A 144,179-nucleotide genomic window follows, 5' to 3' on the forward strand; every position below is an offset into this window, starting at 1 on the left:
TCCCAGACAGTCTGAGCAAAATTCTTGCTTAAGAAAAAATGTTTTGCTAACAAGTTATTTTTTCCCATTTTAAAGGAAATCTATTACGGCATTATTGTTACACAGAAACTATTTTATAGTAATATGAAAACGGTTGCATTGGGACTTTAAGCCTAGTCCAGGACTTGAAAGTGCTTTCAATTTTGATTCTCTTTCAGAAAGGCTCTTATAGGGAGCCACGGCCTGTGAATTATAAACAAATCTTTGACACTCTACAATAGCACGTTTGTGTTGCATTTTTGTCCTCTATGCATTTATAATTGCTCCTATAAGCAGCCATTGGCTGTTGAATCCTTTAAAGTTGTCATATACATAAACCATTTCCACATGCAGTTACAGAAGGTACCAAAACCAACAATGCATTTCTAAGGAATTTAACCACACCATAAACCTTGACACAGGAATCCAGGGATCCGACTCCGAGGCGCAGCCGAGCACCCGAATTGAAGTAGAACTCCAATTGAATATCCATCTTGCACCTTTTCATGAAAAATACACATTTTCCAAAACCTTCTGTGGTGCCATTAACTATGAGGTTCACATGAACTATGTGATTCACAGTAACTATGCTGTTTACGTTAAATATGCGGTTCACATGAACTATGCGGTTCACATTAGGCCTGGACGGATTGATGGGGTAGCTGTTAGCTAGCTCAGTGGGGTTGCTTTTGGAAATCCTGCAGGACAGTGTGAACTTCACGGCATAGGCTTTATATTAACTCCAAATGGGTGTTCTATGTGTACTTTTTGATGAGACCCCGTTATTGTGGAAGCCCTGCAAAGCTAAGCAATTCCCAACCCGGTGTGAATTCCATCCGGATCTCCATAGAAAGCTGTTATGTTCCCCAGTTTCTGTGTTGATGTGGGTTTGTATGTGTGTATTTCAGGAAATGGCTTCCTGGATTCTAAGCTGATTGGTCAGCCCCATAGCAGATTGGAGCTCTGACCCCTCTCTCTCGTCTGGGGATACAGCTGTCTCTGCAATTACCAACTCCTTCTCCAGCTTGATAAAATCCAGTGTTCCTGCCCCAGGGAAGAGAGCTTCTTTTTATGTCCTGTGTTGGTTGTTGGTCAGTGAAAGTTTTGTTGACGTTATTTTGTAGCCACTCCTTCAGAGGTATGTGTATGCCAATAGGACTTAGTGTTTTTGGTTATTCAAATTGTTCACTTAAAGTCTTAGTAATTATTCTGTTTCATTTGTTCCCAGGGGGGGAAGGGGAACGCACCCTGGGAGTGTTTAGGCAAGAGGCCTGCGGGCATACATAACCCGTAGTAGTTAATCTGTCTATGCACACTAGGTAAGACCTGGGCGGACCACCCCCTGTATTTTGGTTAGTGCGCCAAGTGGTGCTAAAGGTTAGGTAAGTACTGGGAAGACAGGTAAGGTAGGAGAGGGGACTCTTTAATTTTTACTTTCTTTGCTTTGGTTCCGTCCAGCCCCTTTTCCACACTTTACCGTGTTAAGGAATACATAAATTCCCTTTAAACTGTATTTTTCTCTGTCGTCCTTCCCCGCACCTACGATCACATACCTTTTCACTCCACGGGGAGTTGAGATGCAGTTGGGTGTTGCGTTCCCTCCTCCAAGAGGCGTATGTAACAAAAGCATTTCAGAATGCTTTGAGTGTTGAGCAGTGTTCATTTTCTATGTGTGACTAGCCTACTGAATTGAAATAAGTTTAGTAACCTTAATCCAGACACCAAATTTGAGGGCACACAACAGTAAGGTTTGTTCAATTGCATGATGGCAACATTATACAAGCACAATCGCACTATTGTTTAGGAGTAGACAAGTCTGTGTGTCTTCAAGGCAATGAATGAGAGGTATACAGTTTGTCTGCATGTTCCGTTGTCATTGGTTTGTTCCAGTAGAGTGCCGTCTGCTGGTGATATATTAGCAGTGAACTTCAAGGAGCAGAACAGAACTATTCACTCACCTCGACAATCAGGATTCATGACATGGCCTCCCCTTCTATACTCTATATACAATCAACTCTGTACCTCACAAAAACTCTACTCCAAGTTACATTTTAGAAATAAGAGGGGCATTTTCAATAAGAATGAGAATGGGTGATATGTGTGATTGAACAAGGTAAACAACCGTGATCATTTCGAGCGGGAGCGCTTCAACCAAAATATATCAGTTGCTGTCACAGGGTTGTGCTGTGGGAAAGTGGCAATACAATCGGTTTAGTGAGGATAAAATACATTTTGCCTGACCTTTGTGCTTCAGTAACCTGAAGGATACCAGATAAATTGCCAAAATGCAGGTCCAACCAAGTGAGGCAACCTTTTCTGTGACCATAGGCAGCACACTATTGTGACTAATTGTAGATAAAATAGTTTTAACATGAACACATAGTTGTCATGTTACAATGTTTACAGAGTGTATATAATGCAAATTATTGACGATGATAATAGTGGTTTAATTCATTTCAAGCACAGTTAACTAAAACGTTTTCCAATGACCCAAACACCAAAGCTCATTGAACTTGTCATGACCATACGAACTTCTCAAATGATGACGCTTTTCACCATTTAAATTGGTTTGACTAAATTTGCTGCCCTCTTCTGGCTAGATGTGTGCATCAACACACTGCATGCCACCTTCTTTTTTTTTAAGCATACAGTCCTATTAAGAATGAACATATTTGTCCCAAAATGTATTCACAGGTCCAGAAAAAGGAAGGTTGGTGAAGTCGGAAGAGATGAAGGCAGGAGAAAACCACCCAGACCAGAGTTAGCTGAAGATGCGACCGCTGAGGCCTTTTGCTCCACCATAGGAGCTGAAAGGAAGAAATCAAGTAAGTCAAGTCCAGCAAAAGTTCAACAACACACTTGATTCAGGAAGAAACATGTTTATGTTAAAGGACATAGTAGACCTCAGTGGCAGCCTGCCTACACGTCAAGCGAAAGAGAAAACATATTTGTTAGGCCGTTTCAGAGGCGCCACGTCATATTCTCCCGCAGACCAACGCATTTGATCTGTGGTTATGTGTTGGGAGTCACATCCATCTTCCATCCATCCAATCCCTAGTGTGTCTTGCTTTACCGTTCAGTCCATTCCATTAATGATCGTGGCGCCTTCCAGCCGGGATTACCGCGTCGCACACAGTGGATTTCCCACCGCGCCCGGTAATGAGCAGCAATGTTGGAATGGGACTCCCATTATGGGAACTTGCAGCAGATTGCTTTTCACCAGAGTGTATTAGAGTGAGAGCGGGTTCGGACGTGCCTTCCTTATTAAATATTATAATTGGCAAAGGGAGGGAGGTTGGAGGTGGCCAGGTAACTGCTAATGGTTGTTTGGTTGTATGGACATAAAAAGTAATGCAATGTACATTTATACGCTTGTTATCGCAACCTGCCCGTCACATATACCCGTGCGTGGCCCTTTCACCGGTGTGCAATTTCACAGCAAACAATTGAAGGGAGTCATGTCAAACTGACCAGTTTAGGAGAGACTGCTATTCATGGTTTAGTATTGCTGAGTGAGAAACTATAGGGTGTCAATTCAATATACCTTGTTGCACCACAAAAATGACCTTTCAGCCGCCTCAAACCAATGCACATGCTCTAACCTGGCCTATGTGATAATGTTAAGAAGGTTGAACTGTGTTTTGTTTGTGAGAAGATTAACTATCCCTTTAATGTTTGTGAGAAGATCAACTATCCCTTTAATGTTTGTGAGAAGATCAACTATCCCTTTAATGTGTGTCAGAAGTTGAACTCTTTTTAATGCTCATCAAATGAGGCATGTCTTGTCTTGTCTTCCTGCGGTTGTTAAAGCTCTGTAATAAAGTAAGGTAACTTGAGACATGGGTTGGTTGTCACAGACAGTGCTCCAGACCTGAGTCAAGTCATACATCAAATACTTGAGATGCACTTGATTATGTTTACAATGGAACTAATGGAATATATAGTCCTAAAAGTGCAATCTCCAAGCTAAATTAAGCATATTTTAAATACTTTAAAGTATTTTAAAGTCGCTTCAATATTTACTTTATCTGAACAGTTATTTGGTAGTGTTGGATATAATCTGAATTACAGAGTGGTGAAAAGCAATATAAACACCCTGTCACTTATGGGAACAGTTTAAACCTTTTTAATCACAACATGTTTTATGGACATCTTTATTTATTGAGACAATAATCATCTTTGTGAATAACAATGTAATAATCATTGCTTGCATCTTGTCAAGACAAACCATATACGTTTTAGCAACTGCATATAATGAACACTTGTACAGTAGAATGAAACTTGAACTGAAACAAACAATTTTCAATATGATTAGAATAGTCATGCAGTATTACTGGGCATCATGTTCCACTGCAGTATGAGCATGAACCACACTGTAGTGTAAAATCTAGATGAATAGAGGTAGTGCCGAGGACCGTGGTGCCATGGTTCTCCCTTGTACTGTAGCAGGTGTCTGTCAGAAGACCGTAGGTCCTATAGGAGATCCCAGTAGCTTTGTCTCACTGCAGCCCCCAGTGGAAGTGGACATCCTGTGGAGATCAGACATAGATAATGTTACCACAGATCAATATTCCTCAGTGTATTTCCTAGATCAACTTCCTGAGATTCTACCATCTGTGACATATAGCTTGAGCCAATAAGTCGCTTCTGGGTTCCAATACTATCCATTGGTCTCTACCCTCTCTCCTTGTTGATTACCCATGTTCTACTGATCGTAAAGATCTGGGAAGGTCTTTTCGTTGACACGGTCTAGTTTCTGATAATGACAATGATTTAGTTATTTGCAGATCTGCAAGGGAACACGTTTTTGGTTTGGAATTGGGCCATATAGACACGCAATACCTGCCAACCTCAAGACTGCAAACAATGTCAGTCTTACCTACATATCGCGTACCATTTGAATGCACTGATTTGATGTCTTACCCAAATAAATTATCTTACTGCACTGGCAGACAATTTACCTTATTTTAACCTAAAAAAGCCTTGATACAAATCAGAATATCTTGATACAAGACTAAATATAATGATGCATTTTATGGGCAAGCGAGATCAAAATACGTAATTTTACCTTCATTATTTCAATACTAGACTATCAATCTAGGTAAGATTGCAATTTTTTTGAAAGCAGTACTTAGGTTGGCTTCTGGGGGCCTCAAGACAGTGAAGGGATTCTGTCTGAGTGTCTCAGCTGAAATGAGGGCTGTATTTGGGTTGTCTTGTCATTTCTCTCACCATTTAATTGTTGGCATTCTTTGGCATTCTAGTTGTGAATTTGTTGAGGTAATCTGAAGAGATTTTACCCCATGCTTCCTGAAGCACCACCCACAAGTTGGATTGGCTTGATGGGCACTTCTTACGTACCATACGGTCAAGCTGCTCCCACTACAGCTCAATAGGGTTGAGATCCGGTGACTGTGCTGGCCACTCCATTATAGACATAATTCCAGTTGACTGCTTCTTCCCTAAATAGTTCTTGCATAGTTTGGAGCTGTGCTTTGGGTTATTGTCCTGTTGTTGGAGGAAATTGGCTCCAATTATGCGCCGTTCACATGGTATGGCATGGCGTTGCGAAATGGAGTGTCCCTTCTTCAAGATCCCTTTTACCCTGTAAAAATATCCCACTTTACCACCACCAAAGCACCCCCAGACCATCACATTGCCTCCACCATGCTTGACAGATGGCGTCAAGCACTCCTCCAGCATCTTTTCCTTTTTTCTGCATCTCACAAATGTTCTTTGGGATCCGAACACCTCAAACTTAGATTCGTCTGTCCATAACACTTTTTTCCAATCTTCCTCTGTTCAGTGTCTGTCTTCTTTTGCCCATCTTAATCTTTTCTTTTTATTGGCCAGTCTGAGATATGGCTTTTTCTTTGCAAGTCTGCCTATAAGGCCAGCATCCCGGAGTCGCCTCTTTACTATTGACGTTGAGACTGGTGTTTTGCGGGTACTATTTAATGAAGCTGCCAGTTGAGGACTTGTTAGGCGTCTGTTTCTCAAACTACACACTCTAATGTACTTGTCCTCTTGCTCAGTTGTGTACGGGGAACTCCCACTCCTTTTTCTATTCTGGTTAGAGCCAGTTTGTGCTGTTCTGTTAAGGGAGTAGTACACAGCGTTGTACAAGATCTTAACCCTTGTATGAGATCTTAACCCTTAAGATGTCAACTGCTAATTTTCAGATTTACACCACATAAACACAGCCATTTTCACTGGACTATCTGTTGCTGCCAAGTCATGATTTCCCTGGGGGTTAGCCTTGCAATAACCAAGTGGTGAGACACATAGCCCTCTATATTTAAATGTTTCAGGTACACCCCGATAGGTGTCTGCGTCACATACAGTATCTTCTATTGACATCATCTTCTATTGTTTGTCCTCATGTGTCTGTTTTTCAGCATAAAGTACTCCGTAGCCACTTAGTGTGGACACCAGGTGTCTATTGCACACACACACAATAACAGTCTCTCTCCTTCACTTCATCCCTCTCCCCCTTCTCCCTAAATCCTCAAGGTTATATCAGCTGTTTTGGTAAACCCCTCCCGCATCTGAACTGGCTGACACAGAGGGCACAGCATGATCATAGGTGAGAGGTTACTTGGTCGGGTCAAAAGGAAGTATTATTAAAGAGATGCTTTACATTGAAATACAGATAGAGATTTAGTAGTCCCAGAGTTAATGATCCAAGGTCAGTTTTGCATTTCACCTCCTGATGATTATGATGACTGACCGTGTTAGAGTAAAAAAACAAGGCTTAATCATGCTCTCTCCCTATCCATCTGTCTCTTGTCTGCTGGTATGTTTGATGTGAGAGAGGAAGCCAGTCCCATCATCGCCACCTCACCCACTCTTAAGATAACCTTCGGGCCAACTGGGGGCCCAAGGCTGGTTAGGAGACACCCTAGAGACACTGTAATTGTGATGAACTGAGAGAATATTAGCGTAGCACTGTAATTCATTAATCATATGCTGTCTGCCTCACTTCTTACCTCTTGCCCTTTCTGTCTTCTACACCTCTCTCCCCACCTCGTCTTTCTCCCTCGTTTTACAATGCACAACATATGTGCAGTGAAGTACAGATTGAACTTGTATTTATAATATAATATTACAATTATCAGAATTATAATGCATGTATTATGTATTTATAACACCTGAGTAATGAACTTCTTTAAATAAAGCATTTCACATTCTCCACTGGACGAAATTGAGTATCTCATTGAAATACTATCCTGTGTCCTCAGATTAATGTAGATGAAGGGAGTTAGATATGCATAGGTTTCTTTTCTGTATATATGAATTACAAATCAGCCTTTACTTAAATCATGTTTATAGTCTATTGCATAGATACAGTGTGTTATCATTGATGTCCCAGGAGCAAGAGTGGTAAACACTGTTGAAGTGTATAATTGTCATACATACATTCAGACACAGCATCATTCAAAGAATGGAGTTTGATATGACTGAAAAAGAATGTCTCAGAGATTCATACCTGAACCGCACATTTATTTGCCAAGGAAGAGTACATGATCAGTGAATATATCAATGTACAGGCTACAATGTGGGGATCTCATGCATGGTAATAAATACAGTACATGTATATAGGACTTGCATCCTTGGCACAATAAAGTTATTATATTCTACTCTATCCTTAGGCTCCATTAATGCCATTCAGACTTGAAGTTGATACAACAACTATGATAGCTGAGGTTCATAGATTGGTATGAATATTAGTTCAGAACCTAACAAATGTGGCTCGCGTCAAATTCGTCGTTGGAACCACTCTAAATGATTGGTCATATTAAAAACCTTGGGACCCAAATGCATAATGAGTGCTCTTCCTCCCCCTTGTGGTGGTCTGGAGTAATGAAGCCTTGACGCTGGGTACCTCGAAGTCCTGCGGTATAAACTCACAACTTTTATAGGAGGAACCACTATACACAGCATTGTATGAGATTTTCAGTTTCTTTGGCAATTCCTCGCATGGAATAGCCTTCATTTCTCAGAACAAGAATAGACTCTCGAGTTTCAGAAGAAAGTTCTTTGTTTCTGGCCATTTTGAGCCTGTAATCAAACCCACAAATGCTGATGCTCCAGATACTCAACTAGTCTAAAGAAGGCCAGTTTTATTGCTTCGTTAATCAGAACAACAGTTTTCAGCTGTGCTAACATAATTGCAAAAGGGTTTTCTAATGATCAATTAGCCTTTTAAAATTATAAACTTGGATTAGCTAACACAATGTGCCATTGGAACACAGGAGTGATGGTTGCTGATAATGGGCCACTGTACGCCTATGTACATATTCCATTAAAAATCAGCCGTTTCCAGCTACAATAGTCATTTACAACATTAACAATGTTTAAACTGTATTTCTGATCAATTTGATGTTATTTTAATGGACAAAAAATGTGCTTTTCTTTCAAAAACAAGGACATTTCTAAGTGACCCCAAACTTTTGAACGGTAGTGTATACACAGTGGCAAGAAAAAGTAAGTGACCCCTTTGGAATTACCTGAATTTCTGCATAAATTGGTCATCAAATTTGATCTAATCTTCATCTGTCACAACAATAGACAAACATAGTGTGATTAAACTTATAACACACAAATTATTGTATTTTTCTTGTCTATATTGAATATATCATTTAAACATTCCCAGTGTAGGTTGGGAAACCCCTAGGCTAATGACTTCTCCAAAAGCTAATTGGAGTCAGGAGTCGGCTAACCTGGAGTCCAATCAATGAGACAAGATTGGAGATGTTGGTTAGAGCTGCCCTGCCCTATAAAAAACACTCACAAAATTTGAGTTTGCTATTCACAAGAAGCATTGCCTGATGTGAACCATGTCTCAAACAAAAGAGATCTCAGAAGGCCTAAGTTTAAGAATTGTTGACTTGCATAAAGCTGGAAAGGGTTACAAAAGTATCTCTAAAAGCCTTGATGTTCATCAGTCCACGGTAAAACTAATTGTCTATAAATGGAGAAAGTTCAGCACTGTTGCTACTCTCCCTAGGAGTGGCTGTCCTGCAAAGACGACTGCAAGAGCAGTATGCTCAATGAGGTTAAGAACAATCCTAGCGTGTAAGCTAAAGACTTACAGAAATCTCTGGAACATGCTAACATCTCTGTTGACAAGTCTATGATACGTAAAACACTAAACAAGAATGGTGTTCATGGGAGGACACCACGGAGGAATCCACTGCTGTCCAAAAAAAAATTGCCGCACATCTAAAGTTTGCAAAAGTGCACCTGGATGTTCCACAGCGCTACTGGCAAAATATTCTGTGGACAGATGAAACTACAGTTGAGTTGTTTGGAAGGAACACACAACACTATGCGTGGAGAAAAAAAGGCACATCATGCCAACATCAAAACCTCATCCCAACTATAAAGTATGGTGGAGGGAGCATCATGGTTTGGGGCTGCTTTGCTGCTTCAGGGCCTGGACAGCTTTCTATCGTCGACGGAAAAATTAATTCACAAGTTTATCATGACATTTTGTAGGAGAATCTTAGGCTATCTGTCTGCCAATTGAAGCTCAACAGAAGTTGGGTGATGCAACAGGACAACGACCCAAAACACAGAAGTAAACCAACAACAGAATGGCTTCAACAGAAGAAAATATGCCTTCTGGAGTGGCCCTGACCTCAGAGTCCTGACCTCAACCCGATTGAGATGCTGTGGCATGACCTCAAGAGAGCAGTTCACACCAGACATCCCAAGAATATTGCTGAACTTAAACAGTTTTGTAAAGAGGAATGGTCAAAAATTCCTCCTGACCATTGTACAGGTCTGATCTGCAACTACAGAAAACATTTGGTTGAGGTTATTGCTGCCAAAGGAGGGTCAACCAGTTATTAAATCCAAGGGTTCACATACTTTTTCCATCCTGCACTGTGAATGTTTACACGGTGTGTTCAATAAAGACATGAAAACGTATAATTGTTTGAGTGTTATTAGTTTAAGCAGACTGTGTTTGTCTATTGTTGTGACCTAGATGAAGATCAGATCAAATTTGATGCAGAAATCCAGGTATTTCCAAGGGGTTCACATACTTTTTCTTGCCATTGTATATATTTATTTTATATATTTTTTGCTATAAAAAGTGCCTTTTAGGAAATGTATCCTTCTACATAAGGTAAAATTTGAACCAGCATGAAAGTATGTTCTGTATCAGAATAGTTGTCAGAGGTGGCTGACAGTAGGAGGTAGAGGTAATAGCCATTTAGAATGTTATAGGAGGTGACGGCAGAAAGGAAAACATTGAGAAGCGATTGACGCCGTTTGGCCAGACGGCAGACTTACAGTGTAAACTAAAGGTGTTTGAACATGATGACTCACATGAGGGGGAGACTCAGGTTAACATGAAGGGACATGAAGAGGAAGATATTGGTAGTTGCAGTGGGTGGGGTGATTAGTGGATAATATGGCTCTGTGTTTGAGATTGTTTTTTTTTTAGGCATACCTCAAAAGGCACTATGAATGTGCTTATAATGTGTCTATATAGGGCAGCCAACAGAGACACAACAGACGTATTGCATATTCAATAAATGATAATGAATTTGTGTATTTTGGGTTTAAAAAACCCTCACACTGTGAAGCACAGAAGGCTGCTTAGGGAAGGACGGCTCATAATAATGGCCGAAACGGAGCAAATGGAATGGCAGTTAATATCACGAGCCCGTCCCATCCACCACCAATAAACAAATGTTATCCTTTTTCCGCTCATCTGAGTTGCTTACATATGGCATGATTCCTATTTGTTTGGTCTTACCATGTACAGCAGATGTTAAAACATTCCTATGACATGTTAAATAAGGCTTTCTGACTCTGTTTTCCCCCCAGTGAAATGGATCACAGGTCGAACGGCAACTACAGAACATCACACTGACAGAAGAAAAACACAAAGTTAGGGTAAAGTTCAGGCTTTAACTCCAAATGTATAAGGTTAGGCATTCACTGAGAATGGTTAAGGTAGGGGATAGGCTTCATCTGCCCATCCGCCATTCCCGCCCATTCACGCCTACAACACACTCGCAAAACCGAAACCTACTTGAAAGTAACAGCGCTCACTGTTACCCCTAGTGGCCGGTTTCCACGTCATCTCCCGGCATCCTCAGACATGGATGGACATCAAATACTGACTTGTATCACGGGTGACCTGGCTGGTCTCAAGTATGAGAGCTGATCTAGGATCAGTTCCCCCCTGTCCATGTAATTGTATTCATTGTGGTCATAAGGCACTCCTGCTCTGAGACGCTTGATACATGGTCCCATGTCACCCAAAAGACACATAGTGCACATTCCTAATAGGCTATTACCTCCCATTCCAATACATTTCTAGAAGACTACTAGAAAACTGAATAGTCAATTTAACACCACATGGTTGAAGGCAAAACTGTTAGAAAACACAAGACTGTTTATTTATCTACTGAATCCATCCTCGGATCATATTATTTTTCTGTTCAAGGCACATTAGGGCCATGGTACCGATCCTTTGAACACACTCAAGGGTGAAGCCAACATGCTCAATGTGTAGCAATCGATTTGGAGACAAAACATCAGATAGTTTTTTCTGCATCCTTTAATATAACTTCACAGAGCAGGAAGTGTGTGAGTCATGAAATTTGCCCTGGTTATCTGCTTTCACACGCTCCAGCCGGCCGGCCAGCCAGCGGCCCATGGAAACGGGACGAGAGGAGCTAGAGCTGTCCGAGTCACACACACTTGCATGCTCCCAGGCTTCACAGCACAAGCAGAAGCATATACACACACAGGCATACACAGGTGCACACACACACACGTAGGTGTGCACCCATGCAAACATACACACACACACAACAAGTGACTTTAGAACCCCTTTATTGTAAGGTTCTTACTTGTGTAATGTACAATTATTTACCACAAACAGGTATAACAGATGTTTTATGCATAAATGTGTTCCCACACTGTAATTACACTGTCTATGCAACTACCATGTAACATGAATAGGTATTTTTTTAAAATGTTTTCTTTATTCATACAAACAAAGACCAGGTGATGTATACACTTAGCTATGGAAGACACCTTTGTCTGAGAGGGAATAATTGTATTTCATCTTGTTATGGAGGGCCTCCGTGTGTGTGTGTGTGTGTGTGTGTGTGTGTGTGTGTGTGTGTGTGTGTGTGTGTGTGTGTGTGTGTGTGTGTGGTGTGTGTGTGTGTGTGTCTGTCTGTCTGTCTGTCTGTCTGTCTGTCTGTCTGTGTGTGTGTGGGTGAGAATATGTGAGGTCAGCTCATCTGACCTCTAGCAGCGACCCCTATGCTATGATTGGTCAGAAGCCCCCCACTGACCCAGAGTGGTATGGCCAATGTGTATGTGTGTGGATTCTTGTGCTTGTGTGTGAGAGGCGAATAATTGGGATTGATAAGCATGAACGAGTTTGTCTGAGATTATTCAGTGTGTATTCCTACTATCCAGCCAATTCAAGAGGGCTTGCCATTCTCTTTGATATTTCACTGATTATGACAATACCAATTTGCCTTGTACAGCATAATGCAATCAAAACATCAAAAGGAAGAGGTGTACATTTCCATGGATGAATGGGATTTGCGTTTAGGCAACACCTCTAATGTAGGCCTGCTCAATAGTTATTTGTTTATTGCTAGCCAATTTAACGCATGAGAATGTTGAATCTGACAAAAAAGTAGGCATTTTCTTCTCAAATAATGTCGTCAATTCCGCCATTGACAAGCTAGCCTACAATGCAACAGTGTTGAAAGTGTTAATAAATTGTTAGCTTTTGAAATACTATAATTCATCTTGACACATAGGTAAAAACAAAGGATGGATATATAAATAGTTGTTTCGATAGTTAAGACCAAATTCACCCCGTTCCCAGTTCACGAGAAGAAACTCCATGATTCTATTGAATAATCGGCCGCCGTAACCGCTTAGTGCCAACATGAAAAAATGCATTTCTATTTTCAAAACATTAATTTTCTATTTGCTTAAGATTGTTCATGTATTATATATAATAACCCACTAAGATGACCAAACCTATGCCTAACTTGGTTGATATTTGAATACAAAATTATTTGAATAGGAAATTGCTCATGCATTTTTTTCAAGTTGTGCACCCGTGTATCTGAAATGAAAAATTGCAAGGGCATGTCGAGCACATTTTGCACAGAACAGAAAGACCTAAACAAGTTGACGTGCATAACAAAGTCGTTGGAAAATAGCTTTCAGAAGATCGGAATTGCATGTAATTGATGTGTGTAATTGGACAACAAATAGACACCATATTGGCAAAATGTCTCACATGTTTGGCACACCATGACATGAATATTGAGAGCCTGTTAATTATTTAGATTAGAAGTAACGAGTCATGCACGGATGTGTGCTCTCACTTGCTTAATTTGAATTCCCAGGGGTGGGATAGAGGTGATAGGGTCTCTGCGTTTTCTGTAACTTTTCCTTATCATAAGAACCCCAACATGAGGTGACTAAATTAGACAACGAATTGAATCAGCATTCACATTATGTTTCGTAATATTTCTATTTCTGTAAAGAGTAAGCTACAATCACAATGGAAATAAAACAAACAAGCGAAAAAAACCTGCAAAAGGGTAACACATCTTCAAAAAGGTAACAAAACGTTGCTTATTCTCTAAAGTCGAAGTAGTTATTAATCTTATTGGTGCTGTGTGTGGTAGCCTAATAAACCGTGAGGTTTGACTGTACGCTTGTTTATTCCATGTGTAACTCTGTGTTGTTGTTTGTGTCGCACTGCTTTGCTTTATCTTGGCCAGGTCGTAGTTGTAAATGAGAACTTGTTCTCAACTAGCCTACCTGGTTCAATAAAGGTGAAATAAATACAATATTAGGCTGTTAGCGAAGAAGGCCCAGCATAGTGGAGGATAAGCTCTTGAAATAACATTGGCGACATGAAACAAGGAGTTGAGTTTACTTTTGAATGGTTGTTTACATCGCTTTAAAATGAATCTCAATAATAACAGCTATCAAACCGAAGCGTTTTTAATATTATTAAGGACGTTCGTTTTGCAGGAGGTAAAATTGAGCTGCAACAAAATAAATCTGGTCAAATTGATTTCCTTCCTAAATTTTTAAAAGCTAAAAGCATTTTGCGTCATTTTAAATTAAAAAACGTGAAATAATTTGGTCACGAATAAAAATGTTTGAGCAAACCACTTGTGGTCAATTACCAAAATATAAACCTGTCAACCCTGTTATATTTTTGTAATTTATTGAAAACATTGAAATATATTTCTTACCGGGTAGTCCATGCTTTACAGAAGGAGAGGTCTGGAGTCTTGGGCGGTTTCTGGGCGAGTGAGATGTCTCCCTGAAGACTTGTCTCTTCAGGCCCTCTGTGCCCACATGTTGATTGGGATGTGTATTGAGACGCAGACTGCATATTCGCCAGGCTGCAAGACTTATCCTTGTCAGCCTATTATTGCTTCATGTTACCGACTCCATCAAACTCGAGCGGATCTGAAATTGAAAATGTACTGCCTCCAGGTCTTTAGGAAACATTTTTAGGGGGGCTCTTTTTATGGAAAAGGTTTGTTTGGTGTAACCTAGGTGCTCCAGCTGGTGGATGCTGCTATAAGGGCAAAAATTATTCTGACCAGTATTTCTTTCATGTTATGTTATATTTAATGAGCCTCAACGCGCATTAATATGGACTAATAAAATAGTGATTGACTTTCGCTACAGCACAACTAAATTAGGTAAATTATTGTTTCAAACATTGTATGAGCATAATGAATAACACATTATTATTATGAACAAGGGCTCACCTCAAATAATCCCCCTGCACAGTGCATTTGATTTCGAATGGAAGGCTATTTCCCTCGACATCTGCTGAAGGTTGGATTTTTCTTGTTAGCCAATGTGGCCAACAGTGGTAACTCTTCCATTTTTCATCAGCGCTCTACAATGATCTCGAGCTCTGCGCTGACATCAGATCACAAGTCCCAGCCTCCTCCGTCCCCGAGCTACATACCTCTCTTTGTTTGTTCAAACTTGTGAATTATATTTTCTCGGTGCCTTGTAGTTGTTTTGATTTTCTATAAACGCGCTGGTGCATTTGATAACGGACCACAGCACATTGTAAACAGGATTGTCTAGACAAAACTACAATGCCGGATCGAACATGTCAACACAATGCGTAAAAGAAGGTGCATGGGCTCTCTGGAAAAAATAGTAGGCCACATTTAAAAATGTTTAATGTACTATTCAGCCAAGTATAACATTGTTATTATCGTAGTCATAGTTAGCCAATTGTTATTGATATTATGATTGGTGTTGTTATCTTATTGAAAAGGCATGTTGTTGTAGATCTGCAAAACAAATATAGCAAAGTGAAAATACTTACAATATGAACACCTACGCCCAGAACACGACGCCATAGGCATGTCATATAGCCAATCTCTCAATAGGCTAGAGAATCGTTTTGCAATAGTTAATCGTTGTGTTTATGAGAGATTCGTAGAACATTGCACAAGTCAAAATAAAAACAAGACGCTAACATTGTATTGGTATTATTGATTATGGTAATGTTTTGCGATATAGAATGTTATGTAAGTCTATGATCACTTTCCACTGCATCAAGAGGCGCATCTTAAACGTCCAGTGCTGCTCATTGTTTGGCTATATATAGCACTCGTGATTATTATGTGTCAGAAGGTAATGAGCTCGGGCCTTTGTTGTGTGGTCCAATTCCAGTTTGTTGATTCCAGTGTTATTTCAAGCACCAGTGATCACTCCGGGGCCTTGGCTAAAAAGCAGACATGTATTCAGCAGTTAATCTGGCGGGGCATCTCGCCCTCTCCACCCGTGCATCTCCCTGCGTCTCGATTCATATGTGTATTGGAGAGGGCCATTGTTTTCGCTTTAGATTAGTAGGCCTAGTAGCTAGCATAATCGAACCCCGATAGACACACTGTCATTCCCTGCACTATAGACTCGACAAAACTCACACTAACACCTGGATCAGCACAAAAATCCTCAACAAAACGTTTTGAACAATATATTTACTTCCATTAAATAAAACACAATAGTTTATTTATTTTTTTGTTGAAAAAAACGAAACAAAATTCCGTACTAAATAGTATACACAGAGCAAAACCAATTTAATTTCGCAGGAACATTTGATGCGTCTTTTTATACGCAAGATTGCTACTCTAAATCGATATTCACACAGACATTTAATAATAAATTTATAATATGTTAGAAACACACAACTGGTGCGTTTAGTATGTACATTCCCTTGTTTGCAAGCAAAACATTATTCCTTTAGGGTTTTCACATGCTTTGTTAAATTGAACCTTGAGAAAACTGGAGAGCAACAGCATTCGCCTCAATAAACTGGAGATGATATTTCGATATATATACAACCTTTCAGTCAATTAACGTCCAAAATTAGAAACCTCAAAATAAACAAGCGTGGAAAGTAAAGTATCATACATTCTCCACTCGCCGGTGTAGAACAAAATACTAATTAGGATTTAAAAAAAAAAGCCTAATCACTTCCGTTTAAGTTTGAAACTCCATCGCGGGTTTCGGTGATTTAGTATTCTAGTGCCCTTCTGAAAAAAAAGAAGTAGTCTCTCGTTCCTCTGACTGGGGCTCGTGGATTCTCAGGTATTACACTGGTCTATCCACGGCGTACTGGCACGCGCTCAGATTTGAGCCTGGATTCTGAACACTGGTGTATCCAAAACTCGAGTGCTGCTTGGCTTTCAGTCTCAGGCTTGCCAGACTGGAGTTACAAGTGTCCCTGTACACATAAGGAGGGGTCGGCGGGGCGTACGGGCAGGTTGGCGTGGGAACTCCCGAATTCAGAGAGGGGTTGCTAAGGTTGTTTAAATTATTGAGGCTGTTGAGGCTCGAACCGGGCACGCCAGTAACCGAGGACGGCACCATACTGGAGGTCATGCTCATTGAAGAGATGGAGTTGGGCGGGGAGAACATCGTCTGCGATGACAAAGGGTTGACGTTCATGGAATTGAAAAAAGGGAAGCTTTTGGTGGACAAGGAGGCCGAAGTTAGCCCTTTGGCGGCCCAGTTGTTGTATGTGTAGCTGGGGTACATGTCTTCATAGGGCTGCATAAGTCCATTGAACTGAGGACCGAAGCCGTTCTTGCATAGCTCGGCTTGCTGGTTTCTTTCCCTTTTCCTCCATTTTGCTCGCCGGTTCTTGAACCACACCTATGACAAAGACAAATATGAGTTCAGAATTTAATAATAGGCTATTAATGCAATATGTAGGCGGCCCCATGTGCATTATTTTATAGCCAACAGGCCAACATAAGAATATTAGGACTTGTTGGCTATCCTGTGCAATTCACAAAAATGTAATTGATGGGTAGCCTAATTGGTCTGCAAGGAACCAGATGTGGTATTCATGTGTGGCCTTCAGGTGTGTCTTAGGTCAAAATCGGACATACAACTGTAAATCAATTAAATAAATTTCTCACAAATGACAATCTCGACCTTACCAATTTGCAAAATAATATAAATATACAACTCAATTATTATTGTTGTTAACACAGGCTTTGCAAAATAATATAAATATACAACTAAATTATTATTATTGTTAACACAGGCTATGCCAAAAATCTAGAACGAGTTATTCTCAAACGTTTAATTAATTTACATAACAAAACAAAAAAACGATTGTAAAAGTATTGCTTGAAAAGCGCAACGCTATTTGTGATAACAATAGTATGTTGGATTGCAACTCTACCAGGCCTAATTGAGTCACTTTCTCTCATGCAGAGCAATCTGGGTTGATTCCAATAGAATCCCAATACACATCCATCGTTCCTAACTCTCGTTGGACCATCTTAATGTGGTGTCTGAGGATGTGTATTCCTCCATAGGCGGAGACAAACACGTTAGTGGATTTAGTTATACAACACGAGAATGACAAACGCAAAATACAAGCTTTGCACCTCATTCACACGAACATAGTAACACGATTGGTGTCTGTCAGCCATTAATGTCAATAGTCCTAACAGCTAACAAGTTAATTAGCCTGTAATTATGCTTTGTTTGTTTAAAACAACTAATAACAACCTAATTATCTAGTTATCGGCAATGTCAGATATCTAACAAAACTGTGATATTATAGCCTAAATATAGTAAATGTGTGAAATGCTATATTTCATCCATTTCCATTGTATCCACTGCAGAGATATTGACAGTAAAATCGTACTGTTGTACAGGGGAAAATATATGAGTAAAGTAGGTGGATGGCCTATCATTATAGATTTTCTAAATAACAATGCATTATATGCGTACTATTTTGTGACATTATTACTGAGTCATATCATTGCAAAGAATAACCAGTCTGAGTATTTGTTTTCAGGCAGCCTATTATTTACCAAGGATATTGTGAATGCAACTTTATTTCCCTAAAACAACATGTTCTGGAGGTGAGTAATTATGCGTGCCTAAATTCCCTGCGTAATAATTGACATCCTTGCCTCGACTCCATATATGAGTGGCACAAATAACCCGAAATTATACACACGAATGGTGTTCGTTTTTTCTCAAGTGCCTTACCCTGACGCGGGCCTCTGTGAGGTTGGTCCACACGGCTATCTCCTCTCTTGTAGACATGTCCGGATAGCGATTTCTCTGGAACGTGGCCTCCAGTTCCTGTAGCTGCTGGCTTGTGAAGTGAGTCCTCTGTCGCCGCTGTCGCTTCTTTTTAGAAGGATCATCTGAAGAGTCGTCAGTTTTGCTCTGGCCCTTTGAGTCTTTCTCTGTTGAAACAGTAAACAAAATACTACATGAGTCATCGTCGGGTCGGTCCCAGGCGTGAAGTAGCCAATCCTGGATGGTATTATAAGAGGTATCCTCGTAAAATTGGAACCCATTTTAAAACCTTTGGATACAAATGTTACTCTCATGGTTAAACTACTTATAATGAAACGATTCCTTATTTGAAACACGTAGGCTACATGAAAATTAGTTAAAAAGCCTACAACGTGACTCCCAAACAATGTCAGTATGCACAACAGTAATACAATACAAATGGTATTTAAAAACGTTTATAGATTTTGTAATTAATCGAATATAGGTTTACATTTAAAAAATGTAAATGTTTTATTACAATTATTACACTTACAAAAATATGCGTGAAGACATGAAACATTATGAGAAAAATATAACTTCACCGGAGTCAAAGGTGGTTATGAAAGTAACGACAGCGTCACGTTCCCTGACACTTATGGACACAAATTAATCAATTACTGGCGCAATCACAATATCTGCATAGTCAAAAAGAGAGTGATCCTCTGTCTGATATTTCCAATACCCAAACTATTTGCATACATAAACTAATAACGTCCTCGGTCTCAAACTGCTTTTGTTGAGAGAGGCTGTAGGGAGACGTCTTATGTTTCCTATCATCAGAAAAACGGCCATCCATCCTCAAAAAGCCATGTGCTGACAGTAGTCTGCATCACGGGATGATTCTTACCTACGGACTCCGGACTGGAGGTGTCTGATACTGTGTGCACCTCTAACCGGTGTTTGGAGTCCACAGACCGCTGCAGCGGCTGCAGACTAGAGGCCATTGCTAGTGCCGTGTGGTGCGTGGAGGAGAGTTTAGTCCCGGTTAGGTGGTGGTGGTGATGATGGTCCAAATTCAATGGATCCTTCATAGAGTTCATATGAATAGGATAGCGCGCAAAACTCGCTGTCGGAGGCGGAGTAAGTTCCCTCAGTGCAAGCAAAAAAAAGAGAGACGTCCGACGGATAGAGAAAAGGGGGAATCAGTTGTGTTAAGATTCACAGTAACACTCCTCTGGCAAATTAATGTTTTTAAAAAAGTTGTTTAAACGGCTTAAAATGTCTTTAGAAGAAACCCAGCATTATTCGCGTTGGATGAAAATGCAACGGCGTTTTGATTGAAGGAAGAGCAAATATGTATCTCGGGCTGATACTGCTAGCTGTGCGGAGTACCAGAGTGACAAGGGCAGGTAGGTGATATTAGATCCAGAGGCTAGGCACACTACGCCGCTCACTCTTCATTTCAGCTGTTCGCTGCGCTCTGGCTGTCCAACTGTGACTCTCTCCTACACCTTTGACGTCACCGAGAGCCCACCCATTTTTTTGACAGGCCGTCAACGTGGACATGACGGTTTGCCCAGCCAACCGGTGCGCAGAGAAATAAGGGATGTCTACCAATGTGTTTAAGCGGGGTACAGTACGGTGCTTATTTTTCTTTTTAAAAAAGCATGTAAAGAGAGACGGGATGCACCGTGTAGTGTAGCCTACCCAAGACGAACCGAATGCCCGTTTTTCAGAATTGAACACTAACCCAACTAAGGCAATCATATCTAAAAATCAGGTCAAACAAACAGCATGATGCATTTATTTGGTAAAAAAATGGCCTATTCATTGCGTTCTTGCTAATCTTCTCTTCTTCCCATTGAAGAAACGAAGCAATAAAGATGACCTGATGAAGTGACCTTTCCATTAACAGTCATCTATCTCTAAGCAAGGCGCACAAGTGCAACGCCACAGTATGTCTATGATGGGGATATGGTGATGCGCTGACCCCATGCAGGGCCCAGTTCACAGAACTGATGTTGTCACTTTCAAGTTGTTGCCCATTTCGGGCCTACCAGATAAATGATGACCAGCAAAATCAACCACATCAGAAGTAAAGTGGCACAATCTAGTCACACATTTATCCTAATTTGTCACCAATTGGGTAAAAGTGAAATGGCCTTGGTTTAGGCAATAAGTAACCATTTCATTCTATCTCGTCAAAATGACGCAGTTTATCTCGGTCCTTAGCCGATATCCTGTACGTTTGGACCTCTCAGCGGTTCTCAGGGAGTCGACTTGTAGTGGTTTTTAATCTGATAAGACTCTCATTTGCCTAAGAATTTGGTATAAGGACTTTTAATGACTTAGAGCTGATTTCCCATTGCATTTTCGCTAATTCCCTGAAGATCATGACGCGTAAAAGTAGAGTAAACATATGTCCAGTATCCTAGCAGATAAATGGCCTATGCTTGGAGGATATTCTCTAAGAAGGCTTTTGACAGTAGTTACATGTGACCACTATACTTCCCCTTAGGTCTTTGTGTTAACATTGTAAATGCAAACAGCATTAAAATCTTAATTCATGCAACACTATACACAATAGTTTGGAAGAAAACGTTGTCAGTCCCCACACGTCAGATAATATATGAATTGATAATATATTAATTGATCATATATTATTATTTATGAATGCATTGCTTTTATTATTAATAATAATACAAATAATAATAATAATAGCACACAAATTCTCCATAACTTGAGTGGATAAAAAAAATAAAAAATTGTTGCATGCATTCTTGATAAGGCAATAGGCCGGCATGTAAACTGCTGAATATTTAGCCATCACGCGTCTTTCCACCCCATTCTCGTAGATATCAGGATATGGGCTACTAATACGTTATTGAGCTAATCCCGTGAAAGCCCTTGATATACACCTTATTTGCACTCTTGTGGGAGAGCCGCCCGTGGACCATGGAGGAAGGTAGCGAGAGCTGTCGAATCCAAGGGTATGATTATTCCTCCATCCTCCTTCCTTATAAAAAATCATTTCGTGCTGTGTGTTTAGCCACCCCACTGTAGGTACATATGTAGCTGGCCGATAATATATGCAATCCTTGACTGAAGATGTGAATTTAGCCTGCATGTCTTCCGTTCATCATTTATTCCTTCAGTTTATTTGAGGATTCTCGGGAATGCCTATCCGTGCGCCCCTGTCAGGCATATCAGGTGGATTTGATTTGTTTAAATCTCCCTGCGTTCGGTTCATTTGGGGTCTAATGCTTCATGATCGAAGTGGTGACCCATTTCATTTGAATATGACATAGGCCTAAAGCATTCACCTGCATTCTGCATGTTGGCGAGGTTTCTGAGAATTGATTTATGTTGACTGATTTGTGTCTTTTAATAGGCAAAAAAATATATATAATCATTTCAAAAGAAAAACATGTAAATGGCAGAACAGTCCAAAGGTTTTGTGTAGGCTATGCAAGCAAGTGTTTGCTCAATTATTTTCTGAAAGTAATACTAGACTTGCAGTGGATTATCGGTTTCCTCTTCTGTTTTACCTTCAGAATGCTTTATCTCTCTTCCGCGGATTAGCGCGCGCGATACGCCATAGAGGGCCATTAATTAGTAATTCAGTCAATATAAGGGAGACGACAAGGCTTTTTACATAAGATTAAGGGGACATCAGATTCCCCCATTAGTATATTCCTCCTCACGAATAAGCTTTCATTATACATTTAGTTTTCCCTGGAGTCAATCTATCAAGACCTGCATATATTAAGGCCGGTGTAAAACAGTTGAAAGGGGATCGCCAATAATCAGGTCGCTCGAGTGTCTCTTCACTCCGGTGCCTACATTTGCAAGCCTCGTTGGCTCATCATTGCATTACCTCAAATAATTATGTTTTCTATTTATCTTATTATTGTTAATCAATGAGTGATCACAACGCCGTCCTTGCTCAAGTTGCTGCTATGGAGCAAAGTAGGCTCACGGGATGATGCGTGCTTTGTCACTTGATTAGATCCAATATAGCACGAACGAAAATAAAATGAGCTAAATTAAGAGTTGACAAACTGGTAATTCGTTTAACACTTAAACAATATTCCTTTTATGTCATTCCCTGAAAACACAATCAATTAAATCCACTCCAACATTATTGACATGGCCCAGACGAAATAAACGGTATTTTTCGTTAATGCAGCTTATACTCATACGGACAATAGCAGTTTTTGTTTATGTGCATATTTCTGTGTATGCATTTAAAATGCGTCGTCATATTTTGGCATAGGCTAACTGATATGGGCCACAACTTGGTGTAAGAGACATTAATACAGCATGGGTATCCACACGAGTGCAATATCAATTACAGCTACTGTAAGTTTCAATGGGAGTCTCATAAAAATAAGAGTTCCTTATAGGCTAATTTAATACATAAAATGAAGTAGCCTGTCATTCATAGGCCAAGGGTCGGCTATTAGACTACCTAATACGTCAAATGAAGAAAACAGACAACATGACAACAAAGAAAAGTAGTCCATATATAGTGTTGCGTGTAATTTGTAACCTCTGGCACGTTTAACAAAAGCTGGGTGTATGAAGATAGAATTTCTGCTTAGGCCTTTCCCAGTCTACTGCACATCCATAACCAGCCAGCAGGTGTCACTCTAAGACAGTATAAGACCACTTTTTCCATATTAACTGGACTAAAGCGCCTTTAGCCCTAGACTGGTCTCTGATATTTTGGGAACGAAGAAGTAGACCTATGTGACTAAAATAGACAATTAAAGAAGAGAAATGCATCGTATTTCCTGCTATGCAACGGAAACAAAACGCGAAATTATGCTGCTATAATCTCTGCATCTGTTTTCTGCAGTGGGCGAAAAGAATGTCACGTTGAAGTGTGGTGATGGTGCGCCAAGTTACACATAGATACTCACCTATTTGTGCACAAGTTGATGCAAGTTTGCGGCAGTGGGAGTCCATTGTCGCAATTAGAGGAACGGCTTCTGGAAAAGAGAGGGACTGTATTTATTATGAGAATGCTGAAAATGTTGCATCGATTTCACACTACCTTGTGTGCTCCAAAAAAATCACACAATTATTATTCATTTACAGTCAATAAATTGTAGTACAGGACCAAACACAATTTTCACCTACATGTTTTCATAATTGTTAATATATGACACTATACACAATTTTCCTCAAGTTTCCTCAAATATCCAACATTTGAATAGGCCCCATTACATAAACTGCTCTTCAAATGTGAGGCCCATGCAGTCCCACAGAAAAGCAGTGCAACGTTGCTCTGTGACGGGGTTGGTGTAAATTGTGCCAGGCAGCATGCAGCAGTTTGGGGCGCTGGAAGTTGAGTGAATCCGCAGTAAAATCACGGGATTAATGGCTGATTGAGATGTCTGTCGGTGGGATATTACAAAATTCATTATCGCAGCTCTATACTAACTCGATATGAAGTAACACAGATGGGATTTTATTAGACCAGACTTCCGACTGTTTGCTTATGATAATTTAAGATGGGAAATTTGCATGCAATCATGCTGTTAACCGTTTTTCCCCTTCATTATTTTTCTCTCTGGACCCGCCTGCGCGGAACGGTTCTGCTACTCGCCTCACCTGCTTTATAGCATACATCTGTGATTTTATTCAAAAGGGTGAGAAATTTGCGGTTAGTTTTCCCATGGCGTGTACCTGCTAACCCTTGTTTGAGTGGAGCAGGTTCTCGTGTATTCCGCCGTAAAATGAAAGATGGGGTGTCAGGTTGAAAGGTGTAAGGTTATTGCAAATCCCTCGTGTTATCTAATCAGCGACAGTAATACGGTTTCATTCATATTTCAGCAGGCTCCCTTTAGGCCCTTCTCGTTACAACTGGGTTGGAAATGACATTGACGGGCAATAGCCGTATCAAATAAGTCACATAGAAATATCGAAAATATTCACTTGAATTTGAAAGTTCCTGTTTAAGTTTTGGCCGAATAAAATGACATGGCCATAAAAAGGAGCAGTAGCCTTGTATGCACATAGGCCTGTGTGAGAAATGTTAGAAGTTTAATTGATCATATTAATTAGATTCATGTTACTTAAAAAAGAAGTAATAATTACATTAATATTACACGATTAGGAGGTAAATGTACCTGTTTGTAGAAGTTAATTTTAACTCCAATTTAACTTGCAAGCATAGTTAATACATAATATACATTACTTTGCAAGTCTTTCATTATGATAACCATTGTACTACTACTAGGCCTACTACTACTACTACTAGGCCTACTACTACTACTAGGCCTACTACTACTACTACTAGGCCTACTACTACTACTACAACTACTACTAGGCCTACTACTACTACTACTACTACTAAGTCTACTACTACTACTAGGCCTACTACTACTACTACTAGGCCTAGTACTACTACTAGGCCCACTACAACAACTACTACTACTACTATTACTACTGCTACTTCTACAACTACTGTTGCTGCAACTACTACTACGATTACTACTGCTACTACTACTACTGCTGCTGCTACTATTACCACTGATCCTACTATTACTACTACTACTCCTACTACTGCTACTACTGCTGCTGCTGCTGCTACTACTACTACTATTACTACTACTACTACTACTACCACTACTACTACTACTACTATTACTACTACTGCTATTGCTACTACTACTACTTCTACAACAACAACAACTACTACTACTACTACTAGGCCTACTACTACTGCTGCATCTACTACTACTAGTTCTACTACTACTACTACTACTACTACTACTACTACTACTACTACTACTACTACTACTGCTGCTGCTGCTACTACTACTAGTTCTACTACTAGTTCTACTACTACTACTACTACTAGGCCTACTACTACTACTATTACTGCTACTACTACTACTACCGGTACTACTACTACTGCTACTGGTACTACTACTACTTCTACTGCTACTGCTACTGCTACTACTACTACTACTACTAGGCCTACTGTATTATTACCACGTATAAAAATATTGATAATAATAATAATAATAATAATTAGGTCAATTTAAATGTGTGTATTGTGACACCATGAATGTCTAATTATTTTAGTCCTAAATCATAACATTCGGTCTATATTCGTTGTTAGCCTAGTCATACGCCTAAATGGTCTATATCATCATTAATGTGCCTTTTACTGGTGTCAAATATTTTGATGGTGTTACTATAATCGACATATAATATAAATAGCCTATATTATATTTATTTCAATCGAAGACATGGCCAGTTTGAGATTAAGAATCCAATCACAGCAATATACGCAACGCATCTGATGTGCAATCAGTCCATTAGCCCGCAACCAATTGTTGAATCAGAAGCGATATTTGAAGGTTCGATGTATGCTTCTTTATTTCTTTAGTTTGCACAATTCCCTTCAAAACCACGAACAATCCCAGTCCAGCCTGTCTGCATTAGGAAAAGAAACAAATAAATAAACAAAAACATGTGTTTTTGCATTAGGCTAATTAGAGGCGCAAGACCATGAAGTCCAGTCCATTCCATGTTCAATTCAGTGCTAACGATACATTATTATCATCTGGCGGACTCGTAAGGTGAAACCTGCCACGAACTCACTTATCATGTCCCTTCATGTTACTGCGGTGCTGATGAAATTCACATCAGACATTCCCAGATTACGCCGAAAAGGCTAACCCGAGGTGGAACGAATTATTTCACTTGCATTAACTCACATCTCCGCAAAGTGTAGCCTCAGCACTTACCAGTGGTCGAAGACGCCAGCGCTTTTCGTCCTTTCCGGTTTTATTCTTGTCAGGTTAAGAGGTAAATTCCACACCGATGGTTCCGCTTATCACCTTTCAGATAAGAACCGGAGACAGCGAAGTTCCAGGTCCAAAATATAAAAGTTGCTGTCTGCCTCCCGAAGGAAAAAGTCTCAGAGCTACTTAGATTTATTTTCTTTCCCGCTTATTGGATAAAAACTGATGCCACATACGATTTTATAACCATCTAGCTAACAGTGCGATTAAAAATGGTGAAGCAGGCGCTGTCACTTCAGCAGATAATTCTCTTCTTGGATCGTCCTCAGCCTTAACAACTTTTTTTCCCAGACAGACACTCCAAGAGTGGCGCATTTTTCTCTCTCTCTTGAGTTTTGAGACAGAGCGCGTGGGTGTGTGTGAGTGTGTGTTCCTCAGTGGGTGTCTTTATCTGCGCCGACGTGCAATGTGTAGTTAAAGACAGTATAAACTTAGAAACGCTCAATTCACAACCACAATGAATAATAAAACAAAATAAACGAAATGTAACAGCATTGCATAAAACCTCATTAAAACAAATAGGTTACCCTTTGTATTTTCTTGTTTTTAGGCCTTCATTAATTAAGATAATATATAAAATATGGAATTAATTCACAGTCTATGTTTACATAAGCAAATTGGCAATGACTACATATTTTTAACTCTATAATTCCCGTATAAAATAGCCTATACTATTTATATCTCTCAGTAAGATTAGGGCATTTGAAGCCTATGTTCATTTATATCACTGTTATTTCAAAGTCAATCATTTCTTTTTAGCCCACATAGGCTACAAGACATTTGCTGGAAGAGAGTCTTATACATGTTGAAATTGACCAGAAACCAGTCGCTAAAGCTATATATTCATGAATTGATTACATTTACTAACCAGCATCACAACAATAAATCATAAAAGTAGACTAGAATTTAGTTGGCAGGTGCAAATATGAGAATTGTGAAGGTTCATATCATGATAAAACAAATATCTGCCATTTGATACAGATTTACAGTTTCAGTGTAAATTACCATGTCTTAAATGTTAATTGAAAACATTTACGTAAAGTTTTTGGCAGTTTAAAGTGAAACATTTTTCGTGTGAGATTTTTGGTGTAACAGAGATAAACATTTATATAAATCTAGTTAGTAGGCCTACATTTTAATTGACACGTTTTGGGTTAGACTTATCGAATATTTTCTGCAGCAGCGAACAGCTGGCTGGGATGCAAATGCACTTTATAGATCCTTAAAATACAGACTGATATTCCTTTCACATCTTAAATGAGCCAAGCAGACCGGATGTACATTTCACGTGCCTAATCCTTCTTTCACATTTTTAGTCATACTCTCATTAAACAAGGAATTAATGCACACAACCACATGGGAATTTCGCGGCAAAGGGGCACTGAAGCAAAACATACACACGACAAAGGCCTTGTATATCTTATGTTTTTAACCACATTGCCCCTTTCATTTAATGATGCGCGCAGAATACCATTACTCATACTATTTGAAACACCTTCCTAACGTGTAGGCCTTATAGCCTTGTGGGTAAATTATGCATTCGACGTGCATGTCTAATGAACTATTGTAAAGATATGATTATACTGGTGCTATCATTTGCGTGTAAGGCAATCGGATTAGATCTATGGACACAGGAAATCAATTACCCTTATTTATGAGAGTTGCATCCCTGATTTTCTCCGCTTCCGGTCATAGGCATAACACATGTCTATAGCCTAGTTAAATAACAAGCACATTCGTAGACTATTATGAATTAAGACACGCGCAAGGTAACCTGTAATGCAGATATAGGACTATATTTTCTGTTCTGCGACGCCTTATTTTAATATTAGGTCACAAAATGTTCTGAAGATGACCTATATACACCAATTATATTTTATCTCCGTGTGGGCCGCAGGATTCCTAAATCCCCCAACTCTGTTATCAAATATATCAACCTGGCATGCATCCCTTTGGTACATCACGCCCAACCCCGCCTGTCATATCAGAAGGGGGGGAAGGCTGCGTCTTGAGAGTCACGTTGTTCTATAACCGCGCTTACCTTCATCTGGAGAATAAAAACGAGAGCCTGCCTTCTCTTTTTCACGAAGAAAGGTGCAAAAGAATGCATGAAGTTCAGTAAAGACTGCTTGCTGCTGGTGCTATGAAATCTTTTGCCTCGGGGGCAAACCGACGGCTTCTTTTCATTTCAAGCACTTATCGATTCGCTGTTGTCATCTTTGGCGACGCAGAAGGACACTTGAAAGAATTCTGATGGGGCTGTGATGTGAGAAAGGAGGTGACCTGACCAAGTGCGCTCTCCTGATTCTTAACGAGCACATCATCTACTTGGCACAGATTCAGCTTTCGACAGCAGTACAGTTAGACTTTTCAACTTTTTACTTGTGCATACTCTAAACTTTTAGACATGACCCTCTCCCTTTCATGTTTATGGATGTATTTCTTATTCCACTATATGAATGTGTAGCCTAATGCAGCCACCATATAACCAAAGAGAGGGCAAATAATATGGGATTGACTATAGGTTGCTGAACTAATCAATCAACTCCATAGTCTATTAATTGTGAATATGGTATAATAAACATTGCATTGCAAATGGAATTTGTAAAAACCTGTGTCACATGCATGTGAGTGTTTTCTTGGTTGGATTTAGATATAGCCTATATCTACCTTTTTCTTCCTAAATTGTTTATGATTTGATATATGTTACATTAGCAAATGCTTCATTGACTGTGTTGTGCCAGAACAGGACAGTCCTCTCTCTCTCTAGGCCTTGTTGCTGTGAGCCCAATACCTACATTTTTACATTTACATTTTAGTCATTTAGCAGACGCTCTTATCCAGAGCGACTTACAGTAGTGAATGCATACATTTCATAGTTTTATTTTTCTTCCTGTACTGGCCCCCCGTGGGAATCGAACTCACAACCCTGGCGTTGCACACACCATGCGTTGCAAACACCATGCTCTACCAACTGAGCTACAGGGATGGCCAGGTTGTTATGTGGGGTGGGGGGTATAGGGGGTGAGTGATCACAGTGTATAGCACACATTTGTAAGAGATCATTTATCACTGATTCAATTATCACTCACCTGTACTACATCAGTGGAGGCTGCTGAGGTCACCACGACTCATAATAATGTCTGTAATGGAGTCAATGGAGTGGTATCAACCCCATCAAAGGCATGGTTTCCATGTGGTTGATACCACTCCATTGACTCCATTCCAGCCATTGTTATGATCCGTCCTCCCCTCAGCAGCCTCCACTGATACTCATGCACCAAAATCAGAAGAGTTGAGATGTTGAACTATTTGGCATTGTATCACACATCTCCCTTTATTCAGCTCCATAGTGTCATTAATATTAAGCCCCTGACACAGTGTGTTATAAGTCTATTTCGAGAACACTTTATTTCTTCTGACATGTAGGATAAATAGTTTGGCATATCCAATTATTTTTCGTATCCCAGTTTCTAGTCATTAAAGTCGAATCCAGCGTAGACCATGAGGAATCAATTCAAGTATAGTTCAATTGGACTAAAAATACCCCAAAGCAGAACGTTGTGCCAATCAAACCAATCAAATCTCTACATCACTACGGTCAATACATTCCATTCCAGGTTGACATGAACTTGTACATTTCTCATACCATCTCCCACCCCAAAACACTGCACTATGCATGATGACACCATATGGTCCACTACCAATCTGTCTTTCAGCATAAAATCTCTCTTCAGTGGCAGGCTTTGGTAATGTGGACGTGAAGTCGATTTCTCAGGAGTGTACGTCTGCCTGAGAAACTGGTCTGCCTCGTTTTCTGCGTCAGCCCTCAAACCCACATGTGATTGTCGCCTAACGTAATGTCTGGCCAGCACTCCGTGGCCATGTAATAAAATTAGGAGTCAAATGGTGTTTCCAAGGCCACAAATCCTGAAACAAATCAGTTTATGTACTGCTAATATGTTAGAAAGTAATGGCTTGGAAATCAGCTTAATTTACCATCGCTACATTTGAGCAAGGAGGAAAGGGAGAAGAGAGAGAGAGAGAAATAGAAAGAGAGAGTAAGAGAGAGAAAGAGATAGAGGTAGGGAGAGAAACAGGGAGAGAGAAAGATTAGAAACTCACTACTACAAACTTCTTCAATTGAAAAAACATGTATTTCAACTGGCCCAGCATTATTCTAAGTCAAATTAATAATAAAAAGCTGCCTGTAAATTAACCAAATGAAAAGGATGACTCCTGGATAGCTCTTGAGCTTGTTGAATGGCTTTCCGCCTGATCCTTATTATATCCAAGCTGTGTCTCAACACCCAAAGGGAAAAGATGCAGCATGACAGTAGGCTAGGCTACTAGTACAATCCAGCTAAATATGAGTCTGTGGTTTGAATTTAATAGAGCTGGCACATATAATGACTTACATGGTTGCTTGCACTCCCCCTTGCCTACCAACTAATGCAGTGTATATTTAAAAAGTACTCAGATGTTTGCCTATACTATCTTCTTTGTAATTATCCTAGCCTTGAGTTCCCAAAGAAAATGCACCGCTGATGTCATGGTGGTTTTGGCCTTTGACTGCTCTAATATGAATCTCATACATTACAACGGCTTCCAATGAGAAAGGATTAGTTTGAATTAAACTTGGGCCCACGTTGACATGTGAACAAATATTCTGTTGTCATTTCTGGTCAGATTTAACAGGCATGTCTGTATTCTTATTGACTTAAGACATGACATTGCCATGGTCAGACGTGATTTAAAATGTTCCAGAGAACAACAAAGAATCCCCCAGGGAAGTCAATCCACGCTCATATAGAACACAATGCAACCTTTTTTAATACGAGTGCCAAGATCCCACAATCAGTCTTGCAAAATATTGACGGACACATAGATAAGGGCACGTAGCATGCGGATCTTAATCACAGATGCAAGGGGACCAATAAATTGCTCAAGCAGTTCGCTGATCAATTCCACAAAAACAAATCTATTGCGAACTGCCACTAACCTGCCGAAGGGGAAATTGGCCAAGAATGAAATTGGTGTAATAAAAAGACCATGATACTTCCATCTTGTCAATAACATGTAAAACAGATCGGCTACACGCTAACTCCCCTGACCACGCACCTCAGGTGTATCGCAGGTCGCAATCGGAATCAGCTTAGCCGTAATTGGTCTACTGAGGCAGAGAGAGAGTATGACTGTAAGGGAAAGAGTGAGAGAGATAGAGATAGATGTTGATAGTAGAAGGGGAGAAGAGATGGAGAGATAGATGTTGATAGTAGAAGGGGAGAAGAGATGGAGAGATAGATGTTGATAGTAGAAGGGGAGAAGAGATGGAGAGATAGATGTTGACAGTAGAAGGGGAGAAGAGATGGAGAGATAGATGTTGATAGTAGAAGGGGAGAAGAGATGGAGAGATAGATGTTGATAGTAGAAGAGGAGAAGAGCTGGAGAGATAAAGGTGGTAGATAAAGATAGAAATAAATAAAGAATGAGCGATAAAGAGCAAGAGGAAGAGGGAGAGCGATTGTGGTAAGGACCTGGGCCCGTTTGCATAAAACATCTTAAGTGTTTCCTTTAAAGATTTCCCTGAAGAAATAATTTCCCCTTACCTAAGAAAATTTAAGTGTGTTGCATAGAGCCCCTCAAACATTTTCTTTAGGTAAGGGCATAAATTAAGGGGTTTTAGGGTAGTTTGAATGCATACTGTAGATGCGGTAAAGAGGTCAATTGATCTCAACCAAAACAATGGGGTTTCCATGGAAACACGTGGAGGAAAGGGCCATGGGGGGACAGATCCCGAGTCTTGTCATTGCCCCCCAGCAAAATTAGCCTACATGTAGGCTATTGTTTATGCGTATTTCACACTATGTTTAGGTACACATCTGAGTATAATGCTTATATGGATGTCAACCCCAACACATGTTCATGTCATCCTTACCAATCAACTGCATTACAGTTAAACACGAATTTGATTTCCACCACAGATTTCTGTATGCTAGCTATGCTAACCAGTTTATACGAACGGGAGTAGGCATTTAGCAGTAACTTCTTCTAAACCGGAAAACTGACAACTTCTTCATGTCTGCATTCCATTGACTCCTTCACCACATCTATGTATGGCAGAAAGAGTCTCTGGTTACCATGGAGATTACCTGATTTACTGACTGAACATCTTGTCATACAGATGGCATTTTGGGGGATCGAAAAATATAACTTCTGCATTCAAGACAGTAGAAACAAATAAATTCAGAAAATAATAAAACGCACTTTGTTTAGTGACTTCTTCTCAACTTGTTTCTATTATTTTCTAGCAAGTCAAGATATCTTAAAGCGCAAGCTAAGGTTAGCTGTGTAGCCATGGATTGTGCACCTTCCATTGTTTAGCAAAGTAGCTAGCTATCTATACACCTAGCTAGCTGATTGATGTTTTACGATAAAGGCCTGATTGATGGAGTGCTGCAGAGACAGTTGTCCTTCTGGAAGTTTCTCCACAGAGGAAACCTGGAGCCCTGTCAGAGTGACCATCAGGTTCTTGGTCACCACCCTGACCAAGGCCCTTCTCTCCCGATTGCTCAGTTTGGCCCGGCTGCCAGCTCTAGGAAGAGTCTTGGTGGTTCCAAACTTCTTCCATTTAAGAATGATAGAGGCGACTGTGTTTTTGGGGGCCTTCAATGCTGCAGACATTTTTTGGTACCCTTCCCCAGATCTGTGCCTCGACACAATCCTGTCACGTAGCTCTACGGACAATTCCTTCAACCTCAGACTTTTTAAACATTTATTTAACCTTTATTTAACTAGGCAAGTCAGTTAAGATTCTTATTTACAATGATGGACTACACCGGCCAAACCCAGACGACCCTGGGCCAATTGTGCACCTATGGGACTCCTGGATTCAAACCAGGGTGTCTGTAGTGACACCTCAAGCATTGAGATGCAATGCCTTAGACCGCTGTGCCACTCGGGAGCCCAGCTCATGGCTTCGTTTTTGCTATGACATGCACTGTCAAATGTAGGACCTTATATAAATAGGTGTGTGTCTTTCCAAATCATGTCCAATCAATTGAATTTACCACAGGTGGACTCCAATAAAGTTGTAGAAACATCTTAAAGATGATCAATGTAAACAGGATGCATCTGAGCTCAATTTCGAGTCTTATAACAAAGGGTCTGAATACTTATGTAAATAAGGTATTTCTGATTTTTCTTTTTAATACATTTGCATACCTTTCAAAAAATCTGTTGTCACTTTGTCATTATGGGGTATTGTGTGTAGATTGATGAGCAAAAACTTTAATTTAATCAATTTTAGAATAAGTCTAACGTAACAAAATGTGGAAAAAGGGAAGTGGTCTGAATACTTTCTGAATGCACTGTAGCGAGGTATCTTTGGTCATGTGAAAGTGGCTCACTTTTTAGCCAGCTACATTTCTATGTCAACGAATCCTTCAGAACTAACCTACTCAGGGGCTAGGCTAACTCCACTAACCCTGAATGAAATGACTGAGCCACGAGTTGAGGACAAATTAAATCAGTTACCTGCTTCTTGCAAAGATTGCATCATCCCCTTTATTTGAGGAAGACGACTGACTAAATATTTTATTAATCAAATGTTTTTTTGTGTTAAAAAACAATGATGTTAAAATATATCAAGGACCTCAGCCACCTGAGCCACGGCTTGTTCAACCCGCTACCATCTAGAAGGCGGAGACAGTACAGGTAAATCAAAGCTGGGACAGAGAGACTGACAGCTTCTATCTCCAGGCAGTGTTGTAGTACTCTAGACCGGTCACGGACCCCATGTTGAGTGTCTTGGTCTTGTCTCCGTGTCAGATACATTTTCTTCCCGAGACCAGCCAAGACCAGCGGAGTAAAAAACTCGAATTAGCTTCCATTCAGTCAGCGCATAAAACCCCTTCGCCAGGCCAAATATTTATTGAAACCTTAATACAGTATCTTAACAGCCTTTATATCTACTATAGACATGTTTGCACAGTGGTGAATCTATAGGCCTTCAGTGTGTGACAGGTTCATGATTCTGAAAGGACAGCAACCGTAATACCACTGTGTAGGAGAGAGCACTTTATGTAAAACAAAAATGGCCAGTGGTGTAGTGGAGGCTATATTCAGGTATAAACCGTCTACACACTTATTTTTCAGTGGGCATTGCGTATACTCACTTCCTAATCCCTATTGATGCGTATCAAAGCGGTGTAGTGGAGGTATACGACTTATTCATTATGTAGTACAATAGAGATATCATGCACAAAGTATCCTACACAATTGCAAAGCATGTGAAATATATTCACATGCACGTCGCACACATAGCCTAGTTTCAGCGGAATATCATCTGCAGGCGGCAAGAGTGAGCAGCTCTCGACTGGTTTTGGCATGGAGCAGCTCACAGAAGAATGACATCGGTAGCCGGTAGGGTAGGAAAGACATTTCGACTTATGATATCTACCAGTAAATGCTAACTAAGGCAACAATGGGTATGCAAACCAGGTATTGAAAAAGTTTAGTCCAAAGTGTTGGTTAGTAAGCTATTTCTGATCCGCAATTGTCATCATGCACTGTTTGCATCAGGGGTGTAGACATGGATGGGCCTGGGTGGACTGAGGCACACCCACTGGGGAGCCATGCCCTGACAGGCACACCCAATCAGATTGATGTTCTATATAAAAAAATGTAATTTTGAGAGTGAAAATCACATTTGGCAGTGATTACAGCTGTGAGTCTTTTGGGTAACTCTCTAAGAGCTTTGCACCCCTAGATTTGACAGTATTTCCACATTAAAACATTCTTCAAGCTTTGTCAAATTGGATGTTGATAATTGCTAGATAGACATTTTGAAGTCTTGCCATAGATATTCAAGCAGATTTAACTGTAACTAGGCCACTCAGGAATATTCAATGTCATCTTGGTAAGCAACTCCAGTGTATATTTGGCCTTGTGTTTTAGGTTATTGTCCTGTTAAAAGATGAATTTGTCTCCCAGTGTCTGTTGGAAATCAGACTGAACCAGGTTGTCCTCCAGGATTTAGCTTGTGCTTAGCTCTATTACGTTTCTTTTTATCCTAAAACACTCCCTAGTCCTTGCCGATGACAAGCATCCCCATAACATGATGCGTCCACCACCATGCTTGAAAATATGAAGAGTGGTTCTCAGTGATTCCAAACATAAAGCTATGTATTCAAGACATAAAGTGCATTTCTTTGCTGCATTTTTGTTGTTTTACTTAAGTGCCTTATTGCAAACAGGATTCAAGTTTTGGAATATTTCTTATTCTGTACAGGCTTCCTTCTTTTCACTCTGTCAATTAGGTTAGTATTGTGGAGTAATTACAAGGTTGTTGACCAACCCTCAGTTTTCTCCCATCACAGCCATTAAACTCTGTAACTGCTTCAAAGTCACCATTGGCCTCATTGTGAAATCCCTGAGTTCTACCTCTCCGGCAACTAAGTTAGGAAGGACACCAGTATCGTTGTAGTGACTGGGCATATTGATACACCCTCTAAAGTGTAATTAATAACTACACCATGCTCAAAGGGATATTCAATGTCTGTATTTTTTATTTTACCCATCTACCAATAGGTGTCGAGGGACCTTACATATAATTGTATGTGTGGGGTACAGAGATGAGGTAGTCAAAAATCATGTTAAATACTATTATTGCACACAGAGTGAGTCCTTACAACTTACTATGTGACTTGTTCTGCAAATATTTACTTTAACTTATTTAGGCTTGCCATAACAAAGGGATAGAATACTTATTGACTCAGCTTTTCATTTATGAATTTGTAAAAAAAATATCAAATTTGACATTATGGGATATTGTGTGAAGGCCATTGATAACAAATCTCAATTGAATCCATTTTAAATGCATGCTTTAACAGAACAAAATGTGGAAAAAGTCAAGGGGTGTGAGTACTTTCTGAAGGCACTGTAGTCATTGAAAACAGGACAATTTAATAATGTTTACATCATGTTTTACTCACTTCATATGTATTCTAGTTAAGGCTCATCCTATATAACTTCTACACCTTTTCTATTCATACACTGTCCATAATGTCTATATACACCATCATCTACAGTACATACAGTATACACTGAGTGTACAAAACATTAGGAACACCTTCTTAATATTGAGTTGCACCCCCTTTTGCCCTCAGAACATCCTCAATTCGTTGGGGTACGGACTCTACAAGGTGTCGAACGCATTCCACAGGGATGCTGGCCCATGTTGACTTCAATGCTTCCCTCAGTTGTGTCAAGTTGGTTGGATGTCCTTTGGGTAGTGGACCATTCTTGATACACACGGGAAACTGTTGAGCGTGAAAACCCCAGCAACGTTGCAGTTCTTGACACACTCAAACTGGTGCGCCTGGCACCTACTACCATACCCTGTTCAAAGGCACTTAATATTTTGTCTTGCCCATTTACCCTCTGAATGGTATACATACACAATCCATGTCTCAATTGTCTCAAAGCTTGAAGATCCTTCTTTAAACCTTATCCTCCCCTTCATCTACACTGATTTAAGTAAATTTAACAGGTTACATCAATAAGGGATCATAGCTTTCACCTGGATTCACCTGGTCAGTCCATGTCATGGAAAGAGCAGGTGATCCTAGTGTTTTGTTCACTCAGTGTATATTTATATTCCAAATCAAATCAAATCAAGCCTTATTTATACAGCACACGACAGACATGAAATGCAACACAATGTGCTTCACAGGAAAAACCGAATAAAAAAACTATGAAAATTAAAGCTGAAGTATTTACTACACAAACATAAGATAATAAACAAAAAATGACTAAAATGTAATGACTAAAAAGCATCCGAAGGAGAAGCAAAGCTAAAACGATGTGTGCTAAGATCTTTTTTAGGTATGTCCACAGTTTCGTCCACCCCACAGTTTCGTCCACTCCAGCCTCTGGCAGGCTATTCCAGAGGCTGGAGGCATAATAACTAAAGGCTGCGCCCATGCCACTTGGCCCTAGGCTTTGGGATAGTTAAAATTCCAGTGCCAGAGGACCTGTATGTTTTGCAGTTGACCAATGGCTTTCTTGGGTAGACCAGACAGGAGAGCATTACAGTAGTCAAGCCTGCTTGTAATAAAAGCATGCATGAGTCTCTCTGTATCAGTCTGAGAGAGAAACGGATGTACCTTGGCAATGTTCCTCAGGTGGTAAAAAGCTATTTTGGTCACATGATTAGAAATTTAGTTCAGAATCTAAAATAACACCTAGGTTTTTTTTACCTGCTGTTTTATTTTTTATTGTCTGTGAATTAAAATGTGCGGCCAGATTCTCTCTCTCTGTGCTTTGGCTCAAACAATACGTTTTAATAAGTTTTAATAATGTCTGTGCTTTGGCTCAAACAATAAGTTTTAATAATACGTTTTAATAATGTCTTGATTTAGCTGGAGGAAGTTATGAGCCATACAAGTATTTAAATCACTAATACAGTCCTATAATTTATCCGTGGAGCTAAAATCCTCTGGTGAAACAGAAATGTAAAGTTGTGTATCATCTGTGTAGCGGTGAAAATCAATGTGGTTCTTTCTGAAAACGTTGACAAAGGGTAACATATATAAACTGTACGGGATCCAAAACCAAACCTTGTGGAACGCCACATGTGATATGTATTTTTTCTGAGTGATGTTTCTCCATGGTTGACAAATAACTCTTGACCGGTTAAATAGGTCCTAAACCAATTTAGAACTGGACCGGAGAGGCCAACCCACCTCTCCAGTTTGCCCAGAAGGGCATAATGGTCAAAAGTGTTGAATGCAGCACTTAAATCCAAGAGTACAAGGACAGAGAGCTGTTTGGCATCTATGTTGGCTCTAAGATAATTGACCACTTTAACTAAGGCTGTGCTGTGGTGGGCACGGAAACCAGATTGGAATTTGAAAAAAATACAGTTGCCACTTAAAAAATAATTTAGCTATTTGAAAAACTATTTCTCAAGAATTTTGCTTAAGAATGGAAGGTTGGAGATTGGCTGAACATTTGCTAAGAGCTGAAGAATCTAGCTTACCTTTCTTCAGAAGGGGTTTCACCATTGCAGTTTTTAATGAAGTGTGGAAAGTGCCTGTGGACAGGGCATGATTAACAATTGCTTGCGCTTCTTTAGATATGCACTTAAAAACTGTTTTGAAGAAGGTGGCACAAATCATCAAACTTCTCATTAAGTCTTGCTTGACTGATACCCAGCCTAATGTTGGTTATCTTATCTCTGAAATATGCAACAAACTCATCACATTTATATGTCGAGGAAAGTTCACATACAGTTGAAGTCGGAGGTTTACATACACTTAGGTTGGAGACATTAAAACTCGTTTTTCAACCACTCCAAGAATTTCCAATTAACAAACTATAGTTTTGGTAAGTCGGTTAGGACATCTACTTTGTGCATGACACAAGTACCTTTTCCAACAATTGTTTACAGACAGATTGTTTCACTTATAATTCACTGTATCACAATTCCAGTGGGTCAGGAGTTTACATAGACTAAGTTGACTGTGCCTTGAAACAGCTTGGAAAATTCCAGAAAATTATGTCATGGCTTTCGAAGCTTCTGATAGGCTAATTGACATCATTTGAGTCAATTGGTTGTGTACCTGTGGATGTATTTCAAGGCCTACCTTCAAACTCAGTGCCTCTTTGCTTGACATCATGGGAAAATCAAAAGAAATCAGCCAAAACCTCAGAAAAAAATTGTAGACCTCCACAAGTATGGTTCATCCTTGGGAGCAATTTCCAAATGCCCGAAGGAACCACGTTCATCTGTACAAACAATAGTACGCAAGTATAAACACAATGGGACCATGCAGCCGTCATACCGCTCAGGAAGGAGATGCATTCTGTCTCCTAGAGATCAACGTACTTTGGTGCGAAAAGTGCAAATCAATCCCAGAACAACAGCAAAGGACCTTGTGAAGATGCTGGAGGAAACAGGTACAAAAGTATCTATATCCATAGTAAAATGAGTTCTATATCGACATAACCTGAAAGCCCGCTCAGCAAGGAAGAAGCCACTGCTCCAAAACCGCCATAAAAAAGCCAGACTACGGTTTGCAACTGCACATGGGGATAAATATTGTACTTTTTGGAGAAATGTCCTCTGGTCTGATGAAACAACAATAGAACCGTTTGGCCATAATGACCATCGTTATGTTTGGAGGAAAAAGGGGGAGGCTTGCAAGCCGAAGAACACCATCCCAACCGGGAAGCACAGGGGGGGGGGGGGGGGCAGCATCATGTTGTGGGGGTGCTTTGCTGCACGAGGGACTGGTGCACTTCACAAAATAGATGGCATCATGAGGTAAGAAAATGATGTGGATATATTGAAGCAACATCTCAAGACATCAGTCAGGAAGTTAAAGCTTGGTCGCAAATGGGTCTTCCAAATGGACAATGACCCCAAGCATGCTACATTCTGTTTATTTTTTGTTTATTTGTCGGCCCCAGCCGCGAACTCAGGCTCTATATGTAGTTCACCGACCCTCTCTGCCCAGTCATCGCCATTTAACCTGTTGTTGCTGTTTTAGCTGATCAGCTGTTGCTGTTGCTGTCTCACCCATTGTTGTCTAGCTAGCTCTCCCAATCAACACCTGTGATTACTTTATGCCTCGCTGTATGTCTCTCTCAAATGTCAATATGCCTTGTATACGGTTGTTTAGGTTAGTTATCATTGTTTTAGTTTACAATGGAGCCCCTAGTTCCACTCATCATACCTCTGATGCCTCCTTTGTCCCATCTCCCACACATGCGGTGACCTCCCCCATTATTACCAGCATGTCCAGACATAAAACCTCTCTTATCATCACTCAGTGCCTGGGCTTACCTCCACTGTACCCGCACCCCACCATACCCCTGTCTGCACATGATGCCCTGAATCTATTCTACCATGCCCAGAAATCTGCTCCTTTTATTCTTTGTCCCCAACGCACTAGGCGACAAGTTTTGATAGCCTTTAGCCGTACCCTCATCCTACTCCTCCTCTGTTCCTCGGGTTATGTGGAGGTAAACCCAGGCCCTGCGTGTCCCCAGGCACCCTCATTTGTTGACTTCTGTGATCGAAAAAGCCTTGGTTTCATGCATGTCAGCATCAGAAGCCTCCTCCCTAAGTTTGTTTTACTCACTGCTTTAGCACACTCCGCCAACCCTGATGTCCTTGCCGTGTCTGAATCCTGGCTTAGGAAGGCCACCAATAATTCGGAGATTTCCATACCCAACTACAACTTTTTCCATCAAGATAGAACTGCCAAAGGGGGAGGAGTTGCAATCTACTGCAGAGATAGTCTGCAAAGTTCTGTCATACTGTCCAGGTCTATACCCAAACAGTTCGAACTTCTGCGGCTACGGAACCCTGACCTGTTCACCGGACGTGCTTGTTGCACCCTCGACAACTACAATGATTATTGTTATTTGACCATGCTGGTCATTTATGAACATTTTAACATCTTGACCATGTTCTGTTATAATATCCACCCGGCACAGCCAGAAGAGGACTGGCCACCCCTCATAGCCTGGTTCCTCTCTAGGTTTCTTCCTAGGTTTTTGGCCTTTCTAGGGAGTTTTTCCTAGGGAGTTTTTCCTAGCCACCGTGCCTCTTTCACATGCATTGCTTGCTGTTTGGGGTTTTAGGCTGGGTTTCTGTACAGCACTTTGAGATTTCAGCTGATATACGAAGGGCTATATAAATAAATTTGATTTGATTTGATTCTAATTTTAAAAATTAATCTCTCCAGAAATAAGTCTCTCACTGTTGCCGCCTGCTATTGACCCCCCTCCGCTCCCAGCTGTGCCCTGGGCACCATTTGTGAATTGATCGCCCCCCCCATCTAGCCTCAGAGTTCGTTCTGTTAGGTGACCTAAACTGGGATATGCTTAACACCCCGGCAGTCCTACAATCTAAGCTAGATGCCCTCAATCTCACACAAATCATCAAGGAACCCACCAGGTACAACCCTAAATCCGTAAACATGGGCACCCTCATAGACATTATCCTGATCAACTTGCCCTCCAAATACACCTCCGCTGTTTTCAATCAGGATCTCAGCGATCACTGCCTCATTGCCTGTACCCGTTATGGGTCTGCGGTCAAACAACCACCCCTCATCACTGTCAAACGCTCCCTAAAACACTTCTGCGAGCAGGTCTTTCTAATCGACCTGGCCCGGGTATCCTGGAAGGATATTGACCTCATCCCGTCAGTCGAGGATGCCTGGTCATTCTTTAAAAGTAATTTCCTCACCATCTTAGATAAGCATGCCCCGTTCAAAAAATGCAGAACTAAGAACTGATATAGCCCTTGGTTCACTCCAGACCTGACTGCCCTTGACCAGCACAAAAACATCCTGTGGCGGACTGAAAAAGCATAGAAAAGTTCCCGCGATATGCAACTGTTCAGGGAAGTCAGGAACCAATACGCGCAGTCAGTCAGAAAAGCAAAGGCTAGCTTTATCAAGCAGAAATTTGCATCCTGTAGCTCTAACTCCAAAAAGTTTTGGGACACTGTAAAGTCCATGGAGAACAAGAGCACCTCCTCCCAGCTGCCCACTGCACTGAGGCTAGGTAACACGGTCAACACCGATAAATCCATGATAATCAAAAATTTCAATAAGCATTTCTCAACGGCTGGCCATGCCTTCCTCCTGGCTACTCCAACCCCGGCCAACAGCCCCCCCCCCCCCCCCCCGCAGCTACTCGCCCAAGCCTCCCCAGCTTCTCCTTCACCCAAATCCAGATAGCAGATGTTCTGAAAGAGCTGCAAAACCTGGACCCGTACAAATCAGCTGGGCTAGACAATCTGGACACTCTCTTTCTAAAACTATCCGCCGCCATTGTTGCAACCCCTATTACCAGCCTGTTGAACCTCTCTTTCGTATCGTCCGAGATCCCTAAAGATTGGAAAGCTGCCGCGGTCATCCCCCTCTTCAAAGAGGGTGACACCCTAGACCCAAACTGTTACAGACCTATTTCCATCCTGCCCTGCCTATCTAAAGTCTTTGAAAGCCAAGTTAATAAACAGATCACTGACCATTTCGAATCCCACCCTACCTTCTCTGCTGTGCAATCCGGTTTCCGAGCCAGTCATGGGTGCACCTCAGCCACGCTCAAGGTACTAAACGATATCATAACCGCCATCAATAAAAGACAGTACTGTGCAGCCGTCTTCATCGACCTGGCCAAGGCTTTCGACTCTGTCAATCACCGTATTCTTATCGGCAGACTCAATAGCCTTGGTTTTTCTAATGACTGCCTCACCTGGTTCACCAACTACTTTGCAGACAGACTTCAATGTGTCAAATCGGAGGGCATGTTGTCCGGACCTCTGGCAGTCTCTATGGGGGTACCACAGGGTTCAAATCTCGGGCCGACTCTTTTCTCTGTATATATCAATGATGTCGCTCTTGCTGTGGGCGATTCCTTGATCCACCTCTACGCAGACGACACCATTCTGTATACTTCTGGCCCTTCCCTGGACACTGTGCTAACAAACCTCCAAACGAGCTTCAATGCCATACAACACTCCTTCCGTGGCCTCCAACTGCTCTTAAACACTAGTAAAACCAAATGCATGCTTTTCAACCGTTCCCTGCCCGCACCTGCCCGCCCGGCTAGCATCACCACCCTGGACGGTTCCGACCTAGAATATGTGGACAACTATAAATACCTAGGTGTCTGGTTAGACTGTAAACTCTCCTTCCAGACTCATTTTAAACATCTCCAATCCAAAATCAAATCTAGAACCAGATTTCTATTTCACAACAAAGCCTCCTTCACACAAGCCGCCAAACTTACCCTAGTAAAACTGAGTATCCCACCGATCCTCGACTTCGGCGATGTCATCTACAAAATAGCTTCCATTACTCTACTCAGCAAACTGGATGCAGTCTATCACAGTGCCATCCGTTTTGTTACCAAATCACCTTATACCACCCACCACTGCGACCTGTATGCTCTAGTTGGCTGGCCCTCGCTACATATTCGTCGCCAGACACACTGGCTCCAGGTCATCTATAAGTCTATGCTAGGTAAAGCTCCGCCTTATCTCAGTTCACTGGTCACGATAACAACACCCACCCGTAGCACACGTTCCAGCAGGTATATCTCACTGATCATCCCCAAAGCCAACACCTCATTTGGCCGCCTTTCCTTCCAGTTCTCTGCTGCCAGTGACTGGAACGAATTGCAAAAATCGCTGAAGTTGGAGACTTTTATTTCCCTCACCAACTTTAAACATCAGCTACCTGAGCTGCTAACCAATCGCTGCAGCTGTACATAGTCCATCTGTAAATTGCCCACCCATTCTACCTACCTCATTCCCATACTGTTTTTATTTTATTTACTTTTCTGCTCTTTTGCACATCAGTATTTCTACTTGCACATCATCATATGCTCATTTATCACTCCAGTGTTAATCTGCTAAATTGTAATTATTCGCTCCTATGGCCTATTTATTGCCTACCTCCTCATGCCTTTTGCACACACTGTATATAGACTTTCTTTTTTTTCTACTGTGCCATTGACTTGTTTATTGTGTTATTGGCTTGTTTATTGTTTACTCCATGTGTAACTTTGTGTTGTTGTCTGTGTCACACTGCTTTGCTTTATCTTGGCCAGGTTGCAGTTGTAAATGAGAACTTGTTCTCAACTAGCCTACCTGGTTAAATAAAGGTGAAATAAAATAAATAAAATAAAACTTCCAAAGTTGTGTCAAAATGGCTTAAGGACAAGAAAGTCAAGGTATTGGAGTGGCCATCACAAAGCCCTGGCCTCAAACCTATAGAAAATGTGTGGGCAGAACTGAAAAAGCGTGTGCGAGGGAGGCCTACAAACCTGACTCAGTTACACCAGCTCTGTCAGGAGGAATGGGCCAAAATTCACCCAACTTATTGTGGGAAGCTTGAGGAAGGCTACCTGAAACGTTTGACCCAAGTTAAACAATTTAAAGGCAATGCTACCAAATACTAATTGAGTGTATGTAATCTTCTGACCCACTGGGAATGTGATGAAATAAATAAAAGCTATTATTCTGACATTTCACATTCTTAAAATAAAGTCGTCATCCTAACTGACCTAAGATAGGGGATTTTTACTAGGATTAAATGTCAGGAATTGTGAGAAATTCCTGATATTTAATGAGAAACTGTGAGAATCTTGTGAGTTTAAATGTATTTGGCAAGGTGTATGTAAACTTCCGACTTCAACTGTAGGTTTGAGGGGGGTAGGATTTATCAGGCAATCATTGGTCGAGAAGAGCAGTCTTGAATTATTCTGATTAATAGCAATCAAGTCAGAAAAATTTGCCTGTCTGTCATTTCTAATTGCCTTGCCAAAATTTCAAAAAAGGCAATGGGTCTGAATACTTTCCGAATGCACTGTATATGCCATTTAGCAGACACTTTTATCCAAAGCAACTTACAGTCATGCATGCATACATTTTACATATGGCCCAGGGCCTGGTTGCGGAACACCCTATAAGTTAATATTCCCCTTATCTTTTCCCTTGAAGTTTCCTGAATTTCCCCCTTAAATTAAGTGAAAAAGTTAAGGTTTGACCATGATGGTTTGACCATCCCTTAAGTGCTTCATTTAGTATAGATATCATTGTAAACAGCATTTGTGGATGTGAATGTTGCTTTCCTCTGCCCTGGTTTCAAAAGGAAAACATCCACCAGCTAGCTAGCTAAACAATGGAAGGTGCACAATCCATGGCTACAGAGCTAGCTGGCTAGTTCGCTAGCTATTCTGTAAGATAGTTTGACATGCTGAAAGCACTAGAAACAAGTTGAGAAAAGGGAACCTGAAGAAACTTCAGGTTCAATTTGTTTCTCCTGTCTTGATTGTAAAAGTTATATTTTGGGATCTCACAAAATAAATGTGATCTCTTTGTTTAGTCAATGAATCAGGCCGTCTCCATGGTAATGAGATACTGTTTCTTCCATACATGCTTTCAAATTCCCTTAGGTAAGGGAAAATTATTCCTTAAGGTAAACCCTTAAGAGAAAAACTTAAGATGTTTTATACAACCGGGCCCTGAAATCAGACTGTGTAGTACTGTATCATAAACATGAAGCTGTTGTCACTTTTGGCGATTGAACGCTGGTCTTGCTATCTAGACCTGAAACACATCTTATTTATCATTGTCAGTTTGTTCCAGTTGAGGCCAAATTGGTCTCTGCTTCATGGTACTACTTCCCTGAATTGCTTTGTACACAGACTACTACAGTAGAACCACCAACCCTGCAATTACCAGACCCCCCATTGCCTCACACTGAAACATGCTATCCCTTGTGTTGACCAAGCATCTTCTTGCTGATGGTCTTCACTCTTACTCTCAGTGTTTATTTAAGCTATAAGGCCCGAGGAGGTGTGGTATATGGCCAATATACCACGGCTAAGGACTGTTCAGTTTATAATTAAGCAACAAAGCCTAAGAAGGTGTAGTATATGGCCAATATACCACGGCTAAGGGCTGTTCTTATGTACAACGCAACGCGGAGTGCCTGGATACAGCCCTTAGCCATGGTATATTGGCGATATACCCTAAACCCCTGAGGTGCCTTATTGCTATTATAAACTGGTTACCAACATAATTAGAGCAGTAAAAATAAATATTTTGTCATACCTGTGGTATACGGTCTGATATCCCACGGCTGTCAGCCAATCAGCATTCAGGGCTCGAACCACCCAGTTTATAAATGTAGATAAAGTATGTCCTCCCATTTTCCTCAGTATTGTATTCCAACGACAGTCAATGCGATATAAATACAATGGTAAACCAGTTAATATTAACATGGGATGAACAACACATATCTACAGTATGTAGCCATGTCGCCCTTTCCTCAAGCCATTTAAAGAAACACTAATCCATGGGTGAGGAACTGTTGGGGAAAGGTGTGTGTGTGTGTGTTTGTGTTAGCTAGCAAGGAGGCGCCTAATCCAGTCCCTGTGTGAAACTGTTGACATTTGTGCTTTTTTCCCCTTCATTATGTGACTGAGGCTGTTTTGCGTTGGATTAGCTACAAATCTCCCATGCAGCACATTCAGCATGTCACTGGTAGTTTAACTTCATTAATAATGGATGAAGAGGTTGTAATCCTCAAGCAAGGGAGCAGGAGTGGCAAGACACTAGGAGAGGAGAGAGCCGAAGAGGGAGTCACATTTTTTTATCCCGAACACTTTCCTGAATTGTTGATTCACTGATAACATTCCCAATCATCGTTGTCCACTTGTAATATCCAATCTCCGATCAATAACATTGTTTGGGATTTAATTTGCCGGGAACTCACAAAGGTTGGGGCGTTTAAGCCAATGTCGGGAGGTGGAAAGGGGGAAATAAAGAGCGAGAGACTTCGGAAGTCTCGGCGGTGCATATCCTGGTGTCTTCCATTGATTGTGTTTACTCAAGCTTCTCATTGCTGACTATTACAGAGGACTGAGGCACACCCTGCCCTAACAGCAGGATAAGGGGGATTAGCATTCAACGTGTTCACAATCTCTCCACCGCCGGCATTGCTTTATATCAACATAATGGGATATACATGTGCCGTATAGCTGCCTATTGCCCCTAGGATGAGTATGATGAGTATGTAATGGGGAATCACCTCAGACTTCAGGATCTGCAATCACTTCATATGGTTTATTGAGACATGTTGTCATAGCTGGGTTGTTTGGATGCAGTTGGTTTGAGGTAAAATCATTTGTTCTCCAACTATAGCCTTGTGGTGCTGGTGAACTGGCTGGCTAGTGGTCCATCTGCACTGGTTGCTTATTGAGGGCTTTGCTTTGTGTTGCGGCTGCTGTCTCATTTGGACGACCGTGGGCATCAAAGGGGAGAGGTCGGTAATCCTGAGGAGACTCTCCACAACCACCATCTTTAGTAATTATGTCACATTCTGCCCTAATGGAATAATTCTAGTCAAAGAGAGGAGAAAAAGAGAGAAAAAGAAGAACAGAGGCTTTGATGTTTTCCTAAACCTTTTCCCGGAGGAATGGCCATCTGAAGAGTTAGAGACACTGCTGTTATAGTATCTGATGTGCTTCTTCTTCACTCCAGTCTTCTTCTTCTCTGTCTTCTTTCTTTCTTTCAAGATTGCTCTTCTTTTGGTTCAAGATTCAATCCCTTGAATGTGATTGGATTTGTATCATAATATTGTTCAAATATTATATCACATAATTGATTGTTCAAATATTGTATCACATTATTGATTGTATATTAACTAATTAATTACTGTCTATTGATGTCTATTCCATACCTATATTTGATTTATTTCTTTCTTTCATTCTTACTTTTTTCTTTTTCTATCTTTCTCTTAGTAACTAAGATGAACTGTATGACATTATACCATGGGAATCCCACACAGTATCCATTAGACACCTCAGATTCCTGTCATATATAGAGTGGAATGAGGAGTAGATTAACGTTCTTTCCCTCTATCAAATAGGTATGGACTACTTTTTAAAAGGGACAAGGGTTAAGCACCCAATGGCATAAATCTGACAGGGCAAGCTTTAACAAAGTGAATACTGTACGCTTGACAGGGGCTCCAGCACGCCTTTGATGTTTATAAACAGCTTGAGGATTGTCAATGTCTACAATTACAAGAGCAGCAAAGTATTACCGTAGCGGATTTGGAGGGTAAACCAGCGGAATTCAAAAGTGTCAAATGTAAAATGTCACTATACATGTATGAACTATTATTGTTTATAATTTCCATGCAAATGTTTTTCATTGAAACATTACCTTTAAATATAACTTGCCCAGGAGGTCTTGCTAATTGGCTGTGGAGAACACGTTGAGAAAGGAAAGGTAGGTTGGGCCTAGTGTGGCAGCTTTCAAAGCTTCTAGAAATGCCAGAGAGAGTTCAGTTTTCCTTGGCACATCAACAGACTTCTCACAAAAGACACAAACTTGCCACTGGAATGCTTCTCGTTTTGAACATGTTCCTGTCTAACCACATATCAGTAATCCTGTTTGCTCATGTCATTCTAAATGGAGCTTGATTACACAGCAAGGCAACTTGCCCCTCACTGATGACTCGCAATAAAAATAACACCACCTCGCCTTTCAAAACAAGCCAGCTGATCCACTGTTTGCTCATGTTCAAAGATGAAAATGACAGAAGATATGGAGGTTTGGCTTTGAATGAATTCCTATGCTGAGATAAATCAAATCTATATTTAACAAAGAATATTGAAATTGTGACCTTGCAACAATGCTCCTATTAGGAAACAGCTCATAAGCTTCCAATATATTTTAAGTGGTATCTAACAACGATCCATTACAATTTACCATCTACTGTCCTTAATATCATTTTTGTATCAGTGAAAATTAAACACAGTGAGTACCAACTTGGTTATACAAAACGTCACACTAGACATTCCTGCAAACAGTCCTTCTCCAAGTTATCAAACCAGATCAGGGAGTGGAAACAACCCATTGCCCATTGCTGTGCTGTGCCATGGGTTAACATCCAATGTTATGCACACCCATTGCTGTGCCTTGGGTTAACATCCAATGTTATGCACACCCATTGCTGTGCCTTGGGTTAACATCCAATGTTATGCACACCCATTGCTGTGCCTTGCATGTATTTGCATTCAATGTCGTGCAACGCATTGTTACAGTTTGGATGTGTTATTACATTTAGCCATGGGACTATGAAATGGCATAGTAAATACCAACTGGACAGCTTTGATATGTGAGGTGCCACATTGTGACAAATAAATGTGTAATAGGCTAAGCTTAGGCGTTATCGTCATTTACTTTAATGGCAGATGTCTATCTCGTAAATACTGCTTAAAATAAAGTATTTCAGAGGACACCTTTAGACTGACACCTCGGTTTGCCGCAGGGTTGGTGAACCCGGCATGCCCTGGATGCTACGGGACAACACTAGAGTTTCATTGTAAACCCCCCCACTAGCTTGTTCCAGCCTTGGTGTCTCTGTGAACACCATTTTGTCTTCCTGTTAGAACTGTAAAGCCTGAAGGAGATTGTGGTGTCTGTAAAGATGGCCACCATAGATGTTGTCCTGTCTATATACTTGCTATTGAAATACCAATGGGGTTAACACAGCTAGAACATTGGTCACTTGATTCTTCGCTACCCTTGATGACTGTCACCTTCATCTTCTCCATTCAAGGTCAGTTACGTACGCAAAAACACACCGGCAAGTTATGCTACTGGATTCCCACAACAAACACCAATACAACTTTGTATAGACTAATTATTAGAAGATAGATTGTGTCACTAGTAGATTATTACATTACACAGTGACAAGGTCTAGTGTCATGTGGAGGGGACTGCATTTTGTCAGAGCTATATCGGCACATCGTCTCGTCTGTTTCTCACGCCTGGCTTCCTTCCTGGTGATGCTTCAACAAGTCAATAAATCATGAAATGGTGTCCCACAGTTACCTCGAAAATAAGCCACACCAAAGCAATAACTTTGTCACGAATGGGGACATTTCTGTGGCCATGGTCTCTATATGATGCGACTGCTAATACAGAGAAGGCTGAGTACTAAGTTACATCTGGCCCCCCTGGTTGGAGTGAAAGCCAGCCCATTGACTTGAGCTAAGCTGCCGCTTGATGTCTTGCTGCTTTCCGTGTCTACGAGTCTATATATCCTATTCGATGGCGATGTGTCAGCCAAGGCCATTTGAACTCTGCGCACATTCCACCCATCTAGCGTTACAATTAATTGCAGGGCTGTCACAAATGATGTTTAGCTGACAGGAAAGACATTGGGCCTTGACGCAAAGTCCCAGATTGTTGATAGATGTCATTAGAAGTGTTAAATGTTGTTCCAGGTTGTTTCACTCCCCCGCCACAATGTACTGTACAGAATGTTTCATAAGGGACACAACAACAGAGTCATGTCTGAAGACATCGGGGTTGTGTGATTCCACAGGACACTCTGAAGTTCCTTCATCCTTCAGATGGGTACACATACAGTTGCCAAATGACTCATCAATAGAAATATAATGATAATTGTTGTCATTTGTAATATCAAATCTTATACCTTGGAATCAGACACCTAGGAGGGAGAGAGAGAGGGAAGGAAGGAAGGCTTGGAGGGAGGGGTTGAGGGAGGGAAGGAAGGAAGGAAAGATGGTAGGGAGGGAGGGAGGGAGGTTGTTAATAACTGAAGAGGTGTTTACTGAGTTGAGAAAAAAGTCGTAGTGCAGAAAGTGGTGGCTGAAGCATTTTTTCTATAATTGATAATAGCTACTTTGATAGATTATTTAAATGAGATCATCTCTTCTCCCTATGCATATTACTTTTTTATTTTATTTTGCATGTCTTAGAGGGCAGACATTTTTGGCTTGACAAATTTTGGCCCGTTGAGTAACTCCTTTAGGCATTCTCACCCGTGTGCAATTAAGTGCAATTAATAGGAAACATGACACAAAATACATTTGATTATCGTAATTACCATTCCTCTTTCACCCCAGCTGCCAAACTTACTCGGATTCAGATGACCATCCTACCCATGCTAGATTACGGAGACGTAATTTATAGATCGGCGGGTACGGGTGCTCTCGAGCTCATTGATGTTCTTTACCATTCGGCCAACAGATTTGCCACCAATGCTCCTTATAGGACACATCACTGCACTCTATACTCCTCTGTAAACTGGTAATCTCTGTACACCCGTCGCAAGACCCAATGGTTGATGCTTATTTATAAAACCCTCTTAGGCCTCACTCCCCCCTATCTGATATATCTACTGCAGCCCTCATCATCCACATACAACACCCGTTCTGCCAGTCACATTCTGTTAAAGGTCCCCAAAGCACACACATCCCTGGGTCGCTCGTCTTTTCAGTTCACTGCAGCTAACGATTGGAACAAGCTGCAACAAACACTCAAACTGGACAGTTTTATCTCAATCTCTTCATTCAATGACTCAATCATGGACACTCTTACTGACAGTTGTGGCTGCTTTGCGTGATGTATTGTTGTCTCTACCTTTTTGCCCTTTGTGCTGTTGTCTGTGCCCAATAATGTTTGTACCATGTTTTGTGCTGCTACCATGTTGTGCTGCTGCACTTTTGTGTTGCTACCATGTTGTTGTCATGTTGTGTTGCTACCATGTTGTTGTCATGTTGTGTTGCTACCATACTGTGTTGTTATGTGTTGCTGCCTTGCTATGTTGTTGTCTTATGTGTCTCTTTATGTAGTGTTGTGTTGTCTCTCTTGTCGTGATGTGTGTATTGTCCTATATATACATATATATATATATATTATCCCAGCCCCCGTCTCCGCAGGAGGCCATTTGCCTTTTGGTAGGCCATCATTGTAAATAAGAATGTGTTCTTAATAATTGACTTGCCTAGTTAAATAAAGGTTAAATAAAATACAAAATATTATTGCGCCACATTGCCATTTTGACAAGTCTCAACTGCAGACAAACCTTTTGAAAGCACCTTGTATTTTGACAGAGTTATCTGAAGTTCACGGTGAGGAATATATGAAAGTCTCTACCCTGATGTTGTGGGCCAGAATGCGGAAAGGTTATACTTCTGATAAATAGGGCTCAAGCGGTCTATCTATCTGAAAGCCAGACAATGCATAGACAAACTGACTCAAGGGACTGCCTTAAATGAACCTAAAGTATACATGAATCATGACTAATGAAGGACTTGAAATTACCTGGTGATGCTCACTATCCTCTTCTACCATCAATAGTGAGGTGCTTTTTTCATCCATGTAAGGATGGAGTTACATGGAGAAGGCTTTTATTGAAGTATAGGTAATAGTTTACAGTAAAGTACCTTTCATAAGGGGTTTATACATGTTTTGTAAGTAGCTCATATTAGGTTCATTATTAATCCTGTAGTTATGTTTATGAGTTATAACTGTTTATAAACTAATCATTAATAGCCTATAACCCCTTTTGAACCTTGGGTACCTTAATATAAAGTGTTACCATGTTGGGCTATACAACAATGCAATGCACATACATGTGGTTGTTCCTTACCAAAGGTGCACTTTGCAGCACCTTCACATTGCTGCACAAGATTAGTGTTATGGGAACATGAGGGATGTTGGATGCTAATATATGCACAGTGTAGATGCAACTGCCATTTGTTGATAATGTGTCAGGTTGACTTTTTCTGATAGATACGCCAGCTGAAAAGTCAAAATTGGCAATATCGTAAAAATGTATGAAAACAAAAACATTATTTTTGGTCGAAATTTAAGGTTAGGGTTAGGCATTAGGGTTAACAATGTGGTTACAGATAAGGTTAAGGTTAGGGTTAGGTTTAAAATCAGATTTTATGACTTTGTGGCTGTGGCCAGTATGGGTGAGCCACTCTGCAGAGCTGCCTCCAGTGCAAGATTAATGACAATAAATGGTAATCTACGATAATGTGCCCCTGGAATCACTTGCATTAGTCCACGCAGTGGTGTGACTGTTGAATAAAGGGGGCTATGTGATGCTTGACTGTGATGAATTTCAATGCTGAATTTCAATGACGTTAGGCTTAGCACCTGAGCAAGGTATAAGCTAGGGGTTAATTTGACGACGCTACTAATAAAGTTGACTGAATCTAACAAAAGTCTGCATGATGTCCAAGCGTGATTATTAAGCTTGCAGGTGTGCATTTCGGTGGCCGCTTCCAAATACCTGTACTTGCGTTCTAAATAGGCATTTGGGTATGTATAAAGTTTATAGTATTAGATTAGATTTGATTGTCCTCCCAGGAGGAAATTCATTTCCACATGCTCGTACATAACATTTAGTCATAATAGTCATAACATTATAAATATAGTCATATAGTCATATAGTCATAACATTTACGATACCAAACCAAACTCCTGACAGCAAAGGCACCGGTACCTGTGGCCAGAGGGGAGTCTTTCAAGACAGTGGTGGAGTGGGTGGTCCAGGTCAGAGGCAGTGGTGGAAAAAGTACTCAATTGTCATACTTGAGTAAAAGTAAAGATACCTTAATAGAAAATGACTCAAGTAAAAGTGAAAGTCACCCAGTAAAATACTACTTGAGTAAAAGTATAAAAGTAAATGGAATTGCTAAAATATACTTAAGTATCAAAAGTAAAAGCTAAAGTATGAACCATTTAAAATTACTTATATTAAGTAATCCAGATGGCACAATTGTCTTTTTTAAATTTTTGTTGACGAATAGCCAGGGGCACAGTCCAACACTCCAATTTACAAATGAAGCATTTGTGTTTAGTGAATCTGCCAGATCAGAGGCAGGGGATGCCAGTGATGTTCTCTTGATAAGTGTATGAATTGGACCATTTTCCTGTCAAAATGTAACGAGTACTTTTGGGTGACAGGGAAAATGTATGGAGTAAAAAATTACATAATTTTCTTTAGGAATGTAGTGATGTAAAAGTAAAAGTTGGAAAAAATATTATTAGTAAAGTAAAGTACAGATACTCCAAAAAACAACTTAAGTAGTACTTTAAAGTATTTTTACTTATGTACTTTACACCACTAGTCAGAGGTCCTGTGAAATTTAGAAAATTGTGTATGCTTTAAATGCCAGGATGTTATACTAGTTTCGGTTTGTATAATCTAGTAGAATTCACTGCATGCCATGGAGAACGAGAATTGTCCTTTCAGACCCACGTGTGTTTGACAACAACTGGTATTCACGGCAATGGTCCATCAGATGACTCCTTCTCAGTATGGAGGAGCCAAGTATGTTGATATTTGTTCCTTACTGCAGACATTTTTACTAAACAGTACGTTCTAAATAGTACAATTAGTAAACAGTATTTTGTTTTAGTAAGTAGTAGGCAAGATAGATTTAGGACACGACCAATGTGTGCCCAAGATACATTATGACAGCTTTGGGGGGAAAAGGGGGGGGGGACCATTGTTACAGATGACCCTAATACAGTAGAACATTAGTACTGGTCATGGAATAGAGTGAATCATCTCTATTAACAGTTACTGTGGCACCATAAATGACCTGCTCTGTATCCATTCAAACTCCATGTGTGAGGTGGGTTCCATAGTGTGCTTACAGAAGGGTGCTATAGGGGCAGGACCATGATCCTAGCAGAAAGAAGTGACTATCCTCCAGTGAGTTCAAGGCCCTGCAGAGCACCCCAGTCTTAACCTCCATTATGGTGCTCATGGGTACAACACCGGGCCTCAAGTTCAAATACCGCCAGTTCACTCAACTTCAAGAGTCTTCAGGGGAAGGAAATCCACCAACTTCTATATGACTCCATGACAGTACCGTGACAATCGAGAGCTTACTAAATTTAAACAAAACCAACAACAAGGAGGACTATTTCTAACATTAAAGACAAAGGGAGGAACAAGCTAGATTAAGATGCTCTCTGAACAATTTCCCAGGAAATCAAATAGAAAATGGCAGCCGTATCTCCTGACACCCAATTAAGTTTTCATCCAATTACAGTAGCACACACACACACACACACACACACACACACACACACACAGATCCCCCAAGTTTTTCAACCCAAGGATCTAACGAAAATTTCATCTTGAAATCTGAGCAGGCACATCGTTCAACAAGACAAACTGAATGGGGGTCATAAGTACAGTTCCCCCTGTGTTGATGTGGGGGAATGTAGAAACCTTGCAGGAACACTGCAGTGCAGCAGCAAGCAGGCAGGAGTTGGCACCGAAGGTGGAACCCGCTGCACAACACTTCAGAAGGTCACAATTGGGCCTTTTTTCCCCCTCGACTCTCGACATGGTGTGAATGGAGTGGAGCACTCTGGGTCGCCTGTCAGCTCTGCAGCCCAGGGCCAACAGCTTCCTGCTGACCCACTCCGTCACGGCTACAGAGCTCCAGAGGCTGCAGCCATGCAACTCACAGTGGGGCAGAACAGTGGACAGAAGTGGAGATGGATGAGGCTTGCACCTGTTCACCTCAGCCAAACATCAACCCTTTCACTGTCCTCCCTCCCATTGTCCCTTCCTCCTTTGCTCACGCCCAAGTTTCCTCAAAGTGTTCTACAAATCAGTGTTATGAAACACCATTCAAATAGATCAGGGGTAGGCAACCCTGTTCCTGGAGTGCCACAGGTACTGCAGGATTTTATTCCAACGAGGCGCAACACCTGACCAAATGAGCTAATTGATCAGGGATTGCCTACATTCAATACAGCTGGTCTTCTAGGTTGTTTAAATCAAAAATATGAAGCTGCCTACCCCTGAAATAGATGGTGACAGACTGGGAGGTACCTGTTTTGATTTGTGATTGGAGTAACGGAAGCATATCCCTGAATCATAAGGCTCCCTACTATGAATGATGTATTCCAATGCCATTGGAATCCTCACATAGTTACATGACAGCGTGATAGCATCACTTAATAAGTGAAGTGTTATCTTCCTGCTTGGTTTGGATAAACAATCTCGCCCAAGTAGGGACATGATGGAGGGGAGACACGTCTTCCGTATTGGTTAGCACAAGGCACAATTAGGATGTGCTTTGCAAAATCACCTTATTAAGTTCCCCCATTTTTGTGTATTTGGATGTTTCAAGGATTACCAGGTCGTATTCTAAGGAGTGTCGCTCTAATTCTAGTTGAGCCTACGAGAGCTAAATCTGAATGTGCACTTGGGATGAATATGCATCCTGTAAAGTACATGCAGCACATATCATCGCATGCCATATAACCATGGAGACCCCACCGTTAATCTGAGCAACAAACAGCGACTGTTGAAAGGGGGCACGGTTTGGAATTAACGGTTAAGCCTCTTTCCTGACAATTGCACGACGCACAAATGGAAATGCCATCAGAAAATCCAAACCAATTTATTATTTATTGTGTCCGTATGCAGATGCCTCGCTACCAGGTGATGAAAGCCGACGGAGATGGAGGAGATGTGAGTATATCACCTGGGACTTTGATATATCACTATCGAGACCAGTGAACTGGAAAAGACAGGATTTAATATGGTATCTGCTCCTACTAAGTCCCTACTAATTCAATAACATTATGCTTATGATTTATTAGGCATCATCCGATTTAGCATAAACACATTTGCATGGTAAATTTCCAAGCTGTGGCACATGTACTCCTAGGTGAATAAAGTTCCAGAGTTTCAAAATGGTTTGCTTGTGCTAGGAATGTGTGGACCAGACCTGGGGTCAAATGACATTTTCAATCTTTTTAATACGAAGCTGGGCTTGATTGGGCTTGCCTGGCACAGTGGAACCAATGGAATAGCCCGGAAAGTCAACGCCCACTGTCCTGGCACTCCAGGAAGGCTCAAGCAAATGCTGAAAGTATATGAAAGATTTATCTGTAACATGCATGAACATAAACAATGAAACAGCCTATTATACGCCCACATATTAATTGAATGACTGAACCAACTTTTCAGTGCCTTTGTTATGGCCTGTGTAGTCTCTAAGATTGCAGTAGTCTCTCTACATGAGTAGCTCCAATGTTGAGTTTATTTGAGTGTCATCCGTACCCTTCTAGTTCGGGGGATGATGATGTCTGTTGGATGAGTGCTGGGGTCTGCCGTTGTACCACTCCCACTCGCCCCCTGTACCATTACTAACCTCATTATCAAGGAATGTGTTTAAGTTCCTACCCATTTCCTTTAGTTCTCCCACTCTGCTATCACTTGCTGGCAGGGCACGGAGCGCTAGCTATCTCTTTATGAAGTGTTCAGGGGGAAATTAATAAACGAATCAAATGGAAATGGATTCCTCTAATCTGTTTTAATGTGTACTCTTGTCCCTCCTCTTATAGTTGTCAAGTTGTAAAAGGTACACGGAAGGAGTTTCAGAGAGGCACATTTGATGGCCAGACCATCTTCTCTGCTGGAATCCATTAAGAAGTATATTATAAGGCTTCCTAGCAATTTGATTTGTGGTTTGAGTGTTAACCCCCCGAATGTTGGTCTGAGATCCTTGTGAATTTGAAACCCCAGAAGTGAGTGATTGTTTCATTGTAAATGGGGCATGAAAGTTCTTCTTTAACTTTAGTTTTTGGTCTTGTCATGCTTGATTACGATTCTCCAGAGACGCTTTTCCTTCGTTGTAGGTTGCTCCTTGTGATTTGCAGCACCCTATATACTATTAAGGCAGTCAAACAAAACATACACTACATGACCAAAAGTATGTGGACACCTGCTTGTCGAACATCTCATTCCAAAATCATGGGCATTCAATGGAGTTGGTCCCCCCTTTGCTGCTAGAACAGCCTCCACTCATATGGAAAAGGCTTTCCGCTAGGAACATTGCTGAGGGAACTTGTTTCCATTCAGCCACAAGAGCATTAGGAAGGTCGGGCACTGATGTTGGGCGATAAGGCCTGGCTCGCAGTCGGTGTTCCAATTCATCCCAAAGGTGTTTGATGGTGTTGAGGTCAGGGCTCTGTGCAAGCCAGTCAAGTTCTTCCACACCGATCTCAACAAACCATTTCTGTATGGACCTCGCTTTGTGCACAGGGGCATTGTCATGCTGAAGCAGGAAAGGACCTTCCCCAAAGTTGGACACCACAGAATTGTCTAGAATGTCATTGTATGCTGTAGTGTTAAGATTTCCCTTCACTGGATTTCCCTTCACAATAACAGCACTTACAGTTGACCGGGCCGCTCTAGCAGGGCAGAAATTTGACAAAATGACTTGTTGGAAAGGTGGCATCCTATGACATTGCCACTTTGAAAGTCACTGAACTCTTCAGTACGGGCCAATCTACTGGCAATGTTTGTCTATGGCGATTGCATGGCTGTGTGCTCAATTTAATACACCTGTCAGTAACGGGTGTGGCTGAAATAGGGGAATCCACTCATTTGAAGGGGTGTCCACATACATTTGGCCATGTAGTGTATCACAATCACCAGGAAAAATATAATCTGATCACTTCCAACTCTATCCTGGTTGATGTGTCAATTTCTATTTGTTGCTAGTCACGAAAAAAGAGGTCTAGTCTTTCCTTGTACAGTCACAGGAGGCTCCGTGTCAACATGGGATGTGTGTTGTGACAGGGGGATGGCTGTGTGCACAAACACAGGGCTAGTTTTTGTGGGGAGGTAACTAAAGCTGGCGTGGTGTTGACACCTCCAGCTGTCTCCAGGGTGGAATAAAGATCTGACACCAGCAACAGTATAGACCTACAGACACCAGCTGGGCCTGGAGCCAGAGGAACAAGGAACTGTCTGTCTACTCTCCCGTTATTCTCTCCTCCCTCCCTTCCTCCCTCCTTCCTCCCTCCTCTCCTTTCTTTCTCTGTGGTTCTTGTTCTCGCTTATCCCTTGCTCCTCTCTCACCTCCCATATCCCCTGCTCCGGTCTTACCTCATGTATCCCCTGCTCCTGTCTCAACTCCCTTATCCCCTGCTCCTGTCTCACCTCCCGTATCCCCTGCTTCCATCTCCCCTCCTGTATCCCCTGCTCCTGTCCTACCTCCCGTATCCCCTGCTTCCATCTCCCCTCCTGTATCCCCTGCTCCTGTCTCACCTCCCGTATCCCCTGCTTCTGTCTCCCCTCCCGTGTCCTTGCTCCTGTCTCACCTTCCTTATCCCCTGCTCCTGTCTCACCTCCTGTATCCCCTGCTCCTGTCGTACCTCCTCCAAACTGTCTCTCTACTCTCCTCTGCTATTTTGTCTCCTCCCTCCCTCCGTGTTTTTCTTCAGCCTCTGCTTTCCAGTCCCCCTTCTTCTCCTCTACTCCTCCAATTCTCCAGTTCTCAAGAGACACTCACAGACTCTGCCAACTTTACTTCCCTCCTCTAACATTGCTATCAGTGACACGGTAGCTTTTAACTCCAGTGATGACTTCATTCCACTACTCCCTTGGCCAATGTGACAGACTGAGAACTTAACCAGGGAATGAGGAATAGTAATACTATCTTAATAATGCTACTGGCAGGCCTCTTCCAGTAGTGTTATGGAAGCGTGATATATTGCTGATAAGACATTTAAGTCTTACAAAATGGCAACCATGGGAGATATACCTACTGCACCCTCAGAACAAATGTTTCCAAGCTATGATCATTTTGGTTTGTTTATCAGCAGTAATTGTTCCTTGGTAGTAGTGACAAAATGCATCATGCCACTAGGACTGCAATCGTATGCACAGCATACTGTTGCAGAAAATTACAGCATCACTCATACTGTTTATATTTTATGATTTAGACAAATTTGCCATTACAACCTCTTCAGAAATGACTATTCTTTCAGCCTAAACCCATTTTGATATTGAAGAGTAGAACATTCATATTTAAATTAATATAATAAAAAAACTTATCTTAGTTACTTTGGTCCTTTTAACTCATAAACTCAGCCAAAAAAGAAACGTCCTCTCACTGTCAACTGTGTTAATTTTCAGCAAACTTAACATGTGTAAATATTTGTATGAACATAACAAGATTCAACAACTGAGACATAAACTGAACAAGTTCCATGGACATGTAACTAACAGAAATTGAATATGTGTCCCTAAACAAAGGGGGGGTCAAAATCAAAGGTAACAGTCAGTATCTGGTGTGGCCACCAGCTGCATTAAGTACTGCAGTGCATCTCCTCCTCATGGACTAAACCAGATTTGCCAGTTCTTGCTGTGAGATATTACCCCACTCTTCCACCAAGGTACCTGCAACATCCCGGACATTTCTGGGGGGAATGGCCCTAGCCCTCACCTTCTGATCCAACAGGTCTCAGACGTGCTCCATGGGATTGAGATCCGGGCTCTTCACTGGCCATGGCAGAACACTGACATTCCTGTCTTGCAGGAAATCATGCACAGAATGAGCAGTATGGCTGGTGGCATTGTCATGCTGGAGGGACATGTCAGGATGAGCCTGCAGGAAGGGTACCACATGAGGGAGAAGCATGTCTTCCCTGTAATGTACAGCATTGAGATTGCCTGCAATGACAACAAGCTCAGTCCAGTGATGGTGTGACACACCGCCCCAGACCATGACGGACCCTCCACCTCCAAACGCGAATCCGACCATCACCCCTGGTGAGACAAAACCGCGACTCGTCAGTGAAGAGCACTTTTTGCCAGTCCTGTCTGGTCCAGCGATGGTGGGTTTGTTCCCATAGGCGACGTTGTTGCCAGTGGTGTCATTGCCTTACAACAGGCCTATAAACCCTCAGTCCAGCCTCTCTCAGCCTATTGCGGACAGTCTGAGCACTGATGGAGGGATTGTGCGTTCCTGGTGTAACTCGGGCAGTTTTTGTTGCCATTCTGTACCTGTCCCGCAGGTGTGATGTTTGGATGTACCGATCTTGTGTAGGTCTTGTTACACGTGGTCTGCCACTGAGAGGATGATCAGCTGTCCGTCCTGTCTCCCTGTAGCGCTGTCTTAGGCGTCTCACAGTACGGACATTGCAATTTATTGCACTGGCCACATCTGCAGTCCTCATGCCTCCTTGCAGCATGCCTAAGGCACGTTCACGCAGATGAGCAGGGACCCTGGGCATCTTTCTTTTGGTGTTTTTCAGAGTCAGTAGAAAGGCCTCCTAAGTTTTCATAACTGTGACCTTAATTGCCTACCCTCTATAAGCTGTTAGTGTCTTAACGACTGTTCCACAGGTGCATGTTCATTAATTGTTTATGGTTCATTGAACAAGCATGGGAAACAGTGTTTAAACCCTTTACAATGAAGATCTGTGAAGTTATTTGGATTTTTACGAATTATCTTTGAAAGACATGGTCCTGAAAAAGGAACGTTTCTTTTTTTGCTGAGTTTATATACAACTATATTTCTAAGTTACATTTCATGCTTTTGTAAGAAAAAAAGGTTTGATGTATAATCCTTCAATGCAGATTCAATGCAGACGTGAAATTGCGGAGGGCTTTGTGCATTCTTTTCCCGCAGCCGAAAGCTGCCAAAGTAAACTGGTAGAACACTGACATGTAACATATCAGACAGAACAAAAATGATCCTGTAACTTTTGCAGCCTGCAAGATAGTGGCTAACAACAAAAAGAGCAACCATTTGACACTGAAGAAAAAACTGTCAGCAAGAGCTCAATCAGTAACATTAATTTACAATTGGGCAGCGGTCTTAGGCACTGCATCTCAGTGCAAGAGGCGACACTACAATCCCTGGTTTGAATCCAGGCTAAATCACATCCGGCCGTGATTGGGAGTCCCATAGGGCGGCGCACAATTGGCCCAGCGTCGTCTGGGTTTGGTCGGAGTAAGCTGTCATTGTAAATAAGAATTTGTTCTTAACTGACTTAAATAAAATAAAAAGCTATACTGCATGATTATAGCCAAGAAACAGAAAGAAGGAAAATACACATGCGCAGCCACACAGGTACAAAAGACAATAACAGCATGTTTGTTTCTAATTGATGCCTCTCTTTAGTCAATGAGATGTAATTCATTAATGTGTACTTCAAGCATCACTGTCCCAGCAAATACATTGTCAACCATATAGTTCATGGCCCTAGTTCGTTCAACCAAAATCACAAAAAGATAAAGATGAGGATTAAACAGAAACACATTACTAGTGCGGAAAATGTACACATTTGCCATACTTGAGTAAAAGTAAAGATACCTTAATAGAAATGACTCAAGTAAAAGTGAAAGTCACCCAGTAAAATACTACTTGAGTAAAAGTCTAAAAGTATTTGGTTTTAAATATACTCAAGTATGAAAAGTAAAAGTAAACGTACAAACCATTTCAAATTTGTTATATTAAGCAAACCAGACGGTGCCATTTTCTTGTTAAGAAATAATTTACAAACGAAGCATTTGTGTTTAGTGAGTCTGTCAGATCAGAGGCTGTAGGGATGACCAGGGATGTTCTCTTGATAAGTGTGTGAATGTCAAAATGTAACGAGTACTTTTGGGTGTCAGGGAAAATGTATGGAGTAAAAAGTACATTCTTTTCTATAGGAATGTAGTGAAGTAAAATTAAAAGTTTGCCAAAAATATAAATAGTAATGTACAGATACCCCAAAAAACTACTTAAGTAGTACTTTAAAGTATTTTTACTTAAGTACTTTACACCACTGCACATTACACAGGTAGAAGGGTGTCATAAGTACTGCATCACATGACATCACATGAGCAGAAATCTACGCAGAGACTTTCACAGTGATGTGGCCCATGGGACCCAGTCAGTTTGCTGCAGTAGCAAGACCCGAAACTATAAAAGATCATTGTTATTTTAAGAAGTTTCATTGAGAAAGTCACCAACCCAGTTTTGCTGGAATACAAATCAACCCAGAAAAGTCTAGACATGCAAGGAAAAGGGCAACATTTGCATTTTCTCTCAACTGCAGCACAGAATAGTCCAATTCATTAGCTGTCTTTTGTGGTCACAGAAACCACATATAAGAAACATCCGATCTACGAACAGAGCTTTCCACTCCATGAATTTATCCCTCAGCTCTCTCGCTCTCTTACTTTACTCTCTGAAAGGTTTCATTATACATATAAAGGCTGAATAACTGTAATGATAAAAGTCAACAAACTTCAATTGAGGGGGTACTTTTACATTCCTTCTGCAGTAAAAGAGAAGGGCATGGCTTTGGTGAAGGCTCCAGTGATTCTGTAAGGGTGCAGAAGGGGAAGGGATTGCCTTCAGATGTAATTTGGAAGGAAAAGGCTGATGCTGTGGTAAACGAATGCAGACGGAAATAACTAGTAACAGAGAGAAAAAAGGAAAAGAATGATAATAGACTGACGTGTTTCACAATAAAATGTTGTGGTCACACAGAAGCAAGAAATGTCCAATTTTTCCCAAAATGTTTTCCTTTCCCTGGTCTTACACACTTTTTATGGGCCCCATATCCTGCTCTATCACTGGTTGAGAACTCTGTGTTATGGTATGTATGGGGACTGACATCGGTGGAATTCCTTGCTTCTCTGATAAATGCGAGTTGGATCCGTGTAGCTGGATCGCATCGTAACCTCGCCAATATCCCAGCATGCTGTTGGGCTTTCTAGGAACAAAGGTTCTGTGAAAGCCCCTGCGGCAGTGCTGCCAGACACCACCCCCTACGACGCCCTCTAGCCGTAAAGTCACTACCTTGTTGACAGTGGACGGAAGATTGTGTAAAATAATTTCAGAACCTTTTGACCTGCTTGGATTTTATAAGAATTAGGGAGAAGATTATTTTCATTTAAACCTGTTGGTGACAAGAAAGATGGGCCGTGGGCCAACGTTGGTGACTGATGGAGTGGGCTGTCTCTTCAGCTACCTCCTAGCCCAGTGAGAGAGCGGCTCAGAGAGGTAGAAATGAAATATAGAAGACTAATTTTCACCAGGGGTGGTTGGATTACTATCAAGTGAAACAATGTACAATGTCCAGTGGGGTAACACTACAGCAACAACACTTTATGACATATGCATTCATTCAGCATTTATTGTCTTGTAAGGAAACTGCATTTGAAAGTACCATGATTTAGCATGTTACAAAAGACTTACCTGTTTTTGTTGTTGTTGTGACAATTCATTTTTTTGTTGATTTACTACAGGACGTCACAAACTAGACAAAACAAAACCAAAATGCTCACTATAAAAAATATTCTGCCTCACAACCACAGGCAACTTGTATGGCGTTGTGGGCGAGCGGTTTGCTGATGTCAACGTTGTGAATAGTGTCCCGTGGTGTCGGTGGGGTTATGGTACTGGCACACAAACTACGGACAACAAACACAATTGCATTGTGTCGATGGCAATTTCAATGCACAGAGATACCGTGGTGAGATCCTGAGGCCGATTGTCATGCTATTCATCCACCGCCATCACCTCATGTTTCAGTATGATAATGCTCTGCCCCATGTCGCAAAGATCTGTACACAATTCCTGAAAGCTGAAAATGTCCCAGTTCTTCCATGGTCTCCATACTCACCAGACATGTCACCCATTGAGCATTTTTGGGATGCTCTGGATTGATGTGTACAACAGCGTGTTCCAGTTCCCGCCAATGTCCAGCAACTTTTCACAGCCATTGAAGAAGAGTGGAACAACGTTCCACAGGCCACAATAAACAGCCTGATCAAGGTGACGTGTCGCGCTTTATGAGGAAAATGGTGGTCACACCAGATACTGACTCGTTTTCTGATCCATGCAACTACCTTTTTTTAAAAAAGATATCTGTTACCAACAGATGCATTTCTGTTTTCCCAGTCATGTGAAATCCATAGATTAGGGCCTAATAAATGTATTTCAATTGACGGATTTCCTTATATGAACTGTCACTCAGTAAAATCTTTGAAATGGTGCGTGTTGCATTTAGAATTTGACTCAGTAATAGTAAAGATTTGACAAAATGGACTTCAGACACAACAAAGTCTACAGTTCACTGGACCTAAGTTTGAAAAACTTGGAGAAATACTCCAGCATAACCCAACCAACGCATCCACAAAGTAAAACTCAAAACATATGGGTGATGCACTTCCTGAAATTCCGTATGTAGATTACTATTTCATTATTCATTAACCGCACCATCTGTGGCGGAACACAACTAAGTAGAAAAATAAAAACAAAGTGCATATTGAGTCTAAACTGGAAGCTACTGCAACAAAGAGTGTGGCATGCTGTTTTGAAAGGAGGTCTGCACTCCTTCTGGAGTATTTTGTTGTCAGCTGGGTTTGTGTTCTTTGGAGTGCGGCCCAACAACCAGATGTTCCTCTTTGAGCAACTGAAACTGATATCTCATAAAGCAGGGCAATTTTTCAAACCCACTCCGACTGCGCCACTCAACACCCACATAGTGTTTCATTTATATAAGTGGAATGAATATGGACTTTGAGGTAATATTCTCCAGCAAAATTTTGTGGGTGCTAGAGTGGCATCTTTAAACTTGCTAAAAATTATCTTTCAAAGGCAACGCTCTGTGTGGGAGCATTTGGTTTCCGAGAGAGAAAAATACGAAAAACAATCAATATGATTTTAAATCGAGCAACATGTCATTAATTCCTGTGCTTTGTTTGGTGAGCAAACACGAAAACACATTGCTCATCTGGGGGAGGATTTCCCCCTTTCCTTTCTCATATTGCCTTGGTGTTTTCCTCCTCTGCAATAGTAAATTAGCACCGGGGCTAGAGGAGGTTTGCTCATGGACAGTTGAGTAAGTTCCACCGTGATGCGCAGAGATAACAAAGATCAATACCCAATGAAAAAGAGGTGAAATTAAAAGACAACAAGAATAATGTATTGCTGGATGAGTTTGGATCGTTAAGCTTTTGGAACTTCTCACTTACGCCATTCAATGCCCTCATGGTATGTTTGCATCCTTTCAACACTGGATGAATTTATGGATGCTATTGCGTAGACAATCTCACTGAAATAAAGCGTGCCCAGGTTCTATAAATATTGTCACAGCCAAAAATACCCCTGCCCTTCCAGGAAGTCTTTTCACTTGTTAAATCACCAAGCGCATCAGACCAAATTATCAGGACAGAGGGGAATACTATAAGGTATAATAGAGCTTCTCTCTCTTTACACCAGATCATATAACACATCATAATACAGCATTGTTGAATACTAATTTCTGATTGGCTAGAAGGGTATTTTAGGGTGGACATTACATTCATATATACGGGACAGTTGGAAACAATACAGGACACCTCTGAAGTAGTTTTTACCATTTTAAATCACTGCACCATGCAGACTGTACTTGCAACAAAGTTTCAGAAAGATAAACCAACAATGACACAAACCGAAATTGGATACATTGTAAATGCAGGTCCAACAATGAAAAACTTAGCTAGCTAGCATTAATTAGTTTTAGCAGAGACATAGTTTTTGCAGCACTTGATGACGTAACGTGATGAGTGATGAACATGGATTTCTCTGGTCCATCGATGTTTCAGTCATGACCAAAGTTGCCCTATATTGTCAAAAACTCCCATGTTTCTGGTTTGACCAGCTGTTCACAGCCACTGCTATAGATGAACTTGGTTGTCATACTGGCAGATTTGCTAGCAACAGACTATTTAGCTAGCTTCTAGCCTAGTGTTTGATGTGCAATGCGATTTCCTCTACTGTAATGAACAGTTACCTGAAGAGACACAAACTTTTCTATTCCAGGCAAAATCGTGCATCGTCAGATCATTGTCATGGATGTACTGAACTAAATGTCACAAAAAATTGCTTAAGCAAATGCAAATGCAGCTACTTTGTTGTTTTTCTGGCTGCACTGTTTGACGTGACTCTGTTAGTTGTAGTTGGCTAGCTAGCAAGCAAGGGACAGGAACGTTGCCTGCCAGCGTAGCAATCGAGAATGTAAAGATTGAACGGCTGGTTTGGTGGGGGGTTAAAAAACAATGAATTAATTTATGAAAATGAAAATATCAATGAAAACATGTTTTCTTTAGCAACTGTGGTATAAGCGGGATAAACGGCTTTGCTCTGTACATTATCTTGGAACTATTGAACCCTGCGGACCAGCCATGTTGTCCATTATTTAAAAGATAATATACAGAGTGTCTGTGTTTATCCCTTACACATCCCAATGAGTCAAAGGTCACAACAGATGCCAGCCCCCCTCTTGAGACACAAGGAAAAAACTAAAATGCCAATAGTGACCATTTGCTTCATGGGGACCTATTGAATTGTCCGTATACCTCACAAAAAAATGTGTGCCACTGATATCCCTGAAGCAATGTTGCACAAGTGGCTCTTATTTGCTTGTTGATCGGGCAAGGTTTCATTTCTCCATCAATACTTGTCATGGCACTCGGACAGAGACGTTCCCAGGGCCATTAAAACATGCCAGAGCTCTGACAGAACTAACTTATAGCTTTTCTAATGGGTCAATCCATATGTGCGTCACAATAAATAAAGGAGGCCTTCATTTGAATATGTGCCAGAGTTATTTTTGCTGCAAATGTATGTACGTCTCTGATTTCAGCACCGTTCCAACATACACACCACACACATCACAAAAAAAGACATTTATTTCTGAAAACAGGTTTTTCATTTTTTTAGGGCCTAACTAATTTGCAGAAGGGGCATTACCTACGTAATGGAGGAAAGAAATCAAGCAGCATGTGTGGGGTGAGATGGCTTACATCATGAAAGTTCCTGGTTGTTTGAACTGACCCGAGTATTTTCATAAGGATGCTTACGGTCTTGAAATTTAGCTCCCTGTCGTAATCCTTTGCATTGTTCTGTTAGTGGGGAGCTATGTTAGACACGTCACTGGATATAGGATGGCTAGAATATAGAGGGGAGGACGCTGGGAGTCAAGTGCAGTCCAAGTTCGCCTCGTGCCATTGTGTCAACGACCAGAAATGAAGAATCACCAAACAACTGGAATCGCAAGGGTCAGGGGTCATGGTTTCGGGTGTCTCTTCAGCTCAACAATAACCAATCAATGTCAAGGAAGCAGAGCACAACTTAGACTAGCACAGCAGGGGGATGTTCAGTTTGTTGGCTTTGGAAGTGGTGGAGAACAAGTTGTACATGGTTGTTTAAGCTCCTGAGACTTATTAATGTGGCTACACAATACAATTTGTCAGCATTTCCCAATTTCCTCGGCTGTTGTTTCACCTTTGAGTGACAGAGAATCCCGAGAATCCCTCGACGTGATCTGGATACAAGACAGTATTTTCAAGCGTTCTCTCTCTCTCTCTCTCTCTCTCTCTCTCTCTCTCTCTCTCTCTCTCTCTCTCTCTCTCTCTCTCTCTCTCTCTCTCTCTCTCTCTCTCTCAATCAATGTTGAAGTTTGTCCAAATTTTATTTTAGAAATGTGATGTGTAGACAAATGTCTGTGTTGTTCATGGTACACAGGTACTTAAGCTGTGATTACTCCATGAGTACTATCACAATGTATTGTTGTTGACATGGTCACATGGCCACTTCCCCTCTTGTTTTTATCATTGTTTCTCAACAAAGGGTCAAAGGGTTAAATCACACATGTTAATGGCCGCTTGTAAAATCGACACACATTCTCAAGAGGTGTTCTCATATCGACATTGCCCGTTTTGTTTGTCAGTCGAAAGGGGTGTGTGGCGGTCTGGGAAATTAATTAACTCTGTAACAGGGTATCAAAGGGGGAAACCCAATATCTATGCAGGCTACAGTGGGGAACCCCACCTGTTTAGCAGAGAATGGGGCTGGTGGGGTTCTCTGTCCATAGTGTGCTTGATGGGGTTTCCATATTACCACTGCCCCCACTCCAACCCTACCAGACCAAAGCATCACAGGTGGGTCTCAAATGGCCGTCCTAGGCCCACGCCGGAACGACAGGTGGGTGAGCGCTTTTTCTTTTCTTTACGATGTCTGCCCTCTCCGTCTGTAACATTTGGGGAACGCAACACGAGACGTCAGAAATGCCAGCTGTAAAGAGGAGGCTAATGGAGGCGAACGAGGGGGAACTGTATACCTGAACTGTTTAGTTTATGGTTCTGATCATTGTGATGGGACGTGGTTGGGCATTTATTAGAGAACAGAGAAAAGCTATTGGTTTGAATAAAGTGTGAGGCGTAACAGAAAACAGAAAAATAGATATCTACTTTTTTAAATCTGTGATCCAGTGTGGTCAGCCAAACACCAGCCACACCACCTTGTTAGGAAAAGAGCAAGCTCTCGTCAGTTCTCGGTTCTTGACTCAACAACCACTGTTCGACCTAAAAAGCATAGACAAACTCAGTAGCCTAATAATAATTGATAATTGGACAAATATGTGAGAAGGCTCTGTCATAACAAGGCATTTTATACACTAAGCCCTGAGTCAATCTTCAAAGTCTACTGGGCCTAAATTAGAGCTGATTTTGAAATTGCTTTTGCAAGGCTTGGATGTAAAATCGGTTTCAGCAAGTAGGAGTCTGGTCAAAGTAATGATTCATGATGGTGAAAGTGACAGAAACCAGACATCACAGACAGAGAAGTTGATGAAAGACCAAAAATTATCATGTCATCATTACTCACATGCAGTAAAACGATATAGACCAGTATTCTCAGAATGAACAAAATCTCTCCCTTAAAACCGTTGCGGTAGACGGTACTGTATCATTTAACTGAGGTATGCTTGAGTTCCGACAACTGCGTTGAATCGTACTCAAATTCCCTTATTAATGCAAACCGTAGGATTGCTGAAGCAAGCGGAGAGTAAAATATAGAAGCCTAGTAAGTGGTAGCTGCAGTATTTGTCAGCTAAAGGGTTGGTACTTTACGCCATGGCCTCAAGACACGTGCAGGCAGCCAAAAGGCAGAAGGTACTGAACGCTTAAGTGAACAGCCAAAGCCAGGTAAAGCCCCATCCAAACCACTTGGAAAATAACACTTGTGAATTTCCACTCCCAAGTTGGGGAAAGTCCAAATGACCAAGGAACTAAGCATCTCCAAACCTCCCTTAGGCCTCTTACTACATGACTTTTTATTTGAAATATTTTGTATTTTACCTTTATTTAACTAGGCAAGTCAGTTAAGAACAAATTCTTATTCTCAATGACAGCCTAGGAACAGTGGGTTAACTGCCTTGTTCAGGGGCAGAACGACAGATTTTTACCTTGTCAGCTCGGGGATTCGATCTTGCAACCTTTCAGATTACAATGCTCTAACCACTAGGCTACCTGCCGCCCCTACCCCAGACTTTAGGTCTGGTGTAATTACAAGACAATGTTATGCACATATAGTGGCAATACAAATAACAGAATAAATACATGTATTTTTGGGGTGTTTATATTTCAAATGAGTCCCCCTTTTCATCCTACTTGATTCTGGTGTATGGAATGCTAAGAAACCACAGCGTCAAGATTTATTTTCATTTTTTGATATGTAGAACTTGTATTCATTCCAGTTGAGGCTCCTTGAGGAATCCTTTAACAAACTGGCCACCACAGTTTTTCCATTACATTTCAAAACATTTCCATAGCACCACATTTTACGTCCCATTGAACTATGGCCAAATGTTACAGGTTTATCATATACCACCCTATATGTTAACCAAATAACCGTACAGAAATTGTCCTTATTCTCACTGCTCAAGGGGCCAACATATAGTTAGATCAAAGTTCCATCTCAAGTGGAATCTGTTACCGTCCCATCTATCTTTAGATCTCCTTGCTAACTACCTGCTATTCTGGACTTGACTGGAGATTAGCACCTTTTCCTTCTTGGAACAGAGTACAAGTAGATTTGGCAATGGGTGAACATCCATCGTTTTATTTAGAAGCTTTAAGTCCTCTCCGTCTTCTAACTGGATGTGCACCTTCTATTTCTGGAGAATAGAGGCAATGGGCTTCAAAAGAGTACAGCTTGTTCATCAGGACCTATTAATAAAGGTCCCCAGGGGTCTTTGTGTGTGTGAGTGGGTGTCTGCATGTTTGTAGGGATAGTGTGTGTGTGTGTGTGTGTGTGTGAGTGTATTGTCAGCAAGTGAAACTGTGTGTGGTGTGTGTGTGTTTGTGTGTGTGTGTGTGTGTGTGTGTGTATTGTCAGCAAGTGAAACTGTGTGTGTGTGTGTGTGTGTGTGTGTGTGTGTGTGTGTGTGTGTGTGTGTGTGTGTGTGTGGCATGTAAGAGAGGTCCCAGCTCCTTGGCTGTAGACTGTAAGAGAGGTCCCAGCTCCTTGGCTGTAGACTGTAAGAGAGGTCCCATCTCCTTGGCTATAGACTCTGTAAGAGAGGTCCCAGCTCCTTGGCTATAGACTCTGTAAGAGAGGTCCCAGCTCCTTGGCTGTAGACTCTGTAAGAGAGGTCCCAGCTCCTTGGCTGTAGACTCTGTTTAGACATTCACAGGGCAGCATATGGGACAGACAGCTGGTGGGGCTCAGGACTCTGAAGGTTATGATCACAGTGCTCTGGTAGGAGCCTGGTAGGAGCCCCCCTCCCTCCCGCCCCACCACACACACACACACACACACACACACACACACACACACACACACACACACACACACACACACACACACACCATGGCCCTCTCAGACCCCCCTAGACAGGTGGGCCATGGTTCTGGTTTCACCACCACCTTTTTTCAATATAAACTCACTCCGCTAGAGGAAGGGCACGCACAAAACCCAGGGACTTCCTGCAAGAACTCTTCTCGAGTCTGGACCTACGAGAGGCTGAACCATCTGTCCGTCAACAGGCTCTCACTCTCTCTTATTCTCCCTGACTTTTCCGGTCCCCACCTCCCCTACTCCCCTCCTCCTCCCCTCTCTTTCTTCCTCCCCCCCACCGTCTCCCTCCCTATCACGCCAGCTGTGGTCTAGCACAAAAACAGATTTTTGGAGCGTTAACCATGATGTTCTTCCTACCCGGCGGCCGGATTTCATTTGCAGAGCACAGGGGGGCAATATCTAGGGTAATTCCTGGGGTTTAGTGTCACTGATCTTCTCACAGCTCACCTCGGGAGAGAAATTAAAGCCCAGATAAGGCCATCTCTGCTTCCATCTCTGTCTTCCTTAGGCTGACCAGGACCATTCCTCATAGCACTCTGCTGTCAGGGCTGTCTGAGATGACACCATGGTACTGCTGTCCTACTGCATGTCCACCCCCACCCTCCACTGGCATTTTAATAGGTCTGATCTGATCTCTGACCCATAGAATTTACATACACACAACACTTCGATTATGCATTCACACACACCTGAATGTTCGACATAAAGGCAATAAAATAAAAGGTTTAGTACGTACTAACGGAATAATTGACCTCAGCTATACTCAAGCACCCTTACCGGATCAAATGTAATCGACGCTGACCAAATATCATTCAGTGTCATGTTTGATTTAGTTGTTATAAAGGTGTGTGTGTCCTTTAGTTAATGACACTCAAACATAAGGAAATGTTATTTTAACATATTGCAAGGACTTAAGGTTTTGAGGTGATGGCTACTTACATGTGGATTTGCAGTCTCTTGTTTGTTGGGTAAAGGCCATGCGGGGAAGCAATAAAAAAGACCAATGATTTTAGTGGAATTTTTCTCCCTTTCAAGCGGCAAACGACTTGCCTAGTATTTAATGAAAACCTTGTCAACCAGACTTTTTAGGACTCTGGTAAATGTCATCTATTGAAAATGGGACTTCATAAGAATCCTAATTTAATTTAAAAGCTGTTAAACTCGACAGCATCGCCTTCAAAAGGGGGGAGAGGACATATTTCTCCTGATAGTATCAATGTGATGAAACATAAATGAAATGTCAGAAGATTTATTATTTTCTAAATTCAATCAAAATATGGCAGAGCGGAGCACTTCGAAAATTGAACTGAATATTAAAATGAAAAATGACGTTTTATTCACCGGCTGAGGGATATACTAGCTTTAAGCTTGGTGGTCCTGCCAATGACATTGGTTGTCATCGCTCAAGTAGTGTGTCTGAGCTGTGCGGTGGGAGCAATTAAAACAGGAGGCCTTGTTAACCATGTGCTGTGGCTTAACAAAGTGGAAAATAAAGTTACAGAATAGTGCCCAGTCATGTGCTTTATGGCCTCCTCTAAACACCATACAGGCAGCCAAGTGAATACACACACACCACGCACACTCACTTACATCCCCATATAGTAGAGATCATTCCAATGGATTAAGGCTTCCACCTCACACACACACGCACGCACACGTGCGCACACGCGCACACACACACACACACCATCCCGCCAAACCACTCAGGGGGCTTCAGAGTGTGAATCCAAGTTTGACTAAACCAACCAATGGCTTGCTGATTAAATGGTTCAATTATCATAACTTTTCTCATACTAATCTCAATCTTTTTACAACTGGCACAGAAAAAATAAATACTTGACAGCATCAACAAGCATGCCTCTCGGTTGATTTCACATTATAACAGCGAGCGGCTCAATGTGTTTTCAATGTGAAGGAGATACGAGGGTCTGTTATGTGACATGCTTCCCTTTGAAATGATGTGCCAGCCTGAGGAAAACATAAACAAATGTTTACCACCAAGCACGTTCAAGTTCCCTCTGGAAAAAGCCACAGCTTCACATGAGAACCATTACTGGGAGGGAGGCCTCTGAAAAACTTATTTTTGGAATTAAAACTTTCAAACCAGATCAATTCTCTAATTGGCTCCCTTCACAACATTTGCATATTGAGTTAGATTGAGGAGGTTGATTGGCTGTGGTGTCTTGAGACTGAGGTGTTCAGTGGGAGGTGGGTAGTACAAAGACACACACACACACACACACACACACACACACACACACACACACAGTGCATGTTGGAAAGCTGCTGAAGATAAAAGCCTCTCTAGGAGAACAGAGACCGTGTTGACATACGAGGCAAAACAAACAGTCTGACTTCTAAGCTTTGACATGCCGAGTGACTGGGACCTCAGTTTCTCATGCCGAGTAAATGGGACCTCAGTTTCTCAGCTTTGTCATGCCGGGTGACTGGGACCTCAGTTTCCTAGCTTCAGCATGCCGGGTGACTGGGACTTCAGTTTCCTAGCTTCAGCATGTCGGGTGACTGGGACCTCAGTGTCCTAGCTTCAGAATGTCGGGTGACTGGGACCTCAGTTTCCTAGCTTCAGCATGTCGGGTGACTGGGACCTCAGTGTCCTAGCTTCAGCATGCCGGGTGACTGGGACCTCAGTTTCCTAGCTTCAGCATGCCGGGTGTCTGGGACCTCAGTTTCTCAGCTTTCCTAATAGATGCCTATAGGCTTTGGGTTTTACTAGTACTCTGTTTCTCCCTTCCTCTGTGCTTCATTGCTTCATTAACCCCCAGAGAGGGGATGAGAGCGAGAAAGAGAGGGTAAGACTGGGAAAGAGGGAGAAAAATGGAGAGAACAATGGAGGAAAAAATGGAGAGAAAGAGAGTGAAAGAGAGATTGCAAATAATGTTGTAGGCCTCATACTGTTTGGTAAATAATTGGTACAATTAAACACACTGACACATACACATACACACACACATACACACACACAAACACACACTTTGTTTTTGTGAAATGGCAGGACTTTTTGGCGTGTAAAATTGATTGACCATTAAAAACCCTGGTTTCCCTAACAGCTAACCCTAAACCTAACACTAAGACTAACCCTTAAAGTGGAACTGACAGCGTTTTAACAACTTTGCGGATATGAAACAAACAGACAATAATAATATCAGTCAAAAATATCAAAACCAACTTTATAAGAGGTCTTACAAATAGGTTCTGTTTGACTCAACATTCCATGACGTACACTAAGGCATTGTTGGCAGAATAGATGGATACAGTTTACTGCATGACTAATATAATTCACCAATACATTTCTTGGTAGTCCCAAAAAAATGTTTTGCTGCCTTCATTCGGGATGCACTATTTCAGTTTCAATGACTCAATATTTCTGACAAAAATGTACAAATGTAAGTAAGGCTGGGTATGCCAAAACAAATAAACTAGCAAGGGCAACAATCACAAGTCAGTCTTAAGGTGGCTAATAGGCTACCGTATCTGTTTATGTAGCAAGCTAAAAACAAGGAGCCTACTGTTAGCTAGATAGGTAGCTGCTAGGAGGATGTCATGTCATTGCAGAAGTGGGTGAGTGACTGACTTTTCCCCCTCACATCGTTTTTCGGTGGCTATACACAGCTAGAGATGCAGTTGCTATTTGGTTACCTAGCAAGAATTTGAACGACTGTTATCCAGTTAGGATGTCTACTCCGATTTCAGAGCGCACTCATCTGAGTCTGCCTGAGGGCAGAATAACTGATTCATTTGCAACACCCACTTGATATGACTGGTGTCAGTAAACGTAGTCAAAAAAGTTAATAGTTAGTCACGACCACTCTAGATAACATGTAAACAGCCTAACCAACTCTGCTACGGTGAGTAAAATGGTCAGAGTAAGGTGTTTTCTCATTTGTGTCTGGAAGTAGCCAGCTAGCAAGCTAGCCAACGTTAGCAGTTAGCTTGGCTGCTTGGTTGGGACAAGAATTAATGCATTGGCAGGCAAACTGCTGAAGGACAAGTAGGCTTCAATTCCCCATCATTTATCAGTGCAATTTTGATGGGCAACTAGCTGAAAAAGTTTGAGAGGTTTTATGTAATGTTCCTTTCTTTAAATATTGGGTCATCTTGCTCTGCCTAGTGTTAGTTTTTGATCTTGTTGTTGTGCATCACTGAAAGAGGGAGAGAGCCTACCCTTTCATGGTTGTCTGATCAATAGGACTGTAAAATTCCCAAATCTTAAAGGACTCCTCTAGTATTTACATATTTGCAGAAATCCATTCAGGAATATTTTGTCTTTTTTGGCGAATGCGTTCTAATGATCTAAAGTTGCGCTGTTGCAACTTCCTGTAAACACACAGTCAAGTTCAAAGTGAATGTTGGCAGGCCAAATGGCTTGTTTGCATAAAGGCCTACTGTAGATCTGATTGGCTATGGTCTCCGTAGACTCCGGGTTTGGATGAGACAGATGTTTTTATTAGGTGTTATTTAATGAAGTGTCTATTAATTGTCCAAACGCACGGCCGCTTTCCCACTCTATATTGCTATAGAATTTTTACAAATGCCTTAGTATACGTAATTCCGAAACGTTCTAAGAATTTATGAAAACGTGAAACTGACCATATATAATGTTTAAAAAGTGTCATATTCTTCCTGGGGGTGTTTATGAACAAATGCTTTTAATAAGATTTCATGTTGCCAAAACGCTGTCAGTTCCACTTTAACCTAAACCTAACCCTAACCTAACCCTAACGTTAACCCCAAAAACCCTAATCCTAACTCCCTAAACCTAACCGCAAACTTAACCCAAAACGTAACCCTAACCCTAAACCTAACATAAACCCTAGCCCTAACCTTAACTCCAAAACTCTATATCTAACCCTTAAAATAGCATTTTAAATAAATTCAGGACCTGAAAAAAGTCCTGATAATTAAAACGTGTTTTTCTGCCTTTTCAGGACATTCAGGTGAAATGTTAGGACTTTGGGGTCCTTATAACGTAGGTAATCAAACACACACACACACACACACACACACACACACACACACACACACACACACACACACACACACACACACACACACACACACACACACACACACACACACACACAGAGTAGTGCACTCTCAACAGCCCACTTTTACAATACCGAGCACAGCTGACTCCCCATTACAACCGCAGCATAAAGAGACACAATAACTCCACCTTTTCACCCCTCGATAAGAGAGTCCTCACTTTTGCTGTCAAGTCGCGACAACACAGACGTCGACGGCACCACTCAACGTTTTTCTCCTGTCTTTTCCTCCTGTCTTTTCCTCCTGTCTTTTCCTCCTGTCTATTCCTCCTCCTCCTGTCTATTCCTCCTGTCTTTCCACCTGTCTTTCCTCCCCTCTTGTCCTCCTTCTTTCCTCCTGTCTTTTCCTCCTGTCTTTCCTCCTGTCCTTTATCGTGTCTTTCCTCCTGCCTTTCCTCCTGTCGATCCCCCTTTTGAACCGCTGCCATGTTAAGGAAACCCAATCTATTGTTTGAAGTGAACAGACAGATTTCCTTCTAGAGATTGTCAAATACTTTGTTTAAACAGTGCGGTGCTTTGTTGAACCTATCCTAGGTGTGACTTCATAAAGATGAAGACTATAAGGTGCTGGCTGAGAATGCGAACCACATGCACAAATACGGTGCGGTGCTCAGCGTGAATGTGTGCGAGAGAAAACAGTAATCACATCGGTTTCCTGTGACAAACAATAACATTTGTTTTAAACCGCTGGCATTCTTCTCAGGGCGACTGTGTAGCTTCCGTGGTAATACGTCCCAGACTGTCTAGATCCCTGAGTACTGGGAACTAGCTAGCTTCATAGGCTACTTCTAGGGCTAGTAGGAGGTCAGATTGGGAAGCTATAAGCTAAAAGGGGTTTATTTGAGAGAATTTATTTAATCACAGAATGAATACCAAACGTACAATAGACTGTACTCATGGCCAAAGTCTACAGTGATATTAGTGGACAGAAACATAGTAATGATCTATGAAAAATGATTTCCGTCAGCATATAGATGTTATCTCAGATGTAGCATTAGCGACAAGTAAACCGCTCTTAGACTTCAAAAATAGCTCTCCTTGACATTGTGATCATTTGCTGTATATAGGCCTATGTACATACACACACAAAAAAAACCATTTCAAAACATTCCTCCCTCTATTTAACCAATGATGCCATGCACAACCCACTTGGCTCCGTTGAACTTTGATCAAGAGGAAGCTAACAGGGAGCTCCCAGCGTGTCTGGTCCCTTAACGTATAGGGGCACTGTGGCGATGATAGATCACACTGTTTTCATCACAAACCCATCGGGCTCTGCTTGCCTCAACTTTGGGGTTTCTGACCTAAGAGTTTCCCCCCTGTCGGGGTGATTTTACTTGGACAAATTTCTCCTCCTACTCGGGCCTCTTTACTGCAAGGGGATCCATGTCAGACACTCATCTGCCTCCCATTACACTTCCCAAATAGAAAACCTACACAGTGGATGTGTTAATGGATGAAAATGCAGCGCAGGAACATTGAGTGCCGGACTGTTAAAGAGCAACTCCTCCCTAGCCCCTTAAACTGCTGGTGCAGTCAAACCTCCGTCCTTAACCTTGCTACAATCCTACTAGCCATCTTATTGGTGTTCTTCACAGCTCAGTACATGGTGTTACCAGCAGTTATGTCACAGGACTAGCAGACAAGGCCTACATATTTACAATAAGTGAGTCACACACACACTTTCCGTTGAATTTACATGACTTGATTCATTAATTTTTCCTTACAACTTTTTGTTGTTGATGGTGCAAAACCCTGTCCCACACTTACATTATGCCACTAATTTCACGCAATGAAAATATGGCACCAGATGGCAGAGTTAGCGATAAGCTATGAGAATCTACTTCTGTTGTAACATCGACTCTGTTTGGTGTACGATAGAACAAGTCTTCCAACCCCAGCCTTTGTCCTCACATTATTAGAATTTTGGTCCCATGTCACTTTACAGTACCTCTAAAATCCTGAAAGACCCCAGATTAGATCAGATTAGTTATCGGAAACAAGTGGAGGTGGGTTACCTTTCGCTAGCTGTCAGTGGTGGCGGGTGCAGGGTGCAGTCAGTCAGTGTGGGCAAGTGTCTCTGATGGCAACAGAGAAGGCTGGATGTTTGATACTGTTGACTGGTATGATGGGTGCCACTGTAATCCCACAGGGGATCATTCTTGACCCCAACACTTAAATATAGAAAACTCCTGCTATTCTGGAGGATGAGGACGACGGGCTGATAGGCCTTCCAAAGCAGAGTGCTACTTGTTATTCTTCAATTAAAGCACGTTTTTGTTGAGTGGTCATCTGCTTAATTAGTCTTGGACATTATAATTTGAACTATTTAAAAAATTAGGCCTACAGCACCATGAAAAACTATGACAAAGCATATCGATCCATTTTCTACATAAAATACGTTCATTTAGTGATTTAGTGTTATGGTGTTTTACTATAAACATACTTCACACCTGTGCAGATGAACAATTGACACTAGGATGCGATATAGATGCTTTTCATATCCACAACTATGTCGTAAAGATAGATTTTTGCAATCAAATCAAACTACAACAGGGATACCTATCAGAAAAGGCATTTTCAATAAGCAATTGTATACCCTCAGCTGTAGAGTGACCCCAGACACATGAGTCTGACCTGGTCATATGACTGGGTAATGGATTTCTAATCATTAATGAATGCCCTCGTTCATTTATTATTAATGCAATTTTTAAAGACTGCAATTATACCCCCTTGATCCGTTTATCTTACACATGGCAGTCCAAACCCCCCACCACCAAATTACAGTGAGGGCACAGTTGAGGAAAAAAAAGGCATAGGTGGAATGAGTAGGCTAAAAGGCAATGCAACCCAGTGGTAAGGCCCACTGATGCTTCCCGTAGTCTTACTCAACAACCCCCCCCCCCCCCCATCACCACCACCAGCATAAATCAGAAGGTTCATTCAGTGAGCTGTCTGGTCTAACCAAAGAAAGATGTGCGCCGCTAAACCTGCCAAGGCTCACTTTGATGCTGAAAAGTCAATGTCTTCTGGATGGATTATGATACCAATGAATGCAATTAGGGGAGCTAGGGATAAATTCAACATATTCTGTCTTACTGACGCATCCTTTAACAACTGCTGTGTCCAAGTACGTTGACTGTTTGCCAAGAGAAAACATTTGAATATGTACCACATTTTCTCTCACTTATGCACGAGATGAAGTCGAAATGAGAAGAGAAAAAAAAATGGAGTAAGTGTTATGGACAGGCTTTGGTCTAAATTGAATTAGTCCTTATGAGATGACTTGCAGTAAGAAATGAAATGTCATCCTCTCAACGAGAGAGTAGAAATGTGAAACATATGAATGTGAAAGAGAGTGCGGTTCCAGCTACGCTTTTCTTATGTGCTGACTCCACTTACTAAGATGTGTCACGCATAAATCAGTGCTGTGTTGTGGGATGAGAAGCAGCACCCCACAGCGCCTCAAAACACACACAGACACTGTGATTTGACTCCACAGTCTTTTGTCTTTCATTTTCCAGTGATAACTAACCCGGCATAGTATCATTGCCATTCCATGTGTTTATAATCAATAAAACATATATTTGTCATTTTAACTCCTCTGAAAGTGTCAGCGAGCTCCTCCTAATTTCCAAGAGGTTGAAATATAACGCTGAGTGCTAACGTGGAATGCTGAGTGAAGTAGAAGGAGAAGACAAGATTGTCAAGGGTTTTTAATACCGGATCTAAAACACGGCGCTCACAGAGTTACATATCATGTTTCACCAAGGCTTGAGTAGCTCTATATGTATAGACACAGAATCCTAACCTGCTGTGAAAGTTTTTTTTCTTCTTCTAGGAAAGTTACACGCTCCCTGCTGCTAGACTTGATGTTGATACTCGCGACTCATCAAAGAAAATAATGTTCTGAGCAGATGCAGTGAAGTGGAATTTGCTTTTATAGTTGACACGTTTGAATTTTCATGGCCCATAAAGTGATACTGTCAGTTAGGATATCAGGATTTGTCAGGTTAGTTCTCCCCTAACCTAATCAAGATGACATTCTAGCCATGGACTATCACCGTCCTACATTGAAAAGTGTTTCATTGTTTTAAATAGTCAAACGATTCAGAAACAAACATTTCTAATTGTAATCACTACTGAATGATCTGACAGGTAAGGTTATTAACTCTTCTATAACTGGTTAAGAATGCTGCCACCAAAGCTGTGAAGCAACCTGGGAGATATTTGGATGTCTATTTTGATAATTAGCTTTAAGTATTCCACAGTTGCACTCCAAGCATGTGTCTGAGCCTGTTAGCAGTCATATCATTATGTATTTCAGAATTGGGGCAGAGAACAGGAAGTTGACAAACTGTCACTTCCTGTGTCCGTGTCTAGGCCAAACTCAGCCTGGGTGGGGTTCATCACACTGCAGACACATTGCACATGTTTCTGGGTGATGATGGGTTTGAAACTAGGTTATCCATCACCGGCCTTGCTAAGTCCACTGGCCTCCTGCCAATACCACATCCATTTTCAGGTCGCTGGGAAAAAAACTGATAAAATGACAGGCCTTTTTCCCCCACAGGAACCTACATTAGAAACGTATGGAGAGATGTGAGAGTTAGACGACCTTCCACACATACTGTACTATCCTGCCCGAATAAGACAGCATCAAAAGACTTCTCTCTACACTCAACAATGTTTCATAATTGATAAAATACTACATGGTAGACTGGCAGAATTTCAATTGAGCTGGCTTCAGTTCTGTCTGTCTGACTTTTAACCAAACATAGGTCCAAAACCCCACTATTTTTCCACTGCAGTGCGATAGATGAAAAAATCCCACCGAGACTGGGCCAAAAGTACTTTTTCATATTATAAATTAGGGAGAAGACTGGGGCTTTCAAAGCAAACCATTATGATAGTTAACATAAAACCACTTAAAAGGCCAGCTGTGGGAGTGACGTGAATAATGGTGTTTAATTTGTCTAATCTTAGCTGGAGCAGTGGGTGGTTGAGCGGGGGGGCAGTAGAGTGGTGAGGGGTGCCTCTGCTTGGTTAGGCTGGTACCCTGCTGGCACTTGAAGAGATTGGGTTTTGCCACAGTGCGGTACAAATGCCCTAAATGGTTGGCTGGCTGTGTTGTTGTTTTTTCTGCGTGTCGTTCCCTTTCATTTGCATTTGGTCTGTTGTTCGCAGACTTTGTGAATGCTGTGGACATGGAAAAGCTCTTTGGAAAGTTAGTGCTCAGTTAAAAGGCTGCTGCCACTTGGCTCAAGCCAAAAGGAGCTGATTGAGGAGATGATTTACTTTTCAAGGCCGCTGTAATTTTCTACAGCACTAAAAAATCTCTAGAAATAAATCATTTAACAACTTGTTCATATAGTTCGGAACTATTTTCACGTGTATATGTCTCCACTTTTGTATTGTGCACAGCATTAATCTTCAATGACTTCGATTTAATCATTTTCCTTATTAGTGTACAGCTTATATGATGTAACATATCTACTGTATGTTGTCAATAGATGTAGCCATTTATTAACAGTAGTTTTCATTTCTTACATCACATCGCATGTGGGGGCAGTATATACAATCATTTACACACAGACATTTGCAAGTGTTCATCATATACAGGTTGTGTTTTAAGTTTATACATTTCCTCAGTTTTATGTCCCAAAAGAATAGAGTGGTGTCTGAACTTCTCTATCACTATCCAGAACCAGTTTGGCAGGGCAATGTTTATTGCTGACGTTATACAGCTGACGTTATACAGCTGATGGTATACAGCTAACGTTATACAGCTGATGTTATACAGCTGATGGTATACAGCTAACGTTATACAGCTGATGTTATACAGCAGATGTTTACTGCTGATGTTATATAGCGGATGTTTACTGCTGATGTTTACTGCTGATGTTATATAGTGGATGTTTACTGCTGTTATACAGCGGATGTTTACTGCTGATGTTATATAGCAGATGTTTACTGCTGATGTTTTACTGCTGATGTTATATAGCGGATGTTTACTGCTGTTATACAGCGGATGTTTACTGCTGATGTTTACTGCTGATGTTATATAGTGGATGTTTACTGCTGATGTTTAATGCTGATGTTATATAGCGGATGTTTACTGCTGATGTTTACTGCTGATGTTATACAGCGGATGTTTACTGCTGATGTTTACTGCTGATGTTTACTGCTGGTGTTTACTGCTGATGTTTACTGCTGATGTTATATAGTGGATGTTTACTGCTGTTATACAGCGGATGTTTACTGCTGATGTTATATAGCGGATGTTTACTGCTGATGTTTACTGCTGATGTTATATAGCGGATGTTTACTGCTGTTATACAGCGGATGTTTATTGCTGATGTTTACTGCTGATGTTATATAGCGGATGTTTACTGCTGATGTTTAATGCTGATGTTATATAGCGGATGTTTACTGCTGATGTTTACTGCTGATGTTATACAGCGGATGTTTACTGCTGATGTTTACTGCTGATGTTTACTGCTGATGTTATATAGCGGATGTTTACTGCTGATGTTTAATGCTGATGTTATATAGCGGATGTTTACTGCTGATGTTTAATGCTGATGTTATATAGCGGATGTTTACTGCTGATGTTTACTGCTGATGTTATATAGCGGATGTTTACTGCTGTTATACAGCGGATGTTTACTGCTGATGTTTACTGCTGATGTTATATAGCGGATGTTTACTGCTGATGTTTAATGCTGATGTTATATAGCGGATGTTTACTGCTGATGTTTAATGCTGATGTTATATAGCGGATGTTTACTGCTGATGTTTACTGCTGATGTTATACAGCGGATGTTTACTGCTGATGTTTACTGCTGATGTTATATAGCGGATGTTTACTGCTGATGTTTACTGCTGATGTTATACAGCGGATGTTTACTGCTGATGTTTACTGCTGATGTTTACTGCTGATGTTATACAACTTCTTTTCAACTTGACACAGTTGTATGTTGGTGTTAAAACCAGCATTTAAAGACGGTCCTGCAGTGCAGAGAAATCTCCCGTAAATATCCCAATCACCATGCGGGAGTGATTTGGGAAAAGCCTCTCCTTTAAGTTTTAATGGGTGCACGAAGTTCTACTGTACTGTATATAGACATCCTGTATATAGACATCCTGTATATAGACATCCTGTATATAGACCTCCTGTATATAAACATCCTGTATATAGACATCCTGAGTATAGACATCCTGTAAATAGACATCCTTATATATACATCCTGTAAAATAGACATCCTGTATATAGATATCCTGTATATAAACATCCTGAATATAGACATCCTGTATATAGACATCCTGTATATAAACATCTGAATATAGACATCCTGTATATAGACATTCTGTATTTAGACATCCTGTATATAGACATCCTGTATATAAACATCCTGAATATAGACATCCTCCATATAGACATCCTGTATATAGAAATCCTGAATTTAGACATCCTAGACATTCTCTATATAGACATCCTCTAAATAGACATCCTGTATATTAACATCCTGTATATAGACATCCTGTATATAGACATCCTGTATATAGACATCCTGTATATAAACATCCTGTATATAGACATCCTGTATATAGACATCCTGTATATAAACATCCTGTATATAGACATCCTGTATATAAACATCCTGTATATAGACATCCTGTATATAGACGACCTGTATATCTATATATATATATATATATATATATATATACATCTATATCTGTACATCTATAAATAGCCCAAACAACTACCTCTTCCCCTACTGTATTTATATATTTTGCTCCTTTGCACCCCAGTATTTATACTTTACCATTCCAGTGTTTTAATTGCTATATTGTATTTACTTCACCACCATGGCATATTTATTGCCTTTACCTCCCTTATCTCACCTCATTTGCTCACATTGTATATAGACTTATTTTTCTACTGTATTGTTGACTGTATGTTTGTTTTACTCCATGTGTAACTCTGTGTTGTTATATGTGTTAAACTGCTTTGCTTTATCTTGGCCAGGTCGCAGTTGTAAATGAGAACTTGTTCTCAACTTGCCTACCTGGTTAAATAAAGGTGAAATAAAATAAAAAAATAAATAAATAAATATAGACATCCTGTATATAGACATCCTGAATATAGACATTCTGTATATAGACATTCTCTACATAGAAATCCTCTAAATAGACATCCTGTATATAGACATCCTGTATATAAACATCCTGAATATAGACATCCTGTATATAGACATCCTGTATATAGACATTCTCTATATAGACATCCTGAATATAGACATTCTCTATATAGACATCCTGTATATAGACATCCTGTATATAGACATCCTGTAAAATAGACATCCTGTATATAGACATCCTGTAAAATAGACATCCTGTATATAGACATCCTGTATATAGAAATCCTCTAAATAGACATCTTGAATATAGACATCCTGTAAATAGACATCCTGTATATAGACATCCTGTATATAGACATTCTCTATATAGACATCCTATAAATAGACATCCTGTATATAGACATCCTGTAAAATAGACATCCTGTATATAGACATCCTCTAAATAGACATCCTGAGTATAGACCCTGTAAATAGACATCCTTATATATACATCCTGTAAAATAGACATCCTGTATATAGATATCCTGTATATAAACATCCTGAATATAGACATCCTGTATATAGACATCCTGTATATAAACATCTGAATATAGACATCCTGTATATAGACATTCTGTATTTAGACATCCTGTATATAGACATCCTGTATATAAACATCTGAATATAGACATCCTGTATATAGAAATCCTGAATTTAGACATCCTAGACATTCTCTATATAGACATCCTCTAAATAGACATCCTGTATATTAACATCCTGTATATAGACATCCCGTATATAAACATCCTAAATATAGACATCCTGTATATAGAAATCCTGTATATAGACATTCTCTATAAAGACATCCTCAAAATAGACACCCTGCATATAAACATCCTGTACTATAGACATCCTGTATATAGACATCCTGTATATAAACATCCTGAATATAGACATTATGTATATGGACATCCTGTATTTCGACATTCTATACATAGACATCCTTTAAATAGACATCCTGTATATAAACATAATGCAATATAGACATCCTGTATATAGACATCCTGTATATAGACATCCTGAATAGAGACATCCTGTATATACGCGTCCTGTATATAGACATTCTCTATATAGACATCCTCTATATAGAAATCCTCTAAATAGACATCCTGTATATAAACATCCTGTAATCTAGACATCCGGTGTATAGACATCCTGTATATAAACATCCTGAATATAGACATCTTGTATATAGACATCCTGTATATTGACATCCTGTATATAGACATCCTGTATATAGACATCCTGAATATAGCCATCCGGTTTATTGACATCCTGTATATAAACATCCTGAATATAGACATCCTGTACATAGACATCTTGTATATTGACATCCTGTATATAGACATCCTGAATATAGACATCCTGTATATAGACATCCTGTATATAAACATCTTGAATATAGACATTATGTATATAGACATCCTGTATATAGACATTCTCTATATAGACATCCTCTAAATAGACATCCTGTATATAAACATCCTGTAATATAGACATCCACTATATAAACAATCTGTACAAAGATATCCTGTAATATAGACATCCACTATATAAATATCCTGTACATAGACATCCTGTATATAGACATCCTGGTATGTAGAAACGCTCTATACAGACATCCTCTATATACACATCCTCTAAAAAGACATCCTGAATATAGACATCCTCTATATTTACAGTTGAAGTCGGAAGTTTACATACACTTAGGTTGGTATCATTAAAACTTGTTGTTCAACCACTCCACAAATGTCTTGTTAACAAACTATCGTTTTGGCAAGTCGGTTAGGACATCTACTTCATGCATGACACAAGTAATTTTTCCAACAATTGTTTACAGATAGATTATTTCACTTATAATTCCCTGTATGACAATTACAGTGGATCAGAAGTTTACATACACTAAGTTGACTGTACCTTTAAACAGCTTGGAAAATTCTAGAAAATGATGCTATGGCTTTAGAAGATTCTGATAGGCTAATTGACATCATTTGAGTCAATTGGAGGTGTACCTGTGGATGTATTTCAAGGTCTACCTTCAAACTCAGTGCCTCTTTGATTGACATCATGGGAAAATCAAAAGAAATCAGCCAAGACCTCAGAAAAAAATTGAAGACCTCCACAAGTCTGGTTCATCGTTGGGAGCAATTTCCAAACGCCTGAAGGTACCACGTTCATCTGTACAAACAATAGTACGCAAGTATAAACATCATGGGACCACGCAGCCATCATACAGCTCAGGAAGGAGATGCGTTCTGTCTCCAAGAGATGAACGTACTTTGGTGTGCGAAAAGTGCAAATCAATCCCAGAACAACAGCAAAGAACCTTGTGAAGATGCTGGAGGAAACAGGTGCAAAAGTATCTATATCCACTGTAAAACGAGTCCTATATTGACATAACCTGAAAGGCAGTACAGCAAGGAAGAAGCCACTGCTCCAAAACCGCCATACAAAGGTCAGACTACGGGTTGCAACTGCACATGGGGACAAAGATTGTACATTTTGGAGCAATGTCCTCTGGTCTGATGAAACAAAAATAGAACTGTTTGGCCATAATGACCATCGTTATGGTTGGAGGAAAAAGGGGGAGGCTGGCAAGCCGAAGAACAACATCCCAACGGTGAAGCACGGGGGTGGCAGCATCATGTTGTGGGGGTGCTTTGCTGCAGGAGGGACTGGTGCACGTCACAAAATAGAGGGCATCATAGGAAGAAAAATTATGTGGATATATTGAAGCAACATCTCAAGACATCAGTCAAGAAGTTAAGGCTTGATCGCAAATGGGTCTTCCAAATGGACAATGACCCCAAGCATACTTCCAAGTTGTGGCAAAATGGATTAAGGACAACAAAGTCAAGGTATTGGAGTGGCCATCACAAAGCCCTGAGCTCAATCCTATAGAAAATGTGTGGGCAGAAATGAAAAGGCATGTGTGAGCAAAGAGGCCTACAAACCTGACTCAGTTTCACCAGCTCTATCAGGAGGAAGCGGCCAAAATTCACACAACTTATTGTGGGAAGCTTGTTGAAGGCTACCCGAAACGTTTGACCCAAGATAAACAATTTAAAGGCAATGCTACCAAATACTAATTGAGTGTATGTAAACTTCTGACCCACTAGGAATGTGATGAAAGAAATACAAACTTAAATAATAATTTTCTCTACTATTATTCTGACATTTCACATTCTTAAAATAGAGTGGTGATCCTAACTGACCTAAGACAGGGAATTTTTACTAGGATTAAATGTCAGGAATTGTGAAGAACTGAGTTAAATGTATTTGGCTAAGTTGTATGTAAACTTCCGACTTCCGACTTTAAATTGTTTTGGGTAGCCTTCCACAAGCTTCCCACAACAAGTTGTGGGAATTTTGTCCCATTCCTCCTGACAGAGCTGGTGTAACTGAGTCAGGTTTGTAGGCCTCCTTGCTCGCACACGCTTTTTCAGTTCTGCCCACAAATTTTCTATGGGATTGAGGTCAGGGCTTTGTGATGGCCATTCCAATACCTTGACTTTCTTGTCCTTAAGCAATTTTGCCACAACTTTGGAAGTATGCTTGGGGTCATTGTCCATTTGGAAGATCCATTTGCAACCAAGCTTTAACTTCCTGACGGATGTCTTGAGATGTTGCTTCACAATATCCACATAATTTCTTTCCTCGCGATGCCATCTATTTTGTGAAGTGCACCAGTCCCTCCAGCAGCAAAGCACCCCCACAACATGATGCTGTCACCCCCATGCTTCATCGTTGGATGATGTTCTTCAGCTTGTAAGCCTCACCCTTTTTCCTCCAAACATAACGATGGTCATTATGGCCAAACAGTTCTATTTTTGTTTCATCAGACCAGAGGACATTTCTCCAAAAAGTACGATCTTTGTCCCCATGTGCAGTTGCAATCCGTAGTCTGGCTTTTTTATGGCGGTTTTGGAGCAGTGGCTTCTTCCTTGCTGTACTGCCTTTCAGGTTATGTCGACATAGGACTCGTTTTACTGTGGATATAGATACTTTTGTACCTGTTTCCTCCAGCATCTTTACAAGGTCCTTTGCTGTTGTTCTGGGATTTATTTGCACTTTTTTCACCAAAGTACGTTCATCTCTAGGAGACAGAACGCATCTCCTTCCTGAGCGGTATGATGGCTGTGTGGTCCCGTGGTGTTTATACTTGCGTACTATTGTTTGTACAGATGAATGTGGTACCTTCAGGTGTTTGGAAATTGCTCCCAAGGATGAACCAGACTTGTGGAGGTCTACAATTTTTTTCTGAGGTCTTGGCTGATTTCTTTTGATTTCCCCATGATGTCAAGCAAAGAGGCACTGAGTTTGAAGGTAGGCCTTGAAATACATCCACAGGTACACCTCCAATTGACTCAAATGATGTCAATTAGCCTATCAGAAGCTTCTAAAGCCATGACATAATTTTCTGGAATTTTCCAAGCTGTTTCAAGGCACAGTCAACTTAGTGTATGTAAACTTCTGACTCACTGGAATTGTCATACAGTGAATTATAAGTGAAATAATCTGTCTGTAAACAATTGTTGGAAAAATGACTTGTGTCGTGCACAAAGTAGGTGTCCTAACCGACTTGCCAATATATAGTTTGTTAACAAGACATTTGTGGAGTGGTTGAAAAACTAGTTTTAATGACTCCAACCTAAGTGTATGTAAACTTCCGACTTCAACTGTATATATATCCTGTATTTAGACAACCTGGATATAGACATCCTCAATATAGAAATTCTGAATATAGACATCCTGAATATTGACATCCTCTATATCTACTATCGTCTATCCGGGACTATTGGAAGATTAGTCCAAATTGGGACTAAAAGAGATCAAAATAAATTCAAAATCAAATCAAATCTATATAGACATCCTGAATATTGTGTGCATCTTGTGTGCATGCAGGTCATATTGTCACCTATTGTTTTATATCATCCTAGTTTAAAACAATTAAATGCACAGTGAAGGGTTAATCATGAAAAGTATAATTGCAGTAAGCAGATGTTAGACTACCCTCTTAGATGCACATGCTGAGAACCAAGGCTCTAACCTAACAACGGTGTTTAATGGACAACTCCAACCACTGTTCAGCACTGTGGTAACCCGAACCAACATCAACACCACTAGAGGAGGGTTCAAACCACTGTGGATGGCACCTACCCCTCCGTTATTTCAAGAGGCCTTCGTCACACCCCCATCCCCTACCACCGCCGCCGCCACCACCCCAGCCCAATTCTTGCTCCTCAATACCCCCTCTCCCTCCTTCAAAACAGGGCCTTCCCAGTGCCTCATTGTCCCAAAGTGAGTTTTGATTACCAGCTTAAGTCCTAAGAAGGCTTGCCTTGGTGGCCACAGCTGATCTTTTATACTAATTTTGGATTAATGCGCGGTCTGCAACACTGCCTCAACACCGACGCTGAGAAGGCCCCTGCCACACACAGCTAAACATTAATCCTCCTTAATGCGCAGAGTCAACTCTGAGTCCTTATCAGAATTTGCCTTAATCTCTGCCTAGGCTGTACAAAACTCCCTACTGCTCTATCGTACAAATGTATACACCAGGTACATGCAGAGAAATAGGAAATCCTCTTTTACCTTGGAAAAGTTGGATGAGTTGTTCTAGTTAGCAGACTTGGAGTTGAGTGAAGATATTCTGTAGACAGACGGGGTGTCGACTTGAACTTTATTTTATTTCTGCTGCTGGCTATATCTTCCGACTCATCCTAACGGTCCTGATACTCACATGACAGAATATCTGACAAGGCTCTTGTCCAATCACAAGTTATGCTTCTGTTAGCTATCCAATTGGCATCTGATTTGACTTGAAGGATCTCCTTCCTCCCAGTTAACTTCTTGCCAGACTGTTTAGAACAACTTTCCCCCTGTCTTGCTCCTTTTTCCTGTCTTCTCTTTCAGAATGCTGGGTTCTGCTCTTCTGTGGGTACTAGTCAGTGACTGGTAGGGAACCCTCCCTTGAAGACAGCCTTGCCTGTAATCAGTGGTGTAAAGTACTTAAGTAAAAATACTTTAAAGTACTACTTAAGTAGTTTTTTGGGAATCTGTACTTTACTTTACTATTTATATTTTGACAACTTTTAATTTTACTCCACTACATTCCTAAAGAAAATAATGTACTTTTTGCTCCATACATTTTCCCTGGCAAAAGTACTCATTACATGTTGACAGGAAAATGGTCCAATTCACACACTCATCAAGAGAACATCCCTGGTCATCCCTATTGTCTCTGATCTGGCAGACTCACTAAACACAAATGCTTCATTTGTAAATTATGTCTGAGTGTTGGAGTGTGCCCCTGGCTATCCGTAAATAAAACATGTTTGTGTCGTCTAGTTTGGTTAATATAAGGAATTTGGCTTGTTACAATATTTTAGGGTGTGGTTTGTTCACAGCTCTTTCTGTGCAACTGTGAGTGAGAGTGTCATTCCAGTTGATCTAATCGGTTGACATGCCATTACTCTACATGTTATATATGTCTAGGGCCAGTGACCATTGCATATGGCCTTGTGTCAATTGAGAATGGTTGAATAAGTCAGTGGTTCTCGATTCTCTCATCATGGACCCCCAGCTGTTCCAGAGCTAGCACACCCGATCCAACTTGTCAATTAACACGATAACGGTAAACACCTATGGGAATGTTTACACTATAATATGGCTTAACAGAATAAGACAAACCTGTATGGTTCTTCAAAATGATCTGCAAAGGGTTACAACCATAGCAGAAACCTGTTTTGGTGCTATATAGAACATATTTTTTAATGGTTCTTTATAGAACCTTAGGTAAGGGTTCTTTATAGAACCTTCACAAAAATGTTTTATATAGCACCAAAAAGTGTTCTGCTATGGTTACAAGCCAAATAACCCTTATTTGGCACTACATAGAACCATTTGTTTTTAGTGTGTAATTGATTCACTTTGTAATTGCAAAACTGACTTCAAACAAAGAACATTCCTTGATACTCTTTAATAAAAGTTTAAAATAAATGACACGGTGCTTTATCAACAACAAACGTATGGTCTGACTCAACGTTGCATATAGGCCAGAATAGGCTTTTGCAACTACCAGCAGAAAGACTACTGTATGTAGCCTAATTACCATGTCATTGTTTTTATATATTTAACCTTTATTTAACTAGGCAAGTTAGTAAAGAACACATTCTTATTTACAGTGATGCCGGCGGGTTGTGATACAGCCCGGGATCAAACCAGGGTCTGTAGTGACGCCTCTAGCACTGAGATGCAGTGCTTTAGACCGCTGCGCCACTCGGGAGCCTTCAAATTATAGGCAGGTACCAGTTACCACTTTGGTACACACTGTTTTCATCTTAAATTTTAAAAGAGTATTAGCTCGCAGTACTACGCAATACCTTCTCTTCTATTACTTTTTTTCATTACTCATTATTCATTTTGGTTTAGGTTCACATGTGGCTCAGTTGGTGGAGCATGGCATTTGCAATGTCAGCGTTGTGGGTTCGATTCCCACGGGGGACCAGTACGAAAATGTATCTACTCAGTACCTTAAGTCGCTCTGGATAAGAACATCTGCTAAATGACTAAAATGTAAATGTTGTTCCAATTTAGACAGCGTGTAATTATTCTAATGACCTTGTAGTTTATATGTGGTGCTGTATGCTCCAGTATTATGTTGGTGCAAATGCTAATATTGTTCTTATTGCATTTGAAATATGATTCATCTTTCAAGTCAGATTCATCCAAACATTCCCCAGACAAACATGTTCAAAGATTCATTGGAGGGGATGCCATAAGAAATTAGTATTCTTTCACTCACAATTTGTCAAATAAAACTTCAGGGTCAGCCTACTTTTTTACAGTATAGCAAGTCAGCTAATGTGAATGCCGGTACAGTGTTGTTAAGAACATTTTAGTTTATCACCCAAAAGTACATTTTATTTGAGCATTAACTCACATAAAATACACATTTTCTTATATACTATGTAATGTATGAGTTCACTGCTCCTGTTTCTAGCAGGAGGGGTTACTTAGGAAAATAAGGGGTTATTTCAAAGGGGAGGTGGGATTTCATAGAGAAAATGAGTGGCCGAGCCCTTTGGGTGAAGGTGCGCTACGGCGCGGCACCAAAGGGAATGCCAGAGGGCTAATCTCCCTGTAACCTGAGCCCACAAACTGAACCACTAATACGATGTGGAGCAGGGAGTCAGTGTGACTGTGTGTCGAGCGGGTCCTATGCTTGTTAAGCTGGCAAAAGTAAACACGATCAGCCTCGAAAAAACGGGGACCGCTTAATTATAACGTTTTAAAGTAAACGCCACGGCGGACAGTAAGCTCTTATAAAACAGAGAGCATGGAGTACAAAAGGGTCTGGAAATGCTACGCCCATACCGGCATACTGAGGCCTTAACAGACTCAGTGTTTAAAATGACTTTTGCTTTCACACGCCACGGATTGGATAACACACGTCACTGTCTTTTTTTTTAAAGAGTCTCTGTTGGCCAGTTCTCGGCTTTAATAAACAAATCGCTCGTTCTGAGGTTGAGGGTTGGAGATTTTAATTGAACGCTTTCACATTTGGCATCAAGGACTCCATGCTCCGAAATCCATAATTCTCTAGGCAACTTTTTCTCCCACATTCTGTCTCAATCGAGTTCCTTGTAATTATGGATATGAAGAGATCAATGTTCTTGGAATATTTTGTTAATATCTCTGTGGTCCAATAACTCAGTAGTATTCTTCCTGAACACAACTCTGCTCTATTCCAACTGCATATTGGCCTTCTGCATGACTCACATCCACTACATACTCTTTCCTTTATGAGCTGTGAATTGACCACAAACCTAAGCCACCGTTCTTAACGTTGTTGTACCTCTACTTCTCTTCTCATCCTTTTCCAGTGTCCTTCTCAAGCCTCTGAGGAAGAAAGGAAAAAACTCCAAACCCAACTTTCAAACGGAAAAATCCCTTAATGCAATTCCTACCTTATCTAAAACACCTACATACTGTCTCCAGTCTGCGGCCTTTGAAAGGATATTTCAGGCCTGGGATTGAGGGAAAAGCTCCCTTCAGAGACAGGGCTAGGGATGAGTTATAGGCATCTAGGAGACGGTGAATCTCAGGGGCCTTACCATGGATTTAGCAAACAGCTCCAACTACGAGCAGGGCAGCAGCAGAAACAGACGCAGTCCCCAGCGCCCCTAATAATTTGGAGAAATAAAGCAAGCCAGGGAAAAGGAAGGGAGAAACTAAGAAATATTCAACTTTAATTTCTGTCTGAGTAAAAACACCTTCTGTCTCTGTCCAAGCAAATTGTCTGTGAGGGAAACTAGACACAGGTTGAATCATTCCCCTAGTAGGGTGGAGGTATACAGAGCATGATGTTCTGTGATTGAAGATATGTAGAGTTGAACAATGGACAATGAGGCACATAATGCACATGTTACTATATATATATTACTACACTGTTGACATGAATTAATGGGTCAAATCCTAAATTGAGAAAAATTGCTTTACTCAAACCTTTGCAGAACTCATGCATTCATATCAACAGGACATTTGGGTAACATGTTTAAGTTACATTCAAACATCTAAACATCTAGTCCTCATCTTATAAATCAGAACTAGACATTGTAACATCATTCATTTTTATGACGATGCCAACACCTCTAACTTACTATCCTAAGATATCAGAACTCTATTCCCATAGCTTTAGTAAAATGTTGAATTGGAAAGGTTTGGCACTACATTCATGTCATCCTGCCCCTGTTCCCCTTATATTAGTAAGACTTTAACAGGCTGGACCGATCTGGCTCGGTAAATCATCCAGCTGAGGATAAAGTTCAAGTAGTTAAAATCAAACAGATGTCGGTTGGAGGGTAGTCTTCATGACCCATAAAAGTGTACTCATCAAAGAGCTGAATCAATTGTTTTGAATTATTACATTGTTATCAAAAGGGACGGCATCGGGCCTGTTTGCGGAGGAATAGGATCTGTTTATGCGAAAACAAGGGGAGAGATGCCCGAGCCCAGCGGAACCTTGGGAGAGTGTGGCGAGAGTGACGGCTGACAGGGGGAGCCAGCTGGGGGAACCGTTTGATTGACAGCTGTCACGTCTGGGTTTGTGTTTGTGTTGTGCAGTAGAGTAGACAGTGTTCTGTCTGGCTCTAGCCTGTGCAACAAAGTCAACGCAAACATCAGTCCTCAGAAAAAGATTAAAGAAAGAGGAATGTGATTTCCACAATAGTTTAGTTGAATTTCATAGAATATCATACTTGTGGTTCACTGATCATCATTGCCTATATAGGGTGTTTCCTGTGTTTCAAATTCGATTAAGTATCACCAAATTGCATTTGGGATAAGATCAAACTCAAATTAAGATTCTGAACTGATAAATTGAATTAATGTTTACTTTTTCTGTATCATCGGGCACACACAGGACTTTTTTCATTCAATTTTAGACCTCTTGAAGATAATTCCATTCGGGGTTGGATATTCAGTGAAAGTTCAAGTCGAGGTTAAATATTTGCCTTATTTCTTAGATCTTGTCTGCAGTGATCAGTATAAGTGAAGGCCTGGACAAACCAAAGCTTTCCTTTAGTGAATATGCCCCTGAAATACTTTAATTTATGTTTTGGTGGAGGACATAAATATTGTCTATTTTGCCTCACCTTTCAGACAATGATTTTGCAACTGCTGTGATAATTCAGCCCTTCTGAGAAATAACAATGAGGATAAGTTGTTTGTGAGAGGGTGCAGTTCCAATTAAAAAATGTCTTATGTGCTTGCATTTATGGCTTTCTTAATACTTACTTTTCACACATAATGTACCTCTTAACTTAATGACAATCTAAGCTATATAAACTGGATTTGTTCACTGCAATGAAATAGATTAGATACTGTAAAATCATTACTTTACAGAGACAAAGTATTGTAAGAATGAAATCAACTTATTTTTCTCTGGCTTCCATTTGTGTCCTTGTTAGTCACGAAAGCATGTACATCTATCCCTCTTTAAAATTGCATATTGAAACCATACAGCATCACTGGGAGTTTCACCTTGACTTTTTTTATCATTTGGAAAACCATTGCATGACCTGCAACTGAAGCTAGTTGAGAAGCGTCTCATATCTCTCCCTGGGCCTCCCTACTATCAAGTATACAGCTGACAGAAGAAAAGCAGCTCTCCATGAATGATGACAGTAACTGACTTATACAAGTGCAATAACGGAGGATAGTTTCATCTGTCAGTTTGCACAACCTCTGAAATGCAGCACCAATGTTTAGTCTTACAAAGGATGTCTATCATCACGGAATATTCACACACAAATTGTGACCTGTTTGGTGGAAATGTTGAAACAAGACTCATCTCTCAGCTAACATTTACTAACAGCTTGATCTACTGTAACTCTTTTTCTATTTCCCCACTGCAACGATCCTGGATTGTCCATTGAGTTTTGTCTTTAGTGAAGCAGAAGGTATTTTTGCAGTCAAGGAGGCCCCAGAGTGCAGTGCGCCCACTAGATTATTCTCCCAGTCACAGTGTGGGGGCAGCAGACCGGTAACCAGATAACTCCCCTCAGCAGTCACTAGGCTCTTTATAGCCTTACTTCTGAGTTTCTTACTGCCTCCTCTGGGGATGGAATATCACTGCAATATCACTCACTAATATAGCTGTGTTACTAAAGTTGTATTATAACGATCAATTATTGGTATTGCTCTTTCAATAAACCCATTAAACAGTTGGGAACATTCACTAGTTTTACATTTTAGTCAACTTATCCAGAGTGACATACAGGATCAATTAGGGCTAAGTGCCTTGCTCAAATAAATATTGAAAGACTTTTCATCTAGTCAGCTTGGGGACTCAAACCAGCAACCTTTCCGTTTTTGGCCCATCACTCTTAACCACTAGGCTACCTGCCACCCATACTGTACATGCAAAAGTAGACAATGTCACAATTTGCACACAAACAAATTAAATAATAAAAAGCCATATTTTGCTGTAGGGAAATTTTAACTTGGCCAGACAGGAGAAAGTCATTTCATAAACAACTGGTCACACAGTATGAGAATTGCCCCAAATAAAGAAGAATTATGTCAGGAAAAGCTGTTGTTTTTCTGAGTGGATTCCTTGCCCCTTGCAACACATGGGGTCTTTTGCAAGGCCGCTTTACTTTGAAACATACAATAGCTCCCCGAAGGATGTAATTGCAGAAGCTTGTAATTGCAAGCATAACACTAGTTCAAAACTCCCTGGGAGTTGTTAGTCAACGCCCATTACCTGTGGGTGCTGCATTGATTAACCTGTGTCACATTTCTTTAACACCCAGCAGGGCGAATAGGACAGGTGGGGGGGACCTTAAGGGTTACATATGATCGAGAATCTGCCCTAGTCTGACTTTAGGTTCATATAGGCTTTATATGTTGGACATATATGGAAATATATCCAAATTGTGAATCCAGAAGTAAACTGTAATATGGGAGTAGCCTAAATGTAAAAAAAGAAAGAGTAATTGCATTTTCACATTGGGCACAATTGAGGTATTATAGACCCTTAATAGACGTCACAAAAGTATAGATAGCTGCTTTGACTATATTTCTCAATACTTATTTTCCGAAGACACCTGAAGGCACTCGAAGACACTCGAAGACAACAGTAGACACCTGAAGACATCCTCCAGATGTGTAATTTGTTGATGCACGCTCCTCCTAGATGGGCACGTGTTAAAGACAGTAGTGGTCATCATAAGACTCCTGCACCGTGGACTCCATGAGCGGGCCAACCGTACCCGGGGAACTCAGTTGAGATTAGTTGATATTTCACATTGACATTTAGCAGTTACAGGTGACGCTCGGCAGAGAGGAGAGCGGAAAAGGACAGCCGACCTTCAAATCTGCCAGAGGCTACACACCTAATGAACAGTGTGGGTTCACCACTGGACGTCTCAGTTATTGATACTGTACGGTCGGTCGAAGATAGCTCTAGTTTTTCTACTCGGGTTCTGGCATCAGCGGCGTAGCATGGTAGTGTTTACATACTGTATTTCTCAGTGTTTGCACTGTGGAAGGGGGCCATGGTGGAATTTTTTATTGACTCTGCTAATGTTTAGTGAGTAAGCAGCAACACAGCCTCTGGTTGCTGATGAAATGATGACAAAAGAGTTGTGGGTACACCCGTGTCTGACTGTGGCCAACAGACAATAACAGCCAATGAACGACTGATGTAGTGGTGGAGGAAAGGATGACTGACGGCTGCAAAAGCATTATTGTGTTAGATAATGTTTCACAAAAGACACTCTACTAGACTAATACAGTATAGTCCGGAGGTTATTTTCGTTGCACTTGATTTAGCTCGCCCAGCATGCTGCAAAGGCAGAGATTTCGCTATTGAAACCATGGCCCTATCCCTAGGGTGTAATTTCAGCTAAACTTTGTGCATGGCAAAGTGATGGGGGGGGATTTACCGCATTTCTACACAATTAAAAAACATTCAAATGCTATTTGGAGAACAGCAAATCAGGCAAAATTGACTCCAGCCATTATCACCTTGGCTGCTGTAGCTTCATTCACATCAGTCGATAGGGGATTTAACAGTCTACAAACACGTCGTACAGCAAATAGCTGCTACACACTAGCTCAGCAGTGGGATTAAAACTCTAGTTTAGTTTCATGTCAAGTCAAACAGCAGTTAAACTACATGACCAAAGGTATGTGGACACCTGCTCGTTGAACATCTCATTCCAAAATCATGGGCATTAATATGGAGTTGCCCCCCCCCCCCCCTTGCTGCTATAACAGTCTCCACTCTTCTGGGAAGGCTTCCTAAGAGGACTTGCTTCCATTCAGCCACAAGAGCATTAGTGTGGTCGGGCACTGATTTTGGGCTATTAGGCCTGGCTCGCAGTTGGCAATCCAATTAATCCCAAAGGTATTCGATGGGTTGAGGTCAGGGCTCTGTGCAGGCCAGTCAAGTTCTTCCACACCGATCTCGACAAACCATTTCTGTATGGACCTCGCTTTGTGCACTGGGTCATTGTCATGCTGAAACAGGAAAGTGCCTTCCCCAAACTGTTGCCGCTAAGTTGGTATCACAGAATCGTCTAGAATGTCATTGTATGCTGTAGCGTTAAGTTTTCCCTTCACTGGAACTAAGGGGCCTAGCCAGAACCATGAAAAACAGCCCCAGACCATTATTCCACCACCATCATCAAACTTTACATTTTACATTTTAGTAGACGCTCTTATCCAGAGCGACTTACAGTTGTGAATGCATACATTTCATACATTTTATTTATTTAAAAATAAAATCCGTACTGGTCCCCCGTGGGAATCGAACCCACAACCCTAGCATTGCAACCACCATGCTCTATCAACTGAGCCACACGGGACCCCTCTTTACTGTTGGCACTATGCTTTGGGGCAGGTAGCGTTCTCCTGGCATCTGCCAAACCCAAATTCATCACTCCAAAATGTGTTTCCACTTATACCACTCCAGCCGATGCTTGGCATTGCGCATGGTGATCTTAGGCTTGTGTGTGGCTGCTCGGCCAAGGAAACCCATTTCGTGAAGTTCCTGACGAACAGTTCTTGTGCTGACATTGCTTCCAGAGGAAGTTTGGAACTCGGTAGTGAGTGTTGAAACCGAGAACAGAAGATTTTTACACGCTACGCACTTCAGCACTCGGCGGTCCCAATCTGTGAGCTTGTGTGGCCTACCACTTCATGGCTGAGCCGTTGTTGCTCCTAGACGTTTCCACTTTACAATAACACCACTTACAGTTCACTGGGCAAATCCAGCAGGGCAGAAATGTGAAGAACTGACTTGTTGGAAAGGTGGCATTCCATAACGGTGCCACGTTGAAAGTCCCCGAGCTCTTCAGTAAGGCCATTCTACTGCCAATGTTCATCTGTGGAGATTGCATGGCTGTGTGCTTGATTTTATACACCTGTCAGCAATGGGTGTGGCTGAAATAGCCAAATACATTCATTTGAAGTGGTGTCCACACACTTTTGTAAATATAGTGTACCTAGCCATGCCATCTACTACAGCCATCTTTACCTCTGCACTGTTTTGAGAGAAAAGTTGTGCTGTTCTCTGCAGTTGCATGGATGCACTCTCAGCCATACCTCAGTCAGTGCTCTCAGAAAGCTGGGCAAATAGCCTGCCTGTCAGCTCTGAGCCATCCGCATGGTCCTAAAAGCCAGCTCGTTAAAACCTCTTACATCTAGATGTTCCGCTAGCGGAACGCCTCACCAATATCCAATGGTATAGCGTGGCGCGAATTACAAATACCTCAAAAATGCAAAAACTTCAATTTTTCAAACATATGACTATTTTACACCATTTTAAAGACAAGACTCTCCTTTATCTAACCACATTGTCCGATTTCAAAAAGGCTTTACATCGAAAGCAAAACATTAGATTATGTCAGGAGAGTACCCAGCCAGAAATAATCAGACACCCATTTTTCAAGCTAGCATATAAGTCACAAAAACCAAAACCACAGCTAAATGCAGCACTAACCTTTCATGATCTTCATCAGATGACACTCCTAGGACATTATATTATACAATACATGTATGTTTTGTTCAATCAAGTTCATATTTATATCAAAAACCAGCTTTTTACATTAGCATGTTTTGTTCAGAACTAGCATACTCCCCGAAAACTTCCGGTGAATTTTCTAAATTACTCACGATAAACGTTGACAAAAAACATAACAATTCTTTTAAGAATTATAGATACAGAACTCCTTTATGCAATTGCGGTGTCCGATTTTAAAATAGCTTTTCGGGGAAAGCACATTTTGCAATATTCTGAGTAGATAGCCCGGCCATCATGGCTAGCTATTTTGACACCCACCAAGTTTGGCACTCACCAAACTCAGATTTACTATAAGAAAAATTGGATTACCTTTGCTGTTCTTCATCAGAATGCACTCCCAGGACTTCTACTTCAACACCCAATGTTGTTTTGGTTCCAAATAATCCATAGTTACATCCAAATAGCTCAATTTTGTTTGTGCGTTCAAATCACTATCCGAAGGGTGACGCGCCGGCGCGTTTTGTGACAAAAAATGTCAAAATATTCCATTACCGTACTTCGAAGCATGTCAAACGCTGTTTAAAATACATTTTTATGTGATTTTTCTCGTAAAATAGCGATAATATTCCAACCAGGAGACGTTGTATCCGTTCAAACACTGTATTAAGAAAATGGAGTCTTCACATGCACGCGTGCACCAGTGTCATTGTTCTCAGATGGACCACTCTCCAAAACCCCTACTGTTTTTCGCCCAGGGACTGCAGAGTTATCATTCCACATTCTGGCGCCTTCTGAGAGCCAATGGGAGCCTTAGAAAATGTCACGTTACAGCAGAGATCCTGGTTTTTTTTTCGATAAAGAGGCTTCAGAAGGCCAAGAAATGGTCAGACAGGGCACTTCCCATATAGAATCTTCTCAGGTTTTGGCCTGCCATATGAGTTCTGTTATACTCACAGACACCATTCAAACAGTTTAAGAAACTTTAGGGTGTTTTCTATCCAAATCTAATTAATGCATATTTAATTTAATCTAATTATATGCATATTCTAGTTTCTGGGCAGGAGTAATAACCAGATTAAATTGGGTACGTTTTTTATCCGGCTGTGAAAATACTGCCCCCTATCCTAAACAGGTTAATCCTGATTTGCCTTTTAATCGGGATTGGAATGATTTTAGTAGCCTATTTGAAACTGTTGGTGTTGCATCTGCAGGGCCATGCACAGAACTTTCAGACGGCAGGTGCTCAAACTGACCCCCCACCCAACCCCCTGCGACCCCACCCCCAGCTTAAAAAATAGCCACTTTCATTATTCATATCTCAATTTTCAAAACATACCAACTGCATCTGTAGCAAAACAATATATATTTTTGGACTATTTATTTCTGCACAAGACACTCATTATCACAAATTGTAAGCAAATTAGTTACAGTGCCTCCTAAAGACGTGATTGGCATCTGGAAAAGCGGGCGGGCTATGAGCTGATCATTCATGTTGATGATTGTTGTAAATCTGCTAGTTAGCTAGCTTGATTTATTTTGGATTTATCCTCAATGCTCTTAAATAATCTTCATAATATAATCTTCAAACTAAAGCTAAATGGCTGGCTGGCTGGCTCGTGGCTTGTGTGAATATTTTAGTATATGGTGGTTAGATAAAGTCTAGACTACCTGTGTTGCTGCTGCCGACTGAAGAAGGGATGGAGTTGGTTCGGAACGAGGGTCGTTGATGCAGCCGCTCCTCTCTGTCTTTCTGCCTCTCTCTGCTGCTCTTATCAGCCAACCAGACCGAATTTTGATGATCATGTAAATCAAGTGTTATCAAGTGTTAATCAAATGTTATGCTGCTGTGGCATTACTGTTCATATTTAAACCAGGTAGCTAGCTACACACACTCGACCGGTCCCACCACTTGGTGACTGGGATGGCAACGGGGCAGGTAGGAGGGCAACGGGGCAGGTGGGAGCGCAACGGGGCAGGTAGGAGGGCAACGGGGCAGGTGGGAGGGCAACAGGGCAGTTGGGATGGCAATGGGGCAGGGAGGATGGCAACAGGGCAGTTGGGAGGGCAACGGGGCAGGTGGGAGGTCAACAGGGCAGTTGGGATGGCAATGTGGCAGGAAGGATGGCAACGGGGCAGGTGGGAGGGCAACGGGGCAGGTGAGAGGGCAACGGGGCAGGTGGGAGGGCAAAGGGGCAGGTGAGAGGGCAACGGGGCAGGTGGGAGGGCAAAGGGGCAGGTGAGAGGGCAATGTGGCAGGAAGGATGGCAACGGGGCAGGTGGGAGGGCAACGGGGCAAGTGAGAGGGCAACGGGGCAGGTGGGAGGGCAACGGGGCAGGTGAGAGGGCAACGGGGCAGGTGGGAGGGCAAAGGGGCAGGTGCTGGGCAAAGGTTGACTCCTGTCTGTGCATGTGCCTAGGCGACAGCCATACTCTGCCATACCCAATTGACCCAATTGACGCCACCCTATCCATGGCACTATGCTTTCAATACTCTTTTGGGGGGTTTCAGAAATAATTGGACATTCAAATGAGGCCTGCATGTACATGTTTTGTGTTCATTGAATAAAGAACAGTTTTAATCACTACAAGCAAGAGTTGCCCTACTCCACTACGGGCTTATTTTAGCTCTACCTTTCCACACTGTCATTTCTTTGGGTTACAGAGAGACATACTTGCCTCATTACATTTTTCATACCTGTGGTTCTTGGTCCACAGTGGAGCCAACATAATACTTTGCATGTCTCCAATCTTTCAGCTAGCGTGGATAGTACAGTCCACATAGCTAGTGTCTCTGTCGCTCCACAGCAGAATTGCAAGCCAGTTGAATTGAGGTCGTTCAAGGGATCTCAGCCAACCTCCATTTCTATTAAAGGATTTAGCTATCAGAGACTGCAGGATATTTATGCATGATTCTAATGTATATGGAGCCTGAGTGAACTGTAGCATTAAGCCAGTAAGTTGGAGAAAAGAATTCTTCAAGAGTGTCAAGGTATGTTAATGTAGGACTGTACACCCCTGTCTTTTTCACAGCTTCAATGGAGAGGCAGCACAATATGGATTTTTTTAGTTCACCTTAACTGATAATAACTAGGTAAGTTGTGAGCTTTTTAGAACGAAAGCCATAGCTGAGTGTCTCCCTAGCTGGCCGGTGTTGGCCCTGTCTGTCTGTCTGTCTGTCTGTCTGTCTGTCTGTCTGTCTGTCTGTCTGTCTGTCTGTCTGTCTGTCTGTCTGTCTGTCTGTCTGTCTGTCTGTCTGTCTGTCTGTCTGTCTGTCTGTCTGTCTGTCTGTCTGTCTGTAGTTCATGGCTGATAGACTCTAATTTTAAATCAGACGCCATTCCCTATGATTGAAAATACTCTGACCCCTGCCCTTGGCCAATGCCCTTCATTCTCTATGCCTCCTCTCCCCCGTTCTGTACAATAAACTAGACAACCAATTTGGTTTCCATTAGATAGTTTACCTGAGTTCTTCAGACACTATTGATCTATTTTGTTTCTTTGAGCTCTGTTAACCAACCAGTGTTATTGACTCAGTAGAGGTGTCTTTGAAAAACAGAGGCCTTCAAAGAATTAGAGTTTTGGTAGACTTTCAACATGTACAGTGTTGGATGTTGAATGAAGAAATGATCAGTGGTATGAATTTTGCAACGTTAGATCACCTTTGAGTAGGTTCCATGATTAACTTACAGGCCCTCAAAAAATAAACCTCAATCCGTCATGGTTGGTTACATAGTTGATGACATTACAAGCAATGAGTATGGACTTCCATGAAATTTAAATGGATATCTCTTGACCACAAGTTAGACCTAAATAAACACTTTATCTAGTAGTGCCTTTACCCTAGTACTGCTTCAGTCATTTTGACTGTCAAAGCTCATGCCAGATATTCCCAAGGAGGGTTCATTTCATGGTAAAAGTTAATTTCTCCGCTAGAGATGACGGGCGTCCTGAGTCCTGACCTTTCTCATATGACCAGTAATGACTAGATGGCAGCCACCTCCCTGGTACTACCCAGATCACTATCCAGATCACTGTTAGCATTTATAAGGCCATGCCCTCTTATAAAAGTGTATTAATACACCAGAACCAGAACATTCAGTGACATTTTACACACAGAAAAATCTGTAAAACTCACATTGCAACGCACCACAATTGAATCAGGTATAAATCAAGGATACTTACATTTACTCTTAATTCAGAATGAGCTGATTGGTTATTATTCTTTCTACTGTCATGCATAGGTGGTCACAGAGAGACAGTTACACTTGTAGGCCTAAATTCCAGTGGCAGCAAAATACATTTAGAAAGGATGCGAAAAAATACAGCACATTTCTGAAAAACATCAACACAGTGGTCAAGTTAGACCGACATAAGTGATTGGGGACACATAAATCATGGTGTCTATGTGGGCCAATGACAGCCATTTTTGGAAGCTTTGCCCCTTGTGATGTCATTCTTTTTGGATTTGATTGGTCAGCAAAGTTTCCACAGGAACTCATGGAATGTCCTGGCCACTGTGGTAGACCTATGTTCTGGGCAAGTACCTAGTACCAGCTAAGGTTTGGCAAATGGAGCTCAGATATTACAGCCATTTCATTTAAGAAGATAATTCAAAAGCAGGCATAAATGTATCATATGGAAAATTGTTTAAATATAATGAATACTGGCAGAATAATACTCTGAATCTGAACGTTTTGTAATGTCAACTCAAAATCCTTTTCAGCTTCTTTATAATGCATTATTAAGAGACATGTGCTGTATGTTTTGTATACTGTATCTTGACTGACTGACCTTAGAAATTCAAACTGATACTGAATTACCAATCTGCGAGAATATCATCCCCCGCTCACTTATTTTCATGTTCTGCAGGACATTCTGAGGTGAAAAAAAAAGATGTGAATGAATTTAGCCATTTTCTTCAAATTAGCATTCAGGAATGTCTGTTTACATTAAATGTCAGGCTAACATGACTAAATATTACCCTCTCTCACCACCCCCTATTGCACGTTCCTCCTTATTATTACTACAATGGTGGTTTCACCTTTTCATTTGAATCATTCCCGTAGATATTAAACTGCACATGCAGCTGGGGGCTATATAGCATAGGACTTACTGAGGGATTTGCATCTTCCTGTCAGCAGTTCAAATCTCTGTCTTCACAGATCAAATTATCATAACCACCATCGGGCAGAACTGCACTATGAAAATACGGCACAGAGAAATAAAAGGCTGTCAGCGATTCCCATCGTGTGGAAATATGGTCGTTTTACTCGATGGTAAAGCCTGGGATGTTGTTCTGGTTCTCACGCCAGTGTAAGGCTGTGTCCTAGCAAGATACAGTTATTGTGGATAAGGTTGCAAGACAACTCAGTGTATTTAATTGAAGTCACGCCTGACGTATGACATTTCACATGAGGTAGAAAAATGATAAGGGTTTCAGATGGTACTGGGTTGACAATGACTGGTGTTCATGTTGACGCTTCACTGCAAATGTAAACAGAACGTCTTGTTTAAGACATAAAAACAGAAACATGCTATGTTTGCATATACATTTTTATTTTTGTTTATATAGAGTACTTTGTTTAATAAAACAATTGTAAAAGATAATCTACACTAGCAGATGTAAGGCCTATATGGAGGTTTCCATGCAAAAGTTGAGGGGCCATTGAATTTTTCATACTCGTGAACTTTCACCTATTACCTAAGCATTATTTACCAAACTTAATATATCATTAAGGAGTCTACATACCATCGTGTGACTGGCTATGATGCCATAACGCTGAAAGTAGATGAAGATTACGCGGAGGAACCCGAGAAAGTCTATAAAAGATGAAACTTGTATTATTATTTATTTTATTTTGGATAAGCTGAGAGCGGCTGTGGCAGGTCAGCACAATCTTCAAATAGTTCGGCACCTCAGGCACCTATTTACCATCCAGGGGAGGGCAAACACACACACACCTACAGGGGTACCGATATATTTCCTGACCTTAAACCAGGGCCAGGCTAGTGTGGGAAAAAAACACTTTCTTTCCTTTCTCTCCGGAACAGGTCAAATCCTCTGCTAGGCGCCTCAGGCTATTTTTCCACTCCTCTTTTTCAGAACACCTCCATACCAATTGAGCAAAATCCCAGTCAGTAGAAAAAAAAATAGAACTACTCTTCTGTTTCCACTTCAGAGTTTGTTCTCCAGGGCTGAAATAATTAAGATCAATATATATGAAAGTTCAAGATGTTTTTTTGAAGTTGGTTCATTGCGAGGTAATTAAAGTGTGGAGCAGATTGCGTGTGAGCCTCTTCAGATTGGGCTCTCTGCGTTGACATAGCATTCGCTCCGTAATGGCCAGCTCACTAGCCCCACATTTCAGACATGCTAATTGTTCTTCCCTCCATTTTTTATATGCCCCCCCTGCACTGTAATGAGAGACATTCAGAGCCTGGCACGAAGGTTTGATGTTTGTGCGCCAATTATTGGAAAATTAGACACACATACACGTGAACACACACACACACACACACACACACACACACACACACACACACACACCGTTAAGACACATTTTATTTCTGAAAAATATTTACTTTGCACAGAAATGCATCTTTCAACTATTTTAGCTTTTATATTGAAAATGATTTAATAATATTTTCTACACAGACATTAAAAGTATATTAAAATAAACATTTAATTTTCCCGCACTTTTCTTTCCTCAATATAATTTTTTGCATCACAGCATTTATTAACAAATATTAAAACAATAATTTCCTTTCCATTTTCCCAAATAAAAGTTTGACATGAGGTTACAGAACACACTAAATTGTTCCAGTAAATATCAACGTTTTCTGACTCTGATCCCATACTTAGATATACAGTGCTTTCAGAAAGTATTCACACCCCTTTACTTTTTCCACATTTTGTTGTCTTACAGATAGATTCAAATGATTAAATTGATCTACACAAAATACCCCATAATGTCAAAGTGGAATTTTGTTTGTAGAACATTTTAGAAATTAATAAATACAATTAAGCTGAAAATGTCGTGAGTCAATAAGTATTCAGCCCCTTTACTATGGCAAGCATAAATAAGTTCAGGAGTAAAAATGTGCTTAACAAGTCATAGTATAAGTTGCGTGGACTCTGTGTGCAGTAATCGTGGTTAACATGATTTTTGAATGACTACCCTACCTCTGTATCCCACACATACAATTATCTGTAACGTCCCTCAAAGCATATCCCTTTGAGCATCATAAAGTTATGAATTAGGCTGTGGATGGTGTATAAATACACCCAGTCACTACAAAGATACAAATGTCCAACACCTTCCTAACTGAGTTGCCAGATAGGAAGGAAACTGCTCAGGGATTTCACTATGAGGCCAATGGTGATTTTAAAACAGTTACAGAGATGAATGGTTGTGATAAGAGAAAACTGAGAATGGATCAACACCATTGTAGTTACTCCACAATACTAACCTAAATGATAGCGTGAAAAGAAGGAAGCCTGGAGAGAATAAAAATATTCCAAAGCATGCATCTCGTTTGCAACAAGGCACTTGCAAAATATGTGGCAAAGAAAGGAACTTTTTGTCCTCAATACAAAGTGTTATGTTTGGAGCAAATCCAATGCATCACATTACTGAGTACCTATTTTCAAGCATGGTGGTAGCTGATTCATGTTATCGACTAGCACTAGGGAGTTTTTTAGGATAAAAAGACAAGGAATACAGCTAGCTACAGTATGAGCACAGGCAAAATCCTAGAGGAAAATCTGGTTCAGTCTGCTTTCCAATAGAAGATTGGGAGATTAATTCACCTTTCAGCAGGATCATAACTTAAAACACAAGGCCAAATCTACACTGAAGTTGCTTACCAAGATGACAGTGAAATGTTCCTGAGTGATCTAGTTACAATTTTGACTTAAATTGGCATGAAACACTATGGCAAGACTTTAAAATGGCTGACTAGCAACGATCAACAATCAACTTGACAGAGCTTGAAGATTTTTGTTATGAATAATCGTCAAATATTGTACAATCCAGATGTGCAAAGCTCTTAGAGACTTTACCCAGAAAGACTCACAGCTGTAACCGCCGCCAAAGGTGATTCGAACTTGTATTGACTCAGGGGTGTGATCACGTAAATGAGATATTTATGTATTTAATTTCCCCAAAATATGCAAACATTTCTAAAAACATGTTTTCACTTTGTCATTATGGGGTATTATGTGCAGATGGGTGAATGTTTTTTTTTTTAAATCAATTTCGCATTCAGTCTGTAAAACAACTAAATGTGAGGGGGTATGAATACTTTCTGTGAGACACACAACGTATGGAGCAAAACAACCGGTGAATTACCCTGATACAAAAAATATGAAAAGGATTGTGGGGTCAATAGTAAGGGAATATGAAATATCTGGCTACATCTCTTTCAGACTCAGTCAAGAGGTTTTCATATAAAAATTGCAAAGTATTTTAAGGGAATTCTAAAATAATTGGAAAAGATTGTGTTTTCCATTTCTCCCTAACACATTTCTCCTACACACAATCTCATGTAGCTAGGATGGACTATGTTGTATTTTCATGAATTTGAATTCCTCCTGAAATATGTTGTCTCAAGTAGCACTGGGTGCCATGCATCTCCCCATTACTAGTACCATTATAGTACTAGTAAACCTGTTCTCTGAACCATGGTATGTGAGAAAACATTCTCTCTGCAATACACAGTTTAGAATGGCATAAGTCCATTACACTGGAGAAGATCCCCCCTCCCTATAGCGGTCACCTTGGCGTCTATATCACTCCCTGGTCCACCCCAGCCCACCCTTCCCCATCTATACCCACTTACTGTAGTATACAGACGCACAGGGAACCCCCCAGGGGCCATCAGGAGACAAACAGAGGATGGTTGAAAAGATGTGTGAGAGAATCGGAGAGATGGAGAGAGGTAGGAGAGAAAACGTACATCTTACTGATGCGATGGAGGATTTATGGAGGAGCTCTATCCCATGGGTTCTGGTGGAGGTCTGCACTGAAGTTATAAGAGAGTTAAGGGTGAACTCACGTAGGCATCATAGGGCCAGATTTATGAGGAAGAGACACACACATGAATGCACGTACGCACACACACACGCATTCAGTGAAAGGATGTAAGGAAATTGACAAATGTTACAGGAATGGACCAGTACTTTTAATATGGGCCATTTCATAGGGTCAATATCAGTGTACTGTAGATAGTATGGTGTGTGGCCATCTAATCCAGTTGGATCATCGTGCTCGTTGAGTTGCCCAGCGGTGCTCGGTGCCCTCCCAATTTGGATTTAATATTGTGGGCAATGTGTGCCCCTCCCTCCTCCCAAAATACAGATGGGATTCCTCTTGTGCCCTGGGCGAGCTAGAAATGTGATTGGCATCATTCCAGGCAGGTGCTGCCAATGTACAGGGTATGGATGTCATTCTGGCTTGGTGAATGGTATCATAGTATCATATATTCAATAGTATCATCATATGGTTGACCTGAGATGGCAAGCTAGTTTACATTAAAGATCTGGAATTTGACTGAGTAGACATGTTGACAATGCTAATTTGATGTCCATATGACACATCAGTGTCAAAATGCTCACCTTTCGTGGTACCATGATTGACAACCGTACGTTTGATTGGTTTGTGAAACTTGAAACTGAGGTCCACCTAATCCATATGACTTTATGCCTACCGTGGTCTAAATAATTCTCTTTTATATTTGATAACACCAGAATGTGTAATAAATATTTTATATTTAGGAAAACTGTGTTCTAATGCAGGCTTAGGGTACGCTGCTATATTGGTGGCATATCATACCTCCAAGAGACAACCAAGGCAGAGCGAAATACAGAGAAAAAGTAAACTAATTCCACTGAAGTGCAAAGGACCACTGTTATAAATTAAAGGTTTAGAAGGTAAGTCAATGGTGCGCTGAGGCAGGATTTACAGTATAATAAGTTGGGGCGTAAATTTGAATGTTACTTTTACAACCTGTCACCTACATTTTGCAACAAAAAAATGGTGTCTGTACATGTGTGTTTGTGCTTGCGTACGTGCTTACATGTCTTTTTAGTAGTTGCTGGGATTTTTTGGATATTAGCATGAAAAGAGAAAATCGTGGCAAAAAAAATACAGTTCGCAGATCATGATACAGTGAGGTAAATCTCAAAAACGAAACGAAAATGTTAGAGACTCTTGTACACAATTTAATGTCTGAAATGTATAATACAAAGCATCTCTCTGACAGTGAATGCTCTTTGTCAGGGATATTACAGTACGTAATAACATCATCTGAAAAGGAAAACAATATAGGTGCCAAAATATAAATATTATTCCCAGGAGCTTTGCCACGGATTCAGTGGAGTTAGTAGCAGGGTTATCCAGAGGGCAGCCAGAAGTAGTGCTTCATTTGGTAGACACGGAATAGGCACTAGCATGGACAGCAACAGGCCAATATACTGCTTCTTTACATCAGGAAATAACAGTGAAAACGGTGAGCTAAAGAGAGACAGGGATGAAAGACAATTCTGAGACAGAATAAAATAAAAAGGAGATGTGAAGAATTGAAGCAAGATTCGTAATTTAAGTGAGTAAAACAGGAAAATGTTCCATAAGTGCAGTTCACAACTGCAAAATAAACCGTACTGAGAGAAAATGAAGACATTTCATGGTACCAGAGTGGTCCACCTGGGATACTGAGCAAGATGATTTTTGAACTGAGTCCAAAGGCAAGTTCAGCCAAACACACAAACTGTTATTAAACTTCCTGTTTTGAACCACCGGGAACAGACACACACACACACACACACACACACACACACACAAAACAAGAACCAAAAGAGCTGTGGTGAAATCAACGACCAACCTTCAAGGTCAATTTGAAACGGTGAGGTTGAAATACTAGGCAGCAGAGGGATAGACCCAGCAACTTGCAAACAATTCCAATATACAACTGTACACAAACACCCCGCTCTCCTCAACACCATTTCTTACCCCTTCCACCTATTTGCTCCGAACACCTCCAATTTTCCCAGCATTAACAAGCAGGCTTAAGGCCAATGGTAACACAGTAACTATTGGTCTTCAACCATAACTGTCCACATAGTCTAACCGCTACTAGCTGGGATGGGCCGCCTATATGATCAAATGAAATAAAGTCACGATAAGTAAAAGTAAATGGATTTTCCTATTGAATGTTATTACTTGAGAAATTGGTGCAGATGGCTATTGATCTGCCTCATCCTTGGCCATTACCGTTGGGATGGCAATCAGGGCCCCAGTCTGTTTGCCGGGTAAACAAGCATTTTCTCCTCCTGCTCACTGGAGCCTCCGTGGAGATTGAGAGCAGTAAGAGGTTTTGGAAAACATTTCTATCAGACCTCTTCTTCTACCAACGATTGTGCTAGGACGATTGAAATGTGTCTGTCATTCCTGGGTGGCCCCAAAACACACTATTGATTCTTCTCCCACTGTGGTGTGTAGCGTTTATAGCGATGTGTATCGGCCTTGGGATGGAAGGTGTTGGTTAGAACCCAAACACACACCCAGGAAAGAGAAAATGTTTACAGATACACAAGGCTAGGCTTGAAATGTGCTATATCGTATGATTACATATCATTTTTTAACAGCATATACTGCAGTGGAGGCTCCTCAGAGGAGGAAGGGGAGGACCATCCTCCTCAGTAAATTTCAGAAAAATAAAAATGGTAAAACATTGAAAAGGTTAACATTTTTAGATGAAACTACACTAAATATATTCACATCACCAAATAATTTACTAAAACACATTGTTTTGCCATGAAGGTCTACAGTAGCCTCAACAGCACTCTATAGGGTAGCACCATGGTGTAGTCGGAGGACAGCTGGCTTCCGTCCTCTTCTTGGTACATTGACTTCAATACAAAACCTAGGAGGCTCTTGTTTCTCACCCCTTCCATAGACTTACACAGTAATTCTGACAAAGTCTGGAGGACGTCCTCCAACCTATCAGAGCTCTTGCAGCATGAACTGACATGTTGTTCACCCAATCAAATGATCAGAGAATGAATCTAGTACTGAAAGCATAAGCTACAGCTAGCTAGCACTGCAGTGCATAAAATGTAGTAGTTGATTCAACAGATTTCAACAAATACATTTCTTAAAAAACGAAAGAGAAGCAAGAAAGAGCGAGGGAGAGAGAGAGAGATTGTCATTTTCTTTCACTTTCAGTTTCACTTACTTAGGTGGCAAATGCAGCTGGCTTGTTTAGTTACTCAAACACCCGGCTCAAACAGAGGGATGCTACATTAGCTAGCTGGCTATGACTATCCAACACAACACTGGAACTCGTCCAAGTAAAGGTAAGCTTTTGGTTTTATTAATTTATTTCCACTGGTCCCGCCGGTGTAACTGCTTACTGACTATATCCTGTAACATTACTGCATGATTGTAGCGGGTTCACTAACGCATTAGTTCTATTCACTATGTTGACTAGGACGTTACTTTAGCTAATATGGCTACAACAATGTAGGCTGTGTGTAGCGGTTATGACATGGTTTGGCTTGGAAAGGTTTTTCGCCTGGTCACATACAGCTGATGTGTTGTTCATTGAAGTTCACAAACGAAGGGAAAAGGTGAGAGGAGGAGAGTACACAGAGGTAAGAAGGAATACAAAATGGCTGCTATGAAAGTAAACTGTGTTTATGTGTGACCAGGGGTGTATTCTTTCCGCCGATTCTGTTGAAAAACGTTTCTTAAATGGAAGCAAACGAAACAGGGATAAAAAATACCTGATTTTGTCCAATAGAAACTCTCGTTTGCAACTGTTGGACTAATGATTACACCCTAGATAAGCTAGATGCAGGCAAGAGTGTGCAAGGTGGTATTGAATGTGTTGCTGTCTGTCCATATGTCACTGTCAGTCATCTGACATTTTCCTCTCGACCTATATGCTCCTACGTTGTAAACTTTCATTCATAGGCTACGTTGTAGCAAACTCACGATGGGCATAGGGAACATATGAATATCATGTAGTAGCCTAAACCTATCGATGTTACATTGAATTGGGTGAATGGAATATGAATGACAGTCATCCAACATGCTGTAATAGAAATAAGGCTACTACATGATACTCCTAAGTGGGAAGTGCATGTATTTTCTCTTTCATTAACAGTTGTACCCTGCAATTCATTCTGCAGCAATTCTGAGTGACTATGGTGGTTCTCTTTGGACCAAGTCAGATCAGATGCAGCTAAATACAGCCTCTCCGTGGCTAAATGTCATTCCAACATCATTAAGTTACTCTCATGTCTGGCCAACGACCCATCACGCTTCTGACCTTGAGAAAATGAAGAGAAAGGTAAGAAGAGAAAGAGCATAAAATCCTGCAGTGGAGGTGGGTGTCTGGGGACGGGAGGGGTGGTGCAGCATCGTGAGAAACATTGAATTGGTTAACATCAATCAGTCCATTTTGATTATGTGTTATGGAGAGACTAACTGTGAATGAATAGCAGCGCTGGTGTTGACTGAATACTAACACCTTGTGTAGTAATAGAGCTTGACCTTACAATCCCTATGCCATCGTTAAGATGATTTTAAGATGACAGGGGCTCACTACGATAGCTTTCCACAGGTGAGAATCGGACTTCTCACCAACAGACCAGACATAGATGGTCTGGATCCAGCTAATACTGAGCTATTCCACTTTGAACACTTCAACAGACTCCTCTTGATTTGAGTGGTGTATACCCAACAAGAACGCCATCTTTGTTCTCCCAAAGTCATGCAGTCACCTTGGAAAGGTTTATTGTTGTTTTTCATCTAGTCCATCTATCTCTGTCCTTCACTCCAAACTTCATCCCAACTCTATTCTTGACTGAGGTAGAATCACACAATAATATACGTTCGGAAGACCCTATTCAAACCTCTTCCAGTAGCTTCCTCAATTAAACCATGAGCTTGTTGAGTTTTCACACTAGTCAAGAGAAATAAGATTGAACCCATGTACTTTCCTCAAATTACCTAATTTAATGAGGAAGATAGTCCTCACTGAATAAGTGTCATCTGAGTGAGAAGTTCAAATGGCACTTGGCAATATTGACGCCTGTCAGTGTAAGGTTATTACTACATTCAAATGCTAATTTATGACTCAGGTGTAGTTATATTTAGGAGCACATGGCAGCGTTGATTTAGTCAACAAAAATAGTGACAAAAATATTAGATAAATACATATTTTTATGTAAAAACTTACGAGACTATTACTGACTAAGTATACCCCGACAAAACTATAACAAAGCGAAAATGTTTTTTTTTCATTTCAGTTGACTAAAACTAGACATGACGAAATTGCCACTGTGACTAAAATCAGACTACTAAGTGGACTGGAAAACAGTTTTTTGAGAGATTGAGAGGTTTTCAATTATTAATATTGGCTGTACAGAAGCGCAGCGCAGTTCTGTTCAGCAGTGGGAAGGACACGTCACACCCGGCACACACAGCCTACATCAGCTGGTGAGCTGTGGGGGAGCAAGCGATGAGTGTGGGCAGGCAGGCTCCAATCCGGCTCCGCCTCCGATTATACACATTGTGCAGGTGACTCTCTTGCTTCCCCATAGCTAACCAATCACCACTAGGCTTCTAGTTAGCTAACCAATCACCACTAGGCTTCTAGTTAGCTAACCAATCACCACTAACCTTTTAGTTAGCTAACTTTTGCCTGATTAAGAAACACAAGCTGCATTGAATTCAATAGTAAAACAACAGTCTAGCTATGTTTTTCGCTCCTTTGAGTATAGAAAAGTAGGCTGTCTTGAATTTCTAGTCTCGCTCAACCCTTGCACTTTCCCCACTGCATTACATAGCCAGGTTCTGTAGCCAATGTAGCCAAGTCTCCCTCTTTTCTTCAGAGAAAATGGCTTGATTCTAGCCCTTACCGTTCGAAAGACATGATCCACAATACTGGGCACTTCGTTTTTGTCTTTCTATCGTGCATTGGTGGGCCGTATTTTACGTTCATAAAGTGGGCCATTATAAAACTAGGCTACTTGCGGACAGGACCGTTAACCATTTGTTTAGATTACACCTTGTTCAGTCATGTTACCTCATTAGCTAGCTGTAGCTAGCAACCTGTGGCGCATTCAGCAGGACGCAACATTTTGGAACGTTCAGATAGAAATATGCTGTGTCATAGGGACTTGTGACTCGACTCATGACTCGACCATTGGTGACTCAGACTCGAGCACAGGGGACCTGGGACTCGATTCAGACTCTAGGTTTAGTGACTCGACTAAATTACTGGATGAAACGCCATTAGCTCCCGTTCAAACTCATTAGCCCCCGTTTTACTTTTGAACATCAATGTTGCTGCAGCATCTGTAGAAAGTTGATAACAATGGCAGTGACGTGACCGAGTGACGGAGACGCAATCCATACTACTTTGCCAAGACTTTGCGGCACCATCTGGTGATTGTGCTACTACTTTCTCTCTCGCTCTCTCTCTCTCGCTCTCTCTCTCTATCTCCCCCTCTCTCTCTGTCTTTCTCTCTCTGCCTTTGTGTGTCTGTTTGTTCTGTATGTAATGTGCAATATCTACAGTACCAGTCAAAAGTTTGGACACACCTACTCATTCAAGGGTTTTTCTTTATTTGTACTATTTTCTACATTCTAGAATAAGAGTGACGACATCAACACTACGAAATAACACATATGGAATCATGTGTAACCAAAAAAGTGTTTAACAAATCAAAATATATTTTATATTTGAGATTCTTCAAAGTAGCCACCTTTTACTTTGATGATAGCTTTGCACACTCTTGGCATTCTCTCAACCTGCTTCACCTGGAATGCCTTTCCAACAGTCTTGAAGGAGTTCCCACATATGCTGAGCACTTGTTGGTTACTTTTCCTTCACTCTGCGGTCCAACTCATCCCAAAACATCTCAATTGGGTTGAGGTCGGGTGATTGTGCAGGCCAGGTCATCTGATGCAGCCCCCCATCACTCTCCTTCTTGGTCAAATAGTCCTTACATAGCCAGGAGGTGTATTTTGGGTCATTGTCCTGTTGAAACACAAATGATAGTCCTACTAACCGCAAACCAGATGTGATGGTGTATCGCTGCAGAATGCTGTGGTAGCCACGCTGGTTAAGTGTCCCTTGAATTCTAAATAAATCACAGACAGTGTCACCAGTAAAGCACCCCCACACCATTATCCCTCCTCCTCCATGCTTCACGGTGGGAACCACACATGCAGAGATAATCTGTTCACAAACTCTGCATCTCACAAAGACACGGCGGTTGGAACCAAAAATCTCACCGGTCTAATGTCCATTGCGCGTGTTTCTTGGCCCAAGCAAGTCTCTTCTTCGTGTTGGTGTCCTTTAGTAGGGGTTTCTTTGCAGCAATTTGACCATGAAGGCCTGATTCACACAGTCTCCTCTGAACAGTTGATGTTGAGATGTGTCTGTTACTTGAACTCTGTGAAGCATTTATTTGGGCTGAAATTTCTGAGGCTGGTAACTCTAAGGTAACTCTAATGAACATATTCTCTGCAGTTGAGGTAACTCTGGGTCTTCCTTTCTTGTGGCGGTCCTCATGAGAGCCAGTTTCATCATTGCACTTGATGGTTTTTGCGACTGCACTTGATGAAATATTCAAAGTTCATTGACATTTTCCAGATCGACTGACCTACATGTCTTAAAGTAATGATGGACTGTCATTTCTCGTTGCTTATTTGAGCTGTTCTTGCCACAATATGGACTTATAGTATTCAGTATACTACCCTTACCTTGTCACATCACAACTGATTGGCTCAAACACATTAAGAAGGAAAGAAATTCCACAAATTAACTTTTAACAAGGCACACGTTAATTGAAATGCATTCCAGGTTACTACCTCATGTAGCTGGTTGAGAGAATGCTAAGATTGTGCAAAGCTGTCATCAATGCAAAGGGTGGTTACTTTGAAGAATCTCAAATATAAAAAATATTTTGATTTGTTTAACACTTTTTTGGTTACTACATGATTTCATATGTGTTATTTCATTGTTTTGATGTCTTCACTGTTATTTTACGATGTAGAAAATAGTCAAAATAAAGAAAAATCCTTGAATGAGTAGGTGTGTCCAAACTTCTGACTGGTACTGTATGTTGAATAAATTAGGAATTTACATGGCCAGATAATTCTTATATATTCTTATATATATTTGGCATATTTCTGCTCTTGGGAATAGAATAGAATGTTATGCAGAAAAATATGTTGGTAGGACAAGGCTATGTATGTTTGTGCACATGGAAGTCAGTGATTTATGTTTACTATAGGTTAATGAGGCAATACAAATGTGATGTAACTAAAGTGAAAGGACATTTAGTTGACTAAAATGGCCCAGAGTTTTTGTCATTTTGACAATAACAAAAATAAATCATTATTCAAATGAAAAAAAATTGACAATGATGTTTTAGTCAAAATCACTAGGACTAGACTAAATCCACCCCATGAAACCTAATCCTCTCTGAAATTGCACAAGGCAGCCAACTACCATTACAGTGTGATACATATCTTATTTCTTCAGATTATTGTGGCTTTGGGAGATAAAGTGGTAATACTGTATACTCAAGGAGAGGAGCGGCGATACAGCTAGTAGAGTCAGTCGTCGCTGTGCCAAAATATGTGGAGACATGCATGGCTCCCACCAGATTAGCAACATGGGCTTGTTTCCCTGGCATTACCCCAGTATCTTAGCAACAGGATCACGCCAGATTCTTACCTCACCGTGTGCGGCTCCATGTATTAACCTCAACATAATATTTGTTCTCTTTTTTTGTTTCAGAATTTCACCAGATTGAAGAGATATTATAGGTACATGTGTTCGGTGAGTGATCTTTATTTAATAAGAGAAATGCAGCACTAGTTGAAGATTTGCTCAGTGTCACAAGTGGACACCAAAGAATGTGATTGGAACTAAAACCCCACCTTGTCTTTTGTCCTAGATTGACAGGAGTCTTACTTAGCCAGATTAATCTGGGATGCTTAGCTTCATATCTTTGAACTGAGGGATTCAAAACTATGCCGGCAGAATGCTTAATATCGGCAATATCATTCGGAGTCAAATAGAATGCAAATTACTTCTACATTTGAAATGTCAACTTAAACATGCCACGCATTGGGCTAGTGGGTAGCCAAGGAACTAATTTAAAGTAATTTCGTTGATTCAGAGCACCACTAATCCTTAATTTTCTTTCTGACATCGAGGTTACAGGAAGTATGGGTGGGAAGGGAAGAGAACAGATGATGACACTAGTGAGAATCATAGATTTATTTCCACCTGGCCCTGTCGTCACTGACGTGCTAATGCAAAGTTATTTCCTCCTGTAGACTTCATTTTGTGTCAAGAACAACTCTATGTTGTAGATCACAACAACTCTTTCTTGTTTGTACACTAGAATTGCCTGTGTACAGACAAGAATGCTTTACTTACATATACAGTACCAGTCAAAAGTTTGGACACACCTACTCATTCCAGGGTTTTCCTTTATTTTTTACTATTTTCTACATTGTAGACTATTTTCTACATTGTAGAATATGTGTTATTTCATAGTTTTGTCTATTTCATAGACAAAACTATGAAATAACACATATGGAATCATGTAGTAACCAAAAAGAGGAAAACACAATTTAATTCAATTTAATTGAAAGCAAATGAAAGAAATTCCTTCTTTGAAAAATATTTGTACCAAAAGATTTTACCAAAGAAATCCCCCCCCCCCCCCAAAATCTACCAAAGAAATATCAACATTTTATTTTTGTCATGAGATGTTAGGTTGTTCCCTTCCATTCGGGAATGTTTTATTTGATCTAATGATTGTCTGTGTGGCAACAAGGACACACTGCACTGTGGGTGAACAACATAACTGCATGCTGCCATAGGACTACTGCAGTCCAGTACAACTCAACAAAGCATTTTATCTCCCTTATAAATGAAGACCGTGGTCATGGACTTTCATCAGGAACAAACACAGGTGCTCCCAAGGGGGAGGCAATTCAAAGAGAAGAGAGGAGGGGGACAGAGTAGGAGCTAAAATACAGCGCAAATTGATGGCCACACGTCAATGAGATGGAGACAACCAGGGCGAAAGGTAAATGTCCCTGGGTAGATGTTTGTGCATGTGTATTAGTGGAGTTCACACTGGGCCCCTGGCTGTGTGTGTGTGTGTGTGTGTGTGTGTGTGTGTGTGTGTGTGTGTGTGTGTGTGTGTGTGTGTGTGTGTGTGTGTGTGTGTGTGTGTGTGTGTGTGTGTGTGTGTGTGTGTAAATCATGACTATCCCCTCAGCCTTGCCCTTTAAGGGCCCAATGGAGCACTTTCAGCTATTTTATACAGCAATAATAATTTTTATATTTCATTGTAACAGGATATATCATATGCAGTTGAGTGGGTGCTCTCCGACGTGACAACGTTTGAAGAAGCACGCCAGTGTGTCACAAACATTTTCTCATCAATGTGACCATTTCAATGGGAGATTCTAGAGTCTACATGAAGGAGATTCCAACATGGCTACATCTCAAAGTGATTACAAATTATATGAAACAACTCATGCTGACTGAGGCTGTCCTAATATGGACACCAGAAATATAATTTAAGGACTTCCCACAGTAAACATGTATATAGATACTTGTAGTGGTGTAAAGTTCTTAAAAATATTTTAAAGTACTACTTAAGTATTTTTTGGGGGTATCTGTACTTTACTTTTACATTTGTATTTTTGACTACTTTTACTTTTACTTCACTACATTCCTTAAGAAAATATTATACTTTTTACTCCATACATTTTCCTTGACACCCAAAAGTACTTGTTACATTTTGAATGATGAGCAGGACAGGAAAATAGTAACTTATCAACATAACATCCCTGGTCATCCCTACTACCTCTGATCTGGTGGACTCACTAAACAGAGAACATCCCTGGTCATCCCTACTGCCTCTGATCTGGCCCACTCACTAAACAGAGAACATCCCTGGTCATCCCTACTACCTCTGATCTGGTGGACTCACTAAACAGAGAACATCCCTGGTCATCCCTACTGCCTCTGATCTTGCCCACTCACTAAACAGAGAACATCCCTGGTCATCCCTACTGCCTCTGATCTGGCCCACTCACTAAACAGAGAACATCCCTGGTCATCCCTACTACCTCTGATCTGGTGGACTCACTAAACAGAGAACATCCCTGGTCATCCCTACTGCCTCTGATCTTGCCCACTCACTAAACAGAGAACATCCCTGGTCATCCCTACTGCCTCTGATCTGGCCCACTCACTAAACAGAGAACATCCCTGGTCATCCCTACTGCCTCTGATCTGGCCCACTCACTAAACAGAGAACATCCCTGGTCATCCCTTCTGCCTCTGATCTGGTGGACTCACTAAACACACATGCTTGTTCATAAATTATATCTGAGTGTTGGAGTGTGCCCCTGGCTTTCCGTAAATTAAAAAAACAAGAAAATGGTGTCATCTGGTATGCTTAATATAAGGAATCTGAAATTATTTATACTTTTACTTTTGATACTTAAGTATATTTTAAACCAAATACTTTTAGACTTTTACTCAAGTAGAATTTTACTGGGTGACTTTTACTTTTCCTTGAGTCATTTTCTATTAAGGTATGTTTACTTTTACTCAAGTATGTCAGTTGGGTACTTTTTCCACCACTGGATACATGTATATAATATCTAAATACTTTTATCTAATATATATCGAAATACTCATACCAGCAGATTACTATAACATGGGATCAGCTTACACCGTGGCAAAATGAATCAATGTATTTTATCGCTTCAATTTAATACCTCTGATGTCTCACTTAGCTTGTGCAATATCTTCTGTTATTCGCAATCTCTTCGCCATAACAAAGTCCTTGTATTATATTGTCCAATCAAGTGGGGCCTTGGATAACATATTATAATGAGTCACTTCACACACCAAGTTATTCACACATAGATATATTAAAAGGCATGAGTATCTGTCTGATCATGCCTATCTGGTTTTATCATTTCTGTAATGTTAAAATGGTTTTATGTGCAGTGCAAACGTTTATTGCTCGAACACAGAGCAAATGTTTATTGGTGATGAGCGATTCAGCTTTAATTTGACAATAAACTCAGCGATGTCATAACTTGGTGGAGCTCAAGGACCAGGAAGCATTTGTATCTTGAGTCATCTGACACATTGACCATGAAACCAGAGACAGGCAAGAGGCCATGATGGGAGCACATAGCCATTGAGTATATGCTAGAGAGCCTTTTGACGTTTCGTGGACAAGAGGAGTCCTCTGTAGCTCAGTTGGTAGAGCAAGGCACTTGCAACGCCAGGATAGTGTGTTCAAATCCCGGGATCAACCGTATCTGAAATATACACATGCATTACTGTCAGTCACTTTGGATAAAAGTGTCTGCTAAATGACATGTATACAACGTTACAGTATGTCCACCTAAAACATTAACATGATTTGCATTTCTAATTTCAGCACATTCTAAATGAGCAGAGACAGGTAAAATACAGCTCATATGTTCTCTTTTGTCACAGGTTACGAAGATAAACCACACAACATCCTTGTCAACAGACCCACAGAAACCATGACTAAACGAATGAATCATGGATATTAAATGATGTTTAAAACACATACCTTATGGGTCCCACTGTAACCGAAAACCCATGGCATAGTTTATGTCGTGATCAAGGCGATTCGGCAGACGTAAATTCTCTGAGCCATGTGTCGTGTCATTTCATCTCTAAGTCTTTATTTTGTGCTCTTACAGTGACTCCCCATCGTAACTGGATAGAGACAGCTATCATCTCTATGTAGCTACACATGTACAGTACATTTACCTTTCTTTTTATATCATATTGCAAATATTTATTTTTTATCAATGGCTTTGCACTGTGTACTTGCTTCTACATTTTTAAATAAGGATTCACTCATGGTTAATACTCAGTATCATCTAGTCATTGGTCACAACTAGGCCTAAGTTACAGCCAATCAGCGCAAGTCAAAGAGAGATCTCATTGACATAAAGGTAAATTAAAGAGACTGCATTGAAGTCCCTGCCACCAATACTTTATTGGTTGGTTGGACGTGGTTGTAGTGTAGGGCGATAAAAAGATACATGGATAAATGGATGTCCCTTCTTAATAATGTGTCCAAAACCAACTACAATCCAGCCACAGTTACCCTTAAATACAGGCCTGGAATCAGTTCATATGACTCTGCCGTTGATTCAGTGTCCGTATGGACAGCGTCAGTCACACAGAGTTGGTGTCAGTGTCACACAGACTTGGAAGAAGTACATTAGAAGTATAGATACACAGGATACATAGTTATCAGAAAGTACCAAGTATGAGGTTTCCTAGACATTCATGTTTCATCTGAAGGTGAATAGTAAAGTGAAGAAAAATACCCACATCAAAGTTCTCGTGTTAAATTGTTCTGGCAATGTGTGGGCAACCAATGTCATCACTAATTAGGACCGGAGTATCGGTTGACATGGGTGGGTTTGGAATCTGTGATCATTATTGTTCAGCAAAATTGGTCCAACTTCATACAGAAACTCTAGCTGGGTAAAGTTTTTGACAATTTCACAATTTTAGATTATAGCCTTGCTTCTCATTGGCATTAGGTTTTAAGCAATTGTTCCAGGGAAGACTCAGTAACCAGCAACATATTTAGGACCATCATTGTGTTTTATTTGGAACAGTCCCTTCCTCTGATGTGAGTGAAGCTCGAGGGAGTGAAGCAATTAATTGGAAAACTTTCTATCGCCCATCTCGGATCCAACTCCAGCATAAGCCAAAAACATGTGAATAATGCATTTTAAAGTATGTTTTCTTCTCCGTGCTTAAGAGGAAACTTCATAAATGGAGAAAATCCCCCTTTGATTCCCATTAAATGACAGTGTAACAAATGGCTTTGTTTAACAGCCCCTTCAGTGTCTGGGGTTTTATTGATAGAAGCTGGACCGCTGGTTCAGGATTTATGGAAAAAAGAAAGGAGAGGGTGATAAAGTATTTGTGTGAAAGTTACCGATTTCTCAGGTGGCATGTCTGGACCTTGGGGAACTATTGGCTCCAAGCGGCCGTGTCGGCTCCTCCAGTGTCTGTCCTCAATAACGAGCGTTGGACAGCTGTGATTTCAGATTAAGGAGTTTTCCTTCGCGTTCCTATCCTGTTCGGTCTGCAATGCGCCCCTGGTACCTTATTGTCGATCTAAAGTGTTAGGTCTTCTGGGAGCCATTGAGGGCCCAGCTGCCAAACAACAGGGAGAGAGACCATTTGTCTAAGCCTGCTCATCTCTAGCTGAGCGCCAGACTTTTCCCTCTCTCTCTTTCCCTCCCTGGTGGACACAGGGCAAAAAGAGGGAAAAAAAGAGGAAGTGAGGGAAGAGGACAGAGACCAGGGAGAGATGAGGGAGTGAAAGAAGAGGACAGAGACCAGGGAGAGATGAGGGAGTGAAAGAAGAGGACAGAGACCAGGGAGAGATAAGGGAGTGAGGGAAGAGGACAGAGACCAGGGAGAGATGAAGGAGTGAAAGAAGAGGACAGAGACCAGGGAGAGATGAGGGAGTGAAAGAAGAGGACAGAGACCAGGGAGAGATGAGGGAGTGAGGGAAGAGGACAGAGACCAGGGAGAGATGAGGGAGTGAGGGAAGAGGACAGAGACCAGGGAGAGATGAGGGAGTGAAAGAAGAGGACAGAGACCAGGGAGAGATGAGGGAGTGAGGGAAGAGGACAGAGACCAGGGAGAGATGAGGGAGAGAGGGAAAAGAACAGAGACCAGGGAGAGATGAGGAAGTGAGGGAAGAGGACAGAGACCAGGGAGAGATGAGGGAGTGAAAGAAGAGGACAGAGACCAGGGAGAGATGAGGGAGTGAGGGAAGAGGACAGAGACCAGGGAGAGATGAGGGAGTGAGGGAAGAGGACAGAGACCAGGGAGAGATGAGGGAGTGAAAGAAGAGGACAGAGACAAGGGAGAAATGAGGGACTGAAAGAAGAGGACAGAGACCAGGGAGAGATGAGGGAGTGAAAGAAGAGGACAGAGACCAGGGAGAGATGAGGGAGAGAGGGAAAATAACAGAGACAAGGGAGAGATGAGGGAGTGAGGGAAAATAATAGAGACCAGGGAGAGATGAGGGAGTGAAAGAAGAGGACAGAGACCAGGGAGAGATGAGGGGAGTGAGGGAAGAGGACAGAGACCAGAGAGAGATGAGGGAGAGAGGGAAAAGAACAGAGACCAGGGAGAGATGAGGGAGTGAGGGAAGGGGACAGAGACCAGGGAGAGATGAGGGAGTGAAAGAAGAGGACAGAGACCAGGGAGAGATGAGGGAGTGAGGGAAGAGGACAGAGACCAGGGAGAGATGAGGGAGTGAAAGAAGAGGACAGAGACAAGGGAGAAATGAGGGACTGAAAGAAGAGGACAGAGACCAGGGAGAGATGAGGGAGTGAAAGAAGAGGACAGAGACCAGGGAGAGATGAGGGAGAGAGGGAAAATAACAGAGACAAGGGAGAGATGAGGGGAGTGAGGGAAAAGAATAGAGACCAGGGAGAGATGAGGGAGTGAAAGAAGAGGACAGAGACCAGGGAGAGATGAGGGGAGTGAGGGAAGAGGACAGAGACCAGAGAGAGATGAGGGAGAGAGGGAAAAGAACAGAGACCAGGGAGAGATGAGGGAGTGAGGGAAGGGGACAGAGACCAGGGAGAGATGAGGGAGTGAAAGAAGAGGACAGAGACCAGGGAGAGATGAGGGAGTGAGGGAAGAGGACAGAGACCAGGGAGAGATGAGGGAGAGAGGGAAGAGAACAGAGACCAGGGAGAGATGAGGGAGTGAGGGAAGAGGACAGAGACCAGGGAGAGATGAGGGAGTGAAAGAAGAGGACAGAGACCAGGGAGAGATGAGGGGAGTGAGGGAAAAGGACAGAGACCAGGGAGAGATGAGGGAGTGAAAGAAGAGGACAGAGACCAGGGAGAGATGAGGGAGTGAGGGAAGAGGACAGAGACCAGGGAGAGATGAGGGAGTGAAAAGAAGAGGACAGAGACCAGGGAGAGATGAGGGAGTGAAAGAAGAGGACAGAGACCAGGGAGAGATGAGGGAGTGAAAGAAGAGGACACAGACCAGGGAGAGATAAGGGAGTGAGGGAAGAGGACAGAGACCAGGGAGAGATGAGGGAGTGAAAGAAGAGGACAGAGACCAAGGAGAGATGAGGGAGTGAGGGAAGAGGACAGAGACCAGGGAGAGATGAGGGGAGTGAGGGAAAAGGACAGAGACCAGGGAGAGATGAGGGAGTGAAAGAAGAGGACAGAGACCAGGGAGAGATGAGGGAATTGAGGGAAAAGGACAGAGACCAGGGAGAGATGAGGGAGTGAAAGAAGAGGACAGAGACCAGGGAGAGATGAGGGAGTGAGGGAAGAGGACAGAGACCAGGGAGAGATGAGGGAGTGAAAGAAGAGGACAGAGACTAGGGAGAGACGAGTGAGTGAAAGAAGAGGACAGAGACCAGGGAGAGATGAGGGAGTTAGGGAAGAGGACAGAGACCAGGGAGAGATAAGGGAGTGAAAGAAGAGGACAGAGACCAGGGAGAGATAAGGGAGTGAAAGAAGAGGACAGAGACCTGGGAGAGACGAGTGAGTGAAAGAAGAGGACAGAGACCAGGGAGAGATGAGGGAGTTAGGGAAGAGGACAGAGACCAGGGAGAGATAAGGGAGTGAAAGAAGAGGACAGAGACCAGGGAGAGATGAGGGAGTGAGGGAAGAGGACAGAGACCAGGGAGAGATGAGGGAGTGAGGGAAGAGGATAGAGACCAGGGAGAGATGAGGGAGTGAGGGAAGAGGACAGAGACCAGGGAGAGATGAGGGAGTGAGGGAAGAGGACAGAGACCAGGGAGAGATGAGGGAGTGAGGGAAGAGGACAGAGACCAGGGAGAGATGAGGAGAGTGAGGGAAAAGGACAGAGACCAGGGAGAGATGAGGGAGTGAGGGAAGAGGACAGAGACCAGGGAGAGATGAGGGAGTGAGGGAAGAGGACAGAGACCAGGGAGAGATGAGGAGAGTGAGGGAAGAGGACAGAGACCAGGGAGAGATGAGGAGAGTGAGGGAAAAGGACAGAGACCAGGGAGAGATGAGGAACCAGGGAGAAACAGCTGAGCATGCTCCTTGTAGTGCACTCTAATCAGACAGGGCTGATATACATATTTTATGGTGTTTTATCTTTCTTTATTGAAGTCTTGTGAACGTTATATTAATGTAATATCCTATATATTTTAGTTTATACAAATGTACAATATATGTTACCATTGATCAACATACTGTGTCAGCAAGCAACTGAAAGGGAACACCTGTGACATATTCACAACATAAATATAATGAAGAAAATTACCCCCCCATCACCAAATTGTCAATATAATACTTCAACACTTCTCACCTGAGATAATCCTGTTACACTTATTAGCTATCCTTTTTGGCCTCCATTCTCCATATGACCTGTTTTCTGTTGTGCCATCAAAGCTAAAGAGTCAAATGGTAAATGTGTTTTAATTACCAATGTGATCTTTGACAACACTGGGCACCATCCAATCACAGCCAGATGTGATACAGCCTGGATTTGAACAAGGGACTGCAGGGACGCCTCTTACACTGAGATGCAGTGCCTTAGACCGCTGCGCCACTCGGGAGCACAAATTCCCTCTGTAAGAAATGTAATTATAATGTATGGTATCCATATTAGGACAGCCTCACTCCGATTTATTAAGATATGTAGGTTTTAGAATCATTTTTTTTTAGGTTTGGTGTTTTTGTTGATGGTACAGTAAGCATAGCCCAAATGGCTATGAGAGTATTTAAGACTGTAGTACTGATTACTATTTTAAAGGCCTCTAATAGTACCAGACAGGATATTGATGACTGTGGCCTGTGGAAGACTTCACTCCTGGGAGATTTCCTGGAATGTTATCCCCTGTAGGGCTCTTCTCTAGCGGAGAGGAGGATGTCCCAGAGTTTCTCCATCCCCTAGTCACTTTTCACATTATACCTACTTACAACTTGTAACAATTATTTCACTAGTCATCAGGAAACAAAGATGGTTCTGGATACATTAGTTGTACGTTTTCAGAGTCAGTCATCCACCACCTAATGACCCTGTGAATGGTACATTACACTACAGGGAAGGCAACAACAGGACAATTGAAGGATAGAATAAGGGGCTTCAGACAGCTATTGTTGTTTGTTTGCTAGGGGGTAAATTGTGTGTACTCATGGGTTGGGGGTTTCAACGAGACAAAACAATGAAAAACGTCCCTAATATCACTGGCTTCAGACTGTAGCTAACGGGGAAAGCCGGCCTGAGAAGATCATTTTTTACTTTTCCCAAAGCTTTGTTGGAGGTAAAAAAAAAAGAAGCCTAGTCTAGACATGCAATTGGACTAAAAAAAGGGGAGCAAGAAATTCATGGATTATGCCGGCAGGAAAGAGTAATCTCTATGCTACTTTGTTGGGCTTACTGTTGCATGTCAATGTTAATGGCGCTTGAAAGATCCCTCAGAACCAACCCTGATATTTAGGGGTTTGCATCGGGCTATTGACCCATAATTACCTGTGTTTTGACGAATTACAGGTGTGCGAGGCATGGGTTCCACTTCCTGTGTAAACAGTGAGAGAGAGATGAGTTGGTTTTCTGTATGAAGAGAAGCATCAGACAGATTTCGCTCTCAATGGACATGCTGCTAACTCTAAATGTGCTATATTGTGAACACTTATGAAAAAGAAGAGAATGGCTAAAGCTTATGGTTAAGGTTAGGGTTCATTTTAAATCAGATTTTTTGGAGAGAAATTGTAGAACTTCTGGCCAGTTAGTAAGTGTTGCACCTCCTATTAGGCAGAAGAGGCAATTGCCTCAGTCCTTACATCATCTAGGGACCTTGTGAGCTGGGCATAATAAAAAAAGAATACTAGTAGTCAAATATATATATATTTTAAATCCCCATGCTCAGACTGGCCCCTGCCTGGGGCCTGTGAATCACTAAGTCTGTCCATGCAGTTAGAGACACCTCAGCCTTGCTAGAGACCTGAGAGGTTGTGACACTGGACGTTGGCCACAGGGGTGAACTGATCCGCTGCCAAATTGATCCATGTGTCGATTTCCATGACAGCCCAATTGAAGAGCGACGCTCCTCGAATTTATCACCTTGAGCTGAGGCAGTCGACTGACAGACCAAGGACAATAAAACATCCTTGTAGAATCCCCACATTGAATGCTGGAGAGAGACGATAGGGACTTGGGGTGTGTAACTGGCTATCATGTACAGTATGTCCTAATAACCTGTCCGCAACATATCCAATATTACATCTGAAATATATTCTTCAAAATGCCTGAGTAGGAAAAAAAACGATAACAATTTATTATCAAAGAAATCTATTTTCTTTGTATCATGCTGTAGGAATTGCAGGAGTATGCTGGCACATTTACTCAAAGAGAAGGCATGACAAAAGATTCCCTACCGAGTGAACTGGCACGGTAACCTCTGCCTAAGTCACAAGTTGAAACCAAAAGCAGTTTGTTTTCTCTGCCTGGGCTTGATTAGCAAAGGCAACAATCGGCGTGCATGCAACATGTTCTAACTTTCTTAGGAGCATAAGTGTAGTTTACATAGGCTCTTGTCACTGAAGCAGAAGGTCAGCAGGAGATCGGCAGAAGATCAGCGCGAGGGCAATGTTTTGAGAACCACATTAAATGTTGATTTACCCTTCAGAGTTATTTTTAAGACTTTATTGACAGCAGATGGCTCCTGTACAACCAAACCAGGCAAAGACAGGCAAAGTAGGTCACCTAACTTGAGCACCTTATCACTATCGGATGAGATTCATGACACCTAAACCTGAGGGATATCTAGAACTGAAAAGGTTTCTTCAGCTGTCCCCATAGGAGAACCCTTTTGAAGAAACCTTTTTGGTTTCAGGTAGAAACCTTTTGGGTTCCATGTAGAACCCTTTCCACAGAGGGTTCTACATGGAACCCAAAAGAGTTCTACTTGGAATCAAAAAGGGTTATCCTATGTGGACAGCCAAAGAACCCTTTTGGAAGGTTTAAAAATGAGAGAAGAATTAAAGGCAAGGTCTTTAAGGGTCATAAGGGCAACATGTTTATGTTGTTTTTATACCTAAACCTTTATTAAACAATGATGTTTCTTCTTACAGGCAGACATGGAAGATTAATTCACTCTATTGAATACAAATAATTCAATATATTTCATTTTTAAAAATCACAAAAGTGGAAATGTATATGTGGTTAAATTGTACATGTCAAACCCTTCAAAAAGGGCAAGTCATAACTCTCTGCCTAAATGTCTAATGTTGCTGCAATTGTTACCATTTCTCCTTGGATGCTCATAATATACAGTAAAATATTGCATAAACCTCAATCAAAACAATTTTACAACCTAGCAATGCAGACATAATGTCACAAAAACAAAATAGATTTATCAGTGGGTAAAGAGCTTGAAATGTCCTATCTGTCACAGAGCTATGGTCAAAACAAACTGTGTGTTGTGGCAAAAGGCAAGCACAGCGTACGTTTTTGTACAAACACTCGTTTGTGGGGGCTTGTGCACTCACAAAGAGTTCAGTCTGCATCAAAGTGTAGCAACATCTGGTTCTGGGCAGAGGGCAGGTGGACACAAGAGGCCTTCATTTTATCCAGGGGGGTTGTTAGGGGTGCACAGCGGGGTTAGTGGGTTAGTGGCAACACAGTAACGCACAGCACACTGCTGTGAGATTAATTTGACTCAGGAAAAACAGCATTGCTATTTCCTGGATCAATGTTTGAAAATGAACCTTATCCATACATCTTTCTGGGTCCCTCTGTCATGTGGGCTTTTTAACAAGTAAATGTACAAAGGATGGAGTTTGGGAATTTAGATTGATTCAAGGCATACCAAGATTATTATCTGTTCCCGTTTATTAATTATCTTTTGATGTTTCAGCGGTTTTTGCGACACTTTTCGTTTGTGTGATTATGTTTCTAATGTGTGGAAGAGATCACTGAAAACAAGGAATGCACATTATATAATATGCCTGTTTTTAATACCAGTAACAATGAAATAATAAAAATCATCATTTTCCTTTATTGCTGCTGAAGAGAACTGTGAATGAGAGACGAATAGTGTGTATGAGCGTGTGTGAGAATGTGTGTATGTGTGTGTGTGTTAGAGAGAGAGAGAGAAAGAGAGAGAGAGAAAGAGAGAGTGTGTGAGAAAGAGAGAGTGTGTGAGAAAGAGAGAGAGAGACCTCTGTGACCACGGCAATGTCTTCTTGAGAAAGATTGCTGGCAGGCCTGGGGTCAGAGGTTGGGCCTCTCAGGGAATTCTCTCTTTAAAAGGTTATCTGGGCCTTGAAGAATGCTCTCTGATGTGATTCCAATTTATAATTGGGTATGATTGAAATAATATATAATATCAAGAACTCGCTGGAGGTCACCTTCTTCCCAGGATTCTTTTTTTACTCAAGAAATTTGCCAAAAATGTGTAAAATGTTGCACATTTTATTTAGCAAGTGAAATGTGATAATGCATCCAAAATGATGCATACAATTATTGATATACTGAGGTGAATTGACATGGTGTTCAATTCTACCTTGCAGCAAAGACACGACAGTTGACACATTTTAGTCAGCTAGTTCTCACAGAATAATATCATCTTTCTCTAACTGTGCTCAGCTACACTTCAGTGTCTCTCAACTGAAATGTAAATAAGGACATAGCGCACAAGGGTGCACTTCACCTTGAAAATGTGTTTAAGACAAAATAACATACATTTTCTTAGTATTTCTCGTGTTCTACTTCCTCTCTGTTTGTTGGTTATCCTTTTCCTTATTGGTTGGACTTTCATTTGCCAGTTCAGTTACGTCCTAGCGTCTAAACCTCCTTAGATATTTTTTTCTTGTTGGGAGAAAACTCAGCTAAATCCCGGAAAGCTTAATATTTATTCAATGTGAAAATAATTACTCAAAGTGTTTTTCTTAATCCTGATAATTCGAGCGCCGAAAGACAGATCAGTGTCATTGTAAATCACGGGCCCTGGCCCATTGACTTCTGGTCCTTATAAGTTTCAGGTGAAGATGTGAGCGGATAAAGGTTAGATTAGGCCTAATCCAGAGTAGCAGCAAGCCCTTAATCTGTTATGATACAAGGATGATCACTTAAAAAGGTCTGGATTGAGGGCCTGTGTCCTGGTTGGAGGAGAGAGGGCTCGACTGGGACTGGTCTTAAAACGTGCTTAGCGGACACGGTGGCGTGGCAGCTGTGAGTACTCGGGTGGTGAAAGAGAGAAAGAGAGAGAGAAGGAAGGGAAGACATCTCAGTATCACCATCTCACCCCACGTCTGGGTTTCCCACAGAGGGAGAGGTTTAGGGGAAACCTGTTGTCGAGCAATAATCTGAAGATCAACAAGCGAGGTTTGAGGCCCAGGCTATAATTTCACTATGGCGCATAGGGGATCTGCCGAATGAAGCCTCCAAGTGGCATTAAGGGTCCACATGGAAACAACTCAACTTGTTAGAGAGGGAGACAGGAGACATGAGGCTCCGCAGCCCCTAGTTCCTCCGTTGTTTGAGTGATGAGGGAATGAGAATTTGGTCGTCTCTTCTCAGTGTCATATTACCCAGGAGAAGGGTAAAGGTAAGGGAAGGGAAGGGAAGAAGCATGGAGAAGGGGATTAGTGCAAGCAAAATCTGCATGGCTGGGTGAAATAGGGGTGGAAAGGACTGGCAGACTGACAGGATGCAACGCTGGCATCTTTGCGGTGCCGGCCTGAGTGGCAGGGTTGCTTGTGGATGGTCTTGCCAGCCAGCTGGGGCACAGTGATGTGTAAAATCCTCATTGATCCTTGATTTATTGAGATTTGATTCACCAATATTTAAATAATTTGTTTACTGTAGCACACATTTGTCCATGTGTATAGTTGGCAGTATCAGCGTGTTTCAACACACACACACACACACACACACACACACACACACACACACACACACACACACACACACACACACACTATAAATTACAAGAAATACATTCAAACCTGGAGAATGAGGCTTCCACCAGTGCTAGCAGTATTGTCACTAGTTTCTGGCAAAAGACTGGTACTATATAGTTTGTCATGTGGTCTAATCAAGAGGCAAAGGGGGATCCTTTGATATGCTATGTCACTTATTATTGCTGTGACACTGGAGCATTTTGTTGTCATCTCTGTCTTCCAATCTATAATAACTCCATTATAGTGTTGAATTAAAGATATATAATACATTACATAATTCATCTATCAGGTTGATGCATAATGGAAGCAGATAAGGGACGTTTTATCAGGCTATGAATGTAAACAGCATGGCCAGACCAATGTGGGGAGGCTTGTCGCTCAAGTAGCAAGTTGACTGATATTGAAGAGTGTCCCAGGCAATCATTTGCATATTTACCGAGCTGTTTTATATGATAATAACTGGGATGGAATTAATTCACGCATATGTTTATTGACTTTTTGACGGGCCTATTGATTGACACAGAGATGACCCGATACATAGTTACTGGTCTGGTTCATTATCTCATTTGGAGAGGTGTTATTAACATGGAATTTAAAATGCAACAACAGATGTATTACTGCTCATGATTCCCCATGTCTTATGACCATTGATATGTGAAATTATTTGTTTATTCACTGAGCTGGGCAAGTAGACTTTGCCAATACATTGCAGGCAATTTGAAGGCAAACGACAGAGACATTAGATAACATGACAGCATGATGCATCGTAAAGTCATGACCCGTGTGTAACATCGTGCTTAGTTTATCATGAATCAATGCATATGCTGTACATCACACATGATATTACCCATACAAGGCTATTCATTACTAATTATTTTTGTTACAATGCTAACAGCCAAGTTTGTCAACTACAACCAGTTAAAACATGGGTTTAGTCCATCTTTTAGTTCTAAACAAATAACTGAATTGATGACTTGCCCCTGCAGGCGCCTGTAAAGCTGACCGTATTTACGTACAGTATGATGTATGCGCTGTAGGTGTAGCATGGACGGACGGACGGAAGGACGGACAGATAGATTGGACAGACTAGTTCAATTTGATGATGAAACATGGATTACTATTGTCAATACTCCACTCTCCACCATTAATAAAATGTGTCTGTGTCTCACTATGGTAACTTCCCGTAATTATAAAACCAGTCAACGCATATGCTAAACAATGCTTTTAATAAACACATAAGTCTCTGTCTACAGGGGTACAGGGAGAAGTTTTATTAGATTTGTATTCTGCTCTGAATTTAAACAAGCAGAGGGATCACTCTCATGTCGACCACCGAGCTGATAAGCTTGGACCACAGAGTCCAGAGGTCCACTGAAGTCAAACTTATTAGAAAATACTTCTCTCATTTAGTTTCCTAAGGAGCCATTGAAAATAATACCAAGGAACATATGTTCCAATGAACATATAACAGCCTCTGCTGTTAGCCTGCTACAATGGGAATTTATGCACGATTATGGCCAAACCTAGACAATCGTCTTGATGGAGTCTCATTACATTCAGGCTAGTTTCTCTCTGATTTACCAGAGAGACTCTGGCATGCGCGGGAGGGCATGTGCAATCTCTATTGTCTGGATATAAAAGAATAAATATCCCGCTAAATCCAGAGTGCTCCCAGGGTTGGGCTAAAGCTGCCGCTCAGTATTCACCGCTGTGTCTTGGTCTTTGGTTCCTCCATCCTGGAACTTTCCTTGCCTCTTTCGGAGCAATAGTGAAGGAGAGAGAAAGAGAATAGGAGGAGGGAGGGGAAATGAAGCGGGGGGGGGGGGGGGGGGCGTTTGATGTGTTGATTGGGAAGAGGGACGAGAACAGCAGCAGCTGCACTGGGGAGATTCCCTTGGGGGAGCCGACTTGATCGCTAAATGAAGACCTCTAGTGCTTTCTTGTTAGCCAAGATGGATCCCCGCGACCAGATGAAGCGGCAATTAGTCCATGGTGGCCAGCTTTAGGTGCACGCGATCAGAAGCCACAAATCAGTGGTTTTTGGGGCGAAGGGGTATTGGCAGCTACTGCCCCGGGCTGTGTCCTTGCCCCGCTGGCCCTTTTGCCGCCTCTTTACCACAACAGAGGAGAGCGAGGATGGGAGAGAAATCCCAAGCTGAGAGGGCTGCACACATCTCTCGTTAAATGATCTCCCTGGTATTTGGGATACAGCTGTGCACATCTGATTAGACTAGAGCAGGCCCTGGCTAGCAAAGGCCGGTAAGAACCACTTTCTCTTAGATCTCAGAACCTTTCTTCTAGCACATAAGAAACAACGATTTGCCAGATTTCTGTCTGGTCTGTCTGGGCAATCTATCAGTGGATTCTTCATCCCTGTATGTCCAGCTACCAACAAGAAGCTGTTTTTGAAATCATCTTATTTCTTTGTTTATAAAATGTTTTGTTTTGTCTGCTTTCACAGTGTGCCGTCTCCCCTCAGCTTCTCGTCCTATGGAGCTGATAATGCCACTGGAGCAATACAGCATGGGAAAGTTTATGCCACTGCATGATGAAGCGTTCTATTTATATTAAAATGAGGATGCTCCTCGGGGAGACATAGAGGGGAATGGGACAACAAACATGGAGCTTTAGAGACCGGAGAGAGTGTAGGGGGACAGTGACAGCAAAATGGCAGCTCCTCATACAAAGCGGCCCTAAGGACCTTAGGAAGAGTTATAATACGCACAGGGGCTTGAGATACGCAGAGTATGGCGTGCACTTTGCCCATAAAACAACACCCACGGTAATAAAGTAAGTCCCCTAAATCCACCGGCCATAGTGCCTCGATCCCTTAAATTGGCGTTACTTGGGATTTTGCCTTGTTAAATGTGTTGACCAACAGTGTAGCACTGCCGCCTGACCTCTGATAGATTGGGAAATTTGCCTCTGTTTGGTGTAGTTGTTTTCAAAGCCTATGTTTGTTGCTATATTGACTACTGACTTCATGAGTATTTTTCTGGACCAAATGATGTGCTCTGCTCTATAAACCACATGTGTGGGTTTGAAAGTGTACAATGTACAGTGCTTTGCTTAGCTCATAGACTGGTCACATTTCTCAGCTCATAGACTGGTCACATTTCTCAGCTCATAGACTGGTCACATTTCTCAGCTCATAGACTGGTCACATTTCTCAGCTCATAGACTGGTCACATTTCTCAGCTCATATACTGGTCACATTTCTCAGCTCATAGACTGGTCACATTTCTCAGCTCATAGACTGGTCACATTTCTCAGCTCATAGACTGGTCACATTTCTCAGCTCATATACTGGTCACATTTCTCAGCTCATAGACTGGTCACATTTCTCAGCTCATAGACTGGTCACATTTCTCTGCTCATAGACTGGTCACATTTCTCAGCTCATATACTGGTCACATTTCTCAGCTCATAGACTGGTCACATTTCTCAGCTCATATACTGGTCACATTTCTCAGCTCATAGACTGGTCACATTTCTCAGCTCATAGACTGGTCACATTTCTCAGCTCATATACTGGTCACATTTCTCAGCTCATAGACTGGTCACACTTCTCAGCTCATAGACTGGTCACATTTCTCAGCTCATAGACTGGTCACATTTCTCAGCTCATAGACTGGTCACATTTCTCAGCTCATATACTGGTCACATTTCTCAGCTCATATACTGGTCACATTTCTCAGCTCATAGACTGGTCACATTTCTCAGCTCATATACTGGTCACATTTCTCAGCTCATAGACTGGTCACATTTCTCAGCTCATAGACTGGTCACATTCCTCAGCTCATAGACTGGTCACATTTCTCAGCTCATAGACTGGTCACATTTCTCAGCTCATATACTGGTCACATTTCTCAGCTCATATACTGGTCACATTTCTCAGCTCATATACTGGTCACATATCTCAGCTCATATACTGGCCACATTTCTCAGCTCATGTACTGGTCACATTTTCACATGAATTGCATAAACACAAAATGCACGTTTAAAGCTTTTAAAAGAGACCACTGAACTGTTGGATGTTAAAGTCTTCCACAGGTACATTCAGCAGCAAAATCATGATCATGCAGGTTAAATTATCCTATTGATAAATACACCAAAACTACACAACTTTCTCAAAAACAGCATCTTGCTATAATGACCTGTATCACCAGCCAGTCATAATAAAATTTGCCATTAAATGGGAAGATCTTTATAGCAGAGTGGACTGTAGTAGGATGGACCCTGGCCCCACAGTCTACTTGTTAATTAAACTCAAGGGTGAAGGCATTATTTGTGGGAAAGAATCCAATTATTTTGCCTCTCCAAGCTGAAAGAGAGCGGCTGTGTGATAGTGGTGGTGGTGGTGATGATACCACTCTGAGGGGAAATAACCACTTCAGCACTGAAGGAGTCCGTTGTTCATATACTCAACCCCTTGATTAGTCAATTTCTCCATATAGGCACAGACATTAAAATAATATTATTATTGGGTGGTGATATAATGGTAACCAATGGCAAAATACAGGTAGTAATTGTCATGTTCTTATTTTCCATAATTGTTTGGGTGGGAAAGTGATAAGCTAGAAAGTTGACATGCCCTAGTTAATTATAACTTCAAAGGCAGCAAGATTTTACTAAACATAAGAACCAATTAAAAAAAAAATCGCAAAACCTCGTAACACCTAAAAACAGACACCTATTACCCTGTCTACCACTGTGTAATGGATGGCCTTGTTTGAACATAGCTCCTTGGTTTTCTCAGCGCAATTACGAGACTTAACATGGGATCAGGACTGAATTACAAAAAAATTAAGATGTTTTAAGAAATGTCTAATTGATGGAATACTTCAAAGAAGTACATTTTATAACACTCATTCAATGCACTTTTATTTCATAAGGTATGCAGAAAAGTAAACTTTCATGTTGGGAAAGCCCAATACCTTAATAAACATAGACAATGGGATAGTCCAACATTCTATGGACTGAAACATCTAGATACCTACATCAGTCACAGCAGTAAATGGTAAAGACTTCAGAAAAGTCACATTTTATTGTATTTAGACATTATTTTACTTATTCTCACTTCTTTTTCTATTTACCAAGCTGTCACACATGACCCATCTCACTAATTGATGTTTGTGTACTTGCCTTTGTTGAGCTGGGGCCTGTTTGATGTGACTGGTCCAGTTCGTGTGTGTGTGGTGTGTGTGTGTGTGGTGTGTGTGTGTGTGTGTGTGTGTGTGTGTGTGTGTGTGTGTGTGTGTGTGTGTGTGTGTGTGTGTGTGTGTGTGTGTGTGTGTGTGTGTGTGTGTGTGTGTGTGTGTGTGCATGCATGCCACATATCATTTCACACTTTCATGTCTCTGCTGGGACAGGCAGGCCCCTAATCTGCTCCTGGGAGCTCTCACCCCTCCTGAACTTTGGCATGGCGTGGGTCACCTCCACGGGCCTAGGGGACCTGCTTGCAGCCTCAGCCAGCCCTAATCCTGGGGAGTCGATAGATGCAGGGCTGCAGGCCTCAGCTCTACACACAACCCCCAGGGATCTGCTCATTTCAATAAATGTAAAGTGATGCAGTCCACAACCAAACATGATGAAACATGAAAGCTGGGGGAGCATACTCACAACATGTACATGGAACGTGGTCAACGTCCACATAGCCTCACACGTGATTACGATCCCATAGGTACACAGATGCGCTGGATAAATTGGTGTCCTCGGGGCAAAATGGGAATGTGTGACCTGGCGAGATTTCGTTAAATGACAGGCAAGCGAGTGGAACATTTGATCGCTTGACGGAGTCGATGGAGTCTGCTCCCACGATATGATCTCCTTAGTGTTCTTCCTTCAGCTAGCAACATAACTCTTCTGCATATTTCATATTATTATTAGTGTGCTTGCTTTAGCTAGAATGAATACTTTGTATAACGTTTTTGTAGTATTCCTTTTGCTCCTCCTCTTTTACAGAATATCAAGTTAATACAACAACAAAGTTTACAACTTTAAATAACCAGGACTCATAAAAAGGCCCTATGTCAGGATCTCAGAGAGGGAATAGCAGACACAAACTCTCAAAAGATCTTTCATTTCTGATTTGATGTGTGACAGTGACATGTGGTGATGTTAACCCTCTATGGAGGGTGGAGGATATGGCCAAAATGGCCAACTACCATCCTGCTGTGAAGGGAGCCAGTGGGGACATGCAGGTCTAGCTGGGGGCTGGGTAGAGGGTGTGAAACAATGAGATGGGTGGCTGAGCGGGGCCTCCCTCCATCACAGCCCTAAATAGGGTATCCGGGCTCAGCCAGAGTTTGTGAAGGAGCAGAACTCTCATGGGAGGCTAGGTTCACTGGGTTTCTGATAGGAGTGTATGATTAAGGTCACAGACTAATGTGACAGTGGTGGGGTGAGGTGGCAAGACAAGCACTACAGGGTTAAGTTTATAGTTGTGTAGCTATAGGGCCGGGGTTAAGGTCATGCTGAGTTAATGGCCATTGTTGGTTAATGGTCATCAACTGGTTAATGAACGAGGGGATGTTCATATGGATGAGAGGCAGTGGGTTCTGCTTTCATGTAAATGATGTAATGATCATGTTTGATGTGCAATGCCTGTTCGTCTTGCTTTAATAAAGTAAGCCCCACATTGGGTGCCAATTTAACTTGGCGTAGATACAGAACAAAAAGAAATAGGTGCCCAAATGTGAGTCCTAGTCGATTAAAGTACCAGAAGCATTGTACCTTTACACCCTCTACCCACTGCTGTGACTGTCCTAACATGGACACTGTATATTATGCTATGTGCATAAAATATGGAGGTGAAATGAGCAGAGAACACGTTTCCCTGCTCTAGCACGATATACATTTCAGGACATCATCAAAGTCATTCAGAAACGTCACAGTGATCCTAAGTAACTTTGAAGCTCTCTTTTGAGAATTAATTCAACCTGCTAATCAAAGCTGATTATCTAATTCTGTTGAGTTTGGCTGAAAAAAGATGGTCTCAAACACGAAGATGGTCTAAAACAGGAAGATGGTCTCTAACAGGAAGATGGTCTAAAACAGGAAGATCGTCTAAAACAGGAAGATGGTCTAAAACAGGAAGATCGTCTAAAACAGGAAGATGGTCTAAAACAGGAAGATCGTCTAAAACAGGAAGATGGTCTCAAACAGGAAGATGATCTCAAACAGGAAGATGATCTCAAACAGGAAGATGATCTCAAACAGGAAGATGATCTCAAAAAGGAAGATGGCCAGTACAGGAAGATGGTCTAATACAGGAAGATGATCTCAAACAAGAAGATAGTCTCAAACTGAAAGATGGTCTCAAACAGGAAAACGGTCTCAAACAGGAAGATGGTCTAAAACTGGAAGATGGTCTCAAACAGGAAGATGGTCTCAAACAGGAAGATGGTCTAAAATTGGAAGATGGTTTCAAACAAGAAGACGGTCTCAAACAGGAATATTGCATTTGACAGTATAATGAAACAATATTGTTTTTCTCTCTTTAATTTCTTTGCATTGTGATGGTGCTTTGTGATTTAACACGATATCATTTCAAGTAAAGATGAGATTTTACCAGACGGTCATAAAAGGGGGCCAAGTCAAGGGATGCTTTCAAAAAAACAATCACAGAATCATACTATTCCCAATGGTGATCATCCACACCAACCATAGGAGATGGTCGAACAGACTGACAGTCTGACGGACTGACAGACAGACACAAATAGATAACTTTGACCTCCAGCTCTAAGGGTATTTCACTTAGGCACCAGACAGGCCGCACCAAAAGTGTTTATTACCAATGACCCCAAAAAATACATTAGGAGTGGGCTCCCTGACCATCTGCCTCAAATCAAATGCCAAAAGATTATTCCACATAATTATTCTAAAGGGCAATTGGTTGATATGTGTCAGGGTCGTAGGTCGTGGCCGGTATAAGCAATCTGATTGGGGCTGGGTGCTGGGCTGTAATATGTATCTGCGCGGTAGGCTCTAACCCTATTCCCCAGGCTGATTGCTCTCTGTCACTTCCCTTCAAGTCATGTAAATTGTGTCTGCTGCTCTCCTATAGCGACTGGAGGACGGGGGATGGTTGAGTTGTGTGTGTGTGGTGGAGGGTGATTTGTGTGTGAGTATGTGGATGATGGAGACATGCTGTGCGTGTGTGTGTGTGTGTGTGTGTGTGTGTGTGTGTGTGTGTGTGTGTGTGTGTGTGTACATCTTTCTGATGTCCACTCTCACCAGAGCTGTCCCCGCTCCTGTGTCGTGGTAATGGCTTCTTTCGGGCAATCAGAAGAGACGGTTTCTTGACTTATCTCCTTTAATGGCTTGTCCTCCTCAGGCAAAAATTGAATAGCCCCGACATGGCCTTAGGCGGACGATGAAAATTCAATAATTCGTCGGGGTCAACGTCCTGTCATTTTTGGGGGGTTGGGGCAAGTAATTACACTGCACTAACATGGGCCCGGATGATGGGAGTGTGGGGTGGAGTGTGTGGGTTTGAAGGAAAGTGGGAAGAGGAGGAGGTGGAGATGGTCACCTTGATGTACCCACTCATCCGGTACCTGGTCCCATTCAGGCCAAAACCTGTGTCACAGACCAGCGGAGGTAGAAAAGTGTTCAAATGATTGGGTTTATTTTGTGGTATCAGAAATGGCACCCTTTTTCTCTGGGTCTGTGAAAGGAGTAGAAGTTTGCTCATTTGATGTTGTGCATGGTTGTTCTGATGGCCAGTGTGTCCATTTCTTGTGTGTCGATTCGATTTTATTTCCCCATAAACATTTTGAACAACACATACGAGCCTTCTCAAGGACATGGGCGGGAAATTTGGAACTTCAAAAACATATGCATAGAGAAATGAAGAAAAAAAACTATTTAGAACAATAAATCATTCAGACAAAAACTCATCAAATATTTATTCCACCCTATACATTTAAAATAGTACTTCGGAGAATATGGATAGATCATCTTAGAAGTCATATAAATATCTTATCGCGTGACAAAGTGTCACACGTTCCACATACACATGGTACATTAATTGCTATCGATCCCCTCCCTGCCTCCCATGTCAAACACAAACTTGTTTCTCCATAAAACAGAATGCATTTCAAATGGGAAAGGATCGGGATGGGTAACCCCTGAGAGAAAGATGGAGATAGAGAGCAAATAAGAGGGTGCTGTCTCCCCTCTGTCAGTTTTATATGACATTATTATTCCTCGGGTTGTAAATTCTGGCATGTTAAGTTCTCCGACAACAACAATATAAAATTCAATCAATTCAATCTCTCCCGGCCTTCTTCCATGCCATCCTAGGATGATTTTCAGCCGTTGATAGTTCCTAAATCAAAGCGGCGTGGATTCTGCATAATTGTGCTGTGATGGTACGGTGGCCAGGGTTGCGTTGTCGTGAGCGGGTCGTCGGTGGCTTCATCGAGTTAATGTGAATTGCTTTATAATGCAGTATAAAATGTGGCCTCATAAAACACTGCATTGACATATTGCCAAACAGGCCACATGTTTATTTATCACACCTCCATGATAGAGGAAGAAGAGGTGGTCCTTCATAAGATATTCAATGTCTGTCACTCTCCGTTCATCGGTCGGTCTGTATGCTAAATCTATTAGACAGAGTTGTGTGTCTGTGTGAAATGCTGTGTTCTGGATGTGTCTCAACGTGGGCGAAGTATTGAATTAGGATTTTCACGATTTCTGGGGGAAATAATTCTGATATGAACTTAAACATAGCAGCAAAGTAGACACTTAAAACATTATGAAAAGAATTACGCATGACACGCCAATAGTGTATGAATAAAACAAATGAAATAATAACGTGTGTGTGTGTGTGCATGCTTGTTTGGTGTGTGTCTATGAGTGTGTGTGTGCCTGTGCACATCTGCATGAATGTGCATGTCTTTGCACCGAATGATTTCTCTGATTTATCATTATCTGATGGCCTCTTAATTACAACGCTAATGAGAGGTGGTGATGCTTTCCTGCTCCGACCGAGGATTTTCTGCCCTGTCACTAAAAACATGCGTAATGAATATGACACGGGGGATCTGGGATGGATGATCCCCCAGTTAATATTTCCAATCTGTTAATCGATGGACCCAATGGCTACCACAGTGCTGAACCACCACAGCCACCCAAATGTGGTGTATGTCCGCAACTACTGTAGGGGGGTGGCTCACAGGTAGAACCGGAGGTTCAGGTTGGCAGCTGAATAAGCATGATGAAAACGTTTCAGAGACACTTAAAAAAAAGTATTTTATTTTTGCGAGACCTAGCATTAGGATAAGTTCATCCTTTGTGAGATGGCGATGGAGATATTGGTCAATACTAAGCATTACCCACTGAGGCAGTTGTTCTCTCTATCTGTTCACAAGGTTACACGGATACTGAAATAGAAATCAACTTTTTCATGGGAGGGGGAGGAGTAGTGTAGTGGGTGGTTTGTTGGTGGTTCGAGATCATAGCGCAGAACGAAAACGTATTAACAATGTAATAACAAAAGATTATGTTCATCTGAGGCACGAAGCCCTCCGTTTTCTTGGCTCGCACCGACTGTGAAGTCTTTATTCTGCGGGTCGTCCCCCTTAAAAAAGGTTATTATGTTCTCTCACTGTGACAGTGCTGGCCCGGGGAGCTCCAATATTGTGGCAGGGGGTCGCTTGTACCACATTAGATCCAATAAATGTGCGTTGGCACTCACTCAATTTAAAGTAAAGCCCTTTCTTCCTTCTACCTCCATTCTTCATTCCTAATAGGGTATTCCACAGACACATTTAATAAGTTGTGGGATATCTGCTAGGCGGCAAGCTGAATATTTCTCTTTTTTCTTTCCATCTTTTGTAGTGAATATTTTTATTTGGCAGTAGTTACTTTGTGTGACACAAAAACATTTTTTTGGAGGGGGGGGTTAATTTTTGTACCTAGTTGTATAGTGCAGCACATAATAATAGTTTCAGAAGTTAATAAGTTTGCATTCTGTTGTGTCATTTTTCAAGATGTTTTTGTGTAAGATGTTTGAAATACTCACAAGATGTATATGACTATCAGTTTTCCTTGAGTGTGACTACAATTTTGGGATCTGATTCCTTTCTAGATTATTCATCGAACACATAATTAACACTTTACAATTGTACATGATCTACTATTATACAAATTATTATTTTTACACAACACATTCAAATTTCATACTGACATCTCAAATATTTTGGAAAGTCCAATGTCCTTTTTGCAGTTTAAAGGTCCAATGCAGCCGTTTAAAAATGAATCTCAATATCAAATAATTTCTGGGTAACAATTGAGCACCTTACTGTGATTTGTTTTCAATTCAAAATAAACAAAAATAGCTTCTTAGCAAAGAGCAATTTCTCAAGCAAGAATTTAGCTTGGACTATCTGGGAGTGGTCTGAGTGGGGAGGGGAAAATATTAAACTAGCTGTTATTCGCAGAGAGGTTTGGAACTCTCATTCTTATTGGTCTATTAATTAATGATGTGATGTCACCAGGCAGACCATAACTCCATCCCACCAAGACAGGCAGAAATTTCAGGCGGTCTTTTCAAACAGCTCTTACACTAAAAGGGCATTATCATAATTTTAACAATTTCACAGTATCATTCCAACCTCAACGAGTGGGAATATATATAAAACACAGGAAAATCATATTTTTTACCGCACTGGCTATTTAAGGCAGTTAAGATTGGTAAAGATAAAACTATGCTAAGGTTATACTGTGATTCTTATCCTGGGAGGTAGTATCAACCTCAGGCATCATCCAAAGCCTCGCTGGGTCCGCTGAGGGTTCAGGATTCATGAGGGTGATTTGTGTGTGTGTGTGTGTGTGTGTGTGTGTGTGTGTGTGTGTGTGTGTGTGTGTGTGTGTGTGTGTGTGTGTGTGTGTGTGTGTGTGTGTGTGTGTGTGTGTGTGTGTGTGTGTGTGTGTGTGTGTCTGTGTCTGTGTCTGTGTCTGTGTATGTGTTTGTGTTTGCATGCGTGCAAACACACACACACGTATCGTTCACCATCCATACACCAGTAGAAATGGAAAAACCAGATCAGTTTCTGTGCACTTTACTGGAACAC

The 144,179-nt window shown here is 41.3% G+C and overlaps 1 protein-coding gene and 1 long non-coding RNA gene across 5 annotated transcripts; both read right to left on the reverse strand.

The window, feature by feature from the left end:
- Positions 1-4,128: 4,128 nt before the first annotated feature.
- Positions 4,129-14,626, reverse strand: LOC115170858 (uncharacterized). The gene is made up of 2 exons (XR_003871100.1): positions 14,292-14,626; positions 4,129-4,547 (listed from the first exon to the last, which is right to left on the reverse strand). It is a non-coding gene; the product is annotated as an uncharacterized LOC115170858 (long non-coding RNA).
- A 1,414-nt stretch (positions 14,627-16,040) lies between these two features.
- On the reverse strand, positions 16,041-90,213 carry pitx2 (paired-like homeodomain 2). Of its 4 annotated transcripts, none has more exons than XM_029727176.1 (4): positions 90,097-90,213; positions 23,532-23,600; positions 18,592-18,794; positions 16,041-17,232 (listed from the first exon to the last, which is right to left on the reverse strand). In XM_029727176.1, the coding sequence occupies exons 2-4, from the start codon at positions 23,575-23,577 to the stop codon at positions 16,669-16,671; spliced, it is 813 nt and encodes a 270-aa protein (XP_029583036.1). In that variant the 5' UTR covers positions 23,578-23,600; positions 90,097-90,213; the 3' UTR covers positions 16,041-16,668. The 4 variants fall into 4 exon arrangements, with proteins under 4 accessions (XP_029583036.1, XP_029583045.1, XP_029583031.1 ...); XM_029727185.1 differs by lacking the exon at positions 90,097-90,213 and adding an exon at positions 28,471-28,588; XM_029727171.1 differs by lacking the exon at positions 90,097-90,213 and adding an exon at positions 26,373-26,722.
- Positions 90,214-144,179: the final 53,966 nt, after the last annotated feature.

The sequence above is a fragment of the Salmo trutta genome, chromosome 3 (assembly GCF_901001165.1).
Source record: "Salmo trutta chromosome 3, fSalTru1.1, whole genome shotgun sequence".
NCBI classification, from domain to species: Eukaryota; Metazoa; Chordata; class Actinopteri; order Salmoniformes; family Salmonidae; genus Salmo; species Salmo trutta.

Excerpts from the sequence above, each read along its gene's own strand:
- pitx2 (XM_029727164.1), bottom strand. The coding sequence starts at position 19,706 with ATGAACTCTATGAAGGATCCATTGAATTTGGACCATCATCACCACCAC. Across the intron at positions 18,795-19,513 it reads CTCCAGTCCGGAGTCCGTAG|AGAAAGACTCAAAGGGCCAG; the intron begins GTAAGAATCATC and ends CTGTTTCAACAG. Across the intron at positions 17,233-18,591 it reads TCACAGAGGCCCGCGTCAGG|GTGTGGTTCAAGAACCGGCG; the intron begins GTAAGGCACTTG and ends TCTTTGTCATAG.